At 46.7% G+C, this 125,405-nt stretch overlaps 1 protein-coding gene and 3 long non-coding RNA genes across 5 annotated transcripts, besides 17 other annotated features; all 4 read right to left on the reverse strand.

The window, feature by feature from the left end:
• Positions 2,825-2,914: a silencer, noted in NCBI's record as "silent region_1786". NCBI's record gives its function as "represses an Ori minimal core promoter by ATAC-STARR-seq in GM12878 lymphoblastoid cells {active_cell/tissue: GM12878}" and the evidence as "EXISTENCE:reporter gene assay evidence [ECO:0000049][PMID:35858748]".
• Positions 3,927-4,286: a silencer, noted in NCBI's record as "silent region_1787". NCBI's record gives its function as "represses an Ori minimal core promoter by ATAC-STARR-seq in GM12878 lymphoblastoid cells {active_cell/tissue: GM12878}" and the evidence as "EXISTENCE:reporter gene assay evidence [ECO:0000049][PMID:35858748]".
• Positions 7,497-7,546: an enhancer, noted in NCBI's record as "active region_2486". NCBI's record gives its function as "activates an Ori minimal core promoter by ATAC-STARR-seq in GM12878 lymphoblastoid cells {active_cell/tissue: GM12878}" and the evidence as "EXISTENCE:reporter gene assay evidence [ECO:0000049][PMID:35858748]".
• Positions 16,715-16,784: an enhancer, noted in NCBI's record as "active region_2487". NCBI's record gives its function as "activates an Ori minimal core promoter by ATAC-STARR-seq in GM12878 lymphoblastoid cells {active_cell/tissue: GM12878}" and the evidence as "EXISTENCE:reporter gene assay evidence [ECO:0000049][PMID:35858748]".
• LOC107985261 (uncharacterized) lies at positions 17,651-36,879 on the reverse strand. The gene is made up of 3 exons (XR_001738449.1): positions 36,567-36,879; positions 35,531-35,656; positions 17,651-18,010 (listed from the first exon to the last, which is right to left on the reverse strand). It is a non-coding gene; the product is annotated as an uncharacterized LOC107985261 (long non-coding RNA).
• LOC107985260 (uncharacterized) lies at positions 19,382-33,144 on the reverse strand. Its single transcript, XR_001738448.1, has 4 exons — positions 33,037-33,144; positions 30,387-30,538; positions 26,950-27,103; positions 19,382-20,507 (listed from the first exon to the last, which is right to left on the reverse strand). It is a non-coding gene; the product is annotated as an uncharacterized LOC107985260 (long non-coding RNA).
• Positions 20,772-20,972: a silencer, noted in NCBI's record as "peak683 fragment used in MPRA reporter construct". NCBI's record gives its function as "represses an SCP1 promoter by STARR-seq MPRAs in K562 erythroleukemia cells {active_cell/tissue: K562}" and the evidence as "EXISTENCE:reporter gene assay evidence [ECO:0000049][PMID:32103011]".
• Positions 26,962-27,462: an enhancer, noted in NCBI's record as "H3K4me1 hESC enhancer chr1:211711705-211712205 (GRCh37/hg19 assembly coordinates)". NCBI's record gives its function as "activates a minimal SCP1, AML or CMV promoter by ChIP-STARR-seq in naive H9 embryonic stem cells {active_cell/tissue: H9 hESC(naive)}" and the evidence as "EXISTENCE:reporter gene assay evidence [ECO:0000049][PMID:30033119]".
• Positions 37,235-37,642: a silencer, noted in NCBI's record as "fragment chr1:211721978-211722385 (GRCh37/hg19 assembly coordinates)". NCBI's record gives its function as "represses an EF-1alpha promoter that drives an FKBP-Casp9 reporter gene in an ReSE screen in HepG2 liver carcinoma cells {active_cell/tissue: HepG2}" and the evidence as "EXISTENCE:reporter gene assay evidence [ECO:0000049][PMID:32094911]".
• On the reverse strand, positions 60,167-67,760 carry SLC30A1 (solute carrier family 30 member 1). Its single transcript, NM_021194.3, has 2 exons — positions 66,590-67,760; positions 60,167-64,888 (listed from the first exon to the last, which is right to left on the reverse strand). Exons 1-2 carry the CDS (start codon positions 67,209-67,211, stop codon positions 63,987-63,989), a joined length of 1,524 nt encoding a protein of 507 aa, NP_067017.2. The 5' UTR covers positions 67,212-67,760; the 3' UTR covers positions 60,167-63,986.
• Positions 66,390-66,739: a silencer, noted in NCBI's record as "silent region_1788". NCBI's record gives its function as "represses an Ori minimal core promoter by ATAC-STARR-seq in GM12878 lymphoblastoid cells {active_cell/tissue: GM12878}" and the evidence as "EXISTENCE:reporter gene assay evidence [ECO:0000049][PMID:35858748]".
• Positions 66,850-66,959: an enhancer, noted in NCBI's record as "active region_2488". NCBI's record gives its function as "activates an Ori minimal core promoter by ATAC-STARR-seq in GM12878 lymphoblastoid cells {active_cell/tissue: GM12878}" and the evidence as "EXISTENCE:reporter gene assay evidence [ECO:0000049][PMID:35858748]".
• Positions 66,850-68,349: a biological region, named in NCBI's record as "H3K27ac hESC enhancers GRCh37_chr1:211751675-211752176 and GRCh37_chr1:211752177-211752676".
• Positions 66,932-67,433: an enhancer, noted in NCBI's record as "H3K27ac hESC enhancer chr1:211751675-211752176 (GRCh37/hg19 assembly coordinates)". NCBI's record gives its function as "activates a minimal SCP1, AML or CMV promoter by ChIP-STARR-seq in naive H9 embryonic stem cells {active_cell/tissue: H9 hESC(naive)}" and the evidence as "EXISTENCE:reporter gene assay evidence [ECO:0000049][PMID:30033119]".
• Positions 67,240-67,549: a silencer, noted in NCBI's record as "silent region_1789". NCBI's record gives its function as "represses an Ori minimal core promoter by ATAC-STARR-seq in GM12878 lymphoblastoid cells {active_cell/tissue: GM12878}" and the evidence as "EXISTENCE:reporter gene assay evidence [ECO:0000049][PMID:35858748]".
• Positions 67,434-67,933: an enhancer, noted in NCBI's record as "H3K27ac hESC enhancer chr1:211752177-211752676 (GRCh37/hg19 assembly coordinates)". NCBI's record gives its function as "activates a minimal SCP1, AML or CMV promoter by ChIP-STARR-seq in primed H9 embryonic stem cells {active_cell/tissue: H9 hESC(primed)}" and the evidence as "EXISTENCE:reporter gene assay evidence [ECO:0000049][PMID:30033119]".
• Positions 67,790-68,349: a silencer, noted in NCBI's record as "silent region_1790". NCBI's record gives its function as "represses an Ori minimal core promoter by ATAC-STARR-seq in GM12878 lymphoblastoid cells {active_cell/tissue: GM12878}" and the evidence as "EXISTENCE:reporter gene assay evidence [ECO:0000049][PMID:35858748]".
• LOC105372903 (uncharacterized) lies at positions 92,495-98,685 on the reverse strand. Of its 2 annotated transcripts, XR_922553.3 has the most exons (3): positions 98,072-98,169; positions 95,050-95,832; positions 92,495-94,886 (listed from the first exon to the last, which is right to left on the reverse strand). It is a non-coding gene; the product is annotated as an uncharacterized LOC105372903 (long non-coding RNA). The 2 variants fall into 2 exon arrangements; XR_001738450.2 differs by having other exon boundaries at positions 92,495-95,832; positions 98,072-98,685.
• Positions 105,166-105,460: an enhancer, noted in NCBI's record as "tiled region #10274; HepG2 Activating DNase matched - State 5:Enh, and K562 Activating non-DNase unmatched - State 6:EnhF". NCBI's record gives its function as "activates a minimal TATA promoter and a strong SV40 promoter by Sharpr-MPRA in HepG2 cells, with weak activity in K562 cells {active_cell/tissue: HepG2 | K562}" and the evidence as "EXISTENCE:reporter gene assay evidence [ECO:0000049][PMID:27701403]".
• Positions 109,593-110,093: an enhancer, noted in NCBI's record as "H3K4me1 hESC enhancer chr1:211794336-211794836 (GRCh37/hg19 assembly coordinates)". NCBI's record gives its function as "activates a minimal SCP1, AML or CMV promoter by ChIP-STARR-seq in naive H9 embryonic stem cells {active_cell/tissue: H9 hESC(naive)}" and the evidence as "EXISTENCE:reporter gene assay evidence [ECO:0000049][PMID:30033119]".
• Positions 120,952-121,527: an enhancer, noted in NCBI's record as "H3K4me1 hESC enhancer chr1:211805695-211806270 (GRCh37/hg19 assembly coordinates)". NCBI's record gives its function as "activates a minimal SCP1, AML or CMV promoter by ChIP-STARR-seq in primed H9 embryonic stem cells {active_cell/tissue: H9 hESC(primed)}" and the evidence as "EXISTENCE:reporter gene assay evidence [ECO:0000049][PMID:30033119]".

Raw genomic sequence — 125,405 nt, forward strand, 5'->3', positions numbered from 1 at the left:
ACTCCCTCTTTCATTCTAGTTTTACATATATTGTTATCGTAGGTCTTTACTCTGAATGATTTGAGAGCAAGCTGCAGACAAAATGCTCTATTGCCCCTAAATGCTCCACCGTGCACTTCCCCCAGAACGAGGGCACTCGCCTACAGAGTCCAGATGTGACGACCAGCTGGGGGATAACGGGTTCCACCCTTGCAAGTGTGATTGCCCCTCTGCCCTGAGGTCTGGTCTTGTCTTTTCTTTTCTCTTCTCTTCTCTTTTCTTTTCTTTTCGAGACAGGGTCTCACTCTGTTGCCCATGCTGAGTACAGAGGCACGATCACAGCGCACTGGAGTCTCCACTTCCCAGGCTCAAACGATCCTCTCACCTCAGACTCCTAAGTAGCTGGTCCTACAGACACGCACCACCACACCCAGCTAATTTTTTAATTTTTTTGTAGAGACGAGGTCTCACTGTGTTGTCCAGGCTGGTCTTGAACTCCTGGACTCAAGTGATCCCACCTCGGACTCCCAAAATGCTGGGATTACAAGCGTGAGCCACCACCCCTGGCCCAGGTGTACTTTTCTAAAATTATTATTATTCCGGATTTATTTTCTCTTGGAGAATTACTTCTTTCCCCTGTGTATACAGTCTTGACACTCTAGTCAACGAGATGTCCTGTTCCTTACTAGCCAAGGGTGGGTGTGAAGCCAAGCCTGGGCAAGTGAACACACTCTCCCAGAGTTTGTGGATCTTGGACAGAGTGATGCGGAAAACCACATTGTTGGTACAAGGGTGAGCATGATGACTCTGCCCCTTCCTGGGAAGTTGGAACATGTTAGTCACTTACACACTTCTACAAGGGGGTTTGGAAGGAAAGGTGTAGGGGCTTCCTCTAGGTGAACAGGCTCCAGGACAGAGTTGAAATAGAATTTTAAAAAGAGCCCAATTGTGAAGGGGACGGATAGGAATCCAAATGATTTTTCTGCATTTTGGGGGGTAGAAAAATGTTTAAAAAAGAAAAAAAGGGCTGGGCACAGTGGCTCATGCCTATAATCCCAGCACTTTGGGAGGCCAAGGCAGGTGGATTGCTTGAGCTCAAGAGTTCAAGACCAACCTGGGCAACATGGCGAGACTCCCATTTCTGTAAAAAAAAAAAAGAAAAAAGAAAAAAAGCTTTCCAAAGAATAGATGAGAAAAAGGAGGCATGTCAAAGGGACTTATTCAAGTTAAATGTCTAGTAAGAAACAGAACTAGGATTCAAACTTAGATCTGCAGTGTCTCCACATTGCACACTCTCCTGGCTATCCCACCTCACTCCAGTGAGAGCTTAAGAGTCAATGGGCTGAGTAAGGGGTAGGGGGCTTGGCCAGGTTTCAGAAGGAGAGCTGGAGAAAGCCAGCTAGCTATTGGGCATGGCAGAGCCTCCCTGACCAACTCCATGCATTCCCTGGACAGCTGTAGGTTCAGGGCCATCGAAGGGGGAAACAGTAGAGCAGCCGAATACCAGTGACCCCATGTTGGCAGGCAGGGCACCTGGGGAGACTGCCGTGAGCAAGGGCCAGGATTGGAGCCTGTCTCCTGGCCCTGACTCCAGCCTCATCATGCGCCTTTCGGGGACATGATGGGGAAAGAGGGCATACATTTTGTCCCTCTGGATCCCAGAATCATCTTTGCCTGATTGAGGGAGGGGACACTGAGGAAAGAGGAGGCTGTTGGACACAGTAAATATATGAAGCGCCTACTTTATACCAGACACTCTGTTGTGTGATACGTAATGTAACCCTCCCAAGGCTCTACTTCAGAAAGGTTAAGTGATTCGCTCATGATCACAGAGCTAGAAAATGGCAAAACCAGGACCTTGAATCCCAACCCAGTGCTCTTTCCACAGTTCCATGCTGCTTCTCACCATGCAGGGTTTGGGAAACAAGCTTTAGGGGAGGCAGCACTGTAGAGCCATTGAGAGCATGAATGTACGCTAGGCTGCCCAAGTTCAAATCCAGCCCTATTGCTTGCTGGCCACATGACTTTAGGCAAATTATCTAATCTCTTTGTGTTTTATCAGTTGCCTTATCAGCATCCTTTGTAGTGTCAACCTCATAGGGCTGTGTAAGGATTAAATAAAATAACACACTTAAAGCCTTCCACTCAAGGTCTAGAACATGGCAAATACTAGATGAAAGTTAAGCTGTTTCTGTGCTGCAAGCTGGTGCATTGAACATGCCTCTCCCTGGGTGGCTTAAAGGTGATTCTAGGTGGGGAGAGAAATAGGAGCATTGGAGAGAAGACAAGAGAGAGGATGGAACCTTCAGAACCAGCTGCCTTCAACTCGCTTTACAGCTTGTCACTCCAAATAAAAGCAACAGTCACAACATATCCTTACTATGTAGGGTTTTACCCTTTGCAAATGCATTCTCAGACACTCATTTTAGCCTCGTGACAGCCCTGTCTGGTGGGTACTACTATCCCCATTTTGCAATTGAGAAAACTGAAGCTCTGAGATCCCAGGTCCTGCCCCAGTTGGGCACTGGGGTGGGACTCCAGGTGGGTAACAGATTGAGTTGCCCTGACCACCTAGCAGAAGGGGTAGACGTCAGAGGCAGTGAGACCTGCAGGATGACTTTTACCAGTGGTTCTCAAATTTGAGCATGTTTCAGAATCCCCTGGAGGGCCTGTGAAAAACACGAATTGCTGGGCCCCAACCCCAGAGTTTCTGACTCAGAGTCTGGGGTTGGGAGTTGGTCTTGCTGAGAGCCCTCTAACCATTAGCAGCGGCGACATCTTGTGGTGAGGGACAGAATGTACCTTGGGCTCCCTCAGCCCTGATTACCCGCGCGTCCAGGATGATGCCGGACCAGGCTGCACCGCCCAGAGGCCCGACGGCGTCGCTGGGGCAGACCCAGAGACTCTCACACGCCTTGTCCTTGCCCGGAGGGTGCAGGCGCCTGCATGCCTCATTTACCCTAGAGAGAACAGGAAAACCTAAACTTGTTGTGCAGAACCTGCAGCTTCGTGTTAGAATACTATTTCCTCCCCCCACCTCCCTTTTTGTTAGAGACAATATCTCTGTTGTCCAGGCTGGAGTACAGTGGTGCTCTGCTCGCTGTAGCCTCCAACTCCTGGGCTCAAGTGATCCTCTCGCCTTGGCCTCCCAGAGCGCTGGAATTATAAGCATGGCTCATCGCACCCGGCCCAGAATATTTTTTATTCTCATTTTTGTAAATAAGTTTCTTCCCTGGTCTTTCCACCGGAGCCTGTGAATCGCAGCCTCGTGGCACCACCACAGTTGGCTTCTCAAGTCGGGAGGCTGACTCCTTGAACCGGGCGCCTCACTTCACGATTGCTTTCAGCTCAAAGGAGCATTTTACAACAGGAACCATTATCCCTGGTAGCTTGACGTCCAGCCCTGACACGATTTTCTGATTGACTAAAATTAGGGTAATGAGTTATGAGGGCAGAGAATGGAGCTGCGATCCCTGTAGGCGGGGGCAGTACCGCCTCTTATTTCCTCTGCCCAGGTGGTTAAGTTGGTAGATTGGGGTGTAGGTGTCTCTGGAGTTGGGCAGCAATGGGTGGGGTAGTAGAAGGACACCTGGTCTGTGTCCGGGGCTGGGTTCGAATCCCCACTCTGCCTGTGAGCTGAGAGCCCATGGGCACATCACCTGAGCTTTCTGCGTTTATCTGTAAAATGGGCAAGAGGCAATCAGTCATTTATATGAAAGCGGCCTGCAGTGCCTGGCACCGAGGCGGGCACGGATGGGCATTTGGTAAGGCAGGGAGGAGGAGCGCGGCGCCTGGAGGCTCCCGGGGCAGGGGAGAAGGGCATCGAGAACGGGGGCGGCGTGCGGGGTGGGAAGAGGAGAGAGTTCACGGCTTGCTCCTTCCCCTGCCCCCAGCCGCCTCAGCCCAGGCCTGAGTCTCTCCCCGTCTGGGCCTCTGCTTCCTGCAGGCACAGCCAGGGCCAAGACGCGCCCCTGGGCCTCCCTCCCCTTCGACGTCTCCACCCGGTATGGAACATTAATCATTAACCGTCCTGTGGCCAGGCCCAGCGGGGCGCCCGCTTCAGCTCTCCCGGTGCCACCTAGCTGAGTCACCGCGGTCTGGGCAGCTCCCCGCAGCCAGGACCTCCCTCCGGGCCGAGGGTCGCGGGGTTCGAGCCGCGGCGAGGTCTTGGGCTTCCCAGGGGCCGCTCCTCGGTGCGCCGCCGCCCACAATCAGCAGGGGGCGCCCGTCCCGACCGCGGGAAGCCGGCGGGGCCACCGAGCGGCGGGCTGGCCTGGCGGGGCGGTGTCAGGGCGGCAAGGCGGCGCCTCCCCAAAGCCGTAAACCTTCCCGCCCGGCTGACTACGCCGGCCCAGCCACGCACGCGCACCCCGCATGCCCCGTGGCCTGTGAGGTTATTCAAGAAGCCAAGGTCGGGAGTGGGGAAGGTCAGCCTCTAGCCCGGCACTGTCTGGAAAAGATCGAACCAATTAATTGACTGTAAGAAGCATGTAACCAATACAATGGAAGGCATTGCTACCCTTCCTCCACCAGGTTCAGGACCTCATGCCCAAGGAACGGCGCGCAGGAATTGGTAGTAGGTTGTGGAGGGTCAGGGGCTCTCCCAGCATCCTGAGGCTGTCTCCTGTGAAGGCCACTCCAGAGGTTAAAGCTTTCCCGGGTGCCAGGAGAGCTCTCCTAATTCAGCCGTAGGGATCACCAGTAAAGATGCTCAAAAATCCCAGCATCTCCCACTTGCAACCCACAGGGGATTCTATTCTACTCTCTCTAATTCCCCATGGCCACATAGTTGAGGTCACTTAACAATTTTTTTTAAAGACGGAGTTTCGCTCTTGTTGCCCAGGCTGGAGTGCAACGGCGCTATCTCGGCTCACCGCAGCCTCCGCCTCCCGGGTTCCAGCGATTCTCCTGCCTCAGCCTCCCCAGTGGCTGGGATTACAGGCATGCACCACCACGCCTGGCTAATTTCGTATTTTTTGTATAGATGGGGTTTCTCCATGTTGGTCAGGCTGGTCTTGAACTCCCGACCTCAGGTGATCCGCCCTCCTCAGCCTCCCAAAATGCTGGGATTACAGGCATGAGCCACCGTGACCGGCCGGTCACTTAACATTTAACCTAACACCCACCTGCCAGCAGGTCAAAGGTTATTGCCTATGACTGGCCAGGTTTCACTTCGGCTGCCGTGGTGCTCCTGATGTGACTGCACTGGGCAGACGGACCTGAAGTACTGTCCCTGTATTAAGTGGAGTGGCCCCGGGAATGAAGCCATAACAGCAGCCAGAGACAGCAGCCCAGATTGGCTGTCTTGACAGCCCAGAGCCAGTGTGGTCAAATCTGCCCCCATGATGCCTGTGTCCTTGCTATTCCCGCCCCAGTCATCCCCCTCTGAACCCCAAGGAGTAGCTGTGAGGGTGCAGGTGGGTGAAAGAGACAGGCAGTGGACATTAGTGCAAGAACTAGGGTCATGGGTTCTGAGTCCAGCTGGTCACTGCATACCTACGTGATGACACATAATTTCTCTGAGTCTCAGTTTCCCCAGCTGTAAACAGCACTAATAGGAACTGTGTGGACTACCTCAAAGGGTTGGTAAAGGGTTCAAATTAGATAACGAATGTTCATCACTAACCCATTCATTCGTTAAATGTTTATTACAAACTTGCCTGAAAGATGATGATCCGTCTTCTCAGTGGCAGCAGAAAAATCATGAAAGACCCTGCCCATGACGCCACCTGTGGTGCACACAGGCTTAGCACCAGCCTTTCTTAAACTGTGTGAGCAGGAGGGCTGCTGCAGAGGAGGAGGGATGCAAGGTGAAGGGGGAGGAGAGGCAGGAACTGCATGGTGGAGGAAGCAGGAAGAAGGGCGAGGCCTCACCCATATGGCCTCAGCAGGCCCTGTGATCTCCCTGTTGAGCCCAGGTTCTCCCAGAAGCTCCCTGGGAATTACTGAGCTGGGTGTGGCTTCCTAGCCCCACACCTGCCCAGCCAGCTCAGGGCCCCTCCGTGCTGTCTTCTCAGGATCCTGCTTCAACCTGCTGCCACTTCCCCATGCCTAGCTCACTGTCACTTTCTCCCTTACCTGCCCTCTCAGCCTCAAACTGATAATTTGGAAAAAGAGGCGCCTGGAAAAAACCACTTCCAGGGTACAGCAGGAACCAGCCTCACTCTTCTTTCTCTCTTTTAAAAATTATTACGATTTTTACTGAGATGGGTTCCAAGTATCACTCTCCACCACCTCATCACCTTCTGGGACCTGGATGGACTCCAGATCACTATGTTGCCTAGGCTGGTCTCAAACTCCTGAGCTCAAGTAATCCTCCGGCCTCGGCCTCCCAAAGTGTTGGGATTACAGGCGTGAGCCACTGTTGCCTGGTCTGGCCTCGCTTTTAATTTTGGCTTCCTGGAGGCTTTTGCTGAGGTAGAGATGCAGGCCACCCTTGCCTGACAATGCCTTCCAGGCAATTGAGTGGCTGAGCCAGTGGGAGAAGGTGGGCTTCTCTCACTCCCAGGTGTGGTGGTAGTGAACCAGCCCAGGTGGTCAACATGAACTGGGAACATGGAAGACAAAGGTAAAAGAGCTGGTAAGGGAAGCAAAGCAGGTTTGGGAATAAAGCTTAAAATCTGGTACAGAGTGGGTTACCATGCCGTCCCTCTGGGGCTGACACATCAGGCGGAAGCCCCCAAATACAGGGTTAGTCTTGTCATGTTACAGTTCTCCCACTGGGCTGAGAACTTCCCAAAGACACAAGCCATGTTTCTTCCTCATCTTATAACTTGTGTAAAAGGCTGGATCCCTTGGAGTACAATCTTCTCACTGGGCACCTGCTGGCCATAGGCCAGCCCGCAGAGAGCAGGGCAAGGGTACGCATGTGCCCCCGAGTGGCTCTCTTAGCCAGGCTGGGCCAAGGTTCACCCATTTCCAAGCTCAGCCTCTGGGCATACCATGTTTGGAGCCCAAGGGCAGTTTTCCATGCAACGAGGCACGTATCACTCTCTACCACCTTGTCACCTTCTGGGACCTGCGTGGACTCCAAATCCCTCTCTCTAGATGTAAAATTGAACCTGGTGGAGGCTCTGCAGCTGATGTGAAACCACCACTTCCTCTCTCCCCAGATGGTTCCAGCCAGAGGCCAGCCAGTCAGCCCTGTTAGGGTGAGCACCTACTGTGTGCAGAGCCAAGTGCTCAGTGTATGATACTCACCTTTTGTTTTGCCTGCCTATTATCCCTTCCCCTTATTCTGGCAAAAGCTTTCCAATTCTTAACCTTCCACTTGTAGTCAGTAAGATTCCCACAGGGCCCATTGCCAGAAGGAAGCCCCTGGGCCAGGCCTGGCCACAAGATATTTTACCCCAGCCTCTGACACTGGTCACAGAGATCATCAGCACCAGGGCTGTAGCTGGAACTAGTGGGAGGAGAAACTCTCTCTACTGGTGGATTACATGAGCCTGGGACTGCTGATGGGCATCTTGCATCACCAGGGGAGAGCCACGCCAAGGAACAGAGAAAGACCAATTCCTGAGGACATCGCTTAGGCTCCTGGAGCCACCGTGGCTGGAATGGCCAAGCTATGACTGCCTACATTTCCTAAGTTACTTTGAATTGGGTTTTCTGTCACTTGAAACTAATAATGGTGACCAAAATGAGGAGAGGAGGGTGCTCAGAGAAATAAAGAGAGGAAGTGAAATGATTTCTACTTTCAGAAAGGTCCCAGGCTGAGGGGAAATATGGTTTTCATCCTCGGGTGTCTGAACACATGATCTTCCATTTTTTTAACTGTGTGTGTGTGTGAGAGAGAGAGAGATTGTGATATATATATATATATATACACATACATATGTGTATATATACATATACACATTGAGAAAAATTCTTATACTTTTTATTTCTTTGTCAAAAAATACATATCCAGAATGGAAAACTTATTTAAAAAAGAAAAGAAAGAAAGAAAAAAGGAAGGAAGGTAACCTGTATGCCACCCTCCACTGTTACTCTTTTTCAGTGGGTTCATGTGTGCATACACCTTTAACAAACTACAGAGGGTCATCTGGTAGAGATTACTTCAATTTGTTTTTCTCCCCACTTACCAACACATGGGGATCTTCTTTGCAAAAACATAGAGGAAACTTTTAGGAGGCAAGTCTCATGGCCCTACCGTGTTCACATGCATCTCGCCACCCAGCCTGTCATCTTGTTTCCTAAAAGAGGCACAGGAGGCCATCTGTGGATGAAAAGTGCCAATTATTCTCCATAGTGTCGCTGTTAGAGAAAGTCTTAAAAAACAGAGCATTCATTCACTCACTTGTTCAATAAGTAAATATTTAAGTGCCTCTCAACATGCAGGGCACTGAACTATGCGCTTAGGGTATGATGAACAAAACCAGACATTGTCTCTGCTCCTTGGAGCTTACAGCATAGTGAGGCAAAGTCATTCATCAAACACTTGCCAAACACGTGTAAACCACTGGCTGGCACAGATGCTGAAAGGGCATAGCATAGGCAGGTTTGGTCCACTCAGGAGGGCTTTCCTGAGGAAGTGAGGTGTGGGCTGGAATCTAAAGGATGAAAGGTGCTAACCAGGCCAAGAGAGCGATGTGAGCATTTCAGGGAAAGGCACTGTAGTTGGAGAGAGTATGGCTGGAGTGGAGAGAGGGGGAGCCAGTGTCCCCCACCGTGAGAGTGGGTGGCAGAGAGAGAAAGGAGCCAGGTGATGCAGGGCCTTTGAAGTCACATTGCTAAGTTTTGTCATGGTCCTAAGAACAAGGGGAATTGGCTGGGTGTGGTGGCTCACACCTGTAATCCCAGCACTTTGGGAGGCTGAGGTGGGTGGATCACTTGAGGTCAGGAGTTAGAGACCAGCCTGGCCAACATGGTGAAACCCCATCTCTACTAAAAATACAAAAAATGGGCCGGTTGTGGTGGCATGCGCCTGTAATCTCAGCTACTCGGGAGGCTGAGGCAGGAGAATCGCTTGAACCTGGGAGGCGGAGGTTGTAGTAAGCTGAGATTGTGTCACTGTACCACTGCATTCCAGCCTGGGTGACAGAGCGAGACTCTGTCTCAAAAAAATAAATAAATAAATAAAAGCGGTTGGGGGAAAAAAGGGGAGCCACTGAAGTTTCCCCAAGCAGATGCGTGTATGACATGACTAGTTTTGTGTTCTGTAAAGATTCTGAGGCTGCGTCGTGAGAAATGGGCTGGACAGATCCTAAACAGACTGGAGTGTAGTCGGCAGACAGCTATTGCAGTAGTCAAGGGATCAGAGGGCAGGGTAGCTTGCCATAGGGTGATGGTACAGGAAATGGAGAAAAGAGGAGGGCCTGGAGATGCATTTAGAAGATAAATCAGAACTTGGTAATCGATTGGCTATGCAGAGTGAGAGAGAGTGTGTCGGGAGACTCCTGCTTTATTCCTGTCTTGCTCAACTGGGTAGGTGGCACCACCAGTCATGGAACTAGAAAACACTGTAAGAGAACCAGCCAGGCTAAGGAGAAGGTTAAGTGTTCCACCTTAGGCATGTCGAATTGTGGGAATCTTTGAGACCTCCAAACAGAGATGTCACTTAGGCAGTTGGATGTCTCAGTGAAGAGCTCAGAGATCACTTGTATGAGTGTGCACTGACCCGCGAATCAACCAGCTGGTGTGGATTCTGATCCCAGCTCACTGTGTTTCATTGGTGAAATCACTAACCCACTCTGGGACTCAGCGTCCTCAAGTGTCCAATGAGGGGTTGGACCACAATTCTGTCCAGCTCTAACATTCTCTGAATCTGTGAGCACATGAGGATGGAATATTGCCCAAACTTCTCTAAATTCCTCCCAAAACCAGGGAAAGAGGTCCTCCAATTTTAGGAGTGTTTCTGGCTCTGTTAGACTGGTCTTCGGGATGTTCTTGTTCTGATCCTGGCTGTCTCTCTCCTAGTCAGGTCGTGGACTAGCCTGAGACCCCAGAGCCCTATTCTTGCATGGGAAACCCTAGGCCCCTCATCCTTGTTTTAAGAAAAGGAGAGAGAACTGCATGTGCCGCTGTAGCTCATGGGGAGGCAGGTTGAGGGTCAAAGGCATAGACTGTGAAACAAAGGTGTTTCTTGCCACGGACTTTCCAGGACACTTCCCCCAAGGTTTTCCCTTTGCAAAATGACTCCTCCCCTTCTCTGCTGCTAGCCTGCTCTCTCCTGAACTTTCTGCTCTCTGCACTCTTTCCAAAAATGTGTTATCAGGTGTCCATGCAGTGTTTGCTTATTTCACAAATGACCCAGTTCTTGATGATGTCCCAGGTCCCACTGACCTTTCTTGGCTAGAGTAAGTAGCCCATGAAATAATATCTTCCTGGAACTGTTTGACACCTAGTCCCTCTCCTGGGTCCTGGCCAAGAGCTAAGAACCATTCATCCAGGGCTCATTATTAATGACCTATTACATGCTAGACACTGGAGATGCAAAATGAACAAAACCCAATCCCAGCCCTTGAGAAACCTTTGTGCCAATGATTTTGAAGTGTGAACTGGACCATCATTACCACCCTCTTCACCATATTAAAACCTCTTTTCTGCACACTTGGCTTTTGAGTTGTCTCAAAGATCATTGGCCGGGCATGGTGGCTCAAGCCTGTAATCCCAACACTTTGGGAGGCCGAGGCGGGCGGATCACGAGGTCAGGAGATCGAAACCATCCTGGCTAATGTGGTGAAACCCCGTCTCTACTAAAAATACAAAAAAATTAGCTGGGCGTGGTGGCGGGCGCCTGTAGTCCCAGCTACTCCGGAGGCTGAGGCAGGAGAATGGTGTGAACCCGGGAGGCGGAGCTCGCAGTGAGCCGAGATCGCACCACTGCACTCCAGCCTGGGCGACAGAGCAAGACTCCATCTCAAAAAACAAAACAAAACAAAAAAATCATTAATGCCAGTGGCTATCATTTACCGAGGGCTTATGATGTATCGGTCTTAGTAGAAAGCACTTCACATCCTTCATCTCATTTAATCTTCCAAACACCCTGTGAAGTAGGTTCTGTTTCTCTCACTTCACTCTTGAGAGCCTGAAAGAGATTAAGTCACTTGCCTGAGTTCAGACAGCTGGGATTCAAAACCAGGTTTAATCTGACTTGAAAATACCTGGCTCTTAACCACACTGCTGTTGCCACCTTTGATGGGACGGATGGCTGCTTGTTTCCTGAGGAGTTGGTGTTAGCTACAAACTTCCAAGTTTATTAGAAGAAGGACCCCAGGAGTACAGGAATCCTGTCTTGTTTAGCCCTTATCGCAAAACACCTAGGATGGTGCCTAGTAAATATTTGTTGAATGAATTTCAATAACTGAAACACTTTGCAAATCCCCCTCCCCACTCACCACCACCAATCACAACCTTGAGAACTATCAAAGGCAATGTGTTCAATACATTAACATAATGAGGAGAATCTCTAGCTAGAAGATTTGGAGTCCCCTCCAGGCTATAGGCCCAAAGAAGTAGTTTGTTAAGTGGTTTGTTAAACCATTAGCAAATGGATAGCTACTTCCGTTGCTCAGGTGTGTTTGAATTCCTTCCTTTTATACCAAGGAGCCTAATTCTAAGCCACCACTTTCATCTACCAGTGACCTTTAATAAAGCCAAGGTTTGTTTGTTTGTTTGTAGCAAACAATGACGCAATTACTTTTGAGAAAAAAAGAGTAAATTGAAGAAAAGTTTATTTTCAGGCTGGGTGGGATGGATGGCTCACTCCTGTAATCCCAACACTCTGGGAGGGAGAGGTGGGCGGATCACTTGAGGTTAGGAGTTCGAGACCAGCCTGGCCAACATGGTGAGATCCGCCACCCCTGGCCCCCGCTCCCCAATCCACCTATTCTCCCCCGCCCCCCGCCGTCCCCCATCGCTACTAAAAACACAAAAATTAGCCAGGCGTGGTGGCGGGCGCCTGTAGTCCCAACTACCTGGGAGACTGATGTGGGAGAATCGCTTGAACTAGGGGGGCAGAGGTTGCAGTGAGCCGAGGTCACGCCATTGCACTCCAGCCTGGGTGACAGAGCGAGACCCTGTCTCAAACAAATAAAAAAACACCAAAGTTCATTATTTTCTGAATTGGCTTATCTGCTGAGAATTTAGGTGTTGGCCTGGCTGTAGTCAAAGGCTCCTAGCCCTTCAGGTAAAGATGGAGTTCTTCTCACACCACTCACACTCCTCTTCACCCTCCAGTCCCCTCTCCATATCCACTGCCTAGGACTTTCTCTGGCTCTGGGTCTTTGTCCTTGCAGTTCCCTCAGCTCCAATCTCCTTTCCCTTCCTATTTGCCTGGGTAAATTTTATTCATTCTTCAAATTCTAGGAAGTCTTCTTGAGTTTTCCGCTGCCCCCTCCGCTGACCCCCCAACCCTCTACAGCATCTGGGTTTGGTGCCTCTCCTGTATTCCCTATAGCACCAGGCACACAGCTCAGCAGTATTTTCTTGTCTTTATCCTACATTCCACCCACCCAATTTGTCCAGACACCCAATTTGTCTTAGTGTCCCCAGCTCCAAGCCTAGAGCCTGGCCCATGATAGGTGCCATTTAAATAGCATTGTGGTTGATTGTTTTACCACCTTATCAAACCCCGTAGTTGTAGAAACATTTATTGAGTACCTACTATATGCCAGGCTTCTAATGTATGTGATTACTAAACCCTGCAACAACCTTGCAGAGTAGATTTGATCACTCCTGCTTCCAAGATAAGGGAGCTGGAGCTCAGAGAGGTTTGGTAGCTTGTCAAAAGACTCACATTCAGAAAGAGACTAAGCACGGAGGTGACTCAGGCCGTTAGGACTCTAAACTCTGTCTCCTCTTTCTCCTAGCTCTGGATTTCAAGTCACCCAAATTTGTGCCATCTCTATAACTCAAAAAACAATTACGTATCAGCTGTTTGACCTTAGATAAGTCACTTGACCCCACTTGGTCTGTTTTGTTGAGTGTAAAATGCCCAGAGTGGGCCACATGAACTACAAGGCCCATGAGCTCCAAGGTGGGTAAGTTTACAAATTAGGACAAGATGGAGCTTTGCCCAAAGGAAGGCAGCACTGCAGAATAAATCCACTGGGGCCTGTTGGTGGACCCGAATCTGTGGACTTGCATGGCGCCCACGTGGCCTCAGCCTGAGAGGGTGCCTACACACGCTCCCACTCCCATGCTGTGCACTGGGCTTGTCAGTGTTCCGGACAGTGCGTGTGCAAAGGCCCCTTGGTATGCTGAGCCTGTGCCTGTGCCGGTGGCAGGCAGCTGGCTGGTTCGTCTTCTGGCTCTGGAAATGGCCTCCTGCCTCATCTGGGCCAGCCTTTCCTCAGGGAAGATGAACTTCAGCCATTCCCTGGGAATTGGGTCAACAGACCATGGGCTGCTCTCCCAGCGGCTTGCCCTGGCTAGTCCTGCTTTCTGAGGCCAGAGGAGGCCTCGCCAGTGTGCTGAGACGTCCCCCCTGCTCCACACTTGTGTCTGGTTTTGTTTCTGCTCCAAGCAGGAGGTAATCCCCAGCTCCCCGAGCTCCCTCCCCACCGCCCAACCACCCCGCTCTGCTCCTCAGGTGGAGAAGCCCATTGCCAGGAGGATAAAGCGGAAGACCCGAGCCCCTCCCAGAACAGAATGAGCCTTGGCAGCAGCTGCAATGGGGGAGGCTGGGGATGTCAGGGGAAGTGCCCTGGAAAGGGCTAAGGGGTAATAATTATGTATCCATAAAAAATAAAAATAAAAAGCCCAGGCCTGACAGCTCACACTCGTAATCCCAGTGCTTTGGGAGGCTGCGGTGGAAGGATTGCTTGAGCCCAGGAGTTGAAGACTAGTCTGGGCAACATACAGATCTCCGTCTCTACCAAAAATTAAAAACACAAACAAACAAACAAAAAAACCTGGATGTGAAGGCACACATCTGTAATCCCAGTGCTTGGGAAGGCTGAGGTGGGAGCGTCAGAGGCATTTGAACTAGAGCAACTCCATCTTGAATAGTAGCTGGGTAAAATAAGGCTGAGGCCTGCTGGGCTGCATTCCCAGGAGGTTAGGCATTCTTAGTCACAGGATGAGATAGGAGGACAATACAAGATACAGGTCACAAAGACCCCACTGATAAAACAGGATGCGGTAACAAAGCTGGCCAAAACCCATGAAAACCAAGATGGCAGTGAAAGTGACCTTTGGTCATTCTCACTGCTCCTAACATGCTAATTACGATGCATTAGCGTGCTGAAAGACACTCCCCCAGCGCCATGACAATTTACAAACGCCATGGCAACATCTGGAAGTTATCCTATATGGTCTAAAAAATGGAGGAACCCTCAGTTCTAGGAACTGCCCACCCCTATCCCAGAAAACTCATGAATAATCCACCCCTTGTTTAGCATATAATCAACAAGTAACTGTAACTCTACTCAGTAGAGCGGCCCATGCCACTGCTCTGTCTGTGGAGTAGCCATTCTTTATTCCTTTGCTTTTTTTTTTTTTTTTTTGAGGCAGAGTCTCACTCTGTCACCCAGGCTGGAGTGCAGTGGTACAATCTCAGCTCACTGCAACCTCCACCTCCTGAGTTCAAGCGATTCTCCTGCCTCAGCCTCCCGAGTAGCTGAGATTACAGGTGTGCACCACCATGCATGGCTAATTTTTGTATTTTTAGTGGAGATGGGGTTTCACCATGTTGGCTAGGCTGATCTTGAACTCCTGACCTCAAGTAATCCATCTGCCTTGGTCTCCCAAAGTGCTCGGATTACAGTCGTGAGCCCCCATGCCTGGCCCCTTTGCTTTCTTAATTAACTCACTTTCACTTTACTCTCACCCTGAATTTTCTTGCCTGAGATCCAAGAACCCTCTCTTGAGGTCTGAATCAGGTCTCCTTTCTGGTAATAGGAGGATCACTTGAGGCCAGGAGTTCGAGGCTGCAGTGAGCCATGATTGTGCCACTGCACTCCAACCTGGGTGACAGAGCAAGATCTTGTCTCAGAAAAAAAAAAAAAAAAGTACATATATGGCAAGAGAGTGAGCAAAGAAAAATAAGAGTCAGAAAAAAAGGCACAAAGAAGTGGGACCTCCACAGACCAGGGTGGGGACAAATTTTTCACAGATGACCCAGGGTCCATGCCCAGAACACCCTGGGATTAGTCACTCTTGACCAGCCAGAAACCAGCTGAGACCTGGCATGGGCACCCCAGGCATGCCCGAGGGCCCATCCAAGAGCCTTGAGACAAAGGGGTCCCAGGACCCCTGCTTTGCCTGATCGTGAGCCCAGCCAGCCACCATGATGCAAGACAGAGGGACACAGGCCTTGGCCCTGATGGACTCCCCGCTTCTGCCCAGAACCCCCAAGGTACCTATGAGATGGGCCAGGGCTGGGGCTGAGGAAGGGTGGGCAGGGTGGGAATGCAGGGCCATTGGAAAAGAAAGGCATTTGATGTCAAAAACCTGCTTTGCAACAGGAAACAAAACTTCACAAGGATTCAGGAGGAGGCACCTCATCTGGCTTCCTTCCTTCCAGGCCCTGCATCAGAGAGAAGCCTGGAGCCAGAAAGCTCCTCACCCCCAGACACCTTGCCCCCTCCACCCCATCCTCCTAGTAGGAGGGTTCCCTCCTCTCACACACCTTCCTCTACCCCTGGCTTCCCTACTGGGGGTGAAAGGGAGCATCCTTTCCTCAGATTCAGGGAATGCAGCCTCCACCCCTGCAGCCCCCACCCAGACAGGGCCATGGTGGAGTGGGAACCCCGTCCACTTCTTCCCAACCTAAGCTCGCCCTGCCCTGGCACATCAGAGAAGGAGGATGGGGAGAGAGCAGGGCCTGGGGGAATTCCCTGCACTGTTCTCTAGACAGTACATGAAAAGCATGCAAATGTCCTGCAAAAATAGCATGCCAGTCAGCACATCTTCCACCTTGGCATCCTTTGTCCATCCCCCACTCCACAGGGTCCCCTGATCCTTTAGGTCCATGCCCCACACAGCATGAAGGGGGAGGCTTTATTATCCTCCCCTCCGCTGGAACCTCTTCTCTCCCTTCCTCCCCAGCCCCTCACCCAATCTTTCCTGGTCCTCACCCTGCCCCTCTCAGTGTCTGACCTTCAACAGTTTGAGAAACATTGTGATTTGTATTTTCAGTGTGGGAATGCATTTCAAGCCTTAGAACCCTTGGCGTGTTGCTGGAAGGTCCAGATACTCTCCTAGCAGGACGTGGCAAGGGTGATCTCTACCTCCTAGTAGAGTCCTAGCAGGTCGCCTGCTGAACCCCAATTTTGAATGCTATTACTGATACTGTTTTTACTATTAGGGCAGGAACCCCTAGAGCCCAGAGGTTAAGATTCATAATAAAGAGCTGCATGGCTATCAGCCCTGAGCTGAAATGAGCAGCCAGTTTAGAATTTAGCATTGGGAGAGTTGCATGTAAAGCAATGGCCTGAAGCTACCTAGAGTAGTTTCACTGACGCTGGTTCTTTTAGTGAACTGCCTTGGGCCCTGCTCAACCTCAGGCTGCCTTAGGGGGACAGAAATGGAGCTTTATCTCCCATGTCCTCAAAGTGCCAGGCTGGGTGCCTCTGCCCCCTGCACGTGGTCCATGACTGATCCCAGCAGCACCAGCTCAGCCTGGTCCTGCCTCCTCCCCAGCCCCTTCGCTGAACTGGAAGGAAGGCCCCCACACCCACTGCCTTCTTGAGCTTGGCCCAGACTCAAGCAGGTCTGGCTACAACTCCTGGAATAGAAAGGAAACCCAGCGACCCATGAGCCTCACTCTGCCTTGGACAGGAAATGCTTCAGCAGGTTTCAAAGGCACAAGAGCCAAGGGAAGGAAGCTACTTGGGGAGGGTACCCAGGGCAGGCCAGGGCCTCCAGAGGGTGGAAGAAGTGAGAATGCCAGGCCTTGAGCCCTGCGGCGAGGTCAGAAACCTTGTCCATGACTGAGCTATGGAGTCCACAGGGAGTGGGGAGCAGTGCCCAGATCCGCCACTGAATCCAGTACCCACGGACAACTGAGCTTGCAGCCACTTCCACACTAGCCATGCCTTCTTTTTTTCTTTTTTTTTTGAGCTGGGGTCTTGCTGTGTCACCCAAGCTAGAGTGCAGTGGCAGGATCTCAGCTCACCGCAGTCTCAACTTCCCAGGTGTCTCACGTGTCCGTGTGAACAGATCACCAAACAGGCTTTGTGTGAGCAGCATAGCTGTTTATTTCACCTGGGTGCAGGCAGGCTGAGTCCAAAAAAGGAGGCAGCAAAGGGTTGTGGGATTACCATTGGTTCTTATAGGTTTTGGGATAGGAGGTGGAGTTAAGAGCAATGTTTTTGGGGCAGAGGGTGGATCTCACAAAGTACATTCAAGGGTGGGGCGAATTATAAAGAAACTTCTTAAGGGTGGGGGAAATTATCAAGAACATTGATCAGTTAGGGTGGGGCAGAAACAAATCACAATGGTGGAATGTCATCAGTTAATGCTATTTTCACTTCTGTGGATCTTCAGTTGCTTCAGGCCATCTGGATGTACACAAGCAGGTCACTGGGGATATGATGGCTTAGCTTAGGCTCTGAGGTCTGACACCCGGTTCAAGCGATCCTCCCACCTCAGCCTCCTGCTGTTGCTGGGATCACAGGTGCATACCACCTGGCTAATGTTTGTATTTTTTATAGAGATGGGGTTTTGCCATGATGCCCAGGCTGGTCTTAAACTCCTAAGCTCAAGCAATCAGCCTACCTCGGCCTCCCAAATTGCTGGAATTACAGGTGTGAGCCACCGTGCCAGCCGAGCCATGCCTTCTTCATGGCCCAGCCTCGAGGGGTGGCAGATGCATGGTTCTAAGTGACCACCACTCAGTACATCATTCTTCTATTGACCACAGTTATGTTGCCAGTCAGTGCCTGCAAACCACTTGGATTTAACCAATGTGTCCCCAGAGCAGTAAGTGAAAATCCTGGGATATCAGGTCACCAGGAAGGCAAGTGTGATGGAAAGTTGAGGCGCTATATACACAGAGGACAAATTTTTGATCCCTGGTTCCACCACATCTTCTCCGTGTTGCTGCGGGCAGGTCACTTAATCCTCTGAGCCTCCTTTGTCTCATCTGTAAGATAGGATGGTCATATCTATCTCAAACAGCTATTTATGGGTTGAATGAAATAGATCAGTGTTTGCTTGGCACACAGTGGTTGTGAAATAAATAGTAGTTCTTAAAATTAATTGGAGAGACAGAACGTACACATCCAAATCGAGTCATTCAGCCACCCCCACACCAACCCAAAGTAGTCTCGCTCCCACTTCCTCAGCCTTGCACACAGCTCTTCCAACTCCTACACCTTCTGCCAAAACCCCCAGACACGCCTTCTGCAGCAAGCCTTCCAGAACAAACTTGTCTATTCATGGCAACCGTCCCTTCACGCCAGACTTCCACGACGTCCCTGCTGCTCATGGAATGCCACTCCCGTGGTTAAACTTGGTCATCTTCTCCATCAGACATGAGCAGGAACTGCCTCTCCCAATCAGCCTAGTATCCAGATGCCAGCCACTCTGGAGCCCTTCATGCAGAACCTACAGAAGCCACACTCCTTTCTATCTCAAGGTCTTCGCATGCGCCCCTCCCTGGGCCTGCAATGCTTGATGATCAGCCCCCTCACCCACTCCGCTCAGCAAGTGGCCAGAAGAACTCTTAGACTGCCTCTAGGACTCAGCATAAATACTACTTCCTCCAGGAAGGCTTCCTTGACTCCCAAACTGAAACAGGTTTCTTATTTTACCTTTCCATGCAATCCAGGAATCTCTTTCAGAGCACTGGCAGCTAAAAATAATTAATTAACAGCAACACTCCTTTAATGCTTGTCCCACATTAAGCTGCAAGTTTAATGAGGACAGGAGCAGGTATATTGTGTTCCCTGGTATATTCTCAACACTTAGCTCAGTACTCGGTGTACAGAAGTGCAACAAATACTTGTCAAATGAATGAATGAATAAATGAATGAATACAACCTCTCCCCACCACACCCAGGTTCCAGCATAAATCTGTTCATATAACACCCTCAGGGGCCAAGAAGGACACACAGGAAGACCTTCTGATTCCAGCTGTGATATATTTCTTCCTGGGAACATGTTGCCTTTTCTTGGTTGAGCCACGAGTCTCCAGGTTTTCTGTACATTGCAAACAACCCTTTCCCCTCCCTGAGGAACACATTCCCCAGTAAGAAGAAGACACCCCAAAGGCTTCCCCCACTGGGAAAGGCTCGGTGCTAACCACATCAGGTTAAATAATATGGTTTGCATCCTGTTTGCTTTGAAGCACATTTGGCAGACATGCATCACAGGCTGGAAATCGCCCCCTCACCCACTTACTTGCTCCAGCCCCACTGGGCAGTCCCCACGAACCATGGCTGAAACAGCCTGTCTAGATCCTCAAGTCCCCTCCCACCCCCAGTGCCCCTCAATGCTTATATTTGGCCTTTGCCCAGTTCTAACAGGGGGTGGTCTCACCAAAGCCTTGGGCAGCAGCCAGAACCCATGGGGCTCTGTAGTGTGGACTGTGGGCTTTGGCCAGGTGAGCACTGAACCAGGAGACCCAGGGTTTGGCCACTGTGTGCCTCTTCCAGCCTCTCAGCACTTAGCTCAGTACTCGGTGTAATAGAAGTGCAATAAATACTTGTCAAATGAATGAAAGACTTCACTTCTCTGAGCTTGTTTCCCTGCTGATAAATGGGGGCAATGGAGTGATGACACCTGTGTTTCCCACCTCACCGGGTGGGTGTAAATGCCAACTAGGAAAACAGAGGGGAGTCTCTGCAATGGGCGGGACACCATGCAAGGCACTGGGGAAATCAAAATGAAGGAGACCAGTCCCTGCCTGCAAAGAAATTGAGTCAACAGTAAACAAGCAAAGAGGCCCTCATAATACAGCGTGTTAGAGGAGTGAGAGGGTGCTGCCAAAGCGGCCATGTCACCCACGAAAAGAGCTGATGCCAAGGGTCACAGACAGCCTCGGAGTGAGTAAAACATCACCAACAGGGAACTCAGGCCAACCTGTTCGTCACTCTTGCACACTTGCTCTGTGGCCTTGAGCAAATTACTTGCCCGCTCTGTGCCTCATTGAGATGGGAGGAATTCATGAATGAGCACATATGAGGTGCTTGGAACAGTTCTAGGGCAAAAAGCAGGGGCTAAGGCAGTGTCAGCTATGATTATGGTTATTCTGTTTTTAATCCATTCAACAAATATGTACAAGGCTCTGTGTTGGGCATGGGGGGTGTGTCAGTAAACCGAAAGGACTGAAAACCCTGCTCTCGTAGAGCTTACATTCTGGAAGGGAAAGAAGCAAACCAAATAAGCACAGTAGTTAATGTGTTTGATGAGTAGGAGTGCTTTGTAAAAAAAAGAAAGCAGAAAGCGGGTATAAGGCGCTCCATCACTGTGGGACGGGTTCCCCAGGGAGGGTTCCGATGGGAGGCACCCAGTCAGGGAAGAGGCTGGGGTGAGCAAAGGCCTGGAGGAGGTGAGAGGAACCATGGATTCGGCTGGAGAAAGTGGTCCAAACAGGAACAGCCGGGCCTTATCCTGTGTTGCTATTAATACATCTTCAGCTGCAAAATGGAAATGAGAAGTTGCTGTGAGGATTAAATTAGGTAACAAATGCCCGGCACATGGTGAGCACAGAATAAATGCTAGTGCCTCTGCCACTCCCTTCTCATCCCACAGGGCTCCTTGCAGTTATTAGATGTTTGGGTTCCCCAAGCCAGATTGTGCTTCCTCTCTGGTGCAGGGCGTCTTCTGCTGGTCTCCCAGTGGCCCCTTGAGCACTGCATGGGCTGGGATCTGGAGGAGGGACAGCAGGTTGCTGAAGGCCCTTGGGATGACCCAGGGATCTCAGACCAGAGCATGGAGGGCAGACACTGGCCCGTTGCCTTCTAGCTGTGGTATCTTGGCCAGGGACAGTAATAACAGTTGTCACCTACGCCAGCACATTTTATCGCTTAATCCTTCTCCTGCCCTGGGAGGCAGATATGGAACGTGAGCCTCAGAGAGTTTCACACAGTGAGAAGATAGAAAAGCTGAGATCTGAGGCTGAGGTATGAGACTCCAAAGCCCCTGCTCTCGGCAGGGTTGCCAGATTTACCAACAACAAACAAAAACAAAAGCAGTACACCAGCTTAAATTTGAATTTCAGATAAACAAGAGATAATTTTTAGAAGTACAGCTATCCCTTGGTATCCCTGGGAGATTGGTTCCAGGACCCCACAGATACTAAAATCTGAGGATGCTCAAGTCCCTCATATAAACTGACATAGTGTTTCCGTATAACCGTATAACTGCCCATATACTTTAGCTCATCTCTAGGTTATCTACAATACCTAACACAATGTAAATGCTTTGTAAATAGTTGTTAGTTATAAGGTATTTTTTATTTGTATTATTTTTATTGTTTTTAAAAAATATTTTCTATCTGCAATTGGTTGACTCCATGGATGAAGAACCCACAGATATGGAGGGTCAACTGTAGATCCCAAATACTAAATGACATGTTGATAGTAAAAAAGTATTCATTGGCCGGGCGTGGTGGCTCATGCCTATAATCCCAGCACTTTGGGAGGCCGAGGCAGGTGGATCTCTTGGTCAGGAGATCGGGACCAGCCTGACCAACATGAGAAAACCGCATTTCTACTAAAAATACAAAAATTAGCCGGGCATGGTGGTACATGCCTGTTATCCTAGCTACTCAGGAGGCTGAGGCATGAAAATTGCTTGAACCTGGGAGGTGGCAGTTGCAGTGAGCCAAGATTGTGCCACTGCACTCCAGCCTGGGTGACAGAGTAAGACTCTTATCTCAAAAAAAAAAAAAAGGCCAGGCGTGGTGGCTCACGCCTGTAATCCCAGCACTTTGGGAGGCAGAGGCGGGTGGATCACAAGGTCAGGAGATCGAGACCATCCTGGCTAACATGGTGAAACCCCGTCTCTACTAAAAATACAAAAAAATTAGCTGGGCATGGTGGCGGGCGCCTGTAGTCCCAGCTACTCTGGAGGCTGAGGCAGGAGAATGGCGTGAACCTGGGAGGCGGAGCTTGCAACAATGAGCCAAGATGGCACCACTGCACTCCAGCCTGGGCGACACAGCCAGACTCCGTCTCAAAAAAAAAAAAAAAAAAGGCTGGGTGTTGTGGCTCATGCCTGTAATTCCAGCACTTTGGGACGCTGAGGCGGGTGGATCACTTGAGGTCAGGAGTTCGAGGCTAGCCTGGCCAACATGGCGAAACCCCGTATCTACTAAAAATACAAAAATTAGCTGGGCATGGTGGCAGGCACCTGTAATCCCAGCTACATGGGAGGCTGAGGCAGAAGAATCGCTTGAACCGGGAGGTGGAGGTTGCAGCGAGCCAAGATTGCACCATTGCACTCCAGCCTGGGCAACAAGAGCAAAACTCCGTCTCAAAAAAAAAAAAAAAAAGTATTCATTGTTTATCTGAAATTCAAATCTAACTGGGCATCTTGTATTTTTATCTGGCAACCCTAGCTCTCAGCCACTCTGCAGTACTGTCTCCCAGAATCAGAGGCCACTGCCTGTGGGGATGTTAGAAAAGTTAGGGATGCCAAGCACAGTGGCTCACAGGTATATCCCCAGCACTTTGGGAGACCAAGGCAGGAGAGTGGCTTGAGGCCAGGAGTTTGAGACTAGCCTAGGCAACACAACAAGACCCCACCTCTACAAAAAATACAAAAATTAGCTGAGCATGGTGGTGCTCGGCTACAATCCCAGCTACTTGGGAGGCTGAGGTTGGAGGACCGCCTGAGCCTGGGAGGTCGAGGCTGCAGTGAGCCGTGATCGCACCATTGCGCTCCGGCCTGGGCAACAGAACGAGACCCTGTCTCAGAAAAAGAAAAAGAAAAAGAAAAAAAAAGGTGAAGACATCAAGGGTGCCAATCAATTTTCCAACGATGCCCCTTGCTTGAGATTAGGTCTCACTTGAAGATGGACTGAGGCCCACCCCAGAAAGTAGGCAAAGGGCCCCCTGCTGTAGGTCCTGAGCTTTTTGGGGACACAGTCTGACCCTTTTCTGGCCAACCCCCTCCTCACAAAGAGAGGAGTCTGCAGGGCCAAGATACACCCACCCAGAACCTGCCTCCCTCACCGCCCCCTAGTCCTGGGATCTTGGAAGGCCCTGCCTAGCAGGCCCTGAGCCCACTTGCAGGGTTTGAGGGCCTCCCGAGGACTGATTATGCCACTGGTGGAGGCACCACTGGCTGGGGCTGCAGATAAAACACAGGATTCCCAGTTACATTGGAGTTTTACATACATAAGGAATACTTTTTTAGTATAAGTATGTCCCAAATATCACAACCTCTCCCTGGGCCCAAGAAGTGGCCAGGGACTGCTGTTTGGTGGTGTGTGGTTGTGCGGGCTGGGTGTCCACACAGATATTGAAGGCACTGGTGACCTCTCGTGGTTCAGAATGGTGCCAAGAGTGGGAAGAGAAGCGGGCATGGGCTGTGATCTGAGAATATCATTTGGTCTCTACTGGGCCCACAAAAGCTAGGGCAGCCTGCTTATTCCAATTTCTCTGCCTTCTCTTACCACCTCTAAGTTACCAGCCTGCGTTCCCCAGAGGGAGTGCTCTGAGCTGGGCAGTAAATGGCTGGCTGGCTTCTCCCTCTGTGTAGGGAGACTCCAGTTGCCCAGCCTGGGACACTCAACTCCACAGCCCCCAGCCCAGCCCAGGACCACCTCCTGCCCTCTGTTCCCCACTTATCCCCATGGCTTTCTCTACTCCCCTTCCTTCCTTCCTTCCTTCCTTCCTTCCTTCCTTCCTTCCTTCCTTCCTTCCTTTCTTTCTTTCTTTCTTTCTTTCTTCTTTCTTTCTTTCTTCCTTTTGTGTGTGTGAGACAGGGTCTCCCTCTGTCACCCAGGCTGGAGTGCAGTGGTACAATCACAGCTCACTGTGGCGTCAACATCTTGGACTCAAGAAATCCTCCCACCTCAGCCTCCTGAGTAGCTGGGACTACAGGCACACACCACCACACCTGGCTAATTTTTTAATTTTTTTGTAGAAACAGAGCCTCACTTTGTTGCTCAGGCTGGTCTCAAACTCCTGGCCTCAAGCAATTCTCCTGCCTTGGCCTCCCAAAGTGTTGGGATTACAGGTGTGAGCCACTGCATGAGGCCCTCTCATAATGTTTGCTTTCCCCAGGAGGGCCAGAGGGCATCAGCCCCAGAGATGGGCTGGAAAGATTGGGTCATGATTGCTCTGGTGCAGACAAGTCTGATCTGGCCAGTTCTCAGCTGACGGAGGTGGGAGTGAAGGCTGCAGGAACTTCCACTGGCCTCTTGACCTATTCTAGAACCCTGTGGAAAATATGCTGCTCTCCTCTGGAGGAACTTCCCAATGACTGAGGTGCGCTGGGGCCCTACTCCATGTCTTGTGTATGCCTCGATCCTGTGCATACAGGCACATATATGTAAAGTGCCTAGAACAGTGCCCAGCACATGTGAGCACTAAATATGCTGGCTATTACCATTATCATTACTTACAAATGACACATAGTCACCAACTTTTTTTTTTTTTGAGACGGAGTTCTGCTCTTGTTGCCCAGGCCAGAGTGCAATGGCATGATCTTGGCTCACTGCAGCCTCTGCCTCCCAGGTTCAAGCGATTCTCCTGCCTCAGCCTCGGGAAAGTAGCTGGGATTACAGGTGCCCACCACCACACCCAGCTAATTTTTGTATTTTTAGTAGAGATGGGGTTTCACCATGTTGGCCAGCCTGGTCTTGAACTCCTGACCTCAGGTGATCCACCCGCCTCTGCCTCCCAAAGTGCTGGGATTATAGATGTCAGCCACTGCGCCTGGCCAGTCACCCACTTTTATGTTCCTCTTACTCACTGGACAGTGAATTCCGTAGGGGCTGGGGCTGTGTTTGGTTTAGTAGTCTTAGTGTCTGGTACAAACACATATGTGCTCAATAAATGTTTCTCTGATGAAAACAATGGACAGGGATAGGCTCAGTGCCTCATGCCTGTAATCCCAGCACTGTGGGAGGCCGACATGGGAGGATCGCTTGAGGACAGGAGATCAAGACAAGCCTGGGTAACACAGCAAAACCCCATCTCTATAAAAAATTTTTTAAAAATTAAAATAATGAAAAAAGGAAAACAATAGATAGTCTTTAGTTATTCTGGCTTTGTGTACCTGAATTTTCTCTCCACGCTATAGGTGCAGATTGGGTCACAATCAAATGCCACTGTCTCTTGTGCCCCCTTTCACAGGGCCTCAGACCCCTGCCACCTCCCTGCTCCCTTGCCCTCACCCCTAGACACCTTTGCCTGGGTCTCTGCCCTCCCAGTGGGCCCCACGGTGCATCACCAGCCACTGCCACAGGTTGCTTGGCCCTCGGGTGTCAGGGGCTCTAGACTGTGAGGGTAGACGAGTCTCCCCTTGGCGTTATGCGTGGTAGGAGAGGCCAGAGCCCCATTCGTGGGAATGGTGATCCCATTTTGTGTCAAGTCCTCTTCCTAGGGCTCAGACCAGCATGGGGCTGGAAAGACCCCTCCTCCGATGGGCTGCAGGTCGCTTTGCCCTGCTGATGGCAGGCTTGGTTACCCATCTCCTTCCTGGGGTAAGTCTGCTCCCTGGAGGCTGGAGGCTGGAGGCTCTGGGAACTTGGAGCAAAACTTCTTTTTTTTTTTTTTGAGACAGAGTTTCGCCGTTTTTGCCCAAGCTGGAGTGCAGTGGCACAATCTTGGCTCACTGCAACCTCCACCTCCTGGATTCAATCAATTCTCCTGCCTCAGCCTCCCAAGTAGCTGGGATTACAGGAGTGTGCCACCATGCCCAGCTTATTTTTGTATTTTTAGTAGAGACGTAGTTTCACCATGTTGGCCAGGCTAGTGGCCAGGCTAGTGACCTCAGGTGATCCACCCACCTTCGCCTCCCAAAGTGCTGAGATTACAGGCCACTGCGCCCGACCTGGAGCAAAACTTCTGTAGGTTGGCCCTGCCAGCCAGACATGTCTGAATCCTACCTTAGGCCCATGTTACCCTGGGGAGCCATAGGCACACACACCTCCACATACATGATCACACCCACTCGCACCCTCCCACACACACTCACACCCTCTCTCCCCTGATTCACTCTACTGACAGCAGCTCACAGATAAGCCACAATGTGACTAACCCACAAAGCACACACTGCACTGAGTTTTTTACTGCCTAGGAGCACCAGTTTAGGAGGAGCATGGCAGATTTAAAATCTCTTTTCACCCCTTTTCAAGCTCAGCGCTGTTTCCTCTTACTCTAGACCCCTGCATCCCTTCTGCTCCCCCCAACCTAGAGCCCCTGCTTTTTGCAAGTGGAACCCCCACACCAGTACCTCCAGAGACCCAGAGCTAGGAAGACCCAACCCCTTCCCAGGGCAGGCTGGGGAGGACAGAAAGGCTCCACATGCCCCCTGCCGTCTCTGGATGCTCTGCTGGATCCGTGAGCCTGGGGGCACCTGGGAGAGAGCTCAGACTGGGCATGGGGTCTGTAATCCCAACACTTTGGTAGGCCGAGGCAGGCAAATCACTTGAGGTCAGGAATTCGAAACCAGCCTGGCCAATAATGGTGAAACCCTGTCTGCTAAAAATACACAAATTAGCCAGGTGTGGTGACTTGTACCTGTAGTCCCAGCCACTCGGGAGGCTGAGGCAGGAGAATCGCTTGAACCTGGGAGACAGAGGTTGCAGTGAGCTGAGATCATGCCACTGCACTCCAGCCTGGGCAACAGAGCAAGACTGTCTCAGAAAAAAAAAAAAGAAAAAGAAAAAAATAAAGAAGGACACAAGCTCAGAAGCAGGGGTCTAAGGCTCCCTTTGCTCCGGGCATCTGGGTACATGTGTGGGGCCCAGGCCTGAGCTGCCTACTTCCACCTGCAGTGACTTCTCAGCCCCAAGCCCAGCACTACGCCCTGCCCTGTGGCTCCGTCTCTTTGTCTCTTTCTCAGCTCTCCTCTGTCCTCCCCCATCTTTATCCAGTCTCCCTCCGACCCTGCCCACTGCACCTGGTCCTTCCTGTTCCTCCCTGGCCTTCTTGCAGGCTTCGTCACTTGCTTCCTGGCTGTCCTCTCTTTGCCCAGCAGCTGGTGGCCCCATCCATGTCCCCTGAAGGGCAGGGCCTTTCAGGAATCCGCTTCTGAGAAGGAGCCACGCTCAATCCTGGGGGACAGAAGGGGCAGATGGGGGAGGGGGAGATGACAAAAATAGCTCCTTGGCTGAGCAGGGAAGAGAGCGGGAGCATCGGGAATGGGAGCAGACGGGGAGAGGAAGGCGGGCCAGAGCTGGGAGGTCAGCAAGGCAGGAACAAGCAGATGAAGAAACTACCACCTGACAGTGATGATGTCTGGGCCTGGAGTGGGGCAGGGAGGAGAAGACCCTCTCCAGGTCTCTGCAGGGAGTCCCCTGGCTTTCCCATGTCTGGAATCTCTCTTCAGATCAGTGACAGACAATGAGGCCTCCAGGTACCTGGATTCGGGACTCCCCCCGGGGCTTCTCGAGAGCAGATGGTGGACCCTACAGACGCTGCCGTCGGCCTTAGAACAGTCACCCCTGGGCACATGTGTCCATTCCATTCCCATTTACCAAGTGCCCATAGGGACTGGGCATGGTGCTGCGGTAGGGGCTCACTGTCTGGAGGTCCTGAAGAGACCCTCTCATTCAGCCTCTAGGCACACCACATGTGCCTCCCTCAAACACAGCACTAATTTTGGGCTCAGCAGCAAACAGGGTTTCATCCCTGTCTCACTCCCAGAGCACTCAGTCCAGGAGAGACAGAGGGCTAAGCAGGCCATTGCAACCAGAGAATGGAGGGTACAGGGTATGGTGGGGCCTGGGGCTCAGCACCTACCCCAGGCTCTGGTAGACTGATTGTTAGTTCAGACCAGATTTTGATCACTATGTAATCTGATCCCTATCTCCCTTGCCAACCTGTTTCCCACTGGGCCTGTCCTGGAAGCACATACACCAATACAACACCTCCTAACAAGCAAGTCCCATTCAGTCTTCAAGCAAAGTTCAGCTCCCACTCTGCACCTCTGCGACACCCTTGCCTTCACGTGAATGTCCCTTCCCTTCAGCCTGCCCAAATCTCCACGTCCTTCTGAACCCAGCTTGCGTGCTCACGCCTGTGAAGTCCCTGACCATGAAAAGCCATTCCTTGCCCTGGCCCATCAGTTATAGCCTGTGCCCGGCAGGCATGGATTGCCGCCCGTTATTCCATGTAGGTCCTCCCTGGTGACGGCTGTGCTGCCCAAGGACAAGGGCATGTCTTATACAGTTTTTCCTGAGGTATAAATAAGCGTCATAATCATAGTTATCATCTTCTTTTTACCATCATTCATGTGCATGAAATTTCCCACAGAAAGAAGGACATTGAGTGTGACTTGAACGTGTCATACTGCTCCTTGTACATGATTTCATTTAATCTCCATCACACCTCTTGGATGGACACTGTAACTCCTTTTTTTTTTTTCTGCGACAGAGTCTTGCTCTGTCACCCAGGCTGGAGTGCAGTGGTGCAGTCTTGGCTCACTGCAACCTCCATCTCCCGGGTTCAAGTGATTCTCCTGCCTCAAGCCTCCCAAGTAGCTGGGACTACAAGCATGCGTCAGCAAGCCCAGCTAGCTTTTGTATTTTTAGTAGAGACAGGATTTCACCATGTTGGCCAGGCTACTCTTGAACTACTGACCTCACATGATCCACCCACCTTGGCCTCCTAAACTGCTGGAATTACAGGTGTGAGCCACCGCACCCGGACCCTGTAACTCCTATTTTAAAGAGGAGGAAAGGCAGCTTGGGGCCCAGCAAAAGCAGCAAGGCTAGATTAAGCACCATTTGATACAGTTGGTCCCTCTCTCCTGCTTGAGGCTATCTCTTCTGGGATAAGCGTTTCCTGGCTTCCCTCCTACCTCCCTGATTGTGCCTTCTCTTCTCTTGGGCTTCTGAAGAGTGCAGTGCTCAAGGCTCAGCCCTCATCCTTTTCCCCATCTGCACTCCCACACTCATGATCTCATTCACCATCTGCAGAATGACACCCCAAACTTACATTTCTAGTGCAGACCTTTCTCCCATAATCCTGACTCCTATACCTAACTGCCTGCTAGGCTCACCCAGCTGGAGTCTGGCAGACATCTCCAGTGGACCAGACGGAATGCAGTGCTCCTGAGCTCCCTGTGTTAGTCTGGTTTCTTTTTTCTTTTTCTTTTTCTTTTTCTTTTTTTTTTTTTTTTGAGACAGAGTTTCGCTCTTGTTGCCCAGGCTGGAGTGCAATGGTGCAATCTTGGCTCACCACAATCTCTGCCTCCTGGGTTCAAGTGATTCTCCTGCCTCAGCCTCCCGAGTAGCTGGGATTACAGGGATGCACCACCATGCCTGGCTAATTTTGTATTTGTAGTAGAGACAGGGTTTCTCCATGTTGGTCAGACTGGTCTCGAACTCTCGACCTCAGGTGATCTGCCCGCCTTGGCCTCCCAAAGTGCTGGGATTACAGGCATGAGCCACCATGCCCAGCCGGGATTAGTCTATTTTCTTACTGCTGATAAAGACATACCTGAGACTGGGCAATTTACAAAAGAAAGAGAAGTTTGATGGACTTACAGTTTCATTAAACTGGGGAGGACTCACAATCATAGCAGAAGGCAAGGAGGAGCAAGTCACATCTTACATGGATGGCAGCAGGCAAAGAGAGAGAGAGCTTGTGCAGGGAAACTCCCTTTTTAAAACCATAAGATCTCATGAGACTTATTCACATCATGAGAACAGCATGGGAAAGACATGCCCCCATGATTCAATTATCTCCCACCAGGTCCCTCCCACAACACATGGGAATTATGGGAGCTACAAGATGAGATTTGGGTGGCAACACAGAGCCAAACCATATCATCCCCCACCCCTCCCAAGCCTGCCTCCAGCCCCTGCCTGAGCCCCCATAGCCTCCTGTCTGGGTATCATGCTGGGCTCCGAGAGCTGCTCTCCCATTTCCCACCTTCTTGCTCAGCAGTGGGAGGGATCCTTTACAAAGAGAAGACAGGCCACTGTTACACCCTAAGTGATGTAGCCCCCACCCTTCGACAATCCCTCAGTCTCCAACTTTCCACATCACCCCCTCCACTCCAGCTTCCTGGTCTCCAGCTGTTGCTCAAACACACAGTCCTGTTCCCTCTGCCTCAGCTCTGGAGACATGGTGTTCTCTCTGCCTGCCACATGGGCAGCTCCTTCACTTCCCTGACCACTCTCTTAAGATTGCAACCCCAACCTCATCCATACATGTGCTCCTGATCCCCCTTTCCCTGCTCTATTTTGCCTTTATTCCACAGCCTTAAGACCTAATTTATTTACTTTTTAGGGTTATTATAACCTCCCCATCTCCCACCAGAAGCAACCCATGGTCAGGGATCTTTGTCTTTTTGGTTCACTGCTGTATTCCAAGCACCTATAACGATACCTAGCACATAGTGGGTTTTGAGTAAATATTGAACGAAAGAATGAACAGATTATTCCATTCTCCCCTTTCACTTCTCTGTGTGCTGGAACTTCATGAGGCTCTATCTGGGAAGCTGGCCAGATGGACATGCTGTATTTTCTTAGCTTAATGACCTGGGAACAAAGAAGGGAAAGCCTTAGAAAGCCAGGAAGCTGCTGGGACAAGTTTGGCTGGTCCTGCTTTAAAAACAAAACAAAAAACAAAACAAACAAACAAAAAAACCAAAAACAACAACAGCCACTCAGATTGGGCTGAGCTCTGATGGGCCCAGCTGTGACCTCTGCACGCAGCAACACCTCCCTTATCACCCTTCTGTCTTAAACCCAAGGGGCCCAGCTGAGCTTGTCACCCAACCTGCTTGTGTCACCTAGCCTGCAGCATGCCCCACCTACTGCCCCAACCTGTTTCCTCCCATTCATTCCACCCGCAGCTTCTCCAAACACCTCCCTGCGAGGAGCTGCCTCCCAGTTCCACTCACACTCACAGATCAAAGGAGGCCTGCTTTGATCTGAACTAGCACTGGGTACAGGCAACTGAAACACCCACCCCACGTGCACACACACACACACACACACCCTTTGAGGGTTCTATCACAGGAATTGCTATGAAGGCAGTTTGATTCCGTTCAAATTCTAGCTCCACTCCTAACTAGCTTTGTGAGTGAGGACAAGTCTACTGTGCTCCCAGGGCTTTAATTTCCTCATCTGTAAGGAGGGAAATAATGCTGCCTTTGGGGTTATTGTGAGGATTAAAAGAGATTGTATTTGCAGAGAATCCAGCAGTGCACCCGCCACCCAAGGGTGCTAAATAATGGTCAGTAGCCTCACACACCCCCACCTCTTGAGAGTCCACCATGTGCCAAACACTGTTAATGGTGCTGGTGAGCAGTCAGCCCCATGGTGGGTGGGGGCGGGGGCAACCCTTTTAATGGACAGCATCTAGATGAAGGGCTGCAATGCAGAATGGCTACTGGAATTCAGCCTCTGGGTGGCAAGCAAATAGAGGAGACAATGTGGGTGATGGGGTTGGGGGGACCCTGGAAGCTATCTTAACTTCTTGCTGAGAAATGAGTGACATTTATCAAGGAGAAATTGTCAGTTGGTGTTCTAAAAAGACTTGAGGCTCATTTGCAAAACCCATGGAGAGAGGGAGGGTTTGGGGATCAGGTAACCCTGGGTTCAACTCTCAGTTCCATAGAAAAAATCTGGAAGGATACACACTTCTCTGCATAGGACTCGCTTTTCTCCCCAGACCTTTCATCAACATCCTGTTGGCAATGGGTGTCACAATAGGCTGCCACCTCTGGGCTCCCTGCCCCTCTGGCACCTGTGGGCAGTGAGGGTGAATGGCTGTTCACCTGTGAGTGGCTGCATTTTGAGGGTTTCGTCTCTAGAGGTGCTTTTGTGCTGTGTCTGTGCTCACTGGCACTGCACCACATACTTTTGCTGTGCTATAAGCTATAAAACTTCTGACCTCATAGGTAGCTGAGCTAGGTGAGCTCTGCGAGAGGAAGGCTGACATTTCCAAATGTCTTTTTTTTTTTTTTAGAGACAGAGTCTTGCCCTGTTGCCCAGTCTGGAGTGCAGTGGCGTGATCTCGGCTCACTGTAACCTCTGCCTCCTGGGCTCATGTGACCCTCCCACTTCAACCTCCCCAGTAGCTGGGACTATAGGCATGCACCACCATGCCCAGATAATTTTTGTATTTTTTCCTAGAGATGGGGTTTTATCACGTTGCCCAGGCTGGTCTCAAACTCCTGGTCTCAAGTGATCCTCCTGCTTCGGCCTCCCAAAGTGCTGGGATTACAGACAGAGCCACTGCACCTGGCCCCAAATGTCTTTTTAAAACACTGTGTAACAGTCAACACTTTCAAATGTCTTTGAAACAACAACAAAAAAAGGAAAACCAGAGCAGCCTGTGCTGCTGTAAAGCTCCAGGCAAAGTCAGGGAGGCTAAGCTGCCTTTCCCCACACTTGCCTGGCTTCCATACTCTGCTCCCCACTCTCCTCGTGCCCAAGTTCCACATTTAAATCACATATTTATACTGCAGAATGAAGATGGGCAAAATTTTTAAAATTACATATTTAAATATTCAGTTTTTCATAAAATAGACTACAATAATAAAGCTTGTAATGTTTCCAATGGATTATCAAAATTCCTTAATCTCCTTCTTTCCTCTAATATTTTATAGGGAAACTGATTTTTATCTTTATTCTTTGGAGACAGAGTCTCAGTCTGTTGCCCAGGCTGGAGTGCAGTGGCACGACCACAGGTTACTACAGCCTCTATCTCCTGGGCTCAAGCAATCCTCCTGCCTGAGCCTCCCGAGTAGCTAGGACTACAGGCACATACCACTGTGCTCAGCTAATTTTAAATTTTTTGTAGAGACAGTCTTGCTATGTTGCCCAGGCTGGTCTCCAACTCCTGGCCTCAAGTGATCCTCCTGCTTTGGCCTCCCAGAATGCTGGGATTACAAGTGTGAGCTACTGTGCCCAGCTGATAAATGCATTTTAAAATTACACAAGTGTTTTTTAAAACATGGCACTAGAGTCCTTTTGCACCAAATTTTGTGTGTGTATGGGTATGTGTCTAATCCCACTTCCTCACTTACCCGTGACCCAGAACAAGGTGCTTAATTCCCTGAGCCTCACCCTTAACACCCACTGGACATTCCTTCAATAAGAATCCACTGGGCATCTTCTAGATCAGGCATTCTTCTAGGCCCTGGGTATGGAGTGACAAAATGAATGAGACTTAACCAGGTATGTGGGGAAGCCAGACAATAAATCATGAATCTCCCATCATTTTAAACATTCAGAAGAAAAAGAAAGCAAAGTAAAGGCAGAGTGACCTGCCTTTCAAGCTGCTGTGTGGATAGTGCTACATGCAATGCCTGTTTACTCCTCTGGTCTCCTTGGCTTACCTCATCATCCCCCACAGTTCCCTGACCACAGGTGGAACACCCCACCCACACTCCCTACACTATTATGTATTTTTCCTTTTTATCTTTTTCAGCAGAAACCCAGGATAGGAACGGCAGGGGACACGGGGAGTGGGAATGGGAGAGGACCTCAGGGATACTTTGTTTTTTGAGACAGGGTCTTGCTCTGTTGCCCAGGCTGGGGCACAGTGGCACATCTAGCACCCCAGCCCCTCTGGTTCTTGATCACCTTGCTTCAAGTGGGCTTGTCCTTCATCTCACCTCAGCCACTCACTCTCGCAGCCATGCCTTAGGTATGTTATTACCAAGAACTCCATAATCTCAATTTCATGCCTCCCACTCTGACCATGGCCTCCCATCTTCCCAGTTTACTCCCTCTGGGACACCAGCTCCAATAATTCTTCAGTCCCTCAAGACTTACCCACCTTCCCCTTTTCCTTCACCTCCCCACTTTCCTTCTCATCCAGTTTAGATGATCTAATCATCATTATAATCACTCATCTCCACACATCCTCAATTCCCTTGACCCCTCTTCCTTCACTCTGCTCTTCTGGAAAAACACCAGCTTTGATTGAATCTAGCTCTCTACCTATTTATTTATTCAGAGACAGAGTCTCACTCTGTATCCCAGGCTGGAGTACAGTGGCATGATCTCAGTTCACTCCAACCTCCACCTCCTGGGTTCAAGCAATTCTCGTGCCTCAGCCTCCCAAGTAGCTGGGATTACAGGCACACACCATCATGCCAGGCTAATTTTTGTATTTTTAGTAGAGACGTGGTTCTGTCATGTTGGCCAGGGTCTCAGGTGATCTGCCTGCCTCGGCCTCCCAAAGTGCTAGGATTACAGGTGTGAGCCACTGCACCTGGCCTCTCTACCTATGTAACACCTGCATCACAATAGCTAAATGTGTCTAGAAAATATCAACCATGGCCAGGCGTGGTGGCTTATGCCTGTAATCCCAGCAACTAGGGAGGCTGAGGCATAAGAATTGCTTGAACCAGAGAGGCAGAGGTTGTGGTAAGCCGAGATCGCCACTGCACTCCAACATGGGTGACAGAGCAAGACTCTGTCTCAAAAAATTTTTTCAAAAATAGAAAATATTGGCCAGGAGCAGTGGCTCACGCCTGTAATCCTAACACTTTGGGAGGCCAAGGTGGGTGGATTACTTGAGATCAGGAGTTCAAGAGCAGCCTGGCCAACATAGTGAAAGCTCATCTCTACTAAAAATGCAAAAATTAGCCAGGCGTAGTGGCACGTGCCTGTAATCCCAGCTACTAGGGAGGCTGAGGCAGGAGAATTGCATGAACCCGGGAGGCAGAGGTTGCAGTGAGCCAAGATTGCACCATTTCACTCCAGCCTGGGTGAATAAGCAAGACTCCATCTAAAAAAAATATATCAACCATGCTAACTGGCTTTTTTTGAGACAGGGTCTCAGTCTGTCACCCAGGCTGGAGTGCAGTGGCCTGATCTCAGCTCACTGCAACCTCCACCTTCCAGGCTCAAGTGATCCTTCCACCTCAGCCTCCCGAGTAGCTGGGAATATAGGTGTGCGCCACTACGCCTGGCTAATTTTTGTATTTTTTATAGAGACAGGCTTTCACCATGTTGCCCAGGCTGGTCTTGAACTCCTGGGCTCAAGCCATCTGCCTTCCTCAGCCTCCCAGAGTGCTGGGATTACAGGTGTGAGCCACTGTGCCTGACCTAGCCTTGCTTTAAATCATAGTCAACTAATGTCAAAAATCCTTCACTTAGAAACTAGAGTCCATCTTCTCTTATCTACCCAAGATCTTACTCCAGCAGTTGTCCTTTCTTTCTCCTTCATCATCAAATTTTCACCCTCTATCAGATCACTCTCATTATCCTACAGATACGTTATTTCTCCTATCTGAAAAATAGCCCTCTCCTAATCTCACATCCCCTACCGGCTACTGCCCCATTTCTCGCTCCACTGTCTTCAGTTCGTATCTTCCTGTTCTCTCCAAGCCCCACTTCAATCAGGCTTTTCCCTTCATATCTCCACAAAACGGGCCTTCTCAAGGTCACCAATTACTTGCCAAATACTCAGCTTTCCGTTTCTGTCTGACTTCATCTCAGAATGTTTAAACCCAGTCAATTGTTCATTCGTTGGGACACTGCCCTCCCCTCTCCTGGCTTGCCTCCTACCTCACTGGCTGCCCCCTTCGTGGTGTCCTTTGCTGGCTCCTCTTCATTTTCCTGACCCCCAAACATTGGAGTGTTCCGGGGTTCTTTCTTTGGATTTCCTATCTTCTCAAGAGCCCATGTTGGTGGCTGTGAATTCAAAATAAGGCCAATTTCAACCAGGTTTATGGCTTTAAATACCTCCTCTAGGCCAGGCATGGTGGCTCACACCTGTAATCCCAGCACTTTGGGAGGCTGAGGCAGGTGGATCACCTGAGGTCAGGAGTTTGAGACCAGCCTGGCCAACATGGTGAAACCACGCCTCTACTAAAAATATAAAAATTAGCCCGGCATGGTAGTGCACCCCTGTAGTCCCTGCTACTCAGGAGGCTAAGGCAGGAGAATTGCTTGAACACAGGAGGTGGAGGTTGCAGTGAGCTGAGATCATGTCACTGCACCTCAGCCTGGGCAACAGAGCGAGACTCCATTTCAAAATAAACAAACAAATAAGTACCCCCTCTAGCTGACGACTCCTAAATTGGCCTTTCCAGCCAGATCGTTCCCCTGAATTCTAGGTTTGAACATCCAAATGTCTATTTAATATCTCCCCTGGCATGTTCAATAGTCATCTCAAATCTATCATATTGAAGACAGAACTCCCGGTCTTTCTCCCCAAAATCCACTTTTCCTGTAGTCTCCCCATCTCTGTAAGTAACGAATCCATCCTTCCAACTGTTTGGGCCAAAAAGCTTAGAGTCATCTCTGCCTCCTTAGTTTCTTTCATATGCACATCTAATCTGTCAGGAAACCCTGACAATTCTCCGAGTGCATCTTGAATCTGGCGACTTCTCGCCATCTACACCACTGGGACTAGTCTGAACCTGACCTTGCCCTTGCCCACCTTCATTCTGCCCTCAACAATGCAGTCAGAGGATCCACTTCAAACGTGTCAGATTAGGTCATTACTCATTTCAAAGCCCTTGAATGGCAGCTCAAAAGTCTCCATCTCTTTCAGAATAAAAGCCAGCGTGCAAACGCTCTAGTGTTTCTTTGATCCTACCTTTATCTCCCACTCTGTTTCAGCCACACTGGCCTCCTTGTTCCTGATCATGGACTTCTGCAGGGCTCTTCACCTGGCATGTGCTTCCCCAGATGTGTGGCTTGCCCTTTCTCTTCTTTCAGGCCTTTGCTCAAATAGCACATCATCAGTGATGCTTTCTTTGCTCATCCTTATAAAATGGGAACCACTTCCCCTCCCAGCTTTATTTTTCTCCTTAGCACTTCTCGCTGTCTGACTTACTATAAATTTTGCCCACCTCTCCCTTCCAGAATGTAACTGCCACAAGGGTAGGGCCTGTATGTGGTTCACTGGAGTATCCTCAATGCCTAGAGTGATGCCTAGCCCACAGCAGGCATTCAACACTATTTATTGCATTAACTCAGGGGCTAGGTATGGAGGTCACAGGTGTGAGGTGAGGCTGAGAGGCGGGCAGGAGCCAGACCGGCAGGCCTCGTAGGTCTTGCTAAAGATCTGGAGGAGGTTGAAATGATCATGGCTGTGTTTGGGAAAGTCCCCTGGGCTCCAGGAGAGAGAATACTTTCTAGAAAGGTGATTCTTGACTTTGTGGGGTTTTGCGTGGGCAGGTCTGAAGATTTGTTTTCTGGAAAGGCAGCTTCTACTTAGAAGGGGTAGGGGGAAGAGCTCTGGGACTAAGGAGGTCTCTGCATTTTGACAAGACTACCACATGGGGCTGTAATTATGGGTAATCAGCCCTGTGCTTCTGAGTCAGCAGCTCAATCAAACCCTTTAAGGTGACAGGTTGCAGCACCGCCTCCTCCCTCCAAGCCTCCGCACTGGGAGCCTGCTCCGCCCTGCTGAGGGCTCACTTCTCAAGAGCATCAGGATATGCCAGATGCAGCATTCTCCCACCTCCCTGCCACCCACTCTCATCCCTCCCTTTCCTCCTGCACTCCTCAGTCTGAAGAGACTTTAGTGGAGATCAAGTCCAAGGGGCAAGAGGCCAGCTGAGCTTCTCAGTCTAACAGACAGTGGGGGAGGAGCCACCTAGGCACAGGAAGAGATAGGCGCTGAGCAGATAGCAGGCGTCACATGCAGACCCTCTCAGGGTGGGGCCACTGGGAGCCACAGGGCACAACCTGGGGGCAGCTTTCAGTGAAAAGCTGCCTCTCCCCAACATTCCAGCTATCCAAACAACTAGACTCTTTATTCAGCGTCTCCTAGGCCTACTGGGCTCCTCAGACTAAATTTGCCTTCTGCACATTCCCTGAGGGTTTTAATAACCTACCAGTAAGAACAACAAGTCCATTTCTACTAACCTAATAAGTCAAGCCAAGGTGGAAATACCTTTCAAGGGCCTCTCCCTTCCCAACTCAGCTGGACTTTCATTGCAGAAGGAAGCAAAGTTAAATTTGGGTTTGCTGTCAAGATGCACTTAACTATTTAGTTTTGCCAAGGAAGGGGGTGGGGGGATCACAGCTGGCAAGGCAGAATGTTCCATTCCCAGGCACTCAGGGGTTCAGAATTCTTTCCTACCATCTCACGTGCTGGCTTGTAGGATTCCTGCCAGCTGCTGACCTCCCGGGACCTGCTCCGGAGGCCTTGCCAGGCACGTACCACCTCATGAGACTGCAGGTCCTTGAGGAGGACACCAGGGCCTGCTTGGGCTTGCTCTGTCACCAACTACAGTTTACAGGGTAATCCCACATGGGGCATCCTCCAAGTACAGGGATACCGGTAACAAAGGAGACCAGATAGGAGGGAGCTCCCAGAAGCTCACAGTCCAGACAGGATCATCAGCGGTTCAGACAGAAGCCAGTCTCTCTCTGGCCCCTCCATCTCCACTCCCAGCCCAGCAGTTATGTCCATCCAGCCTTTCCATTCTCTCCTGGCCCAAGAAAAGTTTCTCTTTTCCCAGTTCCTACTCATGAAAACCTAAATATAGTGAACTTGATTCATTGGCTGATAGATTCACCTGTAGGGAGAAAAATTTTTGTTCATTTTTGGGGAATGGAAAGAAGGGGAAGACAGGGCAGAAACAGCATTTTGAGTTCCTTCTATCCTATGTTAGTTATCCTGGTGTTTGGAAGGTACCCCAATACCTGAGCTTGCAACTGGAAGGACTTGGGTTTGAATCCCAACTTGCCTTGTGTTGACTGTTTAGCTCTGGGCAAGCTGTTTAGCATCCCCAGGCCTCTGTAGCTAGAACTGTAAAGCGGGGACAAGGATTCCTTCCTTCAAGGGCTTCTGCAAAGACTAAGGTGACTGCAAAAGTAATTGCGGTGTTCTTATTATTGGAATTTGCTGTTTGATTTTGGAATACATTCTTATATAAATGTGGTTATGTTATACATCCTTTTAATGGGAATTTCTTGCTTTTTTTTTGCTAATGACATATTACTTGCTGTTTATTTTGTGTTTATTTTAGACTATGGAAATGATATTAGACAAAAAGCAAATTTGAGTAATTTTCTTATTCGAATTCAAAATAAGTCATAGAGCAACGGAGACAACTCACAACATCAACAACACATTTGGCCCAGGAGCTGCTAACGAACGAATGTACAATGCAGTGGTGGTTCAAGAAGTTTCACAAAGGAGACGAGAAGCTTGAAGATGAGAAAGTAGGGGCTGGCCTTCAGAAGCTGACAATGACCAATTAAGAGCAATCATCGAAGCTGATCCTCTTACAACTACACGAGAAGTTGCCCAAGAACTCAACTTCGATCATTCTACAGTCGTTTGGCATTTGAAGCAAATTGGAAAGGTGAAAAAGCTTGATAAGTGGGTGCCTCATGAGCTGAGCGAAAATAAAAAAATCGTCATTTTGAAGCGTCATCTTCTCTTATTCTGTGCAACAACAAGGAACTGTTTCTCGATTGGATTGTGATGTGTGAGGAAAAGTGGATTTTATACAACTGGTGACGACTGGCTCAGTGGGTGGACTGAGAAGAAGCTCCAAAACACTTCCCAAAGACAAACTTGTGCCAAAAAAAGGTCATGGATTTTTAGTGGTCTGCTGCTGGTCTGACCCACTATAGCTTTTGAATCCCAGTGAAACCATCACATCTGAGAAGTATGCTCAGCACATCGATGAGATACACCGAAAACTGCAATGCCTGCAGCCAGCATTGGTCAACAGAAAGGGCCCAATTCTTTCACAACAATGCCCGATCGCACGTCGCACAACCAACTCCTCAAAAGTTGAACAAATAGGGCTATGAAGTTTTGCCTCATCCACCAGATTCACCTGACTTCTTGCTAACCGACTACTACTTCTTCAAGCATCTTGACAACTTTTTGCAGGGAAAATGCTTCCACAACCAGTAGGATGCAGAAAATGCTTTCTGAGAAGTCCGTCGAATCCTGAAGCATGGATTTTTATGCTACAAGAATAAACAAACTTATTTCTTGTTAGCAAAAATGTGTTGCTTCTAATGGTTTCTATTTTGATTAATAAAGATGTGTTTGAGCCTAGTTATGATTTAAAATTCACGGCCCAAATTCACAATTTACTTTTGCACCAACCTTAATAAATAAGATGCAGGCAAACTTAACCCTTACAATCTCAGTAGTAAACTGTTAACAGTACAAAATTCCTTTCCCTTCCTCAAAATGTGGATATTGTGATCTGTATTTTAACAGATGAAGAAACTGAACTATTCCAGCCTGGGCAATATGGCAAAATCCTGTCTCTACAAAAAAATACAAAAATTAGCTGGGCATGGTGGCACATGCCTGTAGTCCCAGCTACTCGGGAGACTGAGGCGGGAGGATTGCTTGAGCAGGGGAGGCAAAGGTTGCAGTGAGCCAAGATTGCAACACTGCATTCCAGCTTGGGTGACGGAGCAAAACCCTGTCTCAGAAAAAGAAACGTAACTACAAAGAGATTAAATCATATTATGCCAACAGAGGAAATGTCTAAGAGATGTTGCAAGCCTGAAAGCTGAGCCCTGGCGGAAGGGTGAGTCTCCAGCGATGTCTAGGAATTTGGAGTTTGTCGAGGTGGGTCTTCACTCTTGGTAACCCTTGGGCCATTCAGCTTGGTTACTTGCAACCCTAGTTACAAGCAGGTTAGACCTCTCTATGCCAACAAGTTTGTGCCCATTCCTCTGCTAGATATCATAGGAGGATTTAAAAAGGAGTCCCAAACAGTCCCAGGCTGGCTGGCCCCCAGGCCGGGCAAACCAGACCGGCCGATCACTTTAGTTCTCATATTCACAGAATTTACAATCTTACTGGAAAACAAGACTGACACTCGTTGCTCAGAGAGGACCACTGAATGGGGCTTCTGGAAAAGGAACTAATACTTAAGTGCTGTTTACAAATCTTGGGCTGAGTGCCATTTCAGGATGACCCACTGAACACAAGCTACAGCTTTCTCTTTTGGCTCAAGTCCTTCAAATCACAGTAGGGAGAAACACATTTTTAGTGTCAGAATTTATTGAGGCATAACTTACCTATAAAAATTCATTCCTTTTATAAGCTTATGGCTTTTGACAAACGCATACAGTTATATAATCCCCATAATAGAGATAAAACATTTCCATCACACCCGCAAGTTCTCTCCTGTCCCTTTGCAGTCAATTCCCTCCCCGCAGCTCCCAGCCACTGGCAACCACAAATCTGATTTCTGTCCTTACAGTTTTGCCTTTTCCAAAATGCCGTTTGGCAGGATTTATATAAGGGAACTTTTTGAGTCTGGCTTCTTTTACTTAGCATAATGCTTTTGAGATTCACCTATGTTGTGTATATCTGAAGCTTTTTTTTTTTCTAAGTTGTGTTCCATTGTATCAAAGTGTGATGATTGTTGCCAGGTGCAGTGGCTCACTCCTATAATCCCAGCATTTTGGGAGGCTGAGGTAGGAGGATCACCTTGAGGCTAGGAGTTGGAGGCCAGCCTGGGCAACATAGACTTCCTCTCTACAAAAATAAAAGTATGTATATATATACATATTTTTTTAAAGTTGTCATGATTTGTTTATCCATTCACCAATTGATGGGCATGGGGATTGTTTCTAGTTTCTGGTGATTATAAATACAATAACTACAAATATTCACAAACAGATCTTTGTGTGGACATAAGTTTTCATTTCTCCTGTGTAAATGCCTAAGAGCAGGATTGCTGGTTTATAAGGTAAGCATATATTGAACTTTGTTAAAAATTGCCAAATTTATTTTCAAAGAGGCTGTACAATTTTGCGTTCTCATCAGTAATGAATGAGAGTTCCAGTTGCCCTAGCTCCTCACCAGCACCTTTTAATTTTGGTCATTCCAGTGGATGGGTAGTGGTATCTCATTCTGGTTTTAATTTGCATTTCCCTAAAGCTAATGATGGCCAGGTGCATTGGTACATGCCTGTAATCCCAGCATTTTGGGAAGCAAAGGCAGGAAGATCGCTTGAGCCTGGGAGTTTCAGACCAGCCTGGGCAACATAGGGAGACCCCATCTCTACAAAAAAATTAAAATGGAAGAATTGGCTGGGACCACAAGCATGCATGGTGGTGCACACCTATGGTCCCAGTTACTTGGGGTCCCAGGCTAAGGTGGGAGGATTGCTTGAGCCTGGAAGGTCAAGGCTTCAGTAGGTTGTGATTGCACCACTGCACTCTAGCCTGGGTGACAGAGTGAGACTCTGGGTGGGGGGGAAATAAAGAAGAATGATGTTGAACAGCTTTTCATGTGCTTATTTGTCATGCATACCCTTTATTTGAGGAAGAGTCTGTTTAAATATTTTCCTCACTTAAAAAAATGAATTATTTAAGGCTAGATGTGGTGGCTCAAGCCTGTAATCTCAGCTCTTTGTGAGGCCGAGCCAAGGCAGAAGGATGGCTTGAGACCAGGAGTTCAAGACCAGCCTGGGCAACATAGTGAGATCCCGTCTCTCCAAAAATTTAAAAATTAGCCAGGCATGGTGGCTCATGCCTGTGGTCTCAGCTACTTGGGAGGCTGAGGCAGGAGCCTTGAACTCAGAGGTTCAAGGCTGCAGTGAACTCTGATCATGCCACTGTATTCCACCCTGGGCAACAGGGCGAGATCCTGTCTCTTAAAAGAAAAGAAATTGAATCTTTGGTTCTAGTTATTATATTTGAAGAGTTTTTTTTAACATATTCTTCCAAGTCCTTTATCAGATATGTGTTTTGCAAATATCTCTTCCTAGTGTATAGATTATCTTTTCATTTTCTTGACAAGTGTCTTCTGAAGAACAGATCTGCATTTTAATGAAGCCAAATTTATCCATTTTTTTCTTTTGTGGTTCATGCTTTTGTAAGAAATCTTTGCTTAATCTAAGATACTAGAGATACTGTGTTTTCTTGCAAATGTTTCATAGTTTTAGCTTTAGCATTTGAAAATACAACTCAAAAATAAAATAAATCTGCAATCAAGCTCAAAACAAAAGAGAAACCCCTACTGGGTCAGAAATTGTATGAGATCCCTGAAGGGCAGAAAGCATATGGGATTGGAAAGAAGGTTACTGTTCTCACAAGAAGGTGGGATCAAAAAGGCTCCACCCTGGAGGAAGTAGAGTAGGTAGAGTGTGAGAGAGCCGGGGGCTTGAACCTCCACAGACCCTCTCAGCTACTCCTCCCTCTCTGCTCATCTCCATCTAGACACATGGTAGTAAATTACAGAACACCAAAGAGAAAATTCTATATCCTTCCCTGGAGGTAAAAAACTATTATCTATAAAGGAAAGAAAGGCAGATTGAGATGAGCTCTCATCAGCTATGTTAGATGTAAGAAGACAAACACAGAGCTGGGCTACTGAAAGAGGCTGAGGTGGGAGGATCACTTGAGCTCACGAATGTGAGCCTGTAGTGTGCCTGTGACTAGCCACTACACTCCAGCCTGGGCAACACAGTGAATTCTCTAAAAAAAAAAATTTTTTTTTTTTGAAGCAGAGTCTCACTCTGTCACCCAGGCTGGAATGCAGTGGTGTGATCTCAGCTCACTGCAACTTCTGCCTCCTGCGTTCAAGTGATTCTTGTGCCTCAGCCTCCAGAATAGCTAGGATTACAGGTGCGCACCACCATGTCCAGCTAATTTGTGTATTTTTACTAGAGACATGGTTTCACCATGTTGGCCAGGCTGGTCTCGAACTCCTGACCTCAGGTGATCCGCCTGCCTTGGCCTCTCAAAGTGCTGGGATTACAGGCGTGAGCCACCTGCATCCGGCCAAAAAAAATTTTTTTAAGAAAGACAAACAATACCTCTTCAGACATTAAGGGGAAATAAACCTAGAATTTCATGTCCAGCCAAACTAGACTCTTTATGAAATAAAGACACATTCCAATAAGAAGAAAAATGTATCTGTGAGGAATAAGTGAGTTTCAAGAAGTAGTGAGATGAGGCTGGGTAGGGTGGCTCCTGCCTGTAATCCCAGCACTTTGGGAGGCTGAGGTGGGCGGATCACCCGAAGTCAGGAGTTCAAGACCAGCCTGGCCAACATGGTGAAACCCCATCTCTACTAAAAGTATAAAATTAGCCTTTTGTACTAAAAGTACAAAAGGTGTGGTGCTGGGTGCCTGTAACCCCAGCTACTCAGGAGGCTGAGGCAGAAGAATCGCTTGAACCCGGGAGGTGGAGGTTGCAGTGAGCAGAGATCACACCACTGCACTCCAGCCTGGGTGACAGAGGGAGATAGAAAAAAAGAAAAAGATCCCCCAAAAAAAGAAGTAGTGAGGTGAAATATATGTGTATATGTGTACATACACAAAAACATATGTATGTGGGTATATTTATTTATATATATGTGTATTTATTTGTATATATAGGTTTTGTGTTGTTATCTATATGTAGGAATATATAAATGCTTATTATAAAAAAACAAAAACTTCTAAAACTAAATCTGTGATAAATTGGTAATTACCCTTGGTAATATCAATATGGATGAAATGAAAAGACACCTGTGTTCATGGACTGGAAGATGTGTTTGTTTATTTGTTTGAGACACAGTCTCACTTTGTCGCCCGAGCTGTAGTGCAGTGGGGCTATCTCAGCTCACTGCAACCTCCGCCTCCCGGGTTCAAGTGATTCTCCTGCCTCAGCCTCCCGAGTAGCTGGAATTACAGGTGCACACCACCACCTCTGGCTAATTTTTGTATTTTTAGTAGAGACAGGGTTTTGCCATGTTGGCCAGGCTAGTCTCAAACTCCTGACCTCAAACGATCCACCCATCTCAGCCTTCCAAAGTGCTGGGAATACAGGTGTCAGCCATCGCGCCCGGCTGCTGGGAAGATTTTAATTTTTAAATTTGGTTTCATTTTCCCTGAGGCCTCTTCCCTTGGTTGCAGGCGGACATCTTATTGTGTTCTCATATGGCCTTTTCTCTGTGCCTATGCATCCCTAGTGTCTTTCTTTCTCTCTTTCTTTTTTTTTTTTTAATGACAGGGTCTCCTTATGTTGCCCAGACTGGTCCTGAACTCCTGGGCTCAAGGGATCCTCCTGCCTTGGCCTCCCAAAGTGGCAGGATTATAGGCATGAGCCACCACGCCTGGCTGTTTCTTTTTATAACGACACTAGTCATATTGGATTAGGGTCCTATACTATGGGTCTCATTTTAACTTAGTCACTTCTGTAAAGACTTATCTCCAAAGACAGTCACATGGATTAGGGACCCAACCTACTCCCCTATGACCTAATTTAACCTTAACTATCTTTTTAAATGTTCTATCTCCAAATATGGTTACATTCTGAGGTGTTGGGTGTCAGGACTTCAACATATGAATTATTGGGGGACAAAAATTCAGCCCATAACACTATTCAGTGAGGGAAAGAACACTCTTTTCAACAAATAGTTTTGGGAAAACTGGATATCCACAGACAAAAGAATGAAGTTGGACCCTTATCTTACGCCACATACAAAAATTAACTCAAAATGGATCAAAGACCTATGTGTAGGAACTAAAAATAAAACTATAAAAGTCTTAGAAGGAAACATAGGGAAAAACCTTTGTGACATTGGATTTGGTGACGATTTCTTATGACACCAAAAGCACAGGCAACCAAAAAAATATATATAACTTGGACTTCATCAAAATTTAACTTACACATCAAAATGCACTGCTATGGTTTGAATGTGTCTCCTCCAAAATTCAGGTGTTGCCAATGTGATGGTATTAAGACATGGGACCTAAGAGGTGAGTAGATCATGAGAGTTCCTCCCTCAGGAATGGGCTTAAGGCCTTTATAAAAGAGGCTTCAGGGCCGGGCGTGGTGGCTCATGCCTGTAATCCCAGCACTTTGGGAGGCCGAGGCGGGTGGATCACCTGAGTTCAGGAGTTTGAGACCAACCTGGCCAACATGGTGAAACCCTGTCTCTACTAAAAATACAAAAATTAGCCGGGCGTGGTAGTGGGCACCTGTAATCCCAGCTGCTCAGGAGCCTGAGGCAGGAGAATCGCTTGAGCCCAGGAGGTAGAGGTTGCAGTGAGATGAGATTATGCCACTGCACTCCAGCCTGGGTGACAGAGCGAGATAACTTCTTAAAAAAAAAAAAAAAAAAAAAAAAGAGGCTTCATACAGCATTGGGCTCTGTCGCCCTTCTGCCTTGGGCCAAGTTCTTCTGATGCACCCCATTCTTCCCTTAACCTACCCTTAGGACCACATGGGAAGTTCTGCATGACCTGAGAAAGAAAAAAATTCAAGTCTGCATAAGGATGGTTCCTCATGGTATGTGGCATTAGCTGGAAGTGGACTGGCTTCCAAAGCATCACAGCTTTTTGCTCAGGGTGGGTTAGAAAAGACAGGAGTTACTGAAACACAGCATTACTCCTCCCCTCTGGAGGACGAGCAACATGGCACCCTCCTGGAAAAAGAGAGCTGCCCTCACCAGACACCAAACCTGGCAGTGCCTTCATTTAGGACTTAGCAGCCTACAGAACTGTAAGAAAATAAATTTCTGTTTTTTATAAATTATCCAGTCTCAGACATTTTGCTATAGCAGCACAAACAGACAAAGACAGGCAATATCAAGAGAATAAAAAGACAACCCAAAGAATGGGAGAAAATATTTGCAAATCATATAGCTGGTAAGGGATTAATGTGCAAATTGTAGAAAGAATTTCTAAAACTCAAACAAAAGACAAACAACTCAATTAAAAAATGGGCAAAGGGCCAGGTGCGGTGGCTCATGACTTTAATCTCAGCCCTCTGGGAGGCCAAGGCAGGAGGATCACGTGAGCCCAGTAGTTGGAGATGGCAAAACCCCGTGTCTACGAAAAATACAAAAAAATTATCCAGTCATGGTGGTGCGTGCTTGAAGTCCCAGCTACCTGAGAGTCTGAGCTGGGAGGATCACCTCAGCCCAGGGAGATCAAGGCTGCAGTGAGCTGTGATCACGCCACTGCAATCCAGCCTGGGCGATAGAGTGAGACCTCATCTGAAAAATAGTGGGCAAAGGACTTGAACAGCATTTCTCTAAAGAAGATATACAAATGTCCAATAAGCACATGAAAAGATACTCAACATCACTAGTCACTAACAAGCTGCAGATCAAAACCACAATGAGATACCACTTCACCCACACATTAAGATGGCTATCAGCTGTGACTCCCTGGATATCCACAGAAGCATTTGATAGGGAGCAAATGATTCTGCAAACACAAAATGCACATGTCAAACCAAACCATGTGAATCTGCATTCTTAAAACACATACAATGCAGATTTTCTTGAAACGGTGATCTCTTTTGCCACATTTAAAACAGATTTCTGGCCAGGTGTGCAGGTTCACACCTGTAGTTCCAGCAGTTTCGGAGTCTGAGGCAGGCAGATCACTTGAGGCCAGGAGTTTGAGACCAGCCCAGGCGACATGGTGAAACCCATCTCTACTAAAAATACAAAACGTTAGCTGGGTGTGGTGGCACATGCCTGTAGTCCCAGCTACTTAGGGGACTGAGGCATGAGAATAGCTTGAACCCGGGAGGCAGAGGTTGCAGAGGGCCAAGATGGCACCACTGCACTCCAGGCCTGGTTGACAGAGCAAGACCCTGTCTCAAGAAAAGAAAAAAAAAAAAAAGAAAGAAAGGAAAGGAAATAAAATGAAACAGGTTTCCGTTCACCGGACTCCATCTGCAAATGACCTCCCTAAGGAATGGCACAAGGAGAATGGGAAGCACTACTGTAACAGCACAAGAAATCAGAAGTTGATTAATTTAACTGGCTTATCTGATATGGCTCCACCCCCACACCCAACCTAGTTCCTCCAATGCATATGGACATCAAGCTGCCCATTTTCAGTTGCGATTCTGGATGTCCACAGACCACAATTTCATCAATATGAAATTCTACTAGCACGCAAGTTCTCAAGAAGGTAAAAATAATCACAGCGATTATCTACTGAGCTTCCACTAAGTGTGGGCTCTGTGCTAGCCACGCCCTCCGCATCACCATACTCTTAGTTGCCTAAGATGTTAAGTGTGAATGTCCTCCTTTTGCAGGTCAGTAACTTGCTCGAAGTAGCGTAACTCATAAATGCCAGGGTGAGCACTTAAATCAGTTCTCTGGTTCCAAAGTCCCTGTTCTCACTCGCTGCATTCAGCAGGCTCTCATTTTTCCAGGAAGGCAAAAATCAAGCTGGAAGATCCCCACTCCTGGGATCAAAGCATTTGCTCAAAGCTCCACGAGTCCAGGAAGTGATATATTGACATCAAGGTCAGGCTTTGAGAAATAGCCCCTTCTATTACCCTGCAGAGCATCCGAGGGATGTGGAAAACCTTGAGGCTAGAGCTTGTCAACCCACAGAATGCACTGAGTTATAAGGGCAATTGCCATCATTACACAACAAATCAGAACTTCACAAAGCCAGCCCTGCTCCTCGGGGTTGCTTCAACCCCAGGCATTAGTGACCCAGCAAAGGACTGGTGCCTGCTTAAGGGGAAGCCCAAATGTTAGAAATATTTGCTTTGGGCAAGAGAGAGTCTTCACAGTCTAATCAAAAGATGAAGAAATTGTTTCCAGAAACTCAGACTTTCCTCCAGGGCATCTCCTTCTGTCCTGCAAGAGCTGATTGGCTCCCACTCCAGGGCCTTTGCCCCTGCTATTCTCTCTGCCTGGAAGGCTCTTACCCCAGAAATCTGAGGAGTGTGCCTCCCCACTTTAGCTCTCTACTCAAATGTCTCTTTCTTATTCATTGAGGCTTTCCTGGATATTATATCTAAAATGATAACAACCCATCCCCATCCACATACACTCACTTATTCTCTTTCCCTGCTTTATTTTTTTTTCTCCTTAGAATTTATCACTATCAAATCTAATCTACATTTCACTTCTTTATCTTATTATCTCTATACCCTACTAGAATGTACATTTCACAAAGGCAGGGATTTTTGTCTGTGTTCACTGCTTTTTCTCCTAACACTTAGAACAGTGCCTGTCGCCTAATAGGGGTTCAATAAATATTTGGTGAATGCATAAATCAATCTGTGCTTCAGAGGAGAGCAGTGACATCCTGGAAAACTCCCTCAAGGTTTAATTGTGGCATGAAGGGAAACATCAAGAGATTTTGAAGCCTGGATTTGCATCTAGGCCTAGCCAGGTGAATAATACTTAATCTCACTAGGCCTCATTTTGTGGTTGGTTAGGAGAAAATAATATTTGCCTCCTGGGATTATAGTGGAGGGACCATTAATAATATTTCTAGGGAAAGGAAATGGGGAAAATGCTTGTGACATTTCCATGGAAGCAATAAGAGAATTTTGTTACCATGTGTGGGTCAAAATTTATTGAGCATTTATTTAATACTGGGTCCCATGCCAAGACCGTACATGCATTTCTTCAATCCTTATGACAATCTTGTGTAGCATGTACGTGATCTCTTTAGGGATATTTATCAAAGTGATTTGCCCAGGGTGATAAAGTTAGAAAGCAGGACAGGACTCCTAACCTAATCTGTCTCTAAAATCCGTGCCCTAACCACCGCACCAGATGTAGAGTTAACTTGTGTGCATAAAATGCTGGACCCTGGGAAAGTGGTGCTCTACCAATGTCCCTTTACTTTCCCTCCCAGCCTTCAGCCAAGTGGCTTCTGACCAATAATACCAAGGTGCTGCCCCTGCCACTGAAAAAGACAAGGGGCAACCAGGAGCCCTATGGATGACCACCTCCTTTACCCCTCCCTGCCTGGTGACTTGCTGTAGCCTTCAGCATTAAGGTATACTTTCATCACCCCACCCCTACCCAAGGTACCAGTACTGGGTATCTTGTCACTTTTCTGGGATTTTGCTTGTTTGTTTGTTTGTTTGTTTTGCTGTTGTTGTTGTTTTGAGACAGGGTCTCACTCTGTCACCCAGGCTGGAGTGCAGTGGCACAATCGTGTCTTACTGCAGCCTCCACTTTCTAGGTTCAAGTGATCCTCCTGCCTCAGCCTCCTGAGTAGCTGGGACTACAGGTATGCACCACCACACCCAGCTAATTTTTGGTTTTTTTTTTTTCGTAGAGATGGGGTCCCACCGTGTTGCCTAGGCTGGTCTCTCAAACTCTTGGGCTCAAGCGATCTTCCCACCTCAGCCTCGAAAAGTGCTGGGATTACAGGTGTGGGCCACTGTGCCCAGCCCCCTGTCACTTTTGCATAGAGTAAGTGATTTATAAGGGAACAATATTTTTACTTTAGAGCAATCTATCATTAAAATTGTTCTATATGCTCTGTCTAAATGTAAACTTTTCAACTTTTTGATATTAACAAGTGTCAAAAGTTATTCAACTGACTTTCATTTATTTGAACAAAAAAGTATATGTAGACTCATACGTACACGTTTAATATGTGTGTATATATATGTATATGTGTGTATATATATATAATTTAAAAATGTAGGTTGGCCATGTGTCCCGGCATCACAAATAGACAAAAAGGCTGAGTGTGGTGGCTCATGCCTGTAAACCCAGCACTTTGGGAGGCCGAGGCGGGCGGATCACCTGAGGTCAGGAGAGCAGCCTGACCAACATGGTGAAACCCTGCCTCTACTAAAAATACAAAAATTAGCCAGGCAAGGGGAGGCTGAGGCAGGAGAATCACTTGAATCCGGGAGGCGGAGATTGCAGTGAGCTGAGATTATGCCACTGCACTCCAGCCTAGGCAACAGAGCAAGACTCTGTCTCAGAAAGAAAAAAAAAAAAAAAAAGACAAAAAGTGCTTTTAAGACCTAATGTATACACTCAATAAAATTAACTATTTTTAAAAAAATACATACAAAATGCTAGTGCTTTGCTTTTTTTTTTGAGACGGAGTCTCACTCTGCTGCCCAGGCTGGAGTGCAGTGGCGTGATCTCGGCTCACTGCAACCTCCGCCTCCTCCCAGATTCAAGCGATTCTCCTGCTTCAGCCTCCTGAGTAGCTGGGACTACAGGTGCCCACCACCATGCCTGGCTAATTTTTGTATTTTTAGTAGAGATGGAGTTTCACCATATTGGCCAGGATGGTCTCGATCTCCTGACCTCGTGATCCACCCATCTCGGCCTCCCAAAGTGCTGGGATTACAGGCATGAGCCACTGCACCCTGCCATATTTTCTTTCAATGATGAGGCAAGAGAGAAGGTTTCACATGGCCCTGTGCAAGCCCTTTTCCACAAATCCCACACAAGGCAAGAGCAGTCTACGCCAGTAAATGAAAAGCCACATTGGATAGAATGAGCACCATCTTTTCTGTTTTGTGCATTGAATGTTGAATGAGTGTAGACATTTTCATGTCCTACAAAATAAGAGTTATCAAATGAATGTCACACGGTGATCAAATAGGTGTGACTTGTCCCAAAGTTATAATGAAGAGACGGAAAACACAATTTAAGACTTGAAGATGGCTGGGTGTGGTGGCTCACACCTTGTCATCTCAACAGTTTGGGAGGCTGAGGTGGGCAGATAACTTGAGGTCAGGAGTTCGAGACCAGCCTTGCCAACATGGCAAAACCCCATCTCTACAAAAAATACAAATATTAGCCAGGTGTGGTGGTGCACACCTGTAATCCCAGCTACTTGGGAGGCTGAGACATGAGAATTGCTTGAACCCAGGAGGCAGAGGTTGCAGTGAGCTGAGATTGTGCCACTGCACCCAAACCTAGGTGACAGAGGGAGACCCTGTCTCAAAAAAAAAAAAAAAAAAATACTCTAAGACAATCAAAGCTCCCAGAGCAGCTAGCAGTGTTCCGGAATGCCTGAGCTGCTGACTTGGAATTGTTCACTTGTTTCACCCACTCCACAGCATGTTCCCTCTGTGCACACTCAAGACGTTCTCAGGCAGCTCAGTTTTCAAGAAAAACATTGCTGGAAATTATCCATTGATTACAACAACAACAACAAAATCAGTGGAAGTGGATGTCTTCCATTAGGTGCCACACACCTAAACATTGTGGCAACACCTAACCGCCCATTCCTTCTATAGCCCACACACAGTCCTTGGGAACTGCCTCCCTGGAATTACAGGTAGATGGGGCCAGGCCTGCAGGGTCAGTGAGGTGGAAAACCACATCTCTTCCCAGATAGCCCTTCCTTTCTAGGCAAACCCTCCTCTTTCATCCTGGTCCATCCCTTGGGCCACTCTGCTGGGGTGAGAGTGGGGGACGACAGATCCCTGGAGGAGAAAAGAGCTGGCAGGGAGGGTGAGCTGCAGGTCACTTCATCAGGAGTCTCTCTGAGGGAGGGACATATAGACATCCCTGCTTGGAAGCTCTCTTGGAGATTCCACTCAGCCAAAAACTCTAAGAAGGCAGAGGCTGTGTCTATTTTATATATTATATACCCAGTGCTTAACATAAGGTGCTCAGTAAATATTTTAAGAAGGAAGAGGCTGGGCACAGTGGCTCATGCCTGTAATCCCAGCGCTTTGGAAGGTCAAGGTGGGAGGATCACTTGAGCCCGGGAGTTCAAGACCAGCCTGGGAAATATAGCAAGAGTCCTGTCTCAAAAAAAATTTTAAATTAAAATTTAAAAAATAAAAGAAGAAAGGAAGGGAGGGAGGAAGTAGAAGAGAGAGAGAGAGAGGGAAGCAGAAAGATGAGGAGAAGAAAGGGAACTTACAAGGAGGGGGTATAGACCACAAGTTGGACATGTGGTAGAATGTCCCAAATAGGAGAGGCTCCCATTATTGTTCCAAAGGGAAAGGAAATGGAGGACATGTTTGTGACATTTCAATGGAAGCAATAAGAGAATTTTTCAACTCAGGGTTGGCTATAGGAAAAGCAGTATAGACAGCATATGTATGATATGATTGGAGGAAGCCCCTGCCCTCCCATGTTTTGTCCCCTGGTGTGCCCTGTCATCACTTCTCTGGCACTACCAATGAGTGTGTATAGACCTTGGCTGCAGAGACCTCAGGCCCTATCTATGATTCCTGGGAGCGACCATCTTGCTCTCGCCCACTTTCACTCATTTGTTGGATGTGACTGAGTGATTGATGGAGTGGAGAGTCTGTCAGGGTGAATCATGGGCAGGGGAGGGAAATATGAGTTCCACCCCTCATTTTACAGATGGGTAAACTGGCCCAAAGAGGAAAACCAACTTGCCCATGGTTACAGTTAGGGGAAGAGCAAGGACCAGGACCCAAGCATCTGGGCGCCTTGTGCAGGATTCTTTCCACTGTGCCACACCACTGCCCCTTAAAAGGACTTCTCATAAAATCTCCCATTTCAGCCGGAAGGGTCTCAAGAGGTTATCAGGTCCAAGCTCTGCCCTTAGCAGAAATCACCACCAAGGATTCCAGCGACAAGAGGGCAGGCAGCATGTGCCCAAACACTGTTGGTGACGGGAACACCTAACCACCCATTCCTTCCACAGCCCACACAAATTGTTGCAATGTTCTTCTTGTTTTGAGCTACAACCATTTCTCTAAAGGAAACAAGCTACTGCTTTTCCTCCCCAAGTTCTTTCCTCATAAAAGTACAAATCCCATAATAGATCACTAGGTAAACACCTGTTTGCCCTCAAGACACCCCTATCTTCTGCAGGTAGTGTTTGTAACTAGAGTTACCTGGGAGTAAAAGAAGACTAATGATTTTTTAAAAGAGAGAGAAGTGTGGTACCATTGAAGGGAAATGGATTAATCAAGGTCTTAAGGATCACTAATTGGGCTTAGGAAGAGAGAGAGGAGAAGAAGGAGAAAAGAGAAGAGAGGAAATAAGGGGGAAAGAAAGAAATAGGAAGGGAATAAAATAGATGGGTAACATATATTGAGCACTTAATAAGGAGCAGGCACTGTTCAAACTGCTTTACTTATATTGATTCATTTAATCTTTAGGATAACCCTCTAAGAGAATTACTATTATTATCCTCATTTTTCAAATAAGGAAATAAGGCAGAAAGTTTAAGTACCTTACCCAAGGTCACAGTCAGTGAGCCTGGAATTTGAACCCAGGCAGTCTGACTCTAGGACTACACACTTGCTGAATGTGTGGTGAATGTTGCTGAATGTGTGGTGCCCCCATTGATTGGGGCCTGTGCCAGGTACTCTACAGAGTTAATGCCAGAGCTCAGAGCACAGACCGTGTGAAGACAGAACTGGGTTCAAATCCTGGTTCTCCACTTACCTGTTCTACGGAAGTCACTCAATTATCTTATCCTCAATTTCCTTACCTATAAATTGGAGTTAATAATCCATTTAAAAGTAAAAAAAAAAAAACAGGCTGGGGGTGGTGGCTCACACCTATAATCCCAGCACTTTGGGAGGCTGAGGCGGGTGGATCACCTGAGGTCAGGAGTTTGAGAACAGCCTGGCCAATATGGCGAAACCTCGCCTCTACTAAAAAAAGAAAAATACAAAAATTAGCCGGGCGTGGTGGCAGGTGCCTATAATCCCAGCTACTCAGGAGGCTGAGGGAGGAGAATTGCTTGAACCCGGTGGCCCGAGGTTGCAGTGAGCCAAGATCGTGCCACTGCACTCCAGCCTGGGCGAAAGAGCGAAACTCTGTCTCAAAAAATAAAATAAAATAAAAAGTAAAAAAATAACAAAGAGGCCAGGCGCGGTGGCTCACACTTGTAATCCCAGCACTTTGGGAGGCTGAGGCGGGTGGATCACCTTAGGTCATGGAATTCGAGACCTGCCTGACCAATATGAAGAAACCCTGTCCCTACTAAAAATACAAAATTAGCTGGGCGTGGTGACGCACATCTGTAATCCCAGCTACTTGGGAGGCTGAGGCAGGAGAATCACTTGAACCCGGGAGGTGGAGGTTGCGGTGAGCCGAGATCGTGCCACTGCACTCCAGCCTGGGTGACAAGAGTAAAACTCCATCTCAAAACAAAAAACAAAAAAAAACAAAAACAAAGAGAAAAAATAATAATAATAGTATTTAATTCACAGAGGGATCGTGAGGATTACATGGGCTAAAACATTTAGCACAGTTCTGGGACACATTATGTGGTAGATAAATTTTAGTTTTTTGTCTCATGTAATCCTCACAAGGGGATTGGAAGATTTTTTGGTTTCATGTAATCCTTGCAATGCATTCCATAAAGGATGCGTTTTCCCTATTTCACAGACTTGAAAACTGAGAGTCCAAGAGGTAACCAACCTGCCAAGGTCTTATGCCTAATAGGCGTGGGGATTGGAAGTACAGGATAAAGGACCAAGGACGAAAGGAGGAGGGGGCAGACTTGAAATGGGACAAAAAAGAAAATCTAAGAAGAGCCTGCTATGGTGAATGCCACTTCACAGACATCTCAGGAGGCCTCAGGAGGTTTCAGGATGACTGTCTCTAATACAGAGGATGAGGGAGTTCTCACGGGAGCTCTGAGTTCAGACTGGGGCTCATTGAGGAAGCTTGGGCTCCCACCAAATCCCTTAAGGATTTGCCCCTTAAGCTTGGTATCTCACCACACGACCACACGTATAAAGAAAATTGCTTGTTGTATTTCACTATTTAACCTTAACCTCTCCTTCCTACCTTAAAACCACAAATCAATGTTTCATGAACTTACTTATGCAACATAAACTGTTGCATAAGCATTAAACAAAATGTTATACCACCAGAGCAGTGGCTCCTGCCTGTAATCCCAGCACTTTGGGATGCTGAGGCAGGAGGACCATTTGAGATCAGGAGTTCAAGACCAGCCTGGGCAATATGGTGAAACCCCATCTCTACCAAAAAAATATAAAAATTAGCCATGCATGGTGGTGCATGCCTGTGGTCCCAGCTAGTCAGGAGACTAGAGGTGGGAGAATCGCTTGAACCCGGGAGGTGAGGCTGCAGTGAGAGGAGATCGCACCAGTGTGCACTCCTGCCTGGGCTACAGATTGAGACCCTGTCTCAAAAAACAACAACAACAACAACAAAAGAAAACTGTTATACCACCATTTACAATTGAACTCTAAAAGAGAGAAATCATCGTAATAATAATATAAAAATTTAGTGTTTAAGCTAGAATATATGTATATCAGTTTCTTATTGCTGTTGAAACAAATTACCACAACTTTAGTGGCTTAAAACAGGACAAATTTATTATTTTAAAGTGCTGGAGATCGTAAGTCCAAAATGAGTCTATGGAATAAACACAGGCATCAGAAGAGCTTTGTTCCTCGGGAGACTCTAACTGGGACAAAAAGAGAAAACGTAAAGAGAAGAAAGAAGAGCCCAGGCCAGTCTCAAACTTCAGGGCTCAAGTGATCCACCTGCCTTTGCTTCCCAAAGTGCTAGGATTATGGGCATGAGCCACCGCGTCTGGCCCTAAGTTTTGATGCAAATATTTAAATTTGTATTTTAATAGAAGGCCCTGGTTTTGAACCTCTTTTATAAAGCCAGAAACCCATTTTTACTTTATATTTCAATAGAGCTAACCCAGGGTTTCCATGGCCAATTCAGAAGGCCATACCTGCACTGTTTTCTTGGGCAGAACAATCTTCCTAACAGATCAGAGGAGTTCCTGGCTACCTTGTGCTATAGTGATCATTGTATCAAAGGTTATGAACCTCAGAAGTCAAAACTTCAGAGTTTCAATTTGACTATCAAGGCATGGAATCACAGTTCCTGGACTTAAAGATGGAACTGATGTTCATACAAAACACAAATATCTATGTAAAAAGAGGGGACTAGATGTAGTGTCTGGTTCCTGTGGGAGACACTGAAAGAGGACCCGCTGGGTTAGCCATCTATGGTTTCTGGCATGGCAATACTGCCTCTCTAGGACACATTTGAAACAGTTGGGGTGTCTTGATAATGGGGAGGGAAAAACGATAGCTACAGGCATTCATGTGGAAGTAAGCCAGAGTTGTTAAACTCAATGCATGGGACATTTCTGCACTGATGAATGGTCTCACGCAAATGCTAACAGCACCCCTGTTGAAAAGTGGATGGTCTTCTCCCTTTGACTCCTCATCCACATTTACCTCAATCACCTCTGCCCCCCAAAGATGCACTGTTTTCAGTGTAACCCTAAAGATATTTAAGCCAGCCAGACAATATTATGTGAAAACAGTACTAGTTTGTAAAGAATGGTACTTGTCCACAAGGCTGGATTAAAACCAAGAGAGGCCCTAAATCCTTTAAAAAATTGGAATTTCTCTCCCTTATGTAATTAAAAATAAATGGTACTAAACCATAATTTAAGAAGGTCTAATTTAGGTAAGAAAGTTCTGATTTCTGACTATTTTGTTGTTTTTTTTAATAAATATTAAATGCTCTGAAAATTATTTTATGTACTTATTGATTTATTAGACAAAGTCTTGCTCTGTCACCCAGGCTGGAGTGCGGTGGCACAATCTCAGCTCACTGAAACCTCCACCTCCCAGTTCAAGGGATCCTCTTGCCTCAGCCTCCTGAGTAGTTGGGATTACAGGTGCCTACCACCATGCCCGGCTCACTTTTGTATAAAAATTACTTTTCTTATTTCTTTTAATGCCCCTCCTTTGCTAGTACTCAGTGCCTATGCTTTGTCTATTGCTGCTCATTGGATGAAAATTAGAAAGAACTCTTCATTCTGAATTTACTTAAGTGGGTTGTTGAAAAGTCCAAAGTTGTGGGAATGCAAGTGACTTGCAGAGGACTAGATCTTTTGCTGAGTTCCAGTTCTGGCTCCATCACTGACTATATGACTTGGGGTAAGGTGCTTTAATATCTGTTTGTCTGTAAAATAAAGGGAATAAAGGAATACACCTAATGGGTTGTAAGGATACATGAAAGCATATGTGCCCTGATATGTAGTAAGTGCTCAGTAATAAGTGATCAGAAGTGCCCAGTATATTTGCGAAACCTCATCTCTATAAAAAAAAAAAAAATACTAAAATTAGCCAGGCATGTTGGCGGGTACCTGTAGTCCCAGCTACTCAGGAGACTGAGGTGGGAGGATCGCTTGCACCCAGGAGGCAGAGATTGCAGTGAGCCAAGATCCCGCCACTGCACTCCACCCTGGGCGACAGAGTCAGACCCTCTCTCAAAAAAAATAAAAATTAAAAAAAAAGTTAGTACTCAGTGTATCTTATCTATTAATAGTGTAACTACTGTATATCTTTTTCCATTCCTGCCATTCCTAAATATTCCAGACAACTTTAAATACCTGCAATGTGCTGGTCCCTGTGCTATATCCTTAGGAAATAAATATGGAAAAGACATAGTCTTGACCGAATAGAGTTTATAATCTAGAAGTGAAACTGGTTTTAAAATAAGAACAAAGTGCCACAAATTACTTGTTTTAAAAGAAAAAAGGCTGAGCTGGGTGTGGTGGCTCACGCCTGAAATCCTAGCACTTTGGGAGGCTGTAGGGGGTGGATCATCTGAGCTCAGGAGTTCGAGACCAGCCTGGGCAACATGGTGAAACCCTGTCTCTACTAAAAATACAAAAAATTAGCTGGGCGTAGTGGCGCGAACCTGTAGTCCAGCTACTTGGGAGGCTGAGGCAGGAGAATCCCTTGAACCCAGGAGGCGGAGGTTGCAGTGAGCTGAGATGGCGCCACTGCAGTCCAGCAGGTCGACAGAGCAAAACTCAACAACAAAAAAGGCTGAATAGAGTAGTGGGGGGGAAAATGATGGTCAATTCTGAAGGCTCAGAATTGTCTATGAAATTTATTTAAAAGCAATGTTACTTGACTTTTTAAATTATTTTTATCCAATTCAAGGAACAGCTTTCATCTAAATGTGCAATGCATAGTACATGAAATTTCAGGGAATATTGTCATATAATCTTTTGAAAGACCATATTGCCTGGGAAGATAATTGTTTTCTGAACCCTGAACAATAGACACATCGAGATAAGAAAAAAGTTTGGCCAATGGCAATCATAAGATACCACTGATTGTACTATGCATTCTGATTTCAGAAATGCTAAAATATAAGAAGAATGTGTGTGTGGAATCAATTGAAATGTAGTATATGTACATGTGGACATGTGTATTTGACTTTTAGCATTGAATTATCTGGTAAACTGATTTGTCTTCCTGTCTCACTTTGCCTACATGTCATTCCAAATATGTAGAGTACCTTTCCCACTTTCTTATTTATCTACTCAAAAAATTATTGATAGTGAAATTGGTAGTGTCGTCCTTTCCTATGAAACCAAATTTAAACTAGTTGTCATGGCACTTTTAACCTTTATAATCTCTTTATACCTCTCAACCCCTTAACTTTTTAACCTTTTTTTTTTTTTGAGACTGGGTTGGGCTCTGTCACCCAGGTTGGAGTACAGTGGCACTATCTCGGATCACTGCAAACTCCATCTCCCCAGCTCTAGTGATCCTCCCACCTCAGCCTCCTGAGTAGCTGGGACTACAGGCATGCTAATTTACCACACCTGCCTAATTTTTGTATTTTTAGTAGAGATGGGGTTTCCCCATGTTGGCCAGGCTTGTCTCAAACTCCTGGCCTCAAGTGATCCACCTACCTCAGTCTCCCAAAGTGCTGGGATTACAGGAGTAAACCACCATGCCCAGCCCTGGCTAATTTTTGTATTATTATTTTTTTGGTAGAGACCTGGTTTTGCCATGTTGCCCAGGCTGGTCTCGAGCTCCTAAGCTCAAGTGGATCTGACCCACCTCAGCCTTCCAAAGTGTTGGGATTACAGGCATGAGCCACCCTGCCCAGACCCCCAATTCTTTATACCACTATTCCTGCTCCCTTGCCTCTCAAACCCTACTCCTTTCCACTTTAACCTACATATCCTTTCCAAATTTTTTTTTACCTCTTCTTTGGAATATCTACTGTATATAGATCAATTCCTTTATCTACTGCCATTTATTGTCAGTTGATTTTTTCAACTGTTGTCTCACAGCCCAAAATACAAGTTCTTTAATGAATTTTTTTATGAAACTACATTTGTGATAGTCCTGAGGCTCATAGAACCACAATAATATACTATTGCGTTAAGAATTTTAGATGATTTACAGGTGTAAAATATTTAATAAACCTTATTAGTAACTATGCTTATAAATAAAAAAATAGCAAGTGCCAAAAGCAGCAGGTTAACCACAACTATATAATCTATAAGCTTAATGCTTATAATAAAATTCAAAGCCACTGAGTATTTCATATTAGTGAGCCTTTGCAGTGTTACCCTTTCAATTTTTAATTGCAATTTTTGCTTACATTTTCTTCCACACCCATCTTGTAACCTAGTCACTCTGTACACTTGCAACATTTGTGTTAAACTGAAATTTCTCTTTCAATTATCTGAAATCCAACTCTCTGTGTAACTAAGCCTAGTATCGGAGGGGAGGCCATATGCACAAATGAAGTAGATATTAAAATTAGTTTATTTTTCTACTTAACTTTTAATAAATGAGAAGAAACACAGTAGTCTGTCTCATATAGAACATTTATAATACATAACAATCCATAAAGCCTCATGGTGAGGTAGGAACAGCTTTGGAAAATAACACACAGTCATGAAAACATACAAAAAGTTAGGTAAAATGTTGCAGCACTAAAGATATTTTATCTGCATCTGTATTTAATGAGATGATAACTGCATTTAACTGGCCCACATCTGGCCCAAAGGACAGGCAACAGAAGACACAAAACAACACAACATATAAGTTTCATAATCACAGAATATACTGATACACTTCATTGTGCTGTTTCAAGGCAGAACCATAACATGGCAATTTGTGTCTTTTTATATATATATATAACCACATATTAATTGTATGTTACATTCCCTCCAGCATCTTTTTGCCAAAGACACTGGACCATAAAATTTTTGGTTTAAAAGTTTAAATTGAATAACATACAAAAGGCTCTTGTGCCAGTGAAAATGACTGCTAAATATTCCAGAGCTTGTTAGTAAAACAAAATAGCATTACCACATAGTATCGGTAGAGCTACATCAAAATAGTGCTATTATAATCCCAATTTCAGAGACGTGAAACACTGTATGACACAGTTTCAATTTTAAAAATGACAAACAAAAAACCCCTACACCTTCCCAAGAGTTTTAACACTGTTTATGACTTAACTGAAACTCAGTATTAAAATAAATATTTTTATATTGTAGAATTACTCTCCATATTTGTGTGAACATCTTAAGACAGCAGGTTAATGACATTTTTATCATTCAAATGATATCTGCTTATACACAGTAAAAATCTTCAACTCAACACCAGTTAACATACGAAATACTTCACATTAGGTTCCATAGGTCTTTTCCCTCAAAACTGTCAAAAATTCAAAATTAACTTAAGGATGTTAATAAGACACAAACGGTTAACACAGCCTTCTACCTACTGTGATTTTCCAAGGTGCATTTGATGGACATTTTTCCTATTCAAGTTACATACCTTAGTTATTCAACATACTGTTCTCTAAAATGTTAAAACACATACAGCAAAGTTTTTGAGGATTCTGTTTTTTAGGTTTTAGTCCATAGTTTTACAATGCAGACATCCTTCAGAAAAAACTAAGCAATCATAAAAGCTAAAAGGTGACAATGGAGAATTAAATCTCTCATCACTAAGGCTGCATTTGGCTTGGAAAAATTTCTTGGTTTTAATTCAGGCACATGCAGCACCTCCTTTTCACTAAACTGAGACAACAGACAAGTTTCTAAACACATATTCTACACTGATCTTGCTCAAATATAAAAGAGCCAGCAGGAGAGATGCAACTCCTAAAACTGATGCAGTGTTATAAAATAGCATATTTAAATATTGGGTTTAAGTCTCCTAATAATTCAGAGTATTTCCCTCATTTTCTTTCAGAAAGGAATAAGCTATTTTGAGAAAGACACTTAAATCCTACAATATTTAAATACAAAAGCATGTCTTTTTTAAAAGATAATGCTAATATAGCTACAATGGGTTAGAAAGTGCATTGTAAAGAAATAAATAATTCTCTGCTAAAACTCAAAAGGTGAGTCAGTGCCCACTGTTTCTGCCGACAGTCATTTGAAAAAAGAAAATCCTATGGTACCACCATTATATATAAGCTACTTAAAAATTATGAAAAGTGAAATAACTCAAACCTAAAGGCTGTTATCTTCAAAGCACTTTTGAAAAACAAACAAACATAGCCCTTGTCCTATGCTTATATACCATTTTTTAAAATCCTCATTCAGTTGATGTCTTGTACTTAGGTGTCATGCCATCTTTAAGACACAGACCTCAAGTAGAGCATTTGTAAAGAAAACCTCATTGAATGTAATATATTTTATCAGTTATCTTTGTATCATTGCTGAAATGTTTATGTAACAAATTGATATCTGAATAAAATGTTCTGTAAAGTATTAAATCAGGAATGTACATGATACAGTACAATTCACAGCTTTCTCTTCTTGTTCGCCCAGATGAGATCCCTCAATTTCATGTTTAAAAAAAACCACCCAAACCTTTTCGCAAAATTCAAGGTAACTATCAGTTTAGGAATTGAATTACACAATATCAGATAAGAATATTAAAAGATCAAGATGTATTGCAAACTGGCAGGTTATGGTTTTGGCCCATTATAGTAAATGTGAACTTACAAACTGTGTTCCTAAAATTACCATATTTTCACTGGAAAAAATCAGCTGTTCTTAAATAGGCCCATCGCCAGCAATAGGCTTATACTAGGAAAAACACACACCACAAAAGATCATCCCTTTAAAAAGTAACTGTCAAATCCTAACACTTTTTCCTCTTACAACCCATTAAACAATGAACTATTTTAAATCCCAAAACGTAGCCATCCCAAAAGTAGTCAGCTATAAAAGTAGTCAGAATACCTTGTTTCTAGAAAAATAGAGCTATACATAACTGATGCTAATATTAATCCTTTCAAGGACAAAAATCTAATTTTGTCACAAAGCATACCCTCTATCAAGAAAAATATAACTTAAACACCCTTAAATATTTGTGTTGGATTTGAAATCTATAGCAATAATGAAATAGCCACAATTTTCTGTGTAGATATTGTGGCATCTTGCAAAATAAGCCACTATTGGAAGATCTGAGTATGTGAAGACAGGATGACTTACAAAATCTTAATTAATTTTGCTTTAATTATTAATTTTGCTAAGAATTTAATATCCAAACTGCATTAACCTTCTGGTTTTCTTTCCTCTCAAGTCAGTGACTCTTAGAAAGCACAAACATTGCTGGTTGTGCTCAAAAAGCTCCATTTAAATCCATTCATGATTGGTTATCATGAAATGACCTTGAAAATTTTTTTTCAAACGCCCGGTTTAAAAGATTACATTAATCGTTTGCGTTTAGCATGTAATTATTAGGTGTCAACATCCTTAAAAATACTTATATATTTTGTAAATAAACTTGCAGCTCAATGTTTTTATACCAATCTTTCAAAGAAAGTAATGCTGGTGAACATGTCCAAGTTTCAGATTAACTTTGGTAGAATAAAAAGTTGAAATTCTCAAAATAATTTAGAAATGTAGTCTCAATATTATCATACAATAACCTAAATATTTAGTTTGGTAAACTTTCTTCCTTGCTCTTACTACCCCATTTGCCCCATTGTGTGTAAACTGTAGTTCAATTTGTTAATTATCTTACTGTTTAATAGCCAGCAATACAGAATACAGGATAGTAACTGATCTTATTTCCTACTAATAGCCATGAGTCACTCTTAAAATATGCTGCCATTATGCTATGTAATGATCTCAAAGGGCAATATCACCTAAAATGTCAAAGGAAACAAACTGTTGATGATTTTAAAGTTCTATCAATTATAATTCTAATAAAGTATAACACTGGGGGAAAAGAAAAGCAGAGAAATTCCAGTAACAATTTTATTTATCCCCCTAATTTTTATCATGGGAAAAATCCAGAAATCAAATGTCATTATGTTATATAAGGTTTAACTTACTTTAAACAAAAATGTAACATAGTGTTAAAACTGGCTTTCCAAAACAGTCACAGCATAGCTGTACTCTGTACTAATAATCACAAAATTGTAATATAGAACTCTGTTATGCAGTCCCATTATGTTCTTACAAAAATAGAATTAAACTGTGTGACCAGACAAGGACTTCAATTACACTACTTGGCAAACTTAGAATTTCAGTGGAGTCTTTTTCCTCTTGCAGTTTAAAGCAAAAGTCAAATATCACATCTTTTTCAAGACTCACAAAGATGATTCAGGTTGTTTGTTTGGCATGTTTTTAATCTCTATCACAACAGCAGGGATGTTTTCAGCTTTAGTCCTCCTGGGCTTCTTCTCTAGATTGTTACTAAGTTCTAAACAAGAAATGCTAACTGCTGGGGTCTTTTCTGCATCCTTTCCAGAAGGGGCTTGTGGTAGTGTCCCACAACATTGCTTCAAAGCACACTGGGTTCTGCAGGCAAGTTCACACGGAACTACACTTGATTTAGAGCCTACACTAGCAAATTCAGGCTGAATGGTAGTAGCGTGAATTCCGTGATTATGAAAAACGTCTTTAATGGTTTTAGCCACCTCCATGTATGATGTTGGATCTTCACATTTTATGTGAGCAGTGGCAATGATTCTGCTTCCAGCAAGTTGCCAAACATGTAATTCATGAACTTCCTCAACTCCTTCAACATTTCGAAGTTCTTTTATCAAATTTCTGATATCAATTTGTTTAGGAACAGTTTGTAGAAGAATAAGAGCAGATTCCTTAAGTAATGGATAGGTTGTGTAAAGAAGTATACAAACCATTACAACACAAAGAGTTGGATCTAAATATAGCACCCAGCAAGGACCAGCCTCATAAACTGATGCATGAGTACTATTAATTATTTCTACAAATGCTTTGCAGGGGTCAGGGAAACATGGATTCACACAAAAATCCCCTTCAGAACAACCTTTCCAAGAAAAGTAAAAGACTAAGGCATTTACTACTACAATCACTGAACCCAAGGCATCTCCAAGGACATGCAGAAAAACTCCACGCATGTTAAGTTGTCCAGCCCTATCTTCTTCCAGTTCCATATGGTCAGGTTCTCTGACAAGATTTCCATTCACTTGTACTTCCACTGTATCACCACTTCTGGGGTTTTCTGGGTCTACAAAGAAATAAAAATTTTATATCAAATACATTTAAAGTGTTTATATAAACATCCTTGTCTAATTCTTTTTAAGTGGTGATGAAGGTGAAAATTTTTTCAGAAAGTACAATTAAAAAAATGTGCTCAGAGCAATTTAATATAAATTGACATTCTGGGAATGAGCCAGGACATAATAGCCAGGGCTAAATTAAGTCATTGTGATACTGCTTCTTCACCCTCCTAACCACTCTCCTGCCTCCTCCTCTCCAAAATAGTGTATATTTTCTATGGGGGTGGAGTCCTGCAACCATTCTGCTATACTTTATGGTATATACAAAGGAAAACATAAAATTGAATGCTAACACCAAAATTAAATGCAGCTAGGAATAAGTCTACTAATACAAAATACCTGATTTGACACTCGGGCACTCTCTAGTCACTCTTTGTCACTGAGGCCAATTGCTTGAGAATAAAACCAATTTTAACTTTTAAACTTTTATTATGAATATAAAAGTTTCTTGGTAGGGGGGTTTAAAAACTGACAAATCAACAATAAAAATCAATAATCACAGAGATTATTAGAAAAATTGAAACTAAATGACTACCTGCCCTACTAACTTTTAAATCAAAAGTATTGATCTTTTCAAAAAGTATTGATCAAAAGTATTCAAAAAGATAAAAAGTATTGATCTTTTGAAATTACACACCAGAGAAACTTAATTTTCTTTGGAATAACACCTTGCCGAGTGGAGTGAGAGGAAAACCAATTACTTATTAAACCTTTCCAATGTACAACTTGAATTTCACTAACTTCATATTCTGCACTCGAAAAGGAAAATTATGTAGCATAATTTATAATGATACAAGGTAAATAAACGTAAGTGAAGGAAATAAGACCAAATTGTTAAGCACCATTGAGCTTGGGTAGTAGGACACTGGTTGAGTCATTTCCATCTCCTTTCTTTCAACATTTATTTTCAAATTTCCTTCAAGAGCACTTAATGTTAAATATAAAAAGCATCCACTAAAAATATAAGATGAATAAATTACCATCACTTTTAGTTCAGTACGATTATGAAAAGTCCTGGGAAAATGTTAAACATGCCCAGACAGGTCCTAAATCTATGATTTCCAGGATTAGGGATCAATTAGCTGAAGCATACACTGCTGTTCATAAAAGAAACCTTTAACCAGGGTTTACACGCTCTGAATGCATATTATGAAACGGAGTTCAATGGGCATAAGAACTACTTTGGCAGAGCAAGGTTTCCAGCACCCAACTACTGGGGACGAATTGGGGATTCTCTCCGTTTCCCAAGAGGGCCAAGGAATTGAATTGGGAAGCATTTCTGACGCTGTTATAACCATAACCAGACAAGTCTCCAGCAAAGTTGCTGCAGCCTGTAAAGACAGCCAAGTGCGGGTGTGGACTGCAGCGGGATGATGATCACCTCCTGACCCTTTTTCTTAGGGTCTGACCCACAGCCCCCACCTACAAATATGCCAGACGCGTCGCCGGCTCCTTGCACCCGACTGAGGGGGTTCTGATTTCCTGGAGCAGCAGCGGGGCGTGTGCAGGACGGGGAGGGAGCAGGCAGGGGCGGCGCGGCGCAGGCCCGCTCGGGCAGCAGGGGGCGTGCGGGCCACCCCGCCGAAGGCCAGGCGAGGCTCTGGGCACCCCAAACCCAACCACCTGCGGCAGCGACTTTCCCGGCTCACCTGCGGGGTCCAATTTCAGCCCGTTGGAGTTGCTGGTATTGGCCACCAGGGTGTTGGTCTCCTCCTGGTCGGGACCCTGCTCGCCCGGGGCCACGTTGATGTCGCTGCTCCCGGGGCGGGTGCTCTTAACGCGAGGCCCCTTGGGGAGGCCGTGGCCGTGGCCGTGACCCCCGTGCGAGTGGCCGTGGCCGGAGTCCTGGCTGAAGCCGCTGTGATGGTGGAAGAGGCAGAGCCCCAGCACGTTGACCAGCAGCCCGGCCACGCCGACCCCAAGGACCACCAGCGGCTGCTGCATCTCGTGCGGCTCGATGAAGCGCTCGATGGCCTCCAGCAGGATGGCGAAACAGAGGCCAGTCAGGAAGATGGCGTTCACCAGAGCCCCCATTACCTCGGCTCGGATCCAGCCGAACGTGTTCTTCTGGGTGGCGTGGGTCCGCCGGGCGAAGCGCTCGGCCACCAGCGCCACCACCAGCGCCAGCACGTCCGACAGCATGTGGAAGGAGTCGGAGAGCATCGCCAGCGACGAGGTCACCCGGCTCACCACCACCTCCAGCACCATGAACATGAAGGTCAGCGCCAGCATGCACAGCAGCCGGCCCCGGTTCCGACCCCAACACCCCATGGCTGCGGCTGCGGGGCCCGCCGAGCCCGGCCCGGAGACTGGTGCAGCGGCGGCGTTGGCGGGACGCGGAGGGTCGGCGACCGCGACACGGAGGAGCGCCCGAGTCGGGCCGTTCGGGAAACCGCTGAGGGGCCCCCGCGGCCGCACGGGGACAAGCCCGGGTCAAGCCGCCGAGCCCCGCGCCTGTGGGCGTTCTCCGCCAGCCGGCGGCGCCGCGCCGCGCAGCTCCTCAGGCGTCCGTCCTCAGAGCCGGCGCCGAGGCCCGGCTCAGCCTCAGCAGCCCCCACACCCAGGCGGCGGCGGTGGCGGGGAGCTGGGCTCCCGGAGCCGGGGTACCAAGAGCCGCAGCCGGAGCAGGAGCAGGAGGGCGGCGGGCGAGGGCGGCAGGAGAGGGCGACGGGCAGCTTCGCGCCGAGAAAGCTCCGAGCATCTGAGGGCTCTGCTTGCTGGTCTCCTCTGCGGCGGCTGGACTGAGGAGCGGATGGCTGAGGAGCTAGAGAGGCGGCGGCCACGGCAGCTGCACTCGGCCCGGTCTCGGGCGCCTTCTTCGCCCCCCCGCCTTTGCAGACGGTTTACAAAAAAACTTTGCTTTGCACTCGGAACCCCCGTTTTCACACGGACCCGAGCGTGACAAGGCCTTGCCGCCCCGCCCACCAGGCCCGGCACGCTTCCCCATTGGTCAGGACCCCCTCACGACAGCCTCGGCGTCCCGCCCAGCCACGCTCACTATTGGATGGAGCCTCGGAGGGGCGGGAAGGGGGCGGGGTCGCGGCTCCAACAGATAGGGGCGGGGCCTTTTCCTCCCGGAGCCGGGCGTGGGCCGGGGGGCCGTGGCCGGGTGCAGCGGCGGGCGAATTGGGGGCGCGGGCCGCGTGCAGCGGGAGGGGGAGGGGCTGGCCGGGTCCCCTCGGGTGTGGCGGAGTCCTGGCCTGCGGACCATCGCAACTCCCAGCACACCTGCGGGGGCCGGGCTGCAAAGTCTGCAAACAGACTTTGATCCTCCGAGCCCAGTCCACGTGGGGGCGGGCCGCGCGGCGGCTGTGTGACAGCTCGGCGGCGGGGGAGGGGCCGGAGGGGAGCCCCTGAGCGCGGGGCCCTCGAGTACTCGGTCCTGTCGGAGGAGGCCGACAGACGCATAAACAAGTGCGACTGTAACTTGGGACTCTGCTGGACGCCGAGCTGAGGAGTTAGTCCTCCCGAAGGTCTGCTAGGGGCGTGGACCGAATCTTTGTACATGTTTTGGGAAAGCCAGTTTCTCCTATCACCATCAACCCCTGGAGACCTTGTGTGAACTCAGGTGTCTGTCACTGATTATCTAAGGACAGTTCAGGGTACAGACTTCAGGCAGGAGAAACCTGGGCTCTGCTCCTTGCCTTGTCAATAGCCAGCTGTGTGGCTTTGAGCAAGTCACCTAATCTCTCTAGACCTGTTTCCCCATCTATAAAGGACTGGACAAATGCAACTCTGAAGATCCCCGTCTGACTCCAAAATTCTAAGGCTCTATGATTTAACATTTATTTATAGACTACACACGGTGGAATCTTGTGCTGGTTGCTATGGGGAGGTGGAGGGGCAGTAAGAATACAAAGGAACGAGTTTCTGTCCAGGTGGAGGTAAAATATAAACACGACATTTTAAAATTACGATGGAATACTCTTGATAAATTGTGCTATTTTAGACTGAATACATAAGCACTGTGTTGTGGGTGGAGATGAGTTGATCTGGAAAGGAACAGCTTGCCCATCTAAGGTGGGGTGGTGGCTGGAATCAGAGTGGCTTAAGCTGGACCTGAAAGGCCTCACCACAGCCCCTGCGCAGCAGAAGGACCTCCCCACCCACTGCCCTAGATTACTACTGGACAAATGCAGTGCCAGCTATTGCCTGGAGATGTGTATACAAGGCTTGTTTGGAGCTGTTATTTTGCATTGTTTTGGTATTCTTGTAATTCCTATGAAATTTTTTTCACTTGTATGTAGTGTGTTTCTAGTCTCCCCATCCAGACTGGAGAGCTGGATCCTCACCTTCTGTTTCTGTTTTGCTGGAATATAAAGAATGGAGGAAAATTTTCAAGACATTATTAAGGAAAAAATGATAGAATTTGATGATTAATTGGGTATTGGGAAGGAGGAAGCTAGGTAGGAGAACAAAGATAGTTATAATGTTTCTAACCTGACAAGGAAAATACTGCCTTAAACAGGTGAGGAAGTTGGGAAGGGAGGCCAAGAAGCTGATTTTTAGGAGAAAATATGAACTCCATTTTTAATGTGCTTAATTTGAAGTGAAGTCTGGGTTTGGGCAGTGCTAAAGGGTGGATTAATGGGTTTAGGACTTCCATAACTTCCTCTCCTTTGATATGGATGAGTGACAGTTTTCTGATCATCTGTAAACACAGCTTCAAACATCCTATCAACTAGCCCCTCATATACAGAAATTCGGAAGCCACTTATGGGTCAAGATATCCTCATGGAAATGGCCTAGAGGCAGTTTGAAGACCATTTTGCTTTCTACTAAGGGCTGCTGTGCCTCGCTTTATTTAAAAAATACATTCCTCCAAATGCGAAGATTTGATACCCAAAGAAGAACCAATAAGAAGATGTAAAAGTCAGTGATGCTTGCAAACACAATAGCAATCCTTCAATAACTAAACAGACTAAATTGGGAGATTTTTAGACCCATATAAAAACAGGTTCAACTCATAGCCGCTTCTGAAAACCTACTTTGTGCCTGCATTTCAGCCATTTCCCAGACAATGTGCTTTATTCCCTCCTGGTGGGTGGTTGGGGGCGGGGCAGAGGGGGCAGGGAGTACATTTTCCAGGTTCTAGAGAAGTTATAATCATGTTCTCTGGAGAGAGTAATATTTACCACACAGCAGAACACTTCAGTCAGACTTTGTTTCCCTCTAACATTGTGTAGGCAAAAGACTTTGGTACCTCAACTCGAGCTTTTTCCCTTTTCATCTGGTTGTCCTAGTAGAGTGTCAACACAGGCAGGAATAGATTAAAATGAAGGGACACTATACTGTTATTCACCAACACCCCTGGAGGCTGTGGCCCTGGGTTGAGTAAGACGGCTTGGCTTTCTCTTCTTAATGTTTGAGAAATCTCCTGATAACTTGCTTAGTATCCAAACTGACTAAACCCAGCATACTTTAAAGATGAGAGAATAATGCTCTTTTTGGAAAAGAGACTGCCAATTTGAATGAAAGTCAAGGGCTTCAGACAAACTGCAATCTCAAAGCCCTCTGGACCTCTCCTTGCTTTTAATGAAAGTTTAAAATGATCTTGTAAGATTCTCGTAAAAACTGCTAAACACAAACGTACTTCTGAATTTTGGTAATCAAAAATCATGAGTGTATAAAGCTGTACCTTGCTTGGAAAGATAAAATAACAAAACCCTGTGAAAACCACATTATATTTGACTTTGGCTGACAGTAAATCACTTCTAATGTTCAATCTTAAAACTGATGGGGAAATCTCTCAAAACATAAATGAATAATTATTACAAATATGAAGTGAAATCTCTACCAACAACATGAAGGCCAAGGTTTGATTTCTCAGCTGCTCTCAAAGGAACAGGCAGTGGAACAAAGAATAAACAACTGACAATGCAGCAATAAAGCCCAGAAATAGCACTAAAGTCTCAGAGGTGTGAGGGAAACCATATGAAAGAAATGGTCAGAGCAGGAAACCCACGTAGCAGCAAAGGGGAAACAGGAACAGTGCAGAGAGTGAAACTGTACAGTAAGAGGCTGGGAACAGTCACTGAATTTTTATATTTGTTAATTTAAAGAATAGGCCGGGCACAGTGGCTCACACCTGTAATCCCAGCACTTTGGGAGGCCTAGACTTGTGGATCACCTGAGGTCAGGAGTTCAAGACCAGCCTGGCCAACATGGTGAAACCCCATTTCTACTAAAAATACAAAAATTAGCCAGGCATGGTGGTGCATGCCTGTAAAACCAGCTACTCGGGAGGCTGAGGCAGGAGAATCGCTTGAACCAGGGAGGCAGAGGTTGCAGTGAGCTGAGATAGCACCATTGCACTCCAGCCTGGGCGACAAGAGCAAAACTCCATCTCAAAAAAAAAAAAAAAAAAAAAAGAATAGCAGATGAGGGCTAGCAGCAAAAGGAACTTATTTTTCTTGGAGGCTGGAAACTGGGTCTAAGTTCTCCAGTTATGCCTGGAAATTCAATCTAGAAATAAAGGCACTGCTATCTATACAGAAACACTCATTAAAAGCATCTGTGAATTTCTTGGGTGCAGTGCTATATAATGTTAATACCAGAAATTGTTGAAGGCTCAGGTAGTCAGTGTTAAGACTTTAGACTGAATGCCCATTCTTTCTTTAGCCCTTCTACTCTTGGGGCTGGAGATGGTAATTAAAGCACAATGTACAGAAAATTTGAAAAAAAGAATTTAATTTAAAAGTATGTTTTTATGACTCTCTCCATTACTCATCCCTAAACATGCCGGCCAGTAGAGCATTTTGAAAGGATCACACACCTAATGAGTTTTAGGATGACAGTTCAGGGACTGGCCCTTAAAAGTTACTGTGTGATGTTGGAGAAGTTACTAAACCTCTCTGGGCCTCACTTTCCACATCTTCTCAGTGATGGGGTGTACATGATAGCTTCTTAACTGGAGTTAAAAGGTGAGTACAGGAGATGGAGCTGCCTAGTGCATATTCTCAGACAGGGCCTTTCAGGCCTCCTGTACTTGGGGTCACCAAGAATCCAGAGCTGAGTTCTCAACTTGCAAATTCAGAAACCACTTTTGAATTATTTCACCTAGGCGAACTCATTCATATGGACACAAAAAGGACTCATTTGCCAGCTGGACTTCCAGTTTGTTCACTTTCTCTGTCTCGGGTTAAAGCTCATTGCACAGGTCCTTCCTCCTTCCCTCTTGGTAGGCAGAACCTCACGGAAGGAAGGTTGCATGAGGACGGAACTAGGCTGCAGGAGCTGGAACTTCTGTGGAAGGGAGCATTTCCAGGCTCTCTTCTAGACTGTAAAATTATCTTGCCTTTCTCCAAACAGCCACTCTGCCCTCCTGTTCCTGAGTTGTACTCCATTTTACTGCCAGAGTGATCTTTTTGAAATCCAGATCTAGTCCTTGCAAAATACACATCCTCCACCACCCCCACGCCATCACGGCTGAGATCTTGCAGTGGCCTCCCAGTGCTAGGAGAAGGAGAACCAAACTTGGGTGCACACGGCCGGACCAGATCTGATCTGCCTCTGGCTGCTGTCCCCAGCCTCATGATGTCGCTCCACCAGATAAAGAGGGGACTGGCCTTTCTGACCACCATGAATCTACACACTCCCTCCTGCCAGAAGGCCTGTGCACACAGTGTTCTCACCCCGGGACACTCTTTCCTCCCTTCGTCCCCACGTTAATTCTTGCTCGTTCTTCAGCTCTCAGCTCAAGGGTCACTTCCTCAGGAGGTCTTCCCTGATTCCCCTGACCAGGTCAGATCGTTCTAGAACAAGCTCTCTCAGTTCATTGCCCGGCTCTTTTGTGGCATTTAGCAAAGATGCAATTTTACATTAAACCAAATATTTGATTGGATTGTAAGCTCTGTGAGGGCAGGGACAGTGTGTACATTTGCTCACCGTTATGTCCTTAGCCAGCTTGGCACATGGAGGGTACTCAGTAAATATTTGTTGAATGAATGAATGTTGATGAATTTACTTTTCCCAACTTAGTATTTCTTTTTTTTTTCAGTGGAGACAGGGGTTTCACCATGTTGGCTGGGCTGGTCTTGAACTCCTGACCTCAGGAGATCTACCCGCCTTGGCCTCCCAAAGTGCTGGGATTACAGGTGTGAGTCACTGCTCCCGCCAACTTGGTATTTCATGCATTCATTCCACAGGTCCTTAGTGAAACTCCATGATCTCCTATCTATACTAGAACACCAGAAACAGAGGCTCTGTTTCCTCTGGACAGTGTAGAAAACATCATGGCACATTCTTTAGTTAATTAGCTCACTTTTTCTTTACTTCAAGCAGACTACCGCCCTCTGTTGTGATATTATCTCACACAACATGCAATTATTGGATGAAACTGGGACTCACCCTTGAAATCTGCCATGATAACATTCCAGGTTCCCATACAGTTTTCAGAACACTTACCTGAGCTTCCTGATGATACAGATTATGGACTGACACCCCAAGAAGTTAAGGAATTTGCTCAAGACCCTACAGCTTGTGAATACAAGGCCCTAACTGCACCTGCAACTTTCTTGTTGTTGTTGAGGCAGAGCCTCTCTCTGTTGCCCAGGCTGGAGCGCAGTGGTGCCATCTCGGCTGTCTGCAACCTTCGCCTCCTGGGTTCAAGAGATTCTCCTGCCTCAGCCTCCCAAGTAGTTGGGATTACAGGCACCCGCCACCACGCCAGGCTAATTTTTTATATTTTTAGTACAGACGGGGTTTCACCATGTTGGCCAGGCTGGTCTTGAACTCCTGACCTCAGGTGATCCACCCGCCTCGGCCTCCCAAAGTCCTGGGATTACAGGCATGAGCCACCACGCCCAGCCAACATTTTTATTTTTAACTTCATACCCAAATTTGGGGGGAACAAACCCAGTCAGAGGCTCGAGACCTCATGTGCACCAACTACTACAAGTTCTACCGTTCACCTCAGTTCTAAAAGTTTCTGCTTCTATGATTTTCTTATTTGTAATTACTATAAGGACCAAGGGGAGGTGGCCTACTTGTGAGTGACACCTCTTTAACAGGTCACTCCAAGTTCTGATTCTCTAGTGATGTGTTCCAAAATTGGGTCCCATTCACACATAGTTCTGTAGGAAGAATTAGTTAATTTTTCTGCCTCCCACTTTTATCTATTTTTTACTTTCAATTCTTTAACAACCTGAATATCCTTCAAAGGGCTAGTGTTAGTAAAAATACTGTCCCCTCAGTCTGTGAGTTCAGTGCTTCTGGTACTTGAATGTGCACACAAATCACCTGGGAACTCATGAAAATGCAGATTCTGATTCAGTAGGCCAGCAGTGGGACCTGAGATTGCATTTCTAACAAGCTCCTAGGCAATGCCTGTGTAGATGGCCCCCAGAACACATTTTGAGTACCCAGGCATTATAAGCCCATACTTTTTAACTCTGGAGAGAGGATATTATCTGGAGTTCATATAAAAAATATTTTTTAAAAGTATCCCCACACTTATGAATTTATTAATTTTACTTTTTTTTTTTTTTTGAGATGGAGTCTCACTTTATCGCCCAGGCTAGAGTGCAGTGGTGCGATCTCAGCTCACCACAACCTCCACCTCCTAGGTTAAAGCCATTCTCCTGCCTCAGCCTCCCAAGTAGCTGGAATTACAGGCGTGTGCCACCACACTCGGCTAATTTTTGTATTTTGAGTAGAGATAGGGTTTCACCATGTTGGCCAGGTGGGTCTTGAATTCGTGACCTCAAGTGATCTGCCAGCCTCAGCCTTCCAAAGTGCTGGGATTACAGGCGTGAGCCACCGCACCTGGCCTAATTTTACTTTTTATTTTTTATTAATCTGTCATCATTTGAATTTTATTTTCAAATGAACAGACATCTTTTCTATATTAATTTTTTTTGAAACTGAGTCTCGCTCTGTCACCCAGGCTGGAGTGCAGTGGTGCCATCTCGGCTCACTGCAACCTCTGCCTCCCAGGTTCAAGCGATTCTCCTGCCTCAGCCTCCTGAGTAGCTGGGATTATAGGCTCACGCCACCAGCCCCGGCTAATTTTTGTAACTTGTATATTAAATTTTTTAATTTAATTTTTAAATGAAATCAAATGTCTTATTCTTGTGGGAAAGCACTTTTTAAAAAACAGTCAAATTCCAGGTGCAAATAAGCATTTCAGGTTTTGCTTATACTGTGTTACAGAAAAATAATTATGGTTTTTGACAACATTTTGTTACTCTGACTAGCATTAATGGCTCCTGAAGCCTGACTAGTAACTAAGGACCCAGAGTACTGCTGGGGGTCTCTCGTGCTCAAACCTTCCATTATTCAACAGGAAATGTCTTTCACATCAGGTGTTACTGAATGAATCCTCAAAGGTAGCCTAAAAGACTAAAAATGAATAAGCATGTTTAATATTCAGCTTGTGGCAGGAGCAGCACCAGCAGTAGTCACCAAGAAGTGTAGGTAGGAAGTGAGAATAGAGACACTTCTTTCTGCCTGTCTGCTGATTCTGGAGGAAGAGAGCAAAGATCTAACATCATCGTAGTTGTCTCTACAGCCCGTTCCCTGGGAATACTTGATAGTGACTTCACTTACGCTTTATGTTAGCTTTGAGGGTTACTCCATCATAAAGTCAGAGTTGATATTATCAAGAGAGATATTATCCTCAAAGTGTCTTTACCTTAGAAGCAACCACAATCAAAACAATAAGGAATTGTGTTTCTAGGCGCTGTCCATGCAAGTGTCTCCAAATTTTGAGTGCAATCCTTTAATGGAAAAACCAGTGCCTGCTAAACTGGAGCAAATGGAGATTGTCTTATCTCTCAGTTGCCCCCTGGTTTGCAACATAGGAAGATGGAAGAGATAAATCTAATGGAAAAAAAGAGTCTGCCTCCACACATTGGGATGAAAAGAGGGACAAGCTATGAAGTATTCCTTTCTCTTTCTGTAGCCAGACCTCTGTGGTCCAGGCCTGCATCATCATTCTCAGCAATTATGTGAGCATTTCCTAATAAGGTTTCTGTTCCCCCTTTCTTCTTCTATTTTACACAGTCCTTTCCAATTAATATTCTCATGCATCAATATTCACGTGCTGCTCTTGCTCAAGAACTCCCAGTACCTGCCCATTACCTGAAGAATGAAGTACAATATTTTATTCAGGTATTTAAAATATTCCACATGTGACCTTAACTTGTCTATCCAAAGTCATCTCTCATGACCGCTCAATACAAGCTCTCCATTCAAGTCCAATTATCCTCAGTGATGGTTCCAAGTTACCCACTGGCTCTGTGTCTTCATTTTCTCAATGGGGATGAAATTCATAACCTATCTCATTGGCTTGTTATGAGTCAGATGAGTTGATACATATAAGATGCTTAGGACAATGCCTGGCACATGGAAAGGGCTTATAATGGGTTGAATGATAGCCTCCAAAAAGATATGTCTGTGTCCTAATTTCTGAAATTTGTGAATGTTACCTTATTTGGGAAGAGACTTTTGCAGATGTAATTAAGTATCTTGAGATGAAGCACTCATCCTGGATGATCTAGGTGGGCCCTAAATTCAGTGAAAAGTGTCCTCATAAGAGAGTTACAAAGGACAAAGGAGAAGACCATGTGAAGATTGGGGCAGAGATGGCAGTGAGGCAGCCACAAACCAAGGAATGCCACCAGCCAACGGAAGTTGGAAAAGGCAAGAAAGGATTCTCCCCTATGCCTCTGGAGGGAGCAGGGCCCAGCCAACACCTTGAATTTAGACTTCTGGCCTCCAGGACTCTGAGACAATAAATTTCTGTTGTTTTAAGTAGTCGATTTTGGAGTAATTTGTTAGAGCCACCACAGGAAACTAATACGGTTTCATAGCTAATAAATATTTAATAGCTAAATTTTAGCCATTCTTATTAAAGAGCGCTGAACATATATCTTCCTTCTCCCCACAGCATTTTTATCTAATTGTTCTCCTTAAGTGTTTGCACAGTACTGTGCAGTTTAAAAAGCTGAATAGGCCAGACGCAGTAGCTCACACCTATAATCCCAGCACTTTGGGAGGCTGAGGCGGGCAGATCACATGAGGTCAGGAGTTTGAGACCAGCCTGGCCAACATGGTGAAACCTCGTTTCTACTAAACATACAAAAATTAGCTGGGCGTGGTGGTGCATATCTGTAATCCCAGCTACTCGGGAGGCTGAGGCAGGAAAATCACTTAAACCTGGAAGGTGGAGGTTGCACTGAGCCGAAATTGTGACACTGCACTCCAGCCTGTGTGACAGAGTGAGATTCCGTCTCAAAAAAAAAAAAAAAAAGTTGAATAAATATTTATTGAAAGAATGCTTGAATAAATGAATGAGTAAATGAGTGAATGAATGAAAACCCTACCCCTACCACTTCTCTTGGTGCCACACACCCACAATAGCTTTTCCTGACTGTCGTATTCCATAAAGTATACTTTTCATTTGCTGCCCTGTAATGTATCCCTTTTGTGTGTCTCTCTCCCAGCTCCCCAAAGCTACTTGAGGACAGGGATCATTGCTTTTATCTTTCTGTATCCTCAGGGTCTAGCACATGGTAGTGACTCAAGTCTATGGCAACAATAATAATCTTATTGTCAAAAGTTGTCTACTAATTTGTTACTCATTCCATAGTTTCCTCAAGCCCTAGCGTGTGTTGTATCAAAGACAGCAGTTTGTTCCTCGCCTTTCCCATCTGCCAATGAGCCTTCTAGTTCCAGAAGATTTCACATATATATCGCAAATGAAAGGTGAGCTTGAACAGGTTAATCCTTCTGCTGGGTAGACTTGTGTTGAAATAATTAGGCTATAGGCCCATGCCTGGAGATCTTTTCCTTACACATATGGAGATGTTGGTTTTCCTGGTGTTTCTCACAGTGGAATTACTCTGTTATTTGTTTACTCATGAGCCTGTTTTCTTTGTGACCCAGGTAGCTCTTCATGTTGGTTGGTGAACCCCTGAACTACAGGGAGCCAGCTCTGCCTTGAGCTTCTCCTGTTGAACGACGGTTATTCTCATGGCTCAACGCAGGGCATTTTTCCCCATCTCCAGTCAAGAACGCAGGGTCTTGGGCCAGGCCTGGTGGCTCACACACATAATTTCAGCACTTTTAGAGGTCGAGGCGGGCATATTGCTTGAGCTCAGGAGTTGGAGACCAGCCTTGGCAACATGGTAAAACCCCCTGTGGTCCCAGCGGTCCCAGCAACTTGGGAGGCTGAGGTGGGAGGATCGCTTGAGCCAGGGAGGCAGAGGCTGCAGTGAGCTGAGATCATGCCACTGCACTTCATCCTGGGTGACAAAGCAAAACCCTGACTGAACAACAACAGCAAATGCTAAAGAACTCAGGGTCTGACCACCACTCAGTAATGTGATATCAGACTGGCCAAAAAAAACCCCAAACTTATTTGGACATATTCTCAAACTTAGAATAAGTTTCAAGAAACATCCCTTTTAGATTAAAGGAGGAAAAAGGGATAAGATAAACATATACCCTTTACCTACTTTTACCTATTGTTAGCATTTTACCCCATTTGCTTTAGCTATTTTTGCATTCTCTTTCTCTCTCTTTTGAACCATATGAGGGTAAGTTACATACATCATGATCCTTCACTTCTGAATACCTTAGTGTGCAATTCATAAAAGTAGGAATAGGCCAACTCTGGGCACATTGCCTGTGAGTTAGCCCTGTTCCACATGGAGTAGAGAAAAAAATAAAAATAAAAATAGGAATATTCTCTTACATAACCACAGTACATTTATCAGCCTCACAATTTTACATCGGTACTGCCTATATTCCAATGTTGTCAGTTGATCTAATGGTGTATTTTATAGAATTATCCTCTTCTCCCCACTCCTGTGCAGCACTGAGTCTAGGGTCAGGCTTACATCTAGTTGTCTTATCCCTTCTTATCCCTTTTACCTCCTTTAATCTGGAACATTTCCATAGCCTTTCTTTGTCTTTTTTTTGAGACAGAGTCTTGCTCTGTTGCTCAGGCTGGAGTGCAGTTGCACAATCCTGGCTCACCGCAACTTCCTCCTCCTGGGTTCCAGCGATCCTCAGCCTCCTGAGTAGCTGGGACTACAGTCATGTGCCACCACACCCGGCTAATTTTTGTATTTTTAGTAGAGATGGGGTTTCGCCATGTTGGCCAGGATGGTCATGAACTCCTGGCCTCAAGTGATCCATCCATCTGCCTCGGCCTCCCTCCCAAAGTGCTGGGATTACAGGTGTAAGCCCCTACCCCTGGCCCTTTGTCTCTTATGATGTTGATATTTTTTAAGAATACAGTGCCCCTCATCTTTTTTTTTTTTTAAATAGAACATTCCTATTTTGTTTGTTATGTATTCTTGGCTAGAATATTGCAAAAATTAACATTGTGTCCTTCTAAGGATATCATGCTGGAGGCACACAAGTTTCATCTGCCCCTTACTGGTAAATGTAAATTTGTATCACCCTGTCAAGGTGTTGCCCAGTTTCTCCACTGGGTAATTAATTTTTTTCTCCCTTCAACTAATAAGCAGTCTTTGGGGAGATACTTTTAAGACCATGCAAATAGCTTGTTCTTCAACATTTCCTCCTTTGATTTAGCATCTATTGATAATTCCTGCCTGATCCCATGTTTACTACAATGATTTCCAAAATGATGATGTTCTGGCTCCAGCAGTTCCTCCCCATTTCCTAGCCAACTCTCAATATTCTGCTGTAAGCAAGAGCCCTCCCTTCTCCCCATTTACTTATTTACCTATTATCAGTAAGGACTTACAAATGCCTATTTTTTTAGTGCTTTATAATTCATTACTGACTTAATTTTGGTGCTTAATTTGTCCCAGATTTTCCCAGTGGGAACTTCTTCAAGCTGGCTCTTAGGTTAGGTAGATATTTAATGGAGGTTTCTTGATTATGATTGGATGATAAAATACAAGATGTTAATAGTTATTCTATGCACTCTAGCATAATAGGTGAGCATGTAGTACAGTGGTTAAGGGTTTGGAATTTAGATAGATCTGAGTTCAATCCTGGCTTTCCTATTTACTGGCAATGTTTTGGGTAGATTACTTATGCTCTCTGTGCCTCAGTTTCCTCACGGCAGTGTGATAATATTAGAACCTACCTCATAGGGTTTTGTTTTGTTTTGTTTTTGAGACAGAGTTTCACTCTTGTTGTCTAGGCTGCAGTGCAATGGTGCAATCTTGGCTCACCGCAACCTCCACCTCCCGGGTTCAAGCGATTCTCCTGCCTCAGCCTCCCAAGTAGCTGGGATTACAGGCATGCACCATCGTGCCCGGCTAATTTTGTTTTTTTAGTAGAGATGGAGTTTCACCATGTTGGTCAGGCTGGTCTTGAACTCCTGACCTCAGGTGATCTACCTGCCTCGGCCTCCCAAAGTGCTGGCATTACAGGCATGAGCCACCACCATGAGCCCAGCCCCTCATAGGGTTTTTATAAGGATTAGGTGAGATAATTATGTAAACCGCTTCATAGAGTAACTGACAAATACAAACGTGATAGATGTGGGCAAGGGCCATATTTTATTTCCCCTTATTATAGCTTATGTATGGTATAGGTTGTCTCAATTGCTATTGCTGTTTCCTACAGCCACCATCGAAAGGTCTCCCCAAATTCATATCTACCTGCCCTTTTACAAAACTTTTTTTTTTTTTTTGTAGAGTTGGGGTGGGAGGGGTTTCTCTATGTTGCCCAGGCTGGTCTTGAACTCCTGGGCTCAAACAATCAGCCCAGTCAGGATTACAGGAGTGAGCCACCATGTCTGCCCTACAATTCATTTTAGTTAATTGAATTGTTGAATGTTGTAGGTCTCAAGGGACCCAGAGATAATCTAGCGTCACTGCTCTTTTGTTGGGATGTGGAGTATGACTTGAGAGGTTAAATGGTTTGTTTCAGGTCACCCAGGAAAGGTGAAAGAGCGAGGAGGGGTGCCCGATTTTCCCCTGCACACTTCGCATGCCATACCCTATCTCCACTGCCATCAAGAGCAATATTCATTTGGTTTCTTTTCCCAGTCAAGGGGTATTATTCAGAGCATCAGTGGGAAAGCGTCTCATTTTCTGCATGACTCATCCTCATTCCAAGATTAACATGCTCCACTTTCATTCTTTGCCTCCCACTCAGTTTCACATCCAGCCAGAGCCTTGAGAGCCTCCATGCCCACCCAATCTGCCTCCTGCTCCCACCCTGTTCTGCCTCTTCTCCGGTTCTGCTTTTACCTCCTTGCCCTACACTGTCCCACCACCCTCAGATTCCACCGACCACTTTGGTTGGACTCTGGTTTAAGAAAGGCATGTCTTCCTGAAATACCACTCTGATCTATGTTGAAAATAGCTTAAAGAAATATACTTAAGTTGCAGCAGATATACAGGGACAAGTGTTTGTCCATATACTTCTGACATTCCATTCAGGTCCAAGCATTATAGCAAAAAGCATGCATTTCTGGACATATCTATTTTATTTCAACCTCCTCTAAAAAAAAAACATTAGGGGTTCTTCTGATGTACTGGGATGTTGTTGAACAAAATAAATGTGCCATTGGCTAAGGCTTGTGGGATCTTTATATTGTGCCAAGACTTTCAACTTCTTACTGTTTTGTTGTTGTTGTTGTTGTTTGAGACAGAGTCTCACTCTATTGCCCAGGCTGGAGTGCAGTGGCACAATCTCAGCTCATTGCAACCTCTGCCTCCCAGTTCAAGCATTCTTGTGCCTCAGCCTCCTGAGTAGCTGGGATTACAGGCACCGGTCACTATGCCCGGCTAATTTTTATATTTTTAGTAGAGACAAGGTTTCACCATGTTGGCCAGGCTGGTCTCAAACTCCTGACCTCAGGTAATCCGCCCACCTCGGCCTTCCAAAGTGCTGGGATTACAGGCGTGAGCCACTGCACCCGGCCTGTACTGTTTTTTTGAAACACGCTCTGACCTGTATAATTCAATCATGCTTACATCAAAATGCTAGTAAAATACTGAGATATTTACAGATGGAATGATATGATGTCTGGGATTTGCTTCAAAACAATCCAGGAGGTAGGGAAATGTGGGGGATGGTATATATAGATAAAGCAAGATTGGCCATGAATTGATAAAGTGATGAGTGCACGAGGTTTCTGTAACTTTCTGTATGATTGAAATGATCTGTAATAAAAAGTTTTTAAATGCTAGTTTAAATTTTCATAATTATCTTATTCCCTTTTCTTTTCTTTTTTTTTTTTTTTATTCCGCCTCTCGAAAATGTATCCTGTCTTGAAAGCTAGTTTGGGGCCAGGAACAGTGGCTCACCGCTGTAATCCCAGCACTTCGGGAGGCCAAGGCAGGCAGATCACTCGAGGCCAGGAGTTTGAGACCAGCCTGGCCAACATGGTGAAACCCAATGTCTACTAAAAATACAAAAATTAATGGCCGGGCGCGGTGGCTTACACCTGTAATCCCAGCACTTTGGGAAGCCGAGGTGGATGGATCATGAGGTCAGGGGTTCGAGACCAGCCTGACCAACATGGTGAAACCCCGTCTCTACTAAAAATACAAAAATCAGCTGGGCTTGGTGGCAGGTGCCTGTAATCCCAGCTACTCAGGAGGCTGAGGCAGAAGAATTGCTTGAACCTGGGAGGCAGAGGTTGCAGTGAGCTGAGATCACACCGCTGCACTCCAGCATGGGCGACAGAGCAAGACTCCGTCTCAAAAAAAAAAAAAAAATTACAAAAATTAGCTGGGCGTGGTGGCACATGCCTGTAATCCCAGCTCCTCAGGAGGCTTAGGCAGGAGAATCACTTGAACCCAGGAGGCAGAGTTTGTAGTGAGTTGAGATCACACCATTGCACTCCAGCCTGGGCAACACAGTGAGATTCAGTCTCCAAAAAAAAAAAAAAAAAAAAAACACGTTAGGGTTGTGCACCCTCTACTAAGAGCTGGCTGACTAGTTTAATTCACCAATTGCAGAATTTCTGTTGTATTTAAGGTCTGCTCCATACCACTTGGAATCTAAACATATTTCTCTGCATCAGCCTCTGGTTGTTTCCTGTGGGTTAGTCTTGTGTCCCCACTACCCTGGACACTTTTTGAGGGCAGAGTTTAAGCCTTATACGTTGGGATAAGTCCTATACTCGCTGGCATCAAGCTGGGCTCAGTAATGCTTCCTAGTTGATGGACATGCTTGTTGGTAGATTAGAAAAGATTGATTAAAAGTGTTTTGAAGAGTGGTTGATGCAAAGAACAGGCTATAGGTCTCTCTCTCGCTCTATATATATGTATATATATACATATGTGTGTGTATATATGTATATATACATGTGTGTGTATATATATGTATATATACGTGTGTGTATATATATGTGTGTATATGTGTGTATATATGTATATATGTGTATATATACGTGTGTATATATATGTATATATATGTGTATATATACATATGTGTGTGTGTGTGTATATATGTGTGTATATGTGTATATATATGTATATAATTTTTTTTTTTAGGTGGAGTCTGTCACCCAGGTTGGAGTGCAGTGGTACTATCTCAGCTCACTGCGGTTGTGTCATTTTTTTTTTTTCCTTAAAGCTCTTCGAGGTCAGGCGCAGTGGCTCATGCCTGTAATCCCAGCACTTTGGGAGGCTGAGGCAGGTGGATCATCTGAGGTCAGGAGTTCAAGACCAGCCTGACCAACATGGTGAAACCCCGTCTCTACTAAAAATACAAAAATTAGCTGGCATGGTGGCATGCACCTGCAATCCCAGCTACTCGGGAGGCTGAGATAGGATACTTGCTTGAACCCAGGAGGCGGAGGTTGCAGTGAGCCAAGATTGTGCCACTGCACTCCAGCCTGGGTGACAGAGTAAGACTCCATCTCAAAAAAAAAAAAAAAAAAAGAAAAAGCTCTTCAGCATACAGTTTGAAATATCTTCTTTTACCTTTAAGGAGAACTGGCTTAAGAGAAATTCTTCTCCCAACTCCCAACTGAAGCATTTCATATTAGGTAGCAATTTAAGAGTAATTGATGCAAATGCTAGTGGATAGTTTACCCCAAAGGAGACTCAATAAAATAAAACTCTGTATGTGGGAATAATCTTAGAACTCTGTTATCTCCTCCCACTGTACAGTCTAATTGAAGGAGGCAGTAGGGTGGGAAAATATCAAAAAGACAATGTCAGTTGTTAGTTTTCAAAATTTTGCCTGGGGAGCCATGTAAGAACCATTTCATTTTAGGCTTGTCCATACTGGTTTAATGCAGGGTGAGAGTCAAGTTCAAAGGGGATCTCATTTAGCAGTAGTTTGCTTATTAGTTTCCTCATATGCAATGATCTTTCAAAATGCTTAGAACTGGGGCTTTTTCAGACCAGAGAAAGAGTTGGAAAGAGTTCAAAAGAAGCTTCTCCATCTTTCTTCTCCCAACTGGGGAGCACAATGCAATCATCCCTATAACCAGACCTTCTCCCATCATCAGTAAGTTCTCCTGGGAGGGACACAACACAGTCTCCCTCTGGATCAGATTCCATTTAAATAACAGCTGTTCAGGCTGGGCAACATGGCACAGCCCTTTCTCTACAAAAAATACAAAAATTACCCAGGTGTGGTGGCTTACACCTGTGGTCCAGCTACTTGGGAGGCTGAGGTGGGAGGATTGCTTGAGCCCGGGAGGCAGAGGTTGCAGTGAGCTGAGATTGCTGAGATTGTGCCGCTTCCCTGCAGTGTGGGCAACAGAAAGAGACCCAGTCTCTAAATAAATAAATAAATACTGTCAGAAATCAGAAATGATACCTTCCATCAGCCTACCCTAACACCCTTCACCCTGAAGCTTACTATGGTCATGAATACTATTGCTCATTATCTTCTGTATTTGTGTTCCATTGACTTATCTCTCTGTCTCTCTTCTCCGGAGAGGGTGGATCAAAGAAATGCAGAGTATAAAAGAGCCAAAAATTCAGAAACGTCTGCCTTTGCCTGCTGCAGCCCCCCACAGAGCCTCTCCAAGGGTATTGTTCAAGCCTTCTCAGGAGCCAACTCTTAAATAGAACAAGCAATAGAGAAACACTGTCTCTCCATTAAACACTAGTTGGGAAGGTAGAAAGGGCAACAACAAGAGATTTTGGTTAGATTTAAGGAAGAACTGTGAGGAAGGGAGAACTTGAAGCAAGAGGTTGGAGTCATTGTGAAGCCTTTGCCCCCAGTTGTTAGTCTTGGACGGTTTCATTGTCCACCTGCAGTGAAGCAAATGAACCAAATGACCTCTTGAAATCCCTTTCAGCTACAGTGTCCTTTGATTCTAGAATCCCAGCAAGTTTCCCTTCTGCTCTGGTTGTACTCTGAAGTCCATGTGAATGACCCTGGCTGGCCTTTAATGGCTGGGTCCCTAGAATTTCTCAACTGTAAAACACAGGTGGCTGTAACGGGTGACAAATCCAGGTTTCCAGGAAGCTGGAAGACTTGCAGTTGCCAGGTATCTGCTACATAGCCCGGCACTTTTGAGATGGTTGATGATGGTATGTAGCTCAGCTAATCAACATAGGCCCAGTGTAGAGAGATTGAGCAGAAGTTCTCCAGAGTAGCCAAGGATGTTTTTCTCCAGGAGAATGCATTTAAGTGTTCTTTTGGGTGTCCTGTGAATAAAGGGCCTACTTTTCCAAAAGAGAGTTCTGAGCAGCTTACATTCCATTTCCCCAACACCCTGAAGTGTCTTCTAACTACAGCATGATTAAACATAAGAACAAGGCTGTACTACTCTCTCTCAACAAATACTTCTTTTTTTTTTTTTTTTTTTTTTTTTTGACGGAGTCTTGCTCTGTCATCCAGGCTGGAGTACAGTGGCAAAATCTCGGCTCACTGCAACCTCTGCCTCCCCGGTTCAAGCAATTCTCCTGCCTCAGCCTCCTGAGTAGCTGGGCTTATAGGTGTGCTCCACCACATCTGGCTAATTTTTGTATTTTTAGTAGAGACAGGGTTTTACCATGTTGGCCAGGCTGGTCTCAAACTCCTGACCTCAGGTGATCCACCTGCCTCGGCCTCCCAAAGTGCTGGGATTACAGGTGAGCCACTGTGCCTGGCCAACAAATATGTATTTCTTGACCGATGTTATGGGATGTGTCTCCTGCATTCAATGAAAATGTCAAACTCGATGGCTTTGGGGAAATGACTAGGAAAGGACAGCAGCAGAGAGATCCTTCTGGGAAGTTATAGCATAAATAGAGAGTTGGGTTTTGTAAACCAGCAATCACAACCACAAACCACAAGGCATTAAGAGTGCACAGGAACAGGGAGATGTGCGTCACACATTTCTCTAATGTCTGCTATGGTGGAATACACAAAACAAGTGGCCTTATCTTTGAAAATGAAAGACAGGGCCAGGCATGGTGGCTTATGCCTGTAATCCCAGCACTTTGGGAGGCCAAGGCGGGCGGATCACAAGGTCAGGAGATCGAGACTATCCTGGCTAACACGGTGAAACCCTGTCTGTACTAAAAATACAAATAAATAGCCAGGTGTGGTGGTGGATGCCTGTAGTCCCAGCTACTCAGGAGGCTGAGGCAGGAGAATGGCGTGAAACCAGGAGGCGGAGCTTGCAGTGAGCCAAGATCGTGCCACTGCACTCCAGCCTGGGTAATGGAGCAAGACTCCATCTCAGAAAAAAAAAAAAAAAGAAAATGAAAGACAGATGTCTTCGCAGCTATGACTCAATGGCAGGTTTGCTTGACAGTGGTATAAATCTCTGAGTTGTGTTCCCAAGCACAGCCTGGAACCACACTCCATTCTTCAAGGTGGGCACATAAGTAACTGAGGATAACTAGGTGGTTGGGGAAAGAATAACTATTTCTTTGCACTCCTGCTTGTATAGTAAAAGGAACACTGGATCAGAGTCTGGAAGCCTGGGTACTAGTCCTGGTTCTTTGGCAAATGGTCATTGTCACCTTAGACAAATTACTTGCTCTCTCTGGATCTCAGCTCCCCATCTGTTAGTTAGGGATTCACCTTAACCAGTGGTTATTCAGATGCCGGAGCCCCATCTCAGACCAGAGGTGAAAACTGGACAAGAGGTTTGTAAAATCTTCCCAGGAGATCCTGGTGTGCACACAAAAATAAGAAACACTGTAATAAGAGGTTGTCAAATTCTGTTCTCTATTCAGTCCTGATTTTCAGGTATGTAGTGAAAGTCGACAGTTTCTCACTTATCCCACTCAATCTCAGGTGTGGTCTGGGGCTCATTGCTCATTCATGTACCTGTGCCAGGGAGTGTTTGCCTTGCTTTTGAATGTTTATACTGTATAGTGCTAATGCCAGTGTTCTCAAGCCTTGAATATATTAATAAATAATTAAGATAATTCTATAATCACCAGACATGACCTCATGGGTTACCCTTATTCTAATGGAATCTGCTAAGGATGCTCATTGCCCCTTTTTGGTGATATGATTTATGACCTCAAAAATGCTCTGTGAGGAACTTCTGAGAGAGCCACGTGGCTGAGCTAGATACGTTAAGGAGGCTTCCACCCACAACTCTTTTCTCATTCTGTGCATTTTCCCTGCAAGCGCTCGTATATATCTGTGGGTTCAGAATGGTGGGGAAATTAAGGTAGCATTTGGCTAGGGAGCCCAGGAAAGCCCAGTCCCTGTCCTCTGGCCAATAACCCCTCTCCATGAGGTTCTGGAGGGAAACCATCCTCAGAGAACAATGACTGACAGCAAAGACTACAACCCTGAGACGTGGGCCCCAACCTCCAATACGGAGCCTGTTGGTCTGGGCTGGAGTTCATGCAGAGCCCCCGTGACTTAGGCACAAGGCAACTTTCTTTCTTTTACCCTTTTTCATTAAGTTCACCTTCAAGTTCTGGATCTTACTGTGTCTAGTGGAGAAGAAAGTTGGGGAAACAAGAAGAGGGCATAAGAAAAAGATCCAGGGCAATAGGACATTCATGTCACTTCCAGGAGCAGAGCTGGTCCAAACTGTTCATTCCAGGCCTCCTAAGTGGTGGTGGCTGCAGCCTTTTTGACTCAACAGACAATGGAAGAGTCCAAAGAAAGAATGTCAGAGAGTCAATGAGAAGAGAGCAATCCTACCTCTCCAGCAGTAGAGAATATCCAAATAGAGAAAAAGTGATGGTCTGCCCTCTCCTTTTTATGTCTTTTGCCCATTTTTCTATTTTCTTGTTGATTTGTAAAAGTTCTTTACATATTAAGGATATTAGGCTGAGTTCCCCAGACACAGGCTCTAAGACAGAGATTCCTATTTCAGAGTTTATTGGGAAGTGCCCTTGGCATCAAAACCTAAGGTTAGTGAAAGTAGGATTGGCCAGGAGGAGAAGTTGAATGGCAAAAAAAAAAAGCCTCACTTAGCTGAACCCACAGAGGACTCTGGAGCTGGGATGGCCCTTCACAGTTCTGCCTCAAGGCAAGGGGGCCAGGCCTTTCTTGACCAGTCATTGGATGATGGCTGTTTCCAGGAGGGGCGTGTGACCTCGGGCAAAGTGACTCTCAGCTGTGGACATAATTACAGGAGAGGAACTTAGCATGAGCGGTCAGCCACCAACACTCCTGACAGCTAGGGGATTAACACCCAAATACTGAAAGAGGGATCAGGGTGGCAGACCCTAGCATCCACTGTAGATATCTTTAGCTATCGTAAGTGTTATAGATATGTTTCCCAGTTTGTCATTTGTCTGCCGACTTGTTGTTATTCTTAGTTTGTTTTACTGAGTTTTATTTATTTATTTATTTATTTATTTTTTAGATGAAGTTTTACTCTTGTTGCCCAGGCTGAAGTGCAATGGCGCGATCTCGGCTCACTGTAATCTCCGCCTCCTGGGTTCAAGCGATTCTCCTGCCTCAGCCTCCTGAGTAGCTGGGATTACAGGCGTGTGCCACCACACCAGCTAATTCTGTATTTTTATTAGAGACAGGGTTTCTCCATTTGGTCAGGCTGGTCTCGAACTCCCAACCTCAGTTGATCCACTCACCTCGGCCTCCCAAAATGCTGGGATTACAGGCGTGAGCCACGATGCCCGGCTGGAGTTTTTAAATTTTTAAATCAATTCTTGACCGGGTGTGGTGGCTCATGCCTGTAATCCCAACACTCTGGGAGGCTGAGGTGGGCAGATCACTTGAGCCCTGGAGTTTGAGACCAAGCTGGGCAACGTGGTGAAATTCCGTCTCTACAAAAAAATAGAAAAATTAACCAGGTGTGGTGGTTGGTGCTTGTAGTCTCAGCTGCTCAGGAGGCTGAGGCAAGGGGATTGCTTGAGCCCAGGAGGTTGAGGCCGCAGTGAGCCGTGATTGTGCCGCTGCACTTCAGCCTGAATGACAGAGTGAGACCCTGTCTCGAAAAAAAAAAATAAATAAATACTTTTTTTCTTTATGGTTTCTGACTTTTATATTATTCTTAAGAAAGATAAATGTAATTATCCTTTCCACACCAACATTATTAGAAAAATGTGTATGTTCTCTAGTATTCTCATTTAAATATTGTTCTCATTTAATTAATCCTTTTGGAATTTATTTTGATTTAAGGTATGAGGTAGTATCTTTTTTTAATGATAAGAACCAGTTTTCCCAGCACTGTGTATTTTCTCCATGGATTTAAAAATGCCATCTTTAGCAAAACAAATTAACTATATTGGATTTCATTTGTAGCTCTCTGTGATGTTCCATTGACCTGTTTAAACCTGTACTAGTGTAATACAGGTTTATTTTATTTTTTAGTTTACATACAGTAAAGTTCGCTCTTCGGGGTATACAGTTCTGAGTTTTGCCAAATGCACAGAGTTGTGTAGGCACGGCAGCAGTTCCATTACCTTCCCAAATTCCTTCATGCTATCCTTTCGAAGGGTTCACCCTCAAACCTCCCCACTCTGTTAACCCCTGGAAACCACTGATCTGTTTTCCATCCCTATTGTTTTACCTTTTCCAGAATGTTATAGAAATGGAATCATACAGTATACAGCCTTTTGAATCTGTCTTCTTTCACTCAGCATAATACCCTAAGATGCATCCGTGTTGCTGCATGTATCAATAGTATCTTCCTTTTTATTGCTGAGTATTATTCCCTGGTGTGGACATACCACACACACCACACACACATACCACACATGCCACACACACATACCACACCTACCAGTTTATTCGTTTCCCAACCGAGGGACATTTGAGTTGTTTCCAGCTTTTGGATGTTAAGAATAAAGCTGCTATAAATGTTTGGTTTTTGTGTGAATATAGATGATCATTTCACTGGAATAAATATCTAGGAGTGGGTTTGCAGGGTCACACTTTTAATTACCACATATATGTGAATATTTATGAGTTACATTAATACATGGAGAGAGAAATGATTGTCCATTACCTTTTTATTCTTCTTGTTCTTCCTCTTCTCCTTCTTCTTTTTATCTCATGAGGATATTAACTGAAGTTGCATTAATTTTTTTTTTTTTTTTCCTGAGACAGGGTCTCACTTTGTCACCCAGGCTGGAGTGCAGTGGTGCAATCACTGTTCGCTGCAGCCTCAACCTCCTGGGCCCAGGTGATCCTCCCACCTCAGCCTTCTGGGTAGCTGAGATTACGGGCGTGTGCCCCCATGCCCGGGTAATTTTTTGTATTTTTAGTAGAGACAGGGTTTCACATGTTGGCCAGGCTGGTCTCAAACTTCTGGGCTCAAGCTATCTGCCCACCTCGGCCTCCCAAAGTGCTGAGATTACAGGTGTGAGCTACGATGCCAGGCCCATTAAATTTGTTGATTAATTTGTGTAGAGAGACACCACTTTGAAGTCCTGATACCACTTACCTAGACAATAAATTCCTGAAACTAAACTGTGAGCGGCCCCAATATCTGATAAACAATTTGGGATTTTGCCAACTGTTCCGCTGTTACAGAGAAGAGCAGGCATCTTTTGCTTTGATTTATGTACTACCAAGTGATTTCTCATCCCGTGAGTACACTGGAACTTTTAGGCTTGAAGGGTCTTAGAGAACTCCCCAGGGTCCTTGCCTGAAGGCAAGATAACATTTTTGGTAGATGAGGAACATACTCTCACCAACTTCTTTCAATAGCTACTTCAAATATCTATCAATCTGTACCATCTGCGTTTCTAACCAAGAATTCTCTTGTTGCATTTTAAATACATTTCCTCCTAGCCTTTCCTGTGAAATGACACTAACAAACTCTTGCCAAACTAGAACTACTTGTTCAAAACCAGCCCCAACTATGGTGCTTTCATAAGGGTAGGCAATTCCAATTATGTTGTTTATCCACTTAAGCACACTGAGTCTCGACTACCTCAGGGACTTTCTTTTAATTTGTTTTCTCCTTTTGTTAATTGGATAAGCTAAGTGAAATGAGGTGTCGCTTATGGAAGTGACTGCAAAGAGGAAGTCACTGCAAATTCATCAATGTGGTATTCTCCAGGACTTATTAATGGCAAAGGGATACAGAGAAAAATCTACACTGTCTGCTCTTTTACCCTGGCAAAAACTTAGCTGCTGCTCCATGCCCCGTGTCAGGAAAGAGCCAATTTCTTTCAATGGCTCACATCATTTTAATCTACCCCTTGGTTTTCAACATACATGGAGTTGATCCACATTATGGTTTTTGAGTAGGACATTTATTCAGTCATGTGTGCTTTTTCATTCAACCTTTATTGAGCACCTACTATGAACAGATCACTTAGTATGTGATATGTCAGTCCTTGACATTAATGTTATTATGCTTGGTTAGAAACTACAATTTGGAGATTAAGAATGAAAGCTCTGAAGGGAAGCCAAAGCTGGATTCAGGTTTTATGGAGACTTCGGCTAACACGGTTTAGGGGGCCTCTTCAAGAAAAAGAATTTTAAAAATTGCAAACACAAAATTAGGCACAGGGCCTTGCAAAGGGCCATGTAAGTGAAGGATCCTGAAACCTCAGCTCATTCCTTTCTCAGAAAATTCCCTCTGAGCCAGGCACACTGTGGTTTAAATCCCAGCAATATGACCTTGGGCAAGTGACTCAACTGCTCTCAGCTCAGTGTCCTCATCTGCAATATGAGAAAATGAGGAGATAATAAAATACACCTGGTATTGGTGTTATGAGGGCTCCAAAGATGAGGACACAAAGCACTGAGCCCAGCATTTAGCCTGGCCTGTAATAGATGTACAATAAATGGTAGCTATTGTTAGGAATATCAGTACTATTGTGAGCTTTCACCCAATAGGATTGCCTAATCACAAAATCTAGCTTCCTGAGCAGAATCTAGGGAAGAGAGGGAATGAAGTCCAAGTTTACACATTCTTGCTAATCCAGTTTGTGGGTATGGTACACACGTGGTGTGCCCGTGAAGCTGAGCCCCACTGCACTACAAGCACACCACATATGGGGCATGGCAAGCGTGCTGCCTGCTGCATTAAATGTCTCCTTGCCCTGAGAACTGATTCATTCTGAGGTCATAAAGCAATTATCTTCAAAACACTATATTAATATCTGATTGTGGAATTAAACCAGACCTGTCTAGGTTTGCCTTCCTTGAGCAAAATGTGTTTATGCAGCATAAGTGAGAAGGGTAAATACAAACTAGACAATTTTTTTCAAAAATGTGCAAGGAGTGGATGGGTGATAAGAAAACAAGAAAGACCATTTGGAAACTATTAAATTACTTCCTTTGTATTTGCACAGAAAATTCCTCTGGTTTTGATGATATGACATTCCTGTAAAGTAGGTAAACATGTTTCCATATTATCAGTTTACAGATTTTTAACTTGGCTTTTCTTTTTTTTTTTTTTTTGAGACAGGGTCTTGCTCTGTCACCCAGGCTGGAGTGCAGTGGCTCAATTACGGCTCACTGAGGCCTCAATATCCTAGGCTCAAGCGATCCTCCTGCCTTAGCCTCCCAAGTAGCTGGGACTACAGGCATGCACCACTGCACTTGGTTAATTTTTGTATTTTTTGTAGAGACGAAGTTTCGCCATGTTACCCAGACTGGTCTTGAACTCCTGGGCTCAAGTGATCTGCCTGCCTTGGCCTCCCAAAGTGTTAGGATTATAGGCGTAAGCCATCATGCCCGACTTCTAACCTTTTTTATTTTCTGTCTTTTTTTTTCTTTTCAAGCCCAGCAATCAACCAAAAAAAAAGGCAAATATTCTCTATCTCATAGGGGTTGCGAGTCAGGTTCTCACTCATGTTTCCCTCTGAGAGAAGAGGACAGGGAAATTGAAAAATAAATTGATAAACAAGTTATCAGAGCAGACTATGGCTTCTTTCTCCCTTTGAAATTTTCTTTTTGAAATCTTGTGGATTTTGAAGCCTGAGCAGTCTGAAAGTCTGACAAACAAACAAAATGTAATTATGCTTCAGTTAGCTAGGATCAGTGGTAGCGCCAATAAATGATTGAGAGGGGGCAAAGATTTAATTTCCCCATGATTTCCAATAGCCACCTTTAGCTATGCCAAATAGCCATGGAATCCAAGCAGAAACAGCATACTTGCTGTGTAAACATGACTTCAAGACAAAACTCCAGCTTGCCTTCCTAACAGATTGCCAGCCCTTCAGCCCCTCCTGTATGGAAACTCATAGGCTAGCAAAGCAGACTTGAACGTTCTGGTAATAGAAGTTAATTGAATTATCTGAGGGCTAATCAGAAAAACTTATTTGTTGCAATCTTTCTAGTAGAAACCCATTCTTAGATGTATTTGTTCAGTTCTTGCCTTAATAGATAGAATGGCCCTAATGAAAACTTGCATGATTCAAAATATTGTTAACACCTCACAGCCATCATCGTGAGTAGTAACATGAAGTATTGCTACGGATTTACTCATTCATCATTTCTTTCACCCAACTATGAGTTCAATAAATATTTGTTGAATGGAATTGAGGGAAGCCCCAAAGGGAGAAGGAGGTGCTGGAAGCCCTACTAGAATCCGGACTGAAATCAGGGCCAAATCTCACAGTCCAGCACAATGGGCAGCACAGAGGAAACATTTGATATATGTCTGCTAATGTAATTAGCTAGTGAGATAGGGGCTGGGGCAAAGACAGTGTTGAACTAACTAGTTCACCAATTTGCTCTAGTCTTGGCTTTATCTGTGTAAGGGTAACTGATGCAAAGCAATAAATTACTTAAATATGATTTAAAAAATCTCCCTGTTCCATTGCTGTTACTTTATGAGCTTTCCAAGCATTCCTTATTATTTAGGTTTATTAAACATCATTAATCTTTTGGAATGGGTACTGTTTTGTAGAAATCTTTACATTCAATAACCTCCAAAGATGTCTCACATGCTTAAAAAAGACAATAGGCATGAGAGTTAGACGAAGAAGTGCATGAAATAGCTAATTCATTCATCAAATGTCTTGAGCATTGCCATGTGCCAGGCTCTGAGGATTCACTAGTGAGCAGAACAAATGTGGCCCCCATACCACAGAGCTACACATGAACATAATAGAAACATAATTACAATCTGGAACTAGATCCCAATAGGGACACAAGCCAGGGAGGGGGCACCTAATTCAGTTTAGGAGGACAGGGAAGTGCTCTTTAAGGAATGACATGAAGTGAAACCTACGTAAGAAAAGGCAACAAATACAGAGACTGTTTTCCGCAGAGGGATCAGCATATAAGACCATGAAGAAGAAAGAAATCTGGTACATTTTAGGAACTTTGCAAAGTGGGGACAAAAAGAGCTGGGTAAGGCAGGGCCTTGTAGTTAAATCCCTGGTCTGGTGTTGATCATAAGGGGAAGGGTCACGTAGAGCTGGCAATGAAAGGCTCCCACAGCCTTTCTGCATTCTCTGCTAACAGAAGTTAGCAACACGGCCCAGTGATTTTTAGTATACATTAAATGCAGCTCTACGTACATCATCCCATGCAGGCCTTGTACGGCATGTGTGGGGGCAGCTGTTCGTTTCCTCTGCAGCTTCCATCTCCATTTTTCCTCCCCAGGAGACCCCTGGTCATGTTCAGGTGGAGCCTCCCGTCCTCTGCTGTCACGTGCTTCAAGGGACACAGACCCTGTTCCTGGGTCCACAGGGGTGGTTCCTGATAGGCGAAGGGTATTAGTAAATGGCATTTCTCCGGGGAATCTTTTTGGGCTAGGGTGAGCACAGGATCTAAAATAGCCCAATCAGACTGAAGACAGAAGCTCAGATTCCATGGCTGGGAAAGTGTCCTTTCTCTCCCTTCCACTGTGCCAGTTACTCACAGTTATCTCTCATCCAAGGAAAGAACCTTCAACCCTCAGGTGAAGCCAACGCCAAGCACAGCAGAGCAGAGAGGTAGAAAGCACCTGGGCTCTCAGTAAAATGGTGGAGCTGCTGAGTCGACCCACCCCAAGGCCTGCCCTTCGTCGCTTACACTTCCTTATTGGTTGAGATCTTGCATTTGCTCCTCCCTTTGGTTCTTTGACACCACAATCGTAGCTCCCGCAACTCTCTGGTAAATCCCTTTCTGTCTCCTTTACTGGGTCCCCCCACACCTTCTAGTTTCTAAATGTGATTTTTAAATAAAAGTTTCTAAACGAAGTTACCTCTGAACATCTCTCCACTTTCTCTCAGGGAGATCTCAGCCACTCCCATGGCTTCCTTCTTTATTTAAAGGTCTGTTCGCCAAATGTTCACATTTCCTTACAACATCTCCAAGTGATGGTCCAGCTTTAATACTTCCAGTAAACTCACTGATAATGCAAATACATTCCAAATTGATATAGTTTCTCTTTAGAGTCAGCGGCTACTCCTGATTTCCCAACTTCAGAAGTAGTTGCTTAAAATGTATGCAAAAGAGCCAGAGGGTGTCTTGCGGAACCCAAGAACAGGAAGTGCATCTAGAAATCTGACCGCCTACGGGCACCCGGGCAGCTGCTCCTAAGCTCTCACTCAGAAGCCATCTCTGCATGGGCTTCCTTCTTCTCCGTTTTGCAGCCTGGCATCTTCATGTGGAAGCATGAGGCCAGCAACAGGTCACCAGCTGGCCCAATCACATCTTCAGCCTCCGAGAGAGATTGAGAGAGACAGAGAGAGAGAGAGAGAGAGAGAGAGAGATCTTTCTTTGCTTTAGTCCCAAGCTGAGGAAGAGTTCCGATTGACCCATCTTGGGTCCGGCGTCCCTAGACAAAGGCTGTGCATTTACACAGTGACCTCCACAACAGCCGTGGAGAGATGAGGGAGCAATGGATGCTTCCCAGGAGGGAAGGGTCCATTCCCAGAAAGGGAGGGAGGGCCAGGCTGCAAAAACAATGGGGACCCAGTACGAACAGGACAGAGGACCTTCCCTGTGAGTGAGGAGACAGCTCTCAGAGAAAGGAGTTATTAATGGTACAGGCAGAAGTTCCATGATTTCACCCAGGTCAGAGACCTTGGAGCCATTTTTGACTCCCTCTGTCAGACTCCCTCTGTCACTGTCCACCCACTTCCCTGATGTCCAATAAGACACTAACTCCTAGTACTTCTTTCTTTCTTGCTTGCTTTTTTTTTTTTTTTCTGAGACAGAAACAGTTTCACTTTTGCTGCCCAGGCTGGAATGCAATGGCACCATCTTGGCTTACTGCAACCTCTGCCTCCCAGGTTCGATTCTCCTGCCTTAGCCTCCCGAGTAGCTGGGATTACAGGCGCATGCCACCAGGCTCAGCTAATTTTTGTATTTTTAGTAGAGAGGGGGTTTCGCCATGTTGGCTAGGCTGGTCTTGAACTCCTGACCTCAGGTGATCCTCCTGCCTCAGCCTCCCAAAGTGCTGGGATTACAGGCATGAGCTACAGTGCCCGACCTACTTCTTCTTTCAAAATACTTTATTGTCCTCCCTTTCTTTGGTTTCTCATTCCAGTTCCTTAGTTTCAGTCCTCATTGCCTCTCCCCTGGGTTCTCTAATCACCCCACTGGTTTGCCAGCCTTTTTTCTACTTTCATCCAATCTATGGTCAGACTAATCTTCCTAAAACACCACCAGGAAGAACTTTCTTCCCAGATCTAAAAACCTTCCAATGTCACCTGGCTGCCTGTAGAACAAAGTCCAAACACTTTGGCTGGTTATTCAGGAATGTCTTCAACTGTCACTGGCATTGTTACTTAGGTTCTCCATATCTGTGGCCTGCGTGGCCTTTCCTAATGGGAGTTCCCCAGCCACATGCCCAGGGTATGATTTTACCCACCCCCTGCCTTAGGAGTGGGGCTCAAATGGCTTAAGCCCACCAACATAGCCCCATCACCCTGGCCCTAGCTACTGGCTGAAGAAAAGACACTGAGCTAGATCCAAGCCAGCCAGCATGTTCTCCAGGCCACAGTCATTGGCTCGGGGGACCACTTGTGAGCCCTGCTGACCCACCAGAGCAAACCTCAGGACTTGTGCTGGTGAGGCTGGGCATAGAGGCTCTTTCTTCTCCTGGACATGAGTGGAGAAGCTTACAGTCCAAGGAGCTGCTGCCAACCATCGTGGTTCTCAAGAATAGCTGCAAACAGGGCAATTGGCCTAAAAACAATTTTCTGAAAGCCAATTCATTGAAAGCCAATTTCTGAATCAATTTGAAAATATAAGCATATTCAGGCTGGGTGCAGTGGCTCACGCATGTAATCCCAGCACTTTGGAAGGCCGAGGCGGGTGGATCACTTGAGGTCACGAGTTCGAGAGCAGCCTGGCCAACATGGTGAAACCTCTTCTCTACCAAAAATACAAAAAAAATTAGCCAGGTGTGGTGGTGGGTGCCTGTAATCCCAGCTACTTGGGAGGCTGAGGCAGGAGAATCACTAGAACCCAGGAGGTGGAGGTTGCAGTGAGCCGAGTTAGTACCACTACACTCCAGCCTGGGTAACAGAGCAAGACTCCATCTCAAAAAAAAAAAAAAAAAAAAAATATATATATATATATATATATATATGTTTATTGACTGTTTTAAAAAAGCATATTCCTTAAATCATGTTTTTGGCAAATTTGTCATTTGGCACATTGGCTTCAAGCCAGGGAGGTGGAGTCAGGACGAAGCCTTCGGAAGAAGAGAGGAAAGACACAAATGCAAGGTCCTTGGTGTGGCTTTGAACTCTGGATTGGCCTTGACTGAAGCCCGCCACACCTCCTGACTTTTCCAAAACATGAGTCAGTCCATTCCTGTTAGAGTTTGACCCAGGTTTGTTTGGGTTTCCTGTTACTGGCAAGTGAAAGCATCCTCACAATGTATTTTTCTGAATATTTCCAAATTCTGATCTTCCAACACTTGGCTCCAACCAAATCAGTCTACTCACCTTGCCCCAGGTCCTCTTCATGCTTTTCCATAGCGTGATCGTTCTCTTCTGCTCCTTCCTTCAGCCCCTCTGCCTGTTTGGCATCCCCCTGGCTTTCCAGACAGGAGCCTCTCCCTGTTCCTGGTGCAGGCCCGGTAGGCTGCTACTGCCCTCCATGCCCCCTGCAGCCCCCAACAACTCCTGCGGCCCTCCATGCCCCCTGCCTTCTCTGCATAGCTGTCCAGCTTCTTTGGTCACTGGGATCAAAAACTCACTGAGTTCCTTCAGAAGGCCAGTGGGAACAAAGGCAGCTCCCCAATGGCTCCTTCCTGCCTTTCATCAAAGGCCTTCTGGTGGCCCCCACATGCTGTTCTATGCTCTCTCTGTGTGCCTGCTCTTGTCCCAGCTCTGCGGACAGGCAGCCTCTTCACCGTTGCTGTTCCCTTGTGACGGCTGTTACCCCCACTTCTACCTCAGGATGTCCTTCCAGCTCCTGTTCCCTCAGCTGATTGTTTCATTTTTCTCCCTGGGTCTAAATCAGACTTCCTGGACACAGTCCAGTGGGAACCACTAATCCTTTTACCCTAGACCAGGCTGGGTCCCTGTGTAGCCTATGGCTGGCCAGACACCGGGTCAAGTGTTCGCCCCTGCTCCAAACACCTGTCAGGAGGTGATGGATTGCGGAGTCCCCTTTGGGGTACCCTTTATATATGGTTGAGAGAAGGGAGGCCTGGCAACCTAGAAATGGATTGTTGGCATGGCGAGACCACCTGGCCTTTCAGGATGCTGTCCCACCCATTTGGCCGTCAATCACACACCCCACTGTGTGCTGTATATGGAGCTATTTAAATGTTTATTATTTAAATATTTGTTATCAGCCAGGCTCGGTGGCTCACGCTTGTAATCCTATCACCTTGGGAGGCCGAAGCGGGCGGATCACTTGAGGTCAGGAGTTCAAGACCAGCCCGGCCAACATGATGAAACCCTGTCTCTACTAAAAATACAAAAATTACTCGGGCGTGGAGACACATGCCTGTAGTCCCAGCTACTGGGGAGGCTGAGGCAGGAGAATTGCTCGAACCCAGGAGGTGGTGGAGGTTGCAGTGTGCCGAGATCATGCCTCTGCACTCCAGTCTGGGCGACAGAGTGAGACTTCATCTTTTAAAAAAATGTTTTTTAGCTACACTTTTTGTACGTTTGTTTATCTCCTTAACTAGATCATTAGTATTATTATTATTTTTGACTCCTCCATAGACAGAGCAGGGCTACCCCATACATAGAGTAGCCCGACTAGATTATAAAATTCCTTAACAATAGAGATGATGACACTAAATTTCTATAATAAAATGATAACAATAAGCAATAGTTACTGAGCATTTACCATGTACCAGGTACAGTTCTAACTGCTTTATAGAACAATTAAAAACACCTCGGTGTAAAGCCCCATCTATCTTATCCCCACTTTACTGATGAGGAAGTTGAGGCCATGACTCACAACCAGTCACAGGGCTGGTGATTTGCACCCAACCAGTTTGATTCCAGAATCTATGCTCTTAGCACATTGCCCCTTCTCCTGTTGGTGCTGACTACACATTTATTGTGATGAAAAGGAAAACTACCCTCTCTCTTTATGTTGGGTTAGTCCTCACCGACCAATGTGTTCTATGAACACTTACTTTTTGGCCAAAAGCCTCCCTTTCACAGCTAGGAAACTAATGCCAGAGCAACAGAGCAAAAGACAATCCATTCTGAACCAAAACTCCCTCTTGGCTTGAAGCGAGCTCATCAGCCAGATGCTCCACCTCCCTCCCATGTTTTCCTGGCACTGCTTTGTAGAAATCTGGATCCAGGGGCCGTGTGCAAGGTGGCTTCCGCAGGCACAACCAATTGCCAGACAGACGTGTAGGCTGAAGCGCCAGCCAGCAAATCATTTCAGCCACTTTCATCTTCCCTGCATGCCAAGTTCAGGGGGCAGGGGAGGGGCATCTTAGCCTGGATTCCCCTTGACTGGTGTTGAGGTATCCTGGAGCTAGGGGCTGAGCTATTCGCACCCCAGCAGTCAAACCATTAACCCATGGTCCGCTGGGTCCCCAGGGTCACCCCCTGCCAGAGGCAGCTGCACCTCCCTCTCTCCGACCTCTCTGCCAAGGCTGGAAAATCAGCAGGCTGTTTGGCTGTTTGGGGCTGTGGATGCTTCCAACCAACCTCCTGAGGCAGAAGGGCAGGTTTGCCCACTTTACAGATGGAGAGATGAAGGCAGACAACTTATTTCGGGCCACGCAGGTCTGGATGGTTGTCACGGGGAGCACTGAGGTTACCTCCTCTGTCAAGGTCTCATCTAGCTCTAAGCTTTCTCTCCCTCTCTCTTCCTCTCTTCCCAGCACCCGACTCCCTGTAGGCCAAGCTTTCTGTTTATCACCAAGACCCCCTTCACCTCACTCTCCCTTTTTCGCAAAGCCCTCCCATGCCCTGGGAGCCTTCTGAATCCTGACTTGAGCATAAAGGAGTTAGGGGAAAAGAGAAGAACTGGGTGAGAGGGGGGATGGAAGAGGAAGCAGAGATTCAGCTGACAGTGTCTAATGGTGGAAGGCATGTCTCAGGCCCAGAAAAGCCACACCATGGCCTCTGTTTTTCTGTGCAACAGTGGCCCTGCCAGGGAGACGGTGTGGGGAACCTGCAGGGAAGCTTTTCTAACGAAAGGGATTGGGGAGGACTTCTAAGGGAGAGAGGGAGAAAGTCCTCAATTCAATCTCTTCCCCCTTCTCTTCCCGCAACCTGTTTGTCTACTGACTTCTTTAGCTGCTCCTCTGTCATTTCCTGAACAGATCAACATTTTCTGAACAGGCACAAGATATTAACTAGGAAGCTCAGGTGTGGAAGAGCAGAGACCTCGGAACTCACCCCACCCTGTCCAAAACTTTTTCTTTTTTTTTTTTTTTCTTTTTGAGATAGGGTCTTGCTCTGTTCCCCAGGCTGGAGTGCAGTGTCACCATCATGGCTCACAGCAGCCTCGGACTCCTGGACTCAAGCGATCGTCCTTCCTCAGCCTCCCAAGTGGCTGGAACTATAGGCATATGACGCCATGCTGAGCTAATTTTTAATTTTTTTTGTAGAGATGGGGTCTCATTATGTTGCCCAGGCTCTACACTATCTTTTTATAGCTGAGGAAACTAATGCTCAGAGAGGAGTGTATCTTGACCAAGATCACACAGCTTATGAGTGATAAAGCTGAGATGAAAAAGCATGTTCTTTATACTATATGGGGCTGTCTTATTCATCCACACATACAAGATGTCCCCATGGAGAGCATGCAGGGGAGTCTCCCAGTACAGTGACTGAGAACCAGGGCTGCTTCTTACCTCTTCAAGCCTGCCCAGGGGGCCTCAACTTGTCCTGCCATGGATTCTACTTCACCCAGTCACTGTGGGAGCGGAAGACACTCCCAAAGCAGGTCATTCTGTGAAGGCTATGCCCAGAGAGGCAGCCACGGCCCTCCTCACAACACAGCCCAGATGCTCTCTGCAGCCCTTGGCCTGTTTGCCAGGCCGGGTTCTGCTTATGCCCTGGAGTGAGCAATGCCCAGGGCCTACAAAGCCTGTTCCCGTGCAAACTCGGCTACTGGCTGGTGCTGTGCTTCCTGCCCTGCAGGCTGGGCGCCTTGAGGGTTCTGCATCCTCCTCCTCACCACTACCAACAGCTTCTCATCTGGCAACTGGGTGGAGATCCTGCGGACCCCGCTGGACCACTGTAAGAAGAGCTTCACCTCAGCCTTGCTCTCTGACCAAAACTGACAGGCCACCATTTTGAAATGCTGACACATCCAGAAGTGACAGAATGGAAACTCCAGCACTCTCTGGGCACCAGTCAGTGTCCAGCACTGTTACTTCAGGGTCTGTGAGGAGAGTGCTGGTGGCGTGAGAGTGAGAATGAGGGGTAGGGCAGCAGGCTTGTAGTCAAACTGCCTTAGAGAAAGACACCATGAGCGTCCCAGGAAGAGGCTATTAATAGGCCTCCCTGAACATGCTCAGCGGTCCTGGGCTGGGGCTGTGAGAGCATGAGTCAGCAGATGGAAGGGCTGATGGTGAGCCCAGGACACAGAGCCAGCTCCCCACAGGGGAAGTGGAGGCTGTGAGACTGCACTTTTGAGCAACCCTGGTCTCGTGCCGCCCCACCCTCTTTTGAGTATGTAATCTGTTTGGATGGTATATTACCAGTGTTGTAAATTCCAATTCTGGAGCCAGAATTTTTTTTTTTTTTTTTTTTTTAAGAGACAGAGTTTCACTCTGTCACCCAGGCTGGAATGCAGTGGTGCAATCCTGGCTCACTGCAGCCTCAACCTCCTGGGCTCAAGCAATCCTCCCACCTCAGCCTCCCAAATAGCTGGGACTACAGGCACGTGCCACTATGCCTGGCTAATTTTGAAGCCAGAATTTAAAGCAGCAAAAAATCCAGAAAATCCTTTCCCCCCACTTACCCTCTCTTACTTTCTCTTCATTGACAAAGCTGGGCACAGGAAAAAGGACTCCATCCCCTGCAATGTGAAGGGCTGCTCAGCCATTATGAATGCCCCTCTCCACACCTACCCAGCCACTGACTCACTCCGGGACGAGCTCCCAATGTAGATTAAACATATGTTGAGTGCCAGGCCCTGTGACGGGCGGTTTCACACATATTATCTCATCCTCATAATGACCCCGGGACACAGATATATTGATATCTCACTTTCACAGATGAAGAATCAAAGCTGAGAGTGATTAAGCTATTTGTCCAAGGAGCTGTAGCCACTGTCATTTATCAAGTATCTAACAGATGCCAGGGACTTGCATACAGTTTTTTCTGTTTGTTTGTTTTTGAGACAGAGTTTCCCTCTTGTTGCCCAGGCTGGAGTGCAGTGGCACACTCTTGGCTCACTGCAACCTCCGCCTCCCAGGTTCAAGCAATTCTCCTGCCTCAGCCTCCTGAGTAGCTGGGATTACAGGCACCCACCACCATGCCCAGCTAATTTTTTGTATTTTTAGTAGAGACGGGGTTTCACCATGTTGGCCAGGCTGGTTTTGAACTCCTGACCTCCGGTGCTCCACCTGCCTCAGCTTCCCAAAGTGCTGGGATTACAGGCGTGAGCCACTGCACCCAGCCTCACAGTTTCTTTAAGGAAGTTAAAGGTCCTCACTTTACTGATGAGGAAACTGAGGCTCAGAGGGGCTGGGCAGCCTGGGAAGTGGCAGCACCGTGCGTGGGTCTGCCTGCCTCTCAAGCCTACGCTGCCTCCAGGCTACAGGGCAGCCGGGACTCCAGCCGCATCTCTGCCTCTAAGTCCACCACACCCACGGCCTTCCTGGCGAAGGACGGCCTTGTGTGCCCTGACTGAACACCTATCAGTCTATGGTACCCGTTGTTATCAGAACCAGCAGAGTGACCTCAGGGCAGATCTTCCTATCTCGCACATTACACCTGTGCACCTCCGTCCTTCTGAAAGGAGACAGCCTGGCAGGCTGATTCCAAGGTCAGGAGAGTGGAAGTTAAAAGAACCTAAAGGGAACACTTTTCAGTGGCCTAAAGGGGACACTTTCCTGCCATCAAGCCCATGGCCATGTGAGCAGAGCTTCCTGTCAGCCCCAGATTTGACTGCAGTGGCCTTAAAGGAAACAGACATAACATCTACCTGCTAATTTCTATCACATCACAAAAGTTCTGTGGTTTGTGGTTGGTAAATTTAGATATGGGAATATTCGACTCCCAGGAAAGGAATATACAGAGGGAATTATGGGGAGATGAAAAAGGGTCTCCAATGGGTATTTTAACTTTTGATTTTTTTTTTTTTTTTTTTGAGATGGAGTCTCGCTCTGTTGCCCAGGCTGGAGTGTGGTGGCACAATCTCAGCTCACTGCAACTTCCACCCACCGGGTTCAAGCAATTCTCGTGTCTCAGCCTCCCAAGTAGCTGGGATTACAGGCACCTGCCACCATGCCTGGCAAGTTTTTGTATTTTTAGGAGAAATGGGGTTTTGCCATGTTGGCCAGGCTGGTCTCAAACTCCTGACCTCAAGTAATCCACCTGCCTTGGCCTCCCAAAGTGCTGGGATTACAGGCGTGAGCCACTGCACCCGGGCAAAACTTTTGGTTTCTAAGATGCTGCAAGTGGTGGGGACAATGGTGAGTCAAGGATGTTTTAATGCATCCTTGAAAAGGTGGGATGAGTCTTTCTTCAGCCAGTTTCCCCAAGTGCCATTGGCTGGGGAAATCAACAAAAGCCATTTGGCTGAGTGCCGTGGCTCACTCACACCTGTAATCCCAGCACTTTGGGAGGCTTGAGGTCAGGAGTTCGACACCAGCCTGGGCAACATAGTGAGACCCTGTCTCTAGAGAAAAAAATAAAAAATGAAATCAATAGCTCTTCCTCTTCCTGTCTATACTCTGCTTTAATTTTTTTCATAGCCCTTTTCTCTAACTCACATTGCATTATATGTGTTTGTGTATGTATGTGTATATATATATATATATATATATATATATATATATATATATATACCCCTGTTTATTTTTTTATTTATTTTCTATCTCTCCACTCCCCTGTAAGAATGTAAGCTCCACAAGGACAAGGACTGTGTTTCTTGTTCACCACAGTTTCCCAGGGACTAGAAACATAAGAAGCCTTCAGTAGAGATGTGCTAAATGAATGAGTGAGTGAAGGAGTGAATGCACCCTGAGGGGTAGTTTAACCCCCTGTAAATATCTTCCATGTCAGTTTCTCTGAGGAGTGGGTGTCAGAACCCACAGTCCTCTGAGCCTGCACCCCCTCTCAGCATGAGCCAGAAGAGAGTCTCCTTGGGCTCTGCTCTCTGGGGTAAGGGAGACAGGCTGGTGCTTGTGATAAGCCTTCTGTTGGGACCTACCAAGCCCTGAGCAGAGGATGGAGGAGACACAATTCCCACCGCATCCCAAGGGAATCCCCACTCTTGTGAGTTTCCTGACAGGAATGGGGCAGGGTCTGCAGCCAGTCGTCAAGAGCAGGGAAGCTTTCAGAAAGGGCCACCGCCAGTGATTACGGGCCATTCAGTTGTCCACCCCCAGCCTAAGCCCCCTACAGCCCTGCTTCGTTAACCAGTTTTCAGAGCGACAGCTAAGCTGCATGTACACAGGAGGCAGACACCAGCCTGTTGTCTCTGTTCCCAGGCCCCAGGATGACAAAACACTTGGTGTGTTCAGATGAAAGGGCTCTCATTGCAAAGGGCAGGATTGCCAATCCCACTGAGCTCCCTGGAATGGAAAGCTGGACTCTCCGAACTCGTGATTACCACTGTTGTGGAGATTAAAGACTTCCTGTCGGAGAGAGCAGTCCTCCCGAGCCAAATAACACTAAGGCCTGGCCGGCGGCCATCTTGTGGGGCCTCCCTGGCAGCCAGAGCTGGAGGGACTTGGCTCCCTTGTCGAAGGCTAACCTGCTTGAGGCAAAGTCAAGGTGTTTGGGCCAAAAACAGTCCCTGAGGGAGCCTTGGGCTGAGGCCTGGGCACTCTGTTGGCCTCCTCAGCCCCAGCCCGACCCACCTTGTTGAAAGCAGCTGCTGTGGCACATCCAGTGGGAGTAGGCCAAGGTCCCCGCTCACTTGCCTTTCCTGAGGATTTCTGATGTGTGTGGTGAGGTGGAAGAAGGGCATGCTGGGGAAGCCAGCTCAGGGGAGCCTGGGGGATAGGGGAAGGCCATGGCTTCCTCGTTTGCTCCACCAAGAACCTGAACCAGTCAGACCCTAGGCGGCTGGTGCATGTGACGAGCACTCCCTGTTGAGACCTACAAAGTCCTGAGCAGAGGATGGAGGAGACACAGTTCCCTTCAAACTGTGCCCCAACCTGGCTAATGATCAAAAGCATCTAGAGCTCTTAGTAAAAAAGCAGATATCAGGCCGGGAGCAAGGGCTCACACCCTGTAATCCCAACACTTTGGGAGGCCAAGGCAGGAAGATTGCTTAAGGCCAGGAGTTTTTGACCAGTCTAGGCAACAAAGTGAGACCTCATTTCTACAAAAAGTTAAAAAATCAGCCACCAGGCATGGTGGTGCCTGTGGTCTTAGCTACACGGGAGGCTGAGGCAGGAGGATTGCTTAAGCCTGGATGTCGAGGCTGCAGTGAGCTGTGTTTGCGCCATTGCACTCGGGCCTGGGTGATGACAGAGGAAGACCCTGTCTCAAAAAACAAACAAACAAACAAACAAACAAACAAACCATACCTCAGGCCATACCCTGTGAGTTCTGGCTCACTCTATCTCAGGTAGGTCCTAAAAATCTATTTTTTTTAAGAAGATAATCGTGGTGTGCCTGCTCTGAGTGCCTGTGAACAGGGAAAGTAGAATGGGGCACTGGGCGAGGGTCAGCAAACAGGATTCTGGCCTCTGTTCTTTCAGATGACTTTGGGAAAGTTACTTTGCTTCTCTGGGCCTCAGTCTCATCAGGAAAGCACAGAGGTCGAACAATGTGTCCCCAGTCTCAGAGTGTGGCTCAAGGGGATGTGTCACCGTGCATGGCCATGGTCCCAAGGAATGCTCTGATCTCTAGGCCACCTTTAGCTGGAAGGAGAACCCCTTAGAAGGCTCTGATAACAACAGTGACAGCCGGCATCACTGATGTAGAGCCAGGCTCTGAGCCTAGCACTTGATCTGCATTGTCTCATTTTGTCTTCACAACCAACCTTTGGAGGCCACACTTGCCCATAGAATTCTCTGAAATAATGGAAATATTCTGTCTGCACTGCCTGAAAACAGTGACCACTAGCTACCTGTGGCTATTGAGCATCTGAAATGTGGCTAGTGCAACTAAGAAAATGCATGTTAAATTTTATTTAATTTTACTTGAATTTAAATGGCTACACATGGCTGGGCACAGTGACTCACACCTGTAATCCCAGCACTTTGGGAGGCCAAGGCAGGTGGATCACCTGAGGCCAGGAGTTCAAGACCAGCCAGGCCAACATAGTGAAACCCTGTCTCTACTAAAAATACAAAAATTAGCCGGGTGTGGTGGCAGGCACCTGTAATTCCAGCTACTTGGGAGGCTAAGGCAGGAGAATCACTTGAACCTGGGAGGCAGAGGTTGCAGTGAGCAGAGATCACGCCATTGCACTCCAGCCTGGGTGACAAGAGTGAAAGTCCATCTCAAAAATAAATAAATAAATAAATAAATAGCTACACATAGCCAGTGGCTACCATATTGACCAGCATGACTCCAAGATGTGGCCTAGTAGTATTTTCATCTGACGGACGAGAGAACAAGATTAGAGAGGTGAAGTGATGTGGTAGAGCTGGGATTTGAATCTGGATCTGAGAGGGACTCCAGAAGTGGTTCTCCTAATCACTGTAAAGTCCCACCAAGTCTGGACGGCAGGACTCTAGTCCCAGCCCTGTGCCTGAGGAGCAGGTTGACACTTCTTTCAGCCGGGGGTAGTGTCCAAGGTCCTTCTAGCTTGGACACCCCTGACCAGTGTATTTGGGGTGAGGCATGGAGAGAATAAGGGGAATGCAGTTGCCTGGTGTCTACAGCCTCCCAGACACAGAGGCATCTGTGTCTGCCCACCCAGGTCCCTCCTGCCACAGTTCTCACAAGTCACTGGTCTCCTCCATGTCCCAAATGTTAGATGCTTCTAAAGATGGACTACTCCTCATAACACTTCTACGATGTAAGTAGTATCATACCCATTGTACAGCTGCAGAAACTGAGCTTCAGAGCAATGAAGTAACTCATCCAATTTCCCACAGCACAGGGAGTGGTAGAGCCCAGAATTGAACTCTGATCTGTGTGATCCCAGAGGCTGAGCCCTTCACCTCTGCCCTGTGTGGTCAGAGGGTTGAGCTGAGGCCCCAGGAACCTAAGCAGCTGAAAGTCTGCTTTGTTACCAAGACACATTCATCCCCAGCAGGATCCTCTCACCCTGCCTGAATCCAAAAGGGATTCTGTTCTTCCACCAAAGGCCTGGCTTCTGGACCCACCTAGGCCCATGAAGACTCTGGTGTACAGGAGTCTCTAGCTGGAGAACCAAAGAGGAGGAAGAAGCTGCTAGGGACTCTGTGGGCCAGCCCTTCCCACCTCCAGAGCCCAAACATACCCTGTGTGGGGCTGAGAGGAAGCAGAGGCCTCAGTGGCCCAGGCAGTGGGCTTGATTCCTAAGGGGCCACACTGTGCTCTCAGCTTCAAGGCAACGTCCTGCCTGCAGGCCAGTGTCCCTGTTGGAGCCTGTCAGGGACTCAAAGTCCTGACAAAGCTCAAAGGCGAATGTCTCCTATATCTGGAGAGGCTGAAACTGCCCTCACCAACAACAGTGAGACGTATGCTCTGTTCACACTGGCGGCTTGGGGCCTGGGGTCAGCTTCACAGAGTCCCACAGGGTCCCACAGGCAGTGACTACACAGTGCACTTGTGTGCACCTGCAGGCACACGCACATTCTTGGGATGGAAGTCAGAGGCAGAAGGCAAAGGCCGGAAGCCATCAGTCCCTTTAGCCACAAAGGATCCACTCTCTAGGCAATTGGAGAAAGAGCTCCAGAATGCTGGACCTTCCGGAAACAGTCTCTGCATCCCACCAACCGTGGCTCCAGGAGAGCACCAGGATCAACTGCAAGGGGACTTTGTGGGGAACACAGGGCCCAGCAGGTTGGGGAATCTCCTCACACACTCACACTCACTGTATATACACCCATTCACACCTACCCACACTCACCACACACAGGCTCACCTCCACACACTGCCGCACATAGGTCATGCACATACTGCAGACACCAGCACGTGTGTTCACACACACACACCCCATGCTCACATATGTTCTCATGCATACATTCACACATACACACACACACGCACACACCCACACACACATTCACACACAACCCCACACTGGCTCACACACATGGCACACATACACATTCACAGTCACTCATGCAGACTCAGCACAGGTTTGAGCCAAGGAGTGGCATAGAGACAAGACCTTGTTCATTTATAGTTTCTGTGAGCGTGGGGGAAGTAGGGCTCTGCCCCCTCCCGCCCTTGGAGGTGTTCAAGACAAAGGGATGCAGAGAAATACCCAGGAGGGCTTCCCCACACCAGCAGGGAGGCACCCAGCCTTGGTGGGCTGGCCTGGGCCACCTCCAGAAAGGTCTCAGGAGCTGCCTTTCTCCCCGTTTGTCCGAGGATGAACTGGGCCTTCACTGCTGCTCCTGCCCCTGGGGCTCAGGTCGGGGCTGGACACCACCACAGTCACCCCCCGGTCACGGCTTCTTGGAATTGCTGGGGAAGGGGAGGTGGCACTGGGGAAGGGGAAACACCGATTTCTCAAGGGCTTATGAAAAGCACATAAATGGAAAGAGCTTCTCAAGTTGCTGCTCTTTTCTTGAAGACAATTCTGTCTTCACCACAAGGTCTCTGGGAGCCATATCCCTGTGTCCCCTTTATGGTCAGTCCTGCCCCCACCCCAATATGAGCCCGAGGAAGGTCTTCCCGCCTAATCAGCCAGAGACCCTGAGCCCCCAAGAGGTTTGCCACAGGAAGCCTACCTACCCACCTTCCTGGGGCCTCCCAAGACCCCCTCCCCCGCCCCCGCCACCCCATAAGCACAATGTTGTAAGCTTTGGGTGAGGTTGGGGGCTCTGGAACCAGGAGCAGGAGGTGCTCCTGGGCTGGCTGTGAGGCAGCTGGGCCTCCGGGTCCTGGCATCCACCCTCCAGACCATTTATTTCCTCAAGCTCCTTCCCAGGCAACTCATCCATCTGGGCATGCCCAAGCCACCCTGCGTTCAGGCCCCCCTGCGCTCAGGCCCAGCAGCCATGGCCCTACAAATAGGACCTATGTATTTTGTATGGTCCCTGGATGTTCACAGGGCCACAGCCCTAGCCTCGGATCCCCCATGTCTGGGCCCATCCGCCCATTGTTCCTGCCTGACTGTGTTCTTGCCAAGAGCTGCCACAGGGAGCCAGTCGGAGGAGGTTCCGATAGCTTCTTCATGCATCCTGGAGGAAGCCAGTTCCGCTTCTGGATTCCCGGCCACGACTTCCCAGAACTCAGCATCTACACCTCCAGCCCAGCCCTGCTGCACAAGAGCATGGCTAAGAGAGGACTGATGACTTCTCAGAGAAGGGCCTCCCCACCTCCTGGGAAGCAAATGGGAGAACCTATGCTCTGACAGGCCAGTTGCTTCTGACAGGAGAAAGGGGGAATTCCAGTGTCACCCATCATTGGCCAGTGACTTCACAGATCAGTTTGGCTCCGGGACCGTGCCTGGCAGAACGCCCTGATGAAGCCCAAGCCTCCTCTGTGCTTGCCATAGCCTCAGCCTCAGAACAGGCAGCACAGACTTTAGGCCCTGGCCCCAATGTTAACATGTGTTTTTCTTTCTTTAACCCTATAATGGATCAGCAGCAACTCCTTGCACCCTGGAGCCTCCCTTCACCCACCCTCCACCCCTTTACTCCTGCTGCCCTCACCCTCTTGGGCTGGCTGTCTGGGCTGGTTGTTAATGAGACTTTGCATTTCTCATGCTCACTTTGATCCCAATTTTAACCAGTCCAGCCCTCCCCAGTGGGGTCCCCGGGTCTGGAGTCAACTCCTCCCTAGGGTGAGTCTATGGAAGAAGTAGGAAGGCTGCAGAGAATTCGGGTCTCTCTTTGCTTGCCATGGGTCTCAAACTCTTATTGGGATTCTGTGATACTTAGGGAGTTGGCAATGGGTCCCTTCAGAGTGCAGAAGCGGGGCATGTCCCACCATGCTAGGCAATGCTACTTATTCATTCATTCACTCATTCATACAACCAACAAATATCTACTGAGTGCCAACCTAAGGAGGCAGTAGTCTAATGTGGGGACAGGCCCACAAACAGAGATCAAATTCAATGGAAGCACATGGTTAAGGAAGGTAAGACCCTGCTGCTTATTCCTGGAGAAATGTCAAATAATTTACTTACAGTCTCCCAGACTGTAAACTCCTGGAAGGTGGGCACCATATCTAATTTTTTGTTTCCAGAGCCTAGCACTACGTCTAACACACAGGATTTCCTTAATAAAGGATTGATGAACTGGGCATGGTGGCACATGCCTCTAGTTGCAGCTACTTGGGAGGCTGAGGCAGGAGGATTTCTTTTTCTTTTTCTTTTTCTTTTTTTTTTAAGACGGAATTTTGCTCTTGTTGCCCAGGCTGGAGTGCAGTGGTGCGATCTCAGCTCACTGCAACCCCTGCCTCCTGGGTTCAAGCAATTCTCCTGCCTCAGCCTCCTGAGTAGCTGGGATTACAGGCCCGTGCCACCATGCTCGGCTATTTTTTGTATTTTTAGTAGAGATGGGGTTTCATCATATTGGCCAGGCTGGTCTCCAACTCCTGACCTCAGGGGACCCACCTGCCTTGGCCTCCCAAAGTGCTGGGATTACAGGTATGAGCCACCACGCCCGGCCTGCAGGAAGATTTCTTGAGGTTAGTAGTTCGAGGCTGCAGTGAGGTATGATTATACTTGGAGCCACTCATAGCAAGACCACATCTGTAGAAAAAAAAGATTGATGGCTGGCTGAACGAATGAATGCATGAACTAATGAAAGTATTGAAGTTGTAGACCCATGGGCCATGCCCTCTGGAAGGAGGCCTCCATCTCCGGAAGGGCAGATAAGTACACTCCTGCCCACCCTCCTTTTAAAAAATGATTGAGTACAGAATTACAGGTTTTCACACTTTACAAGGGAGAAGGTTGGATGCTAAGAAACTCCAGGCAAAAGTGAGGGTTTGTAGCTGTTGGAGAGAGAAGAGGCAATGGTGGCCTTGGTGTTTATTTAAATGTGAATGGAGTGTGAGCAGGATGGGCAGTGAGCTTGGGGTAACTCACATTCTCATGCTCCTCCAAAACCTTTCAGAAGAATGCCGTTTGGTCATGGTCTTTCTTATCCTTCCAGCAGCCCCCGGCACACCTCTACATCATCTGTGAGTGTGTGCATGTGTAAATATATCAACCATCACAAAACTCAGTTCAGTTCTATTTAACCCAAGAGTTATCAAACTTTTACCAAGGGCCTACTTGTGATAAATATATCAATAAGACACAGTCATGGTTCTCAAGCCCCTGCTCACAGCCTAGTGGGTCTGGCAGACAAGAAGCCAAAATGTTAAGTACAGGGTGGTCCAATGCTCAGCAAATCTGATCTGTCAGAATAGAGTCTATTGAGAAATGGAAAGCCCCATGAGGACGGGCGCTTGTCAACCTCATATTTCCAGCCCAGGCAAAGCACCCCACAGAGACAGAGTACAGGCTCAATGAGAGTAGCTTAAACAAATGAGTACTGAGTGTGAGCTGATTTCAAAGAACCAAAGGAAATAGTCAAATCAAGATAAGAACCAGAACAACTGGCCCCAAAGGAAATGAAGCTAATTCAAGGAACTCTATGATAATTTTAATTTGTAACTTCAGAGCAACCGAAGAAGATATGAATGGAGGCTATAAACCAAAAGCAGGTTGATGTGGAATAGGAACAATTAAAGAAGAAGAAAGTTTCTTGGAAATTAAAAGTATAATCGCTAAAATGAAAGATTTACTACAAGGGCTAGAAGAAAAAGGTCAATCAATCTCCCAGAATATAAGCCAAGAAGACAGAAATGGAGACAGAGAATCAACCTAAGAAGCCCAAACTCCAACAGAGAAAATAAAAGAGAAGAAGTTATCAAAGAAATAATGAAAGAAAGTTTTCCAAATCTGAGAAAGGACTGAAACCTTCCAGTTTGAAGGGGTCCATCCAACAAATACCATGAAAGAAAAATGGGTGGGGGGAAAGCCCACGTCATAGGTATATCTTCATTAAATCACTGGGGTCTTCATATGCAAATACAAATGCTATTTTGTCCACAGACCATTAGCAGCTCCCATCTGCCATACTTCTTGTGGTGGACAGTGTCCTGAGCCATTCTAGCCCAACAATAAGCTTTGTGGGCATCTCTGTCTACATGAAAGAGCAGACATATGCTTGTATAGACATCATCCCTCACCTGACTTGGTTTTTTCTAAGGGCAATAAAGCAAATAGGCTGCAGTTTGCTTATCTATTTATACTCATATTGTCATTTCCCTTGCAACTGTCCCCCCAACACTAAGTAACTTTCCATAACCTTCTTCTGAGAGGTTAAAAACATGGACTCTGGGCCGGGCGCGGTGGCTCACGCCTGTAATCTCAGCACTTTGGGAGGCCGAGGCGGGCGGATCACGAGACCATCCTGGCTAACACGGTGAAACCCCGTCTCTACTAAAAAAACAAAAAATTAGCCAGGCGCGGTCGCAGGTGCCTGTAGTCCCAGCTACTCGGGAGGCTGAGGCAGGAGAATGGCACGAACCTGGGAGGCGGAGCTTGCAGTGAGCCAAGATCGCGCCACTGCCCTCCGGCCTGGGCAACAGAGAGAAACTCCATCTCAAAAACAAAACAAAAACAAAACAAAACAAAACAAAAAAACATGGACTCTGCAGCCACACTGTCTGGGTCTGAATCCTGTCTCTGCCTTTTACTAGCTTGGGCAAGTTATTTAACTTCTCTGTGCTTCAGTTTTCTCATCTATAAAATGAGAATGAAAATAGTACCTACATCTGAAGGTCACTGTGAGGATTCAATCATTAATGTCTTAAGTGCTTATAACAGCCCCTGTTCTAAAAATAAGCACTAGATGAGTGACTATTATTACTTAAAGGCAAATAAGTAACCAATAGAAGAATTGCAAAATATCATCAAAATAGTCAGGTGAATGGAGGAGTGCGGTGGGGAGTGAGCAGTGCTGGAGATGAGCTAGGTTCCTGGTCTTCCAAGCCATGGCATTGGTGCCCCCTGTGGATGACAGACCAATATGTGCTGCTTTAAGTGCACCATTTGTAGCTATGGAAGGGATCTTCAGTAGAACTAAAACCAGAAAAGATGATTCCCTCTGGAGGTGGGACTCAGGGTGCCGGGGGAAGATTTCTCATTTTAGGCCCTCTGTGCTGTTTGATTTTCATATATATATATATATATATATGTATAAAATAAACACACACACACACACACATATATATATATATATATAACTTGTATGCTTTAAAGACAAGTAGTCTTTCAGTTTTAAAGAAGTTGCTAACAAAGCCTTCCAGGGCCAGTTGTATGCTGCAGCGGGCTCCCATCGGCTCATGATTTGAAAATCCATGGGCCGTGGTGGAAGTATTTACACCAAGGGACTTAGCAAATGCTACAAGTCAGGGCTTTCTATACAGAGACTTGGTTTCTCAGCACGTCACTAGAAAAGCCAGTTATCCCTATGGTAACTTAATCTTTTTGACACCTCCTGCTTAAAACTCCAAAGATCATTCAACCATTGTGGAAGTCAGTGTGGCGATTCCTCAGGGATCTAGAACTAGAAATACCATTTGACCCAGCCATCCCATTACTGGGTATATACCCAAAGGACTATAAATCATGCTGCTATAAAGACACATGCACACGTATGTTTATTGCAGCATTATTCACAATAGCAAAGACTTGGAACCAACCCAAATGTCCAACAATGATAGACTGGATTAAAAAAATGTGGCACATATACACCGTGGAATACTATGCAGCCATAAAAATGATGAGTTCACATCCTTTGTAGGGACAAGGATGAAATTGGAAATCATCATTCTCAGTAAACTATCGCAAGAACAAAAAACCAAACACCGCATATTCTCACTCATAGGTGGGAATTGAACAATGAGAACACATGGACACATCCTTGTAGGGACAAGGACGAAATTGGAAATCATCATTCTCAGTAAACTATCGCAAGAACAAAAAACCAAACACCGCATATTCTCACTCATAGGTGGGAATTGAACAATGAGAACACATGAACACAGGAAGGGGAACATCACACTCTGGGGACTGTTGTGGGGTGGGGGGATGGGGGAGGGATAGCATTGGGAGATATACCTAATGCTAGATGATGAGTTAGTGGGTGCAGCGCACCAGCATGGCACATGTATACATATGTAACTAACCTGCACATTGTGCACATGTACCCTAAAACTTAAAGTATAATAATAAATAATAATAATAATAACAATAAATAAATAAATAAATAAAAATAATTTTTAAAAAAACTCCAAAGATCAGAAGGATGGTGAGCCCCTCTCATGGTCTGTGTTCATCCTGAAACTCAAGTGGACATAAAATTTCATCTTCTGCTCTTCAAGGTGCTTCTGGTCAGCCTGAACTCCTGAGAATTCTGGCATGGCCAATTGAGCCAAGGTGCCATCCTACTGACATTCTGCTCCTGTCATAGTAACAGAGATTTGGGACACTGGGTGCCATTTACTCATTTATCCAAAATACACATATTGAGTATCTATCACATGTCAGGTGCACTAGACCAAGGGAGCCCTAGTCCCAGCCACGAACCCCTTAGGGCTGCCTTCTGCCTCATTGATAGAGCAAAGGCCTGAGAAACTTCGTAGCAGCTGGAAAGTGATGCTGCCTCCGGAACATCGGAATCACCTGGGCTTGTTAAACGCAGATGGCTGGGCCCTACCTCACCTCCCACCCTCAGTTTCTGAATCGGTAGAAATCACAGGTGGGGCCAGAAAATGTTACATTTCTCACAAGTTTCCAGGTAATGGTGATGCTGCTGGTTTGGGGACTGCACTTTAAGAACTACCAGTTCTAGAAATTCCAAACCAGACTGTGATCCTCCAAGGCAGGAGAGAACAATGAGGGGAGGTTTGTGTTTCTACCCTTGAGCTAATTTACTTAATTACTGTCTCGGCTTAATTACTGCCCTTAGCCAGTGAAAGGATTGGTTGAGAGCAGTTCCTTGATGTGGACTACAAACACACTTGTGAAAATGCACACACATTTGCATTTACTCACAGGCAATTCCAGTCTTCAGCGATAATCCCTCCAGGTCTTTAGCACTGTGGTTAAGTGTGTGAGGCCTGCAGTCTCAAACCCTAAACTTCAGTCCCAGCCCTGTCACTTGCCAGCTGTCAGACTCTGGGCAAATCCTCCACTCTCTCTGAGCTGTCATTTCTTCAACTGTAGGCTAATAATAGTATCAAACTCACAGGACTGTTCTGGGGCATCTGCTGAAGGGGGCGATGCATGGAAAGCGCTCGGTACTCAGAACATGTCCAGCACCTGGAGGCCAGCATTAGCCTTGACAGAAATAACAGTACTGCTGCTACTGATTTGTGTTTCTAACTAAATATTAATATTTGTACTAGAGGTAGTTTGGCGGGGGCGGTGTTCTCGTTTTTTTGTGTTAATTTTTTTTTCTTTTGAGATGGAGTCTCGCTCTGTTGCCCAGGCTGGAGTGCACTGGCACGATCTCGGCTCACTGCAACCTCCACCTCCCGAGTTCAAGCGATTCTCCTGCCTTAGCCTCCTGAATAGCTGGGATTACAAGTGCCCACCACAATGCCCGGCTAATTTTTGTATTTTTAGTAGAGACAGGTTTCGCCATGTTGGCCAGGCTGGTCTCGAACTCCTGACCTCGTGATCTGCCCACCTCGGCCTTACAAAGTGCTGCTGGGATTATAGGCATAAGCCACCACACCCGGCTGGTGTTCTGTTTTTAATGTGTGCTCTGTGTCTGTCACCAGACTAGTATTTGGGGGCTAGGGCAGTCACCTTCTTCCTTCCTCTGTGTCCTCTGTGTTCTCAATCCAGTGCATGAGATAGAAGGAACAGAGAAAACTTGGAGAACTCAGTTGTTCTAGGTCCATGCTGCAAATGCAGAAGGAGTTAAGAATTACAGAGATGTCTCAGAAATTTCCTTTCTCTAAAATAGCTATTTTTTTAAAAAAAGGATGGGAGAAATTTAGTTTGTATATGTTTGTGTATTTTTTACTGTCTGCTCCCACTCACCATGTATACTGTCAAAAGAGGTTTTAAAATGTGTGTTGTAAATTCCATGTGGTCAAGGGCTATGTCTGTCCCATGTGCCACTGAATCCCCAATGTCAAGCACATTGCCTGGCACAGGACTGGCATTCAATGTATGCTGGGTGGCTTGAATGAATACTGACCCAAGGGAAGGGACTAGACACAGAAGCTTCAGGAAGAAAAGAATGAATTATGAATACTTGAAACTGGATTTCTCCAGCTGGTGACGAGGTGGTCCTGAAAGAAAGAGCTGAAGCAGTAGCTAAGAGCAACGGGTGTGGGCACTTGCTGGCAGGTGGTCTGTAATCCTGAGCTAAGTCAGGACCTCCCAGTGAAAGCAATCACAGCTGCTGATGGCCCAAGGCCCGGTGGAACCACTCCTCCTTCCCACAAATGCCATTTCTGTCTTCGCTGTTGCTGTTTCCTGGATCTAGGATTGCCAGATTTAGCAAATCAAAATGCAGAATGTCCAGTTAAATTTAAATTTCAGATAAATGATGAACACCTTTTTAGTATAAGCATGTCTCATGCAATATTTGGGACATGTACTAAAATTGTTTTACTGTTCATCTGAAGTTTAAATTTAACTGGGTGTTCTGTATTTCTTCTGGCGACTCTGCCTGGGCCCAGAGTACCCTCTTCAACTTGTCCACTGGGGGAACTTCTCCTCCTTTCAGGAGCTTCCTCTAATACTCCACTCCACCCTAGGCAGAACTCACCATTCTAGCCTGTGCTCCACCTCATACCTGGTCATCACGCACAGATGGCCATCTCCCTCCTATGGCCCCCTCTGCATCCCCTGCCTGTGGGTAAACCTGTCACTTAACACCCCAGAACATAGAAGGGTGAGTGTTGAGAAAAGGGATGGGAAAAAGTCAGAAACATACATAGAGGATAAAGAGAGCAAGTCTTAGACTTTGTAGGTATGTCCTACCTTTCATGGGTGAAAGGCACTCTAGCACTTGATTTCCTTACATGATTCTTTGTAGATTCTCTGAATGGTGAAAAAGGGAAGATGGCTTACCAAAATCCAATGGCAACTTTCTTCCCTAGCAACTCAAGCCGTCCTTCAAGTTTATGTCATCCCATACCTATAAGCATTCTCTACCCTATGATGATCTGAACCTCCTGAACGATTTGATTAAGCAGAAGTACTCTCAGTGGGCACAAAATAGTAGAAAGAATGAATAAAATCTAGTATTTGATAGCACAACAGGGTGACGACTGTAGTCATTAAGAATTTAATTGTAGATTTTAAAATAACTAAAAGCGTATAATTGGCTTGTTTGTAACACAAAGGATAAACGCGACGGGATGCATCCCCATCCACGATTATTACACATGTATGCCTGGATCAAAATTTATCATATACCCCATAAATATATACACCAACTATGTACCCACAAAAGTTAAAAAATAAAAATTAGGCCAGGCACGGTTGCTCACTCCTGCAACCCCAGCACTTTGGGAGGCCGAGGCAGGCAGATCATTTGAGATCAGCAATTCGAGACCAGCCTGGCCAACATAGTGAAACCCCATCTCTACAGAAAATACAAAAATTAGCCGGGCATGGTGGCACACACCTGTAGTCCCAACTACTTGGGAGGCTGAGGCACGAGAATCACTTGAACCTGGGAGACAGAGGCTGCAGTGAGCCAAGATCGTGCCACTGCACTCCAGCCAGGGAACTCTGTCTCAAAAAATAAAATTAAATTAAATTAAATTAAAATTAAAAAAAAAGAAATGCACTCAATGGAAAGAAGAAGATGGCCAAGGACATAAATCTCAAATGGCTTTGTCATAAGAGAATTTGGGAAGTAGGGGAGTAGCTGATGGGGAGACCACGGGCTGTGCCCATTCTCACACCTTCAGAATCCTGGAGGGAGTCGTGTGGCCACAGGCTATCCTTCTCAACGGGTTTCACAGGCTTTTCATAGGCAGCAGGCATTACTGGGATGTGTTCCTGCAGATAGAGGGCTCCAGGCGCCCTCCCCACACTGCCTCTCTCATGAGTTACCGCCTCCGGAAGGATAACAAGGCTACAGTATCGCCACTGTAGGGGGCCCTCCCGGGACGGGGAGGCTGTCAGCTTATCTCCACAGCCCTGGTGCCACACACTGCATCCACAACTAATGGCCAAGAAGCCAGCATGTGACCAAGCCGCCTCACCTCTGCACTGGGCAGCTCCTAGAGGACCCAGCAGCCAGGCTTCCTGGCCACAGGCCAGCCCCAGGACCTTCTCCGTGCCCGGTCGACATCGCTGAGGTTGCCCCCCTCAGCCCCGGGCTACTGTGGAGCTGGAGGGAGTTTCCAGAAGCAACCCCAGTCAGAGAACTGACTCCAAAGCCCCCTGCACACCCAGGTCCCCGTACCTCCTCAACCCTGCCCAGCCATTGACCCTGTTCCTTTGGCTGCCAGGGCTCTGTGTACCCCCACCCCACCCCAGCTGAGAATCCAGAGCAAGGCCCTTCTAGACCAGTGATCTCAGCTGCCCAGGCTTCAACCAGGGGATTGCTGGGTTTGGACCCAGTGGAGGATGCAGCTAAAAAGGGGGCCCTCCAGAGGCATTGGGGAATGGGGAGGGAGTCAAAATGATCTTCCTGGCCCAGAGCCAGAGAAGTCCCATAAATGTCTGTGGGGGTGGAGCATGGCTGGAGGGCAAGGAGAAGAGAGTGGAGGGGGTGAGATAAGATGACTCTGTGATGTACTTACATGCCGACGTTCCCCAGCAGTGCCAAGTGTGTAAGGCGTTGCTCTCAGAGCTACTATAATTATATCCCAAATGGAAATAATAATAATAATTCCCTGATACATGTTGCCACTAGAGCCAGGCTGTTGAAAGAGTGGGAAGAGGGAAAGAAACTCCCTTTCTTCCAGAACAGCCTGTCATGCTCCCAGATCGTTATTCCTAGGCCCGGTCAGACCCAGCTTCTTTCATACTGATTCCCCCACTCCAATTCAGGAGACTTTCAGGGTGCAGGGGTAGGGGTGACAAGAAAGGAAGTTATCTACACCGGTCTAAGCACTCGCTGGCGGATCCAGAGGCAGGGGGCAGGGTCTCTGGCCCCATCAGGAGAGGGAGCTGTGAACTAAGCCCTTTGTGCTTTTTCTTGATCTTCCTTGGGACAGGGCTGGCTGGGTTGTGGCTACTGCCTGTGACTCCAAATCAGAGGAGGCAACTCTCGCCCATAAGTATGGACCCCAGCCTCATCTTCTACCTCCTCTTATCCTCTCCTAACCCCAGACAGACAGCCAATGTCGAGAAGAGAAGCAGAGGAGGCTAAGTGGAGACAGCAGGCAGACCCTTGTCCCGACCCCTTAGTGACTGTCCTTACTCCTGGGTTGGGATGTCGAGGCAGAGGCCAGGAAGCCCTGGGAAGACACACACACATAAAATGGAAGTCAGCATCAAACCCTTGACTTTTGATCCATCTCCCACGGCCAAGGCTCCTTGTAACTGAGATGGGCAAGGGAAATGGAAGATTAAGAGAGGGAGGGGCTAGGCATTGTGGCTCACCTCTGTAATCCCAATACTTTGGGAGGCCAAGATAGAAGGATTACTTGAGCCTAGGAGTTCGAGATCAGCCTGGGCAATGTGGAGAAACCTCATCTCTACAAAAATTAGCTGGGCATGGTGGTGCACACCTGTAGTCCCAGCTACTTGGGAGGCTGAAGTGGGAGGATTGCTTGAGCCCAGGAGGTTGAGGCTGCAGTGAGCCAAGATCATGCCACTGCACTCTAGCCTGGGAGACAGAACAAGACTCTATCTCAAAAAAAAATGAGAGGAATGACCTCCAATGCCCTGATGGAGAGAGAGGAGGTAACCGCGCAGACTACTGAGTTTCCGCTGCTGAGCTCATTGGCAAATTTTGACCTTGGCCTTGGCAGACATGCCTGCTGTGGGCAGTGGGGCCTGTGGACAGAGGAGGGCAGGAACAATAGTTTATAGCTTTGTTTTGTGGGAGGAAGCAGCATTGGGCCCAGTTCCTGGAGACTGTCCAGTGAGCTAATAGCTGGGGCACATTGTTGGCTTCAGGGTAAAAGCACAACAGAGGTTTCTGTGTGGGCCCACCACAGAAACCACCGATAGTGCCCCATATACAGCTCTACAACCACATTCTCGCCCAAGCTCCACACAGTCCCCCGGGGCCTTGCTCAGAAAGGCCACTGCCAAGCAACGCATCTAAGCGCAGTGTGCTTTTGAGGCTTGGAAATTCATGGTGGCAGCTCTGCCACCCGCAGCCAGGCTGGTGGCTGCCGAGGCCTAGAAAGGACAGGGCATCCACCAGGCTAGGATGGGAAGGCTGTGAGTAGGGGTGAGCCAGGAGTCAAGGTTGGAGGAGCTGCTCCAGGCTGCGGTGGGATCAAAGCTACCATAGCCCCCCGACATCCCCGACCTGGCTGCTGGTCAGTAGAGGCTAAAGGAGGCTGCCCGACATCGCCTTCCTGTTCCTCCTCCTATGGAATTCCCCTCGGCAAGGGCCACCAACAGCACAGCCACCCCGTGCAGGGGGCACTGCCAGACAAAAGCGCTAATGGCTGCAAGCAGAAGTTGCTGCCAGTGGAGTCTTGTGCCAAGATAGGTACTGGCAGCCGAGGTACCCTTGGGCCACACCCTGTGCAGTGGGGATTGTGGGTATACCATCCCAAGCTGTGAGTTTTCTGTGGTTTTCCCTAAGAAACCACAGGCTCTGTTACAGGCCTGGGATTTTTTCCCCTCCTGCTGCAGAGTCATGCGTCAGAGGGGGTTCTCTGAAAGCCATCTCTCCCACCCCACCCAGAGGGAGCCATGTGGCCTGGTCCCGGAGGAAGACAGTGAGGGGGCAGGCTTCGTCGGGCTGTGCTCCGAGGCACGGGCCTGTATCTGTGGCTGGACAGGAGAGAAGGTCTCCGCTGGCAGCTCACTCAGCCCCGCAGCTCCTCTCTCCCCACATGGGAAATGCAGCCAAGGCCACAGGCCTGTGCCTGGCTGGAGAACGCTCAGTGTTGGCAGCATGCTTGAGAAGCTTGGGCTGTTCCCCTCACCTCTGTCTTGGGAAGCTTCCAGGGGAAGCTGTCTCTGGGGGAAGGGCTCCACAGACTGTGCAGTTGGGTTCAGAAGGTGCAGAGCTCAGCCACTGGGAGCTGGTGTCTCAGCCCAGCCACTTCCTACGTGTGAAACTTGGGTGAGCCACCTGGCCTCATCAGGTCCCAGCTTTGTCAGCTGTGGATTGGGGAATGTCAGCCTGCACGGATTAACTAAAACCATACCTATAAAGCAGCCCTTAGTGCCTTGGCAGCACATAGGGAGGGGCAGGAGGAGGGAGATGAAGAGATGAACTCAGACAGGTCAGGAGGTCAGTGGGTGGAGACTAGAGCCAGAAGGAGAAGCAGGAGAGACCGCGAGCAGGAGAATGCAAGAGCTGGGAGATGCGGAGCACACGGGAAGCGAGGCAGATGGGACGATCTTTCACGGCAGTCATCATTCATTCATTCACTCATTTAACACATATGTATTGAATGCCAGCTGTGCAGCAGGCCTTCTGGACACTTGAGTGAATGAGGTAGTGCCCCTGCCCTTGGAGCCAAGGGCTCTGTGATCCACTGGACCCATAGAAGATGGGTAGCTCTTACTTCTGGGTCCCTTTCCCACCTACACACATATCTCCAGGGGAGACTTTTCCTCTGGCATCAATAAATGGAAAACTATTTCACTAAAAAACTGTCATTACATCAACCTCTCCAGTGTCAATGTTTATTCCATGGGCAGTTCCCACGGCAGGGTGAGAGTGAGGCAGCAAGACCACAGGCAGTGTGGCCCCCAGGGCTGCCAACACTTGTCCCTGGAAAGCCTTGTCTCTACTCATAAGGATCTGCTCTTCTCCTGGCTACCCAACTCCCACCCCAAAATGCCCAGGGCCACAGACTGGAGAGCAGAGGGAGGAAACCCTCAGAGATCTAGGAACATGGCAGGAGCAAGAGCCCAAAGCTTGGAGACAAAGGCAGTATGGAAGATTGCGGAGAACCCTGGAGACCAAGACAAGGGTTCTTGGTTGAAATCTGGGCTCTGACACTGACAAGCTGTGTGATCCTGAGTATGTATACTCTCTGAGCCTCAGTTACTTCACTGTCAGATGAAAATCGCATTTCCCATGGTAGCCATAGGAGCTGAAATGTCTGTGAGTGTGCAAGCCCCAGCGTCAGAATCCAGCTCTTTATAAGCAGAATCAAGGGAAAGAAATCTGTATCTTCCTCCCTGAAGACACATGCACAATTAGCTGCTGCCACAGGCATTCAGGAGCCCATTTCCAGGGTGCTCGACCACTGCCAGGCCTAGCAGCCTGGGCTTCCATACTGTAGGCAATAGGGCTGGCCTCAAGAGTTGGAGACCAGCCTGGGCAACATAGTGAAACCCCATCCCTACAAAATTTAAAAATTACCCGGGCGAGGTCACATGCCTGTGGTCCTAGCTTTTAGGAGCAGGGAGGCTGAGCTGGGAGAGTCACTTGAGCCCAAGAAGTCAAGGCTGCAGTGAGCTAGGATGGCACCATACCACTGTACTCTGGCCTGGGCGATGGAGCAAGACTGTCTCAAAATAAATAATAACTATAAGAAGGCTGGCCTAGCTTTTTGTGAGAGTGATTACCACCCTCCCCCAGGCTGCTGAACTTGCATAAAAGAATGGGTTAATATTTTGCCCCCAGGAACCTTAAATCTGCATAGCCCTTTTCAGTTTCAAAGTCTTTTCTCATTCGCTACCAACACCGCAGAGTAGATAGGGTAGGCATTAGTAAACCCATTATACAGATGAGGAAACAGAGGCCCAGAGTTGTTAGAGAGTCCCAGGGTCACTTGGCCAGGGAAGATCCCCAGAGTTGCCATTCAGTTCAGGGCATTTTCTACCAAATTGTGCCGTAGCTCGGAGGAGGATTTCCACATACCAGCCTCTAGCTCATCCATCAGCTGAGGCAGATAGGGACATGTGAGAGCCCTGGGGAGGCTTATAATTTGGTTCTCCATCTCTGCATATCCACACAGCATTTATTCAGAGTCAGTATATGGAAACCCAATTTTTCCTTTCTTTTCTTTTTTTTTTTTTTTTTTTGAAGCAAAGTCTTGTTCTTGTCCCCCAGACTGGAGTGCAATGGTGCAATCTCGGCTCACTACAACTTCCGCCTCCCAGGTTCAAGCGATTCTCCTGCCTTGGCCTTCCGAGTAGCTGGGGTGACAGGTGCCTGCCACCACACCCGGCTAATTTTTGTATTTTTAGTAGAGACGGGGTTTTACCATTTTGGTCAGGCTGGTCTCGAACTGCTGACCTCATGATCCACCCGCCTCAGCCTCCCAAAGTGCTGGGATCACAGGCATGAGCCACTCTGCCTGGCCAATAAAAATCTTTCTTTAAAGGTCAAAATAAGGGATTTATGACATACATCGGGTATAACAAAACATTTTAACCTAATCAAATTTGTCTTTCTTTTCTGTTTTTCCTTCACTCATAAGATTAGTCACTCACATACATCAGGAAAGAAGTAACTCGCAGAGATAGAATTACAAAATATTGCTTTAAAATTGCTACAAAACATACTTTAATTTTTTTTCCAGCATTCACATCAGCAAAATAATTCCCACTTCTCTGTGGTTCTGTTCATTTTTGTTTTCTTCTGTAATTTTTGAAACTGGGCAACTTCTCGGAAGATGCATCATCTAGGCGGCTCATAGCTGTAAGAGACCTAAACCTCAATTCAACAATGAAGAAACTCATTGCTTCACAGATCCACAGATCCACAAATCCAAAGGTTCGTGGATTGCCACCTTCAAAGCACCTCAGTCCAGTGGCCCAGCGATCCATGCAGCCGTGTTCTCCTTCAAGCCTTGCTTCATGCACAAGCTGGCTCATCTCAGAGGAGCAGAATTAAAATTAAAAACAGAATTAGACAGAATTTAGGCTGCAGTGACCAGCCTAAAAAGGTGGAGGTGATGCCCATGTCCATCGATAGACGAATGTATAAACAACATGTGATGTATATGGCCAGGTGTGGTGGTGTGCGCCTGTAGTCCCTGCTGCTCCAGAGGCTGAGGCAGGAGGATCGCTTGTGCCAGGAGTTCAAGACCAGCTTGGGCAACATGGTGAGACCCCATCTCAAAAAAACAAAGAGGTTAAATGATAAATTTTATGTTTTAAATATGTTACCGCAATTTTTTTTAAAATGGCTATAGTAGCCACAGAATTGCCACCACATCCCCCTGAAGAGAAAGACTCTCTTTCAAGGGAAAGGACACTTCTTTTCCAGATACTACTAACAAACCAGCCCTCTCATTAAGGTCACATTCTCTCACTCCTGAATCATCCCTGTGGCCAGGAAGCATGCTCTGCCCTGCTGGGCTCAGGCCCAGGTGCCTGCCCCAATCACTGTAACAAAAGGCCTGTGTTGACCTTTAGACCCATCAGGCCAACCCCAATGGAGGAGTAGAGTCGGCTGGGCGCGGTGGTTCACGCCTG

This window comes from Homo sapiens, chromosome 1 (genome assembly GCF_000001405.40).
Source record: "Homo sapiens chromosome 1, GRCh38.p14 Primary Assembly".
NCBI classification, from domain to species: Eukaryota; Metazoa; Chordata; class Mammalia; order Primates; family Hominidae; genus Homo; species Homo sapiens.

Coding starts and splice junctions, on each gene's coding strand:
- SLC30A1 (NM_021194.3), bottom strand. CDS start 67,211: ATGGGGTGTTGGGGTCGGAACCGGGGCCGGCTGCTGTGCATGCTGGCG. Junction 64,889..66,589: donor GCTGAAATTGGACCCCGCAG/GTGAGCCGGGAA, acceptor ATTTCTTTGTAG/ACCCAGAAAACCCCAGAAGT.